Source organism: Pinus tabuliformis, chromosome 7 (genome assembly GCF_031772625.1).
Source record: "Pinus tabuliformis cultivar Carrire ecotype Pingquan chromosome 7, CPIR1, whole genome shotgun sequence".
NCBI classification, from domain to species: Eukaryota; Viridiplantae; Streptophyta; class Pinopsida; order Pinales; family Pinaceae; genus Pinus; species Pinus tabuliformis.
The window spans coordinates 574,887,539-575,031,717 of NC_142293.1; the positions used below are offsets into that span (position 1 = coordinate 574,887,539).

The 144,179-nt window shown below is 39.5% G+C and overlaps 1 protein-coding gene across 1 annotated transcript; it reads left to right on the forward strand.

Moving 5' to 3' along the window:
- The first annotated feature begins 11,705 nt into the window (after nt 1-11,705).
- Nucleotides 11,706-107,166, forward strand: LOC149248725 (CRS2-associated factor 2, chloroplastic-like). The gene is made up of 5 exons (XM_089458527.1): nt 11,706-12,615; nt 17,471-17,598; nt 82,151-82,376; nt 105,200-105,327; nt 105,485-107,166. The coding sequence occupies exons 1-5, from the start codon at nt 11,904-11,906 to the stop codon at nt 106,667-106,669; spliced, it is 2,379 nt and encodes a 792-aa protein (XP_089314653.1). The 5' UTR covers nt 11,706-11,903; the 3' UTR covers nt 106,670-107,166.
- The last annotated feature ends 37,013 nt before the right edge of the window (nt 107,167-144,179 follow it).

Here is a 144,179-nt window from a genome sequence, read left to right on the forward strand (position 1 = left end):
TCCTTCTCCACTTGTTTAGGGTGTTTGTGATACTTCCTCTGTCCCTATCTGTCTGTTGGAAAATGTTGGAGAAAGAATCCCAAAGCCAGGTGGTGTAAGAGCAACTGTTGAGAATGTGCTCCATAGTTTCCTCCTGCTTTTCACAAAGCTGGCATTTGGAAGGTCCCAAAACACCCCTTTTTCTAATATTGTCCCAAGTCAAGATTTTCTTATGATGAACCAACCACATGAAAAGCTTGATCTTCATCCAACCTTGGTTTTTCCAGAGGTGCTGCCAAGTCTTGTCTGAAACACTGGAATCAAGCCCAAGGAGAATACCTTTTGCTTCCTTTAGATTAAAGGTGCCTTTATTGTTGTTGCCCCATCTCAATTGATCCTGCCCCTCTGTAACCAAGATCATCCTTTGTTTTAGTAAGCTTCTTAGTGCCTCTGCTTTTATTTTTATGGGGTTGTCATCTCTGCAGTCAATGTTTCTCCAGCTTCTCCACTTTCCCGGGATTTGAGAAAGATCCCAGAAATCCTTTACTTTGTTTAACCCTTGGGAATCTGTTTCCTGCTTGAGGCTTAAAAAATGCTCTTTTAACAACGTTGGTTCTTATTGCCATTTGTCCTCCCACAGGAGTGCTAGATCTCCTGCTCTGATTTCCCAGAAACTATTTTTTTGTACTATACTTCTATTATCCCAGGCTCTGTTCCAGATGTGAGAGCCCTTTATGTTTCTAGACATTCTTATGAGATCTTTAGTATGCCAAGAGCTGGCATATTTTTCTTTCCAGATCCTTGCCCAATGGGCTTTTGGCTCTTGAACCCATTGCCACCAAAGCTTGGCTCCTAGCACTTTACTAAGAATCTCTTGGTCATCTAAACCTAGACCCCCATGGCTCTTGGGTTTGCAGATTTTCTCCCAGGAAACCAGGGCCCATTTCTTCCTTGTTTCCTCCTTACCCCACATAAAATCTCTTTGAATATTCCCGAATTGCTCTAAGACACCTTTGGGAGCTGGGAGAGCTGATAACATAAAAACCGGGATAGATTGTAGAACAGTCTTTGTCAATACCAACCTACCAGCCAGGTTCAAGGCTTTGATGGTCCATTTTTTGACTTTATCTTGCAACTTATTTAGCACCGGTTCCCATATACTTTTGAGCATTGGTTTGGCCATGAGAGGAACTCCCAAATACTTTGAGGGGACGCCATCTCTTTGGAAGCCGAGGATTCTTGAGATATTTCTCTGAATAGCAATGTTAGTGTTTAAGAAGAAAATTTTTGATTTAGAAAGATTGACTTCCATACCTGTGGCCATGGCAAATACATTAAGGATTTGATTGTAGGCTGAAGCTTCTTTGACTGTGGGGATTCCTTGCAACATGGTATCATCTACAAATTGTTGGTGCGTCAGTGCCTGACCATTTTCAGTTAATTGAAGACCCTTGATTTTGCCCATGGCTTTGGCATGCTTAATAGACCGACCAAGTCCTTCCATCATGAGGATAAAGAGAAAGGGAGAGAGCGGGTCTCCCTGCCTGAGGCCTCTAGAAGGAATGAAGATCTCTGAGGGAGAGCCGTTGACCAAAATTGAAAAGCTGGAAGTAGTCACCAGAGCCATTACCCATCTGACCCAATTGTGATCGAACCCAAAGGCAGTAAGCACCTTCTTGATGTAAATCCAATTGACCTTGTCATAAGCTTTGGCAATATCCAATTGCATGATCATCCCCGCCTGTTTTTTTCTAGTAAGTGAGTGAACCACCTCATGGGCTTGAATATTGTTGTTTAAAATTTGTCTACCCTCCACATAACCTGATTGTTCCTTTGAGTCTATTAGCCACTACCTTGGACATTATCTTGTATACTACATTACTTAAAGCTATGGGTTTGTACTTGTCTGCCGTTTGAGCTAAGTCCTGTTTTGGAATCAGGGAGATGAAGGAGGTGTTGAGGGCTTTCGGGATAATTTTACTACTCCTGGAATCCTCAACCACATTCAAAATATACTATTTGACTATATCCCAACAAGCTTTGAAGAAATCCACATTAAAACCATCCAGGCCTAGTGCTTTTCCATTCTCCGTGTCTTTGAGGAGCTCGCTAACCTCCTCTTCAATTACTGGTCTATTTAGGTTAATATTGTCCTCTCTGGACACCAACTTAGGGATATGCCTTGTAATTTCCTTTATGGATTGTTCCCTGTCTGGATTGTTTTCCCGGGTGATGTTTCGGAAATGCTGAACAAGCATCGCTTCAATGTCCTTATGTGTGATCTGAAACTCCCCATTTTCATCCTTTATCGTCGAGATTCTGTTGAATGCTCTATTAGCCATAGTGGATCTGTGGAAAAATCTTGTATTATGCTCTCCTTCTTTGAGCCATTGAACTCTAGACTTTTGCCTCCAAAATATTTCCTCTTGTTTGCATAGTTTCTCCCATTCATGATGAAGTTTATTGGCCTGCTCACTTTTATCTTTGTCAAAGCCATCTTTGATCAGTGCTTGATTGAGTTCCTGAATTTTGATTTCCACTAATTTTTTGTCCACAAAAATGTTACCGAAATCCTTCTTATTCCATTCTTTGAGTCTAAACTTAATGTGCTTTAGTCTTTTATGAAGGAGGTACATTTTTGATCCCTAGAATTGCAAGTCTTCATACCACCATTTTCTGATGTTACTAATGAAATTTGGGTGGGAGAGCCAGATATTCTCGAATTTGAAGGGTCTATTCCTGGGAGAATCCAAACCCTTGATTTCCAATTGAATCGACCAGTGATCTAAGCCTCCAAAGGGAAGAACTCTCGTTGTTATTTCGTTATTGTAAGCATAAGCTCCTCTGATATCAAAAACCTATCTAACTTAGAGGCAACTTGTGCTTCCCCTCCTCTCTTATTGTTCCAAGTAAAAATTCTGTTGCTCGAATCAGAGTCAACCAATTTCATATTATCTGTGAATGATTGGAACGCTAATGAGTCTTTGTTTAGCACTCTGGTACCTCCTTTCTTTTCCGAGAGAGATTTGATCATATTAAAATCCCCTCCCATGATCCAAGGAATACTAGCCTGTCTGTTCCTGAGATCAATGAGGGATTCTAGCAATCTGAGTTTATCATCTATTCTTTGAGGACCGTAAACATTAGTGACCAGGAAGGTTTCCGAAACCCCCACTGGTTGAATGACTACTGATAAGTAATTTCTGGATGCCTCTGCATCTATTACGCTGATTTTTTGGGGGTTCCAAAGAGTGAGAATGCCCCCAGCTGTGTTCTCTACTTTAACTTCTAGAAACTCAAATCTATTGAGCCATTTGCTATGGATTAGTTTTATTTTCTGGATGGAACACTTTGTTTCCTGGATGAAGATCATATCTGGCATATCTTGTTTCATTCTAAAACTAAGCATTCATTGCTTTCTTTTACTACCTAAACTTCTTATATTCCATGATGTAAACTTCATAGTTAAAGATTTGTAAAGGATTAACTGGTTAGGTCTTTCATCTTACCCGAATCTATCATCAGCTTTCCACACTCCATCAAGAGCTCCTTCTGCTTTTTCCACCCCTCTTCTTTCCTGCATTTCTAATAGCTAATCCCGGAGTTGCTTTCATTGTTTTCACACCTCTGCACTCCTGCTTGTCGATGGTTTTTCCTTTATCTGACCCCCTTTCCTGAGTTTGCCATAAAAACAACTACTGTATTCTATTGCATTCATCTTGAGGTAATGAATCTATCCCCACCGTGATTCCCTGCTTCAAGAAACCTTCCAGGTCTAGGTTTTATTTATCTAGAATTTCCTGAAGTTCATGATCCTCCAGATCTGTTTCACTCTAGGTCATTTCCTGATCCATCTCTAGTTTTGTTTCATTCATCATGGTTTCTTCCTTATTATCAATGTTTTGTGTTGGGTTGTAGTTTTCCTCCTCCTTTTCCTTAGGGCCTTCCTCCATAGATTGGTCTTCATTTTGCATTTCTTCACTCTCTTCCAGTGCTTGGAACTTATTCTGGCTAACCTTTTGCCCCTCATTATGTTGTTGCTTTGGTCCTTTTTTACCTCCTTTTCCTCTACTTGCCACTTTCTGAAAGCTTTCGATATCCTTCATTGTATTATTTTGCTTTTGTTTTCTACTTTACTGAGAGGACAGTCTCTGATCAAGTGTCCATGTTCATGGCATTTACGACATATGAACGGGATATGATCATAGCCCACCATTTGCACCCATTCTTCATCAAAAACTTCCAAGATAACTTCGTCCGGAAGAGCTCCTGATAGATCCATTTCCACACAAATCCTTGCATAGGAAGTATATTTTCCCCTTCTCGTGGCTTCCAAAGCTTTGACAAAACGATCTAGTTTGTTGCCTATGGCCGTAAGTGATTCATTTTTCCAGTAATCCAGAGGTAGAGAATAGAGCCTTACCCAGACAGGTACTGAAGTGAAAGTCTCCCGCTCTGGAACAAAATTCATCACCCAAGGCCGCATATATAGGCTAGCTGCTGCAAAAAAGTAGGGTCAGACTCTAAAACTCTCAAAAACCATGCGCGACTTCCGTCCTCCGTTCCCGCTCCTTGTGTTCTTCTTCTTTCACTCACTCAACAATTTTCTTTACTTATTAAATATACATTTTTAATTTTAATGATAATATCTTACATGAATTCAGATTTTATAAGTACGTGGGATTTAATTTTAATAGTAATATGATTAATTTTTTTTTTATAATTATCAAATTAGAAAAAATTATTATTATATTATTATATTTTTTATATTTTTAAAGATTGTAAATATTTTGGATATTGTGTGATATTATAATAAAAAAGGTGTTGCGTTGATGACTAAGAGGTTATTTATAAGTTTGAGTTTTACATTTTGATCTCTGGGCATTTATATTGCTCAATATTAACTATTAAAATGTAAATAAATAAATAAAATGATGGAGTTTTAAGTTATCTCTCTGCATTTATATTGCTCAATATTAACTATTAAAATGTAAATAAATAAATAAAAATTGATGAAAAATCTTATTAAAAAAAATTGACTAAATGCAAATAAAGTCATTGCCTATGGACATTTTCCTAACAAAGTATATAAATCAAAAGTTAACATTACAAATGAAAAATAATAGATGTTTATATATTTTATGATATGGAAATTATATTTTTTATATATAATTAATTAATTAATTAATTGAATTTGATTTAAAATTATTTATGAATATCAAATAAAACTCTAGACTAAATGTGAAACAAATATTGAAAATTATTTGCTTGAAGCATTGGGAAAAAGCTTTGAATAAACTTCCTATGTCACAAACCAATCCAAATTCCCAAAAGATTTTAAGAAGGACAAGCAAAGGAAAATTCAATCACTTTAAGAGAAAGTGGTAAAACACCGTAAGATTTTGATCAAGTCATATAGTTCAATATTGAAAAAGAGCATATTTTTTATCAAATATTTCCTATTTGAACTTGAAATAGCATCTTTGAAGATTGAGAGGCAATCTATGCTGGAAAGGTTATAGAATATGTAAATTTTGCATTATGTAAGTGATTTCTCTTTATTTTCTACATTTGAATGGCATTTTGTTTATTAATTTTTATATTCAGTGATCTTTTATCAAGATTCTTATAAAATTATGTTGCCAAGCATTAGAACCAAAATATAATAAAATTCCAAAGTAGCTTCTTACAGTTGACTCCCTTGTCTTAGCCAAGATGGATCCCCATGCAGCATGGTGTAGGCTCATAACTTTTTGATTGAACAATGTGAAACAAAAATTGAAAATTATTTGATTGAAGCATTGGGAAAAAGCTTTGAATAAACCTCCTATGTCACAAACCAATCCAAATTCCCAAAAGATTTTAAGAAGGACAAGCAAAGGAAAATTCAATCACTTTAAGAGAAAGTGGTAAAACACCGTAAGATTTTGATCAAGTGAGATAGTTCAATATTGAAAAAGAGCATATTTTTTATCAAATATTTCCTATTTGAACTTGAAATAACATCTTTGAAGATTGAGAGACAATCTATGCTGGAAAGGTTATAGAATCTGTAAATTTGGCATTATGTAAGTGATTTCTCCTTATTTTCTAGATTTGAATGGCATTTTGTTTATTAATTTTTATATTTAGTGATCTTTTGTCAAGATTCTTCTCAAATTTTATTTTTGGCATTATGTAAGTGATTTCTCCTTATTTTCTAGATTTGGATGACATTTTGTTTATTAATTTTTATATTCAGTGATCTTTTGTCAAGATTCTTTTCAAATTTATGTCCTACGGCGTTTCCTTTGCAACATCTGGTGCAATTGCTAGTTATTTCTTATTTCTTAGTAATTTAAATATGTAATATAATTGTAAAAAAAAAGAATTTTTATTAATATAAAGATTTAAATGTGATTTTTTTTAAAATAATGCTAATTAAAAGTGAATTTGATTAACTAGAAACATTTTATAAATAACTTAAAAAGTAATTATATTTAAAAATAAAATAATTATAATATATATATTTTTAATGAAATTATTCACTTTAAATGAAAGTGAGTTATTTAATTGATGTGATAATTTTTCCATCACTTGAATGTTAACTTTGTTAATAATTTTGTTATTATGCTTTACTTTTCTTTAATAATGAGTGAGTAAACATTTTCCCCATTTTTAATTGGAAACAATAAGTAAACACTCATCACTCTTGATTTGAAGGAGTACCTATTAAGTATATGATATGCATTTATAGTTTGGAAATTTTTTACATTTTTGAATTGTTTATTTTACATATATTTGTTTTATATGTGGAATGGAGAAATTATAAATCTTATTTTCATATTAACAAAGTATATATATATATAAAAGAGAGAAATTTAATATATATATAAAACAATGGTTAAGAGTATGTGTTTCTTATGTGTTATTTAACTCATATATGCAAATAGATATATGTATTCTTCTTTCTGGATATATATATATGCACTTATTTTTGTATATAAACTTATGTCTTACGTGGTGAAATGTTTATCAATGGATGTAGAGTAGTACATAATTTGTTAGGTTGCATTGACTTTTAATAAATTTAAAAACTTAGATTTGTACCACTTTTAATAAGTTCCTCCAATTTTAATAAGTTCCTCCATGATAAGTTCCACATTATTATTTATAACATTCATTTATATATAAACATATTTTATTTAGCCAAATGGTCCTTTTTTTTTTGTAAACTAAGGTAAGGCCTTTTCTATTAACATCCACCAGCGAAACTATGTACAAAAACAGTTATCCTCCTCCCGTCCCGAAGGGAAACTGGGAGGCAGGGCCACCATGAGTCAGAAGTTTTCAACATAAAGCTGAGACATTACATCAAAAAGTGTAAAACAGAACCTACAGACTAGCTATCAGTCGAAGCTATACCCTATCATCTTATGCATTCCATATCCTATGCCAAAACTGATACTATTGATCCTATCAATTGAAAATTGAAAGCAGAACGAAGACTTATCAGTCATCCATAATCTCCGATTTCACCTCTTCCTCGCAGTGCTCCTTGGTTATCAGCTTCAGAGTGTTTTGGATATCATCCAGCTTTCTATCCTGTTTCAGCATTGCAACTTGCAGGCTCTTCATTTCCTCTTTCAGGCTCGGGTACCCTTGCGCAATCTCAGTCATTTCTTCCGCTATCTGTTCCATTGCTTTGGCCAGCAGACACTTCATCACCCAATATATATGCAGGGCCTGTTTATACTGGGATAGGCGACCCTTGGTGTTACCAGGATCCGGCAGAAGAGGGCTCCATTCATTCATCTCAGGGTCCGAGGCCTCCTCCAGGACTCTCTCTTCCAGATTCTCAATAATTCTTCTTATCTCCACATTGCCCTCCTTGTTGTACACGCGCTCCGCATCTCTGGCCACCTGGTTCATGGTGCGGCGACCTCTTTTCCGATGGTTGGGAGATTGAGGTTCCGAAACATAGTCCCCAGCATGCCCAGTATTTCCTCGTCCCCTGCTTCCTCTGCCCTTTCCTCTCCTTGAAGGCCGACCACGGATGCAACTCCGGCTGCCTTGACCGACCTCGAACCTCCCTCTCCCCCTGCATTCCTCCCGCATATTTCTCATCTCGCATTCTCTGTATATTCCTCCTTCTGTCGACACCTCCTGGTCCTTTCTCCTTAACCTCTCCACGCTATCCTTTACGTTCTGGTGGTTATCAGTCCCCTGAGAGCTATCTTCCTCCTGAATCCTCTGCTGCCTCGTCGTCTTCTTCCTTCTGCCATCCTCTTCGCTATATACTCTAGCCTGCCTGCCACCCTAAGCCATGGTCTCTTACTTTTTACGAAAATTGTTTCCAGGGAATTTACTCCAGGTATCCACCGTCCTCGCCACCTTGCATGTCCTTAAATTCTTCGCATCAATGTCTGCTGCTGCTCCCTTTAAATTATTGCCACCTCTTCTGTCCACTACCGCCTGCTCGCCGCCGTTTCCCATCCCCTCTGCTGTCATGATGATCTTGGAGCCATGTCTCGGGGCGCTCTCCTCGCATTGATCTCCCTTCACATCCTTTATTATGATTGCCCACAAGTGAGGCTTGTACTGATAAGCCCTACCCATTATCATTAAGTTACCCAGAGTTCTTTCCCTCACCCCGATCGGGGAGCCAAATGGTCCATTTTACAATAAGATGTAATTCCTTTTTTTTTCTTAAGTTAAAGTTGACCTATGCAGTGTATTTCAGAGTTTGTAAGGTTTCATTGACTTTTAATAAATTTAAAAAATTAGATTCTTGCCACTTGGCTCCCCACCCACCAATTTCATAGGGATTTGAGATTATTCTAATTCTAATAAGTTCTTCCATGATAAGTTCATCATTATTATTTATAACATTCATTTATATATAAGCAAATTTTATTTAGCAAAATGGTTTATTTTACAATAAGATGTGTAATTCTTTTTTTTTTCTTAACTTAAAGTTGACCCATGTCAAAATAATAGACGTACAAATGTCAAATGGAGATGAAAAAGGTAGACAATGCCTAACCTTACCATTTTCAAAAGGAGAACGCCTTCATGTAATTAATTCCATGAGGGCAAAGAATAATGAGGGTTTTTATTATTGAGTTTTTTTTAAGCGAATGTCTTTAGTGGGACTTTTTGGAAGCTCTTCCGCTGGGTTTTCGTGTCTAATTTCTCTAAAATCCGGTAGGAATTTATCACAAGTTTGATGGGTAATCCATGCATAATCGAAGTACCCTAGGAGTTTTTCTGGGCGCTGAATCCATATATTCACTCAAAAAACGAGTTAAATAACACAATTACCCCAAGGGTTTTTCAGGGTGTTGAATCCATATATTCACTCAAAAAATCCATTAAATAACACAAATGGAGATTTCACCTCAAAAGACAACTCATTTTTTAAGTGAGAAGGAAGAAGCAAATCGGAGGAAAGAGAGGAGGGAAATGATAGCTACCTATTTTGTTTAAAGAAGTTTTTATTTATTTACTTTTTAAAGGAGTTTTATTATTTATTTATTTTTAGTTTTTAAATGTTGAATTTATATATGGATATTTGGTAATTTTATATAATTAATTTTTGAGTTGTTAAAAGCTTATTGTAAGGCTATTGTTTTGAGTAGTGTTGAGTGCTTTTATGGCATGATCGTCTTGATGGTTAATGATTGGAGTGAAAAGACATAACGGACAAATCATGCTTAGACAAATTGGTTTTAGATTCATTGGCCCATTGGCAAGGCACACCTTAGACAAGTAAGACATTCCTGCTAAAAAGATAGGGTGCAGCTTATACAAGTCAAGAGCCCTTGTTGATAGATAGGGTGCATTGTAGACTGTGGTAATGCACATTAAATTTGAAGCACTAAGAGAAGCTTGAAAAGGACAAGAAAAGAAAATTAAAGTTGTGGGAAACTTGATCTACAAACATGCACTTAACATGTTAAACAAGAGTGGCTTAGAAAACCCTGTTGACTTGGGTGCTTCTATTATGTGCAAATCCATAGAGTTAGGTAGCTCACTGGGGTTGTGATGAGCAATCAACTACCTTTGAGCACAAGTAGTTGTGGATTGCAACCATAGGGAACACTCCTCGAGTGTACACCATTGAGTACACATTCTTTCAATGCACATCCACCAAATACACTTGGGTTTGTTGTTGGGCACACATACACATAGTTGAACTAACTGAGATGATTTGGGCATAATTGTGTGGACTTGAATGACTAAGGCACACTTGGTACAACTCCATCAACCAAGTTAAGTTGGATGAAGTTGGTTTTAAAGGATTTTCCATTAATTATCTTACTCTGGGCATAACCAAATGCTACAATGACAAATTTCCATTATCAAGTAAGCAACAACTTAAGTAGAAAATTGCTCTTCGTAATAGAGTTTTCTCAATTTTTTTAAATAATCTCCATCTACTATTTATTCTATTAAAAATAAATATTTTTATATTTAGTGATTTAATTTTTTAAAATCATTTTTCCACCTCAAATATTCCTTTAATGTATCTTTGTAGACAACATTCTTGAAGAAGTAAATGAGTACAAGTACCTTGGGATTGATTTCAACAACAAACTCAATTGGGAGGACTGCAGAAAGAAGAGAATTTTAGGAGGGTGGAAAGCATTATATGCTCTTCAAAACAAATGTAGAGAGGTAGAGTTATGGGATTGGAAAACGATTAAAGTGCTTTTTGGACTCCTAGTCTGCCCAGTGATGTTATATGGGTGTGAATTGTGGGCTCGCAACACTCTCGTCTCAAAATGGAAACAAATTGAGAAAATCCAAAAACGCTTGATCACGAGCAACTTCAAAATAAAAAGTTCGGTACCTTATGAGATAATGTTGAGTGAAACAGGAGCAACTTCCATTGAAGCAATTGCTATGGTGCGGCTCATAAGATATCTAAAAAGAATTGAACAAATGAGAGTAGGTAGATGGCCTAATGTTATCTTCAATGAAGGCATCAGTGAAAGAAAAAAAACATGGATGAAACAAAACTACACATGGATGCAAAAATGGAATATCTAACTCAATGCCTGTCCCACAAATAGCAAGGAACTAAAGAATTTTGTTATGGAGAAGTTTTGTAAAAAGGTATGGGGAAAAGAGTTGGGTAGAAAGAAGAAATACATTGAGGAATTCAACCCTACGTGTGATTTACAACAAAAAGAGTTCATTGGAGCTAGCATTTCATGGAGTGCAAAGGTTCTTATTGCTCAATTAAGGACCAACTCACATCAACTTCGGATGGTGGAAAAAGCCTAAAGAAGCTTGAGAAGAACGGGTGTGTACATTTTGCACGTTGTGGAATCGGAAAAACATTTCATTTTGGAATGTGATGCATTCAAAGACATCAGAGAAAGTTAGGAGAACATGTTAACATCAGTTTCTTGGCACTATCTTTTTAGCGAGGAGATTGTTAGTAGGCTGGGTCAACTCATCATCAATTTGAATCGAAAAAGGACTGAATTGCAAAGATCAAAAAACAAGGAACTAATGGTCTCATAAACTTTTTAGTCTCGTAGACCTTAAAATATCCTTTCATTTCATTTCCAACTAAACCATCTTTCTTTATTACACTATCCAATAAAGAAGAAACAATCTTTCTTTATTACACTTTGCAATAAAGAAAATATTAAATATACAATTCAATTTAACATATTAAATGCGCAATCCAAAGCATCGAAAGCCTATCCACAGTGAATAACGGTAATCATGTGAATGATATCCAAACGGACTTCTACTTCCACCGGCGATGAGCATAAGTATGAAACTAAACCAAACGACTGCTTCGAGATTGTTATGAGAACTCATTTTTAAATTAAAAATGCCATTACAAGAATCGAAGTGATCCAGCACAGAAGCGATTAAGTATTTCACTGGGCTTCATCAGGAGCGGTGAGGCAAGGCCAACGAGTATGGCAGTCAGTGTGGCAGCAATTCACAACGGTGCCTCCTTCAATCTTTTCTCCTCGCCCCCTGCAATTCCTCCTCCTTCCAACGCTAAAACCAACAATAATTATCGTTTTTCGACTCCCACTCTGCCCACTCTTCCTCCCCTCCTTCACAAGAAGAAGCAGCAGCACCACAACCAGGAGCAGCAGGAGAATGGAAATTCAGGCGCCCAATCTGTTTGTGATAATCCCGAAGAAGAAAAGGCAAAGCGCCAGGGCAAGGGCAAGAAAGTGTACAGATACATGGGCCACTATACAACCAAGCTAGGGGACGACCGAGGAGTCACAGTCGGCAGCGACGGAACATCATACAGAGTAGAAGGGGCGCCATTTGAGTTCAAATTCAGTTACACCGAAACCCCTAAGGTGAAGCCTCTGGCCCTCAGAGAGCCACCCTTCGTTCCCTTCGGGCCTCCCACAGTAAACAGGCCATGGACTGGACGAGCCCCTCTTCCGAAGAGCAAGAAAATGCTTCCCGAGTTGGATTCCTTCAACCCTCCTCCGCCCGGCAAGAAGGGCGTGAAATACGTCCAGGCGCCCGGCCCTTTTCTCATGGATAACGGCCCCAAATATGATGCCAGGACCCGAGATGAGATACTGGGGGAGCCTTTGTCGAGGAACGAGATTAACGAGCTCGTCGAGAAGTGCATTCAGGGAAATCGTCAAGTTAATCTTGGTATTCCTGCTAATTTATGTCTCCCCTTTCAGCCTACTTGTGTTTACTCAGACATAGCACAGACCCTTCTAAACCCAATCTCGAGGTTTTGGCAAAACCGCAAGTTGTTTATGAGATTTATCTCGAATCTGGTTTACATGGGTTTGTGCTGATATCTATATTCAATGCATCCAATACATTATCTGAATTCAATTCACTGTCACACTATACACTTCACTGTCACACACAAATAGACACATGCACGAACAGTTGAAGAGTTTACATGGATGGCTTTTCACCCTCATTTGGGTTGTAGAATATATGTCAAGAATGAAAGTATCCTAAATTTTTAGAATATCCTGTCTCAATAGTCAATGCAAATATATTGTTCATAACGAGCATTCTAAAGCCTGGTGCAAAGGGTGATTCATCAACCCTCAGTGTCCTCCTGATCATGTATTGAATATAAACGCTAACCCAGATCCTTCTAAACACAGTCCCAATATCCATCTGAAGGTTGCGAAGCTCAAGCATGCATATCTTGAATTTACACAAATTTCCAACGTTACGACCATTAGAATTCGAGATGTACAACCTCACGTTTCACTCCCTTGATGTTGTACCAGCCAATCATTCCCACTATATATGGGTTTGGGCCAGCATACTTTCCTGGCTTACAGCTAGGGTCAGTCCATCATCTCAACCCAATTGAAACATATTCGTTGGTTTATGGATCTTAGGCTCAAGGAAGAAATGAAAGCTCAATTGCTGCATTTTTTATTTTTTAATCTTTTGGATTTTTAATTTTTTGATCTAAAAAGTTTAGGGTCAAATGCATCTCCGTGATTATTATTATGTACCCATGTTCTCACAATGGCTTGGGAGATTTGCACTGATAGCTTACCATTTTCCTCAGAGCAGTCTTGATGACCCTGGGCACTCTCCAAAACACCCTCCAAAAAGAATCCAACGAAGTCACTTGAAAGGAGGGGCGGCGAGTGAATGGCAAATTGCATTTCGTCTGCCTGTACTGGCCCCAAGGGCCCAAAAAGATGGTTACCCTACCCATAAAGGTGTCAAGATTATTAAAAATGTTAGTTGCAGGCACCATTGAGAAATTGTTTGTAACCCATTGGTGATGATCATCTAGAGCTGGTTGAGATCTTTTTGTGTGTCTTCTCTTGCACCAATAGAATAGTTGTCTTAGCTTAGAATGTAGTGGCACATTCTTTGAATCTTTTTTCGTTTTTTGTTTTTGAAACTGCTTAGAAAGCACACTGTCAACTTCTTTCAGCGTAATTGCCAGGTTTGTGGGATAACTATTCTGCTAAAATCTCCGAAGCTTGCATCCGGTTTCATCCCTTAGAAATTCATGCCGTTCAAGTCAAGTCAGGCAGACCATAATGAAAATGGACCCTTGGTAGACAAATGACTAAATAATCCATCAACTTCACCAATGAACCAAAACCACGGCCCATTTATAACTGTATGAAGTTGGCTATTATTTTAGTCTTGCATGAGAAAATAAAAGTATTAATGAGCTATTGATTGCTAAGTAGACAATATGATAAAACAATCCATTTGTACATATATTAGACTTTGCTTTGGAACAATGGGAAATAAGGGCAGTTAAGAAGATAGCAGCAAGAAAGGGAAAAATGTATCTCTGATCTATGCATGTTATCAACGATTAGAAGAGTGAACTTCAAAATGAGAATTTTGCTGACTGCTTGCAAGTCCGCAACTATCCTTGACCTTTCTTTCTTTCAATAAGAAACTTAAAACATTGAAACCTGAAGTGTAAAAACAAAGAACATTCTTCTCTCATATTTGCCTTTTGTATTGTGAACTGATTATCGAAAATATCAGAAAAATAGTTTTGTTTTCTTTACTTTTTGAAAATTATAAACCGAAATCTAATTATAACCGAATTTCTATATTAAAAGGTCCAAATCGGCAAAACTGAGTCAAACTAGCCTTAAATATCTTTTGTGACCTACTGCCATACTATCCTGAACAGGAAGTGAAATCACTCAGAATGTCCTCACTAGAACCAGATATGATACAAATTACAATACAGAAAGACATGTTAATGGATCAATAGAACCAAACCCAATAAATCAGAATCCAGACTGTAAGCAAGGCTTTTATGTTAATTTCCAAACCCGCTATTCTTCATTGATAGCCTGTTCATTAGGGTCCAGGTAAATGCCTACTTCAGCATTGGCATCGTCTTTAATATTCCTGTCATGGTAGAGGTGCCTAATATTAAAATTCAGACCTCGTAAGAGAAGATTCCTTCACGATTTATTATGAATTTCAATTTCCCCTTGGTACTTTCTAGTATCAATTTCGAATCACCTTAGACAAGCAGTGTATAAATGCTCTTATTTCTGGCCAATTTGAGGTTTCTAATGAAGGCTCTAAACTTTGCCTCATTTGGAAGCCTGTCCTAAGCCTTCCATGAAAGTAAAGGAAGATTAACCGGTAATGTCATAAAGGTGACAACCAGCTTCGGCTGTGTTTGGATTTTCCTCATCCTACTATCAAATCTCGGTTTGGAAAGTATAAGAGGAATGATAGCTACTGGTGGGTCAAAGACTCTAGGTTCTGAAGGACCTATCTTTAACCTGCATCTAAAGAGGAGAAACAAATTCATTGTTGAATTTGTAGCTCGATTGGATCTATATATGTCTATCTTCATTTCCTTTCTTGTTGTAATGTCCTGTTTAACATTTTGACTAGGTCAAAATAAAATAAAAACAAAATAAAAATTAAAATAAAATTAAAACAAAAAATAAAATAAAAAACATAAAATTAATAATTATATTTATAATTATAATTATTATAATTAATAATTATATTTATAATTATAATTAATAATTAAACCAGCCTAGATCCATCTTAAACTCTAGATCTACCAAGTGCCCAGAGGAATCAAATCTCTTGAGATGCAAACCTCTTTTAGAGTGAAAGGAGATTTGTTCCCTCTCAGCAATTGGTAGATCCGGAGTTAAGATGGATCTAGGGTGGTCATAAATTTTTAATGCAAGTCTTTTTTGTCTACCACATTCTCTTAATGTTAAACACTTCATTTCAAAATGGTCAAGGATAGACTTCACCATTTAGGTCTAGTAGATGGTTTCCGTGTTATTTTCCACAAAATGACTATCAAGCATATTGGTTGCATTTGACTGTGCCATTCTTTGTTGTCAACCCTCTTCGTTGGTTTGGGATCATTTTGGAAGACAGGTGGATAATTTGACTGTGAAACTGAGGAATATGGAACACCATAAGAGTTAGCAGGAATATCCTTTCATGGAAAAGTAGCTCTATGGCAGAGGAATATAAAGCACCACAAGATTGATAGTAATCTCCTTTTTATGACAAAGGAATCTTGAGCTACTTTAATAGGCATGCTTCCCCTTTTCATTTAGGAGAGACTACTGCATTTAGAGCAGGATTGGCAGTTCAGATTTCAACTAGAATTGACATTTTTTATGGATGTAGATTCTCAATTGGGTTTAAGGCAGATATGGTGGCACTCCTTTCCTATGTAGCAGAGCTAATTGGTATAATCACAACCTGGCTCTCTGATTTGTATGCCTAGATGTACCTTTTTCTTGTGCAGTAACATAATATGAGATGCATTTTTCAAAACAGAAAAGGCCTTATTTTGGGCAAACATGACGAGCTCAAAGGGATTTTGTGTAATGATCTACAGAATATCATGCAAATGTGCCTACCTTTAAGACTGTGAGGACAAAGATATATCCATGTCCAGGATAAAACCTTCTGTGTCCTTGACTGCTAAAGGAATTTATGGATCTAATTCAGGTTCATGACAACCTTCTTTCAGGTCTCCTTGACAAAGTCATAGTGGGTAATCAAGTGCTCTAATTTTTTTTGACCTTTCATGATGGACCATGCCAAAATGTTTTGGTCAGTTTGTCAAAAATAAGTTTGTTTCCTTGCAGCAGAAGCCACTCACACACATGCACGAGCTCTTGGTTGATAAGAGCCATTTCTAGATCTTGTCTTTCATTGTTGACCTCCACAAGCTGTACCTGCAACAGTTGGGCACCCCTAGGTACTTTGTAATCTCACAACAGAGACCCTAATTTCCAAAGTTCAAAGTTCAAATTAATCTATTGAAGCCAGTAGTGACAGTAATATACATAGAAATAAGAGCATTGAGCAACCTGTATGCCTCCTCCAGGTTATTAACCAAAAGTCCTACTCTTCTAGGCTTTTCTACATGCCTGTCAATGAAATCAGTGTTCTTGGTTCATTGTCTGACAAATATTTCAGAAAATCGTTTTTTTCAGCTCATTTTCTTAGTCAACGAGAGTTAGATAATAATAAACCTTCTCTTGGCAATCAGAAAGCTGAAATTCTCTGGAAACTCAGTACTTGACTCAGGTACAAGAATGCAACCAACGGGGTACATTGTTCGGTAACCATGCTTCATTGTCAGTCATGAAGTCTGCTTTTTTCCTGATCTTTTTTATAGTTGTAGTTAACTGCCAGCCAATTCCTGTTCTAGGAACCTAAGCAACAAGCATAAAGACTTAGTTTCATTAGTTCATTCTGGGACAAGGGCTTCAGAAATTCAATCATTTCAGTTCACCGTCTCACTCAAAAGAGTCAAATAAGCCTTCTTTTGGCAATCAGAAATCTCAAAATGCTTGGCAAATACATTGCTTGATCGAGGTGAAGAAAACTGAAACAGGTGTTCAAAATTCAGTAGCTAAGCTTCTTTGTAAGCATCACATTTTCTTCCACTCTTTTGTGCACTTGTAATGTGTAATAGTTTTTTTTGCAGTTTAATAGTATTTTAAGCACAGGTCCTAAATTTCGTTTCCTCTTATTGCAGGAAGGGATGGATTGACACACAATATGTTAGAATTGATCCATACTCATTGGAGACGTCGACGGGTTTGTAAGATAAAATGCAAAGGTGTTCCAACAGTAGACATGGATAATGTTTGCTATCATCTGGAGGTTGGTATTTCTGTAACTTTAAAAATATGTTTATTTTGGAACTTGTCTTCAGTATCTGGCTCTTCTTTTACCTACGAGGAAATGAGCATAATGTTGTCTTTTTAAGGGGAGCAAACTGACAAATTTTCCTGGCAGAATTAGTAGAATATATAACTCTTCTCTAGCTATTAAAGACAATTGCAGAAAGACATGAACACATACTTACTTATATGCATGCATATATGTATATGCACACACAGAAAGTACACAATGTGTTTTCTAGCATGCAAGATGTATATAATTTCCTTAGTAAGTTCTCTGCTTTTCTAAATTGAAGTGGTAGAACTGTTGTCTGCACTTTCCTTTATTTCCTGTAGTGCAACAACCTACAAAAGGCAAAAGACTTAGCAGAGAACAGCTCAATACTCCACACAGTTACAGGTTTTAACTCAGAAATAAACTCACACCAGTTCAGGGTAAAACTTGTTTTTATTGATGTTACAGTACAGGTCATCATCGTGTATCCTATCTCTAGTGCTCTCTCTTTCTATCTCTTCTTTATTTTAAAAAGGCTCCCTCTGCAGTTATTACAAATACATCCTATTTAGCTGCCTGTCTGTTCACATTCTGGAGCATGCCAACAGTCACGATGCCGTCTCTTCATCTTCTGTTTTTTCTGCACCGCTTCAACTTCTTGCCTCTTCACCTTTTTCTTCTCTACCACCCTTTCTCAAAAGTGTGTGGCTCCTGCCTCTATTTCTGCACAAGTTTTTGCTGCTTCACTTCAGTGCACATCTCTGTTCAGTCTTGTCTGCACACTTTCCTTCAGAATCAGTTCTGTCATGTTCTTTAGTTCTTTTCGGGCTTATTTCTACACATGCTGTCCACATGTGCACTTTCACTGAGTATTTCCCACTTCATCTCCAGTATTTCCCACTGTACTCTTCCATTCTGACTCCCCCCTGCTACTGTGGTCACTTCTTTCTTTAGCGACCTTCCATGCAACCTTTGCTTTCTGCTCCCATGTGCTCCTGCATCACAGATTATTAAATGATAAGAGTATAGTTGAGTGAAACATCCATTGATTTGTTTGATCAAGTTTTCATGGTATTCCATATTGCTTTTTAAGCCTCTGGCCATTGATATACTTTTTTCTTTCGCTGGGAAGAAAGCGGGGCGGGAGGAAGTGGGGGTGGGTGTTCTCGATTTTAATTTTTTGAGTGTCTAGCCTAGGATGTCTGCAATGGTGTATATAGATACTTTCATCTGTGTGTATTCTGTGTGTTTTTGTGTGCCCACACACATGTAGGTAATTAAAAGCAAATGTTAAAGTATCTTATTATCCACTTAAACTGATTTGGCTTGTTGGACATGTGTTAATTCCCTTTGATGACAGAGGGAAACCAACTCTGAGAGGTCAAACATCTTCCCTCACACACAGAGACAAGTGCTTTATACTCTAGAAGGTTTTAACCTAGGCTCTTTGCATGGCAGAGCCCTGTCCCAAGCACAAATGTTTAATTAATTAGTTGAGATTCATCCAATGCCATCTTCAAATGAGATTAAGAGCAGTGCTCTATGGATAGTGGAAGAACTCATTTCTAGGAGTGGCCTTTGCACTCCCACTTTGTACATAACACACATGTACTTAGCAGTCCTATTGAGTTATTTGTGGTTATTTGTTGGACATTAATGAAATTGTCTTATCTTAGTGGAAGAACTCATTTCTCGCAGTGCTCTATGGATAGTGGAAGAACTCATTTCTAGGAGTGGCCTTTGCACTCCCACTTTGTACATAACACACATGTACTTAGCAGTCCTATTGACTTATTTGTGGTTATTTGTTGCACATTAATGAAATTGCCTTATCTTATATATAGTTGTTGCCTTTAAGCCAATAAGTCATTGATGGTTACAGACTGGTCTAGCCCTACCAGCTCTTGAACTGGACCAGGAGGCTGGTTCACAACCAGCTCACACCAACTCAAACTGTTGGAACCATAGTTGCAGGAACCGTCCCCCCCCAAGGATCAGGAGGCGGAACCGCGTCCCGTACGGATCCGCCACCAATCCTCCGGCGGAATCGCGGATTAGAAAATCGGATCCGCGGTTCCGCCATTTTTTGGCGGTTCTTGGAAAAATGGATCCGCGGGGGCCTGATCCGCGATTCTGGCTGCTCGATCCACGGATCCAGAAAGGATCGGCTGCGGATCTGTGGAGGTTCGGGTGTGTATCTGTTGCGGATCACGACTGGATCCGAGAGAAGGTGGATGGTTCACACGGTTCCGCGGGGCTTTTTTGTTTTTTTTTAAATTTCGAACTGTTATATGAGGAACTATGCTTTCTGAATACTCCCAAGGTGCCACTTGATTCTCCCTAGACGCTTATTAGATGATCCCTAATGGTAATGTTAAATCTTAAAGTAAAATGATGAAAATGAAAGATAAAGGAGAATGTCACTTTTACTTAAATTTTTAACATTACCATGAAATGACTCAAGATGTTTGAGAGTGGTTCCAACCTCATCAGACTTCATATGGAGAAAATAAAATTTCATATCTCATTCAAAATTCAGCAGACTTAACAGTTTTCATGGTCAATGGGATTGTGGTGTTTCATTGGATTATATCATGTATGAGGGCATGTGATTGGCATTTAATCAAGAGCACCGAGCCTATATGTACCCCAGTGTTGGTGTTGTTGATTGTTGAACTTCTTTGTCATGGAGTTAGCAAAAATCATTGATCAAGCATGTTAAGCTTTCTCTACCATAATAGAAGGCTAGGATTAGGCGGTTTGATCAAAATTGGGCAATGTTGACTAATATCACTAGAGAATCGAAGTAAAGGCAAAGGCTAGACAAGAGAAGAGGACTCTAGATTCTAGATGGTTGATGTTAGAATAATTAATCATTGATGTACAATGGATGCCATATCTATCTTGATTTATGTAAAAATATGCATGTTTTCATGTTTTCTACAACTAATTTGGTATTTTGGGTGTTTTTGTTAATATAAATGCAAAAAATATAAAAAAAATTATATATATAGTAGATGCTTCTGAGACGCTTCGCTTCCTAGATTTTTGGGAAATGACGCTTCCATGTCCCCGCTTTGTCCCCGTTTCGTGCAACATTGGTTGGAACCAGTTGTGGTTCTAGGGAAGAAAAATGAAAAAGTGAAGGGAAAAACTAGGTTGAACAATATGGGGAAACGGGTATACACACACACACACATATATCATTTCCTTGTTTCCAAATTTTTGAGTGGTCATGTTTCCAACACATTTTCTTCTTGAAAATTCATGCCCGTTTCCCCATATTGTGACTGTTACAAATTTTTGAGGAGTCTTGTTTCCAGCATGTTTCCTTTTTCATAATGTATACCTGTTTCCCCATATTGTGGAACTTAGGCCCCCCTTCCCTCCCCCCTCACACACACACACACGTGCATATATAATAGTCTATTTTATAAATAGCACATTATATTGAAACTTCGAAAGAAATCATCATGAATAAATGAGCAAGAACATTTAAATGACAAATATAGTGGCAAGCAGTCTTCCACCATTGCTTATATTGGGATCCTCATCATTAGTATCATCCTCTGCCTCCTTGTCTATCCTTGGCCCCTTGATCCTCTAGGGACATCAGTTAACAACATCCAATTTTGATGAAAATGGCCTAATCCAAACCTTAAAATATGGTAGAAAAAGCTTAACATGCCTAATCAATGGTTCCAGCTTGAGTGAAGGGTACATTTTTGTTAAGGCTATGATAGACGAGTTCGACAATAAGTGCCACCAACATCGGGGTACACAAAGGGCTTGGTGCTTTTGTTTAAATACCAATCCCAGACCCCCCCATACATGATAGAATCCAATGAAAATGCTACAATCCTGCCAATCCTGCCATCCTGAAAACTGTTAGGTCAGCTGAGTTTGAATGGGATATGGAATTTTTACTTTCTCCATAAGAAGCTTGATGAGGTTGGAACCACTCTCAAACATCCTGAAACAATTAATGATAATTTTAAAAATTTAAGTAAAATGATAGAAGAGTAAAAATAAAGGAAATGTCAAATGAAAATGTTGCAATCCTGCCAATCCTGAAATTCTGAAAACTGTTAGGTCTGCTGAGTTTTAGTTGGGATATGAAATTTTTACTTTCTCCATATGAAGTCTGATGAGGTTGGAACCACTATCAAACTTCCTGAAACAATTAATGATAATTTTAAAAATTTAAGTAAAAGGATAGAAAAGTAAAGATAAAGGAAATGTCAAGGAAAGATAAAGGAAATGTCAAATAAACATAAAGGAAATGTCAACCTGGGAAAGGAAAGAGAAATGAAATGTCAACTTTTACTTTAAGAATTGAACATTGCAATTAATTGCCATCAATTTTGGTAGAGCCCAGTGAAAAACTGAGTAAAAAATCAGCTAAACCTTTTTGGAAAATTGTTGTACAGATGTTGGTATGGATGGGAAATCTGTTTCCAACTTTCCAGCTGTGCTAAGCTCATTTTGTACTCATGGGATGCATTTGTATGATTGGAAACATATTTCAAGACCATATCATGCGTTTTCCATTTCCTGCAAGAGTGTATAGTATGAGGCCTTGTACTATCTGCAACTTGGGGAAAAATACAAAAAAAACCCTCTCCCAAACCCTAAAAACTAGCAAATTTCATATATTTTGTGTCCACTGGTTTGGATTTACATTTATGTACATGAATATACATTTTTTATTATTAAATTTTGTATGTTCTATGTATTTTCAGTAAACTGATTCTGTACCAGTCTGACCTTCTGCTGGTTCCTGTTCGGATAAATTTGAATTACACTATAAGATATAATTGTTAAGCCATTTCTCATGATGATTGAATCCCCTAGGAATGTCACAGCCATACACCATTGTAAGTATTTGTGAATCAGAATCGATTGCATAATGTTACCCCTCAAAATTCATGTGCATTTTGAGGATTTTCTCCAGCAGTTCAGTAATGGAGAGGTGCAATTTGTGAGGGGTGCTATGTGACTTAGAAGTGCCTTTGTAGGGGCTTTCCAGCTATCCCCAAGAACATCAAAACCATCATCATCAGCAACTGTTTCTTAGTGGATGGGATCACTTTCAGATCATACTTAACATAATGTTGGACTGAGAAGCAAAGTACCTAATGAGGCCCTTCAAGGTGTTACGTCTATCTAATGTTATTGTTATTAGGGTGACTTTTGGACTGTTCAAGATAGCCTGGAATATGCATTGAATGGGTCTAGAAATACGATTGCATTGATAGAATTCTTTTTCAAAGGCAGATTTGTACTAACCGAACATATGGGAGAACACCTTATCATGAGCTAACATAAACAAGCTTCCTTCACTGGCTTATTGTTAAATTTAGGTATGTTCTATGCTAGAGCAATTTATTTCAATTTTCACAGTTAGCTCAATACCTTTTCCAGATTAGCAATCACATCAGCATTAAAGTAAACTGCAGATAGAACATAAATATAAATCGCAGAAGACAAGCCAAGACAAGAGGACACAAGATGTGGCGCTAGCCAGGGAAAAACCCCAGTGTGGGGAAACCCTTGATCAATTCTTCTTATATGTTCTTCAATAGTTTAGCACAGAGAGAGAGAGTACATATACATCAGAAGTCAACATATTGACTTATCTAAATAAGAGCAGAGATCTTCTCTACGAAGATAGCATATGAGGTAGCTGATCTGAGCTGAGTAGAAGGCATACTGCTTCCACTGATCCAAGGTGACTCCATCACCATGCTGCTCCTCACTGTGCTGCACTCAATCATCATGCTGGACCTCATTACCATGCTGCACACATCATACTGCTGCATCATCAAGCTGTACCTTATCATCATACTGCACCCACCAGTGCTGCCTCATACTGAACCTCACTGTGCCCATCATGCTGCATCTCATTGTAGCATTTATTTATCAATGCTGCACTACACTTCATCATGATGCCCATCATTATCTATTTGCTGCATTAACAGCAGATAGGGCAGCCTTCATTATGTCAAGACAGTCCTATCTAACGGTCATCAAATCCTTGACTGTGGTGTCATGGCCTGCGGCCTGACACACAGTCTTCCTGTAGCTTCTAGGCAGCACAAATATGATCCTTGATCCTCCAATGATACCTCAACGGATCTGATCCTAAGCTCCCCTAATTCTGCCCTCCTAAATAGCCTCACTGTCTTCCTGAAATAGCTTCAGAGCAGCCTTATTTCTCCATGCTGAATACTCCTTCTAGCTGTTGCTGTCACACTATTCCTTTAGGGCAGATTCAGGCCTAATGTATGGACTTGTCACCCTCAAACAGTAGTTGTACCATCATCCCACAGGAGAACTAATCATCCTGTTCCACAGTTACCATGGGAGAACTAATCATCCTGTTCCACAGTTACCATGGGAGAACTAATCATCCTGGCCCATAGGAGAACTAATCATCCTGTTCCACAGTTGCCATGGGGTATCACAAGGGAAGGTTGAACTTGTCATCCTGTACATAGCGCACCACTAGGGGAGGGTGAGTCGCCCTGTGGTCATATGTTGCTCCAGTAAGTACCCCAAGCCCTCCAGAGCTCCCAGAGCTCAATGCATGCAACATGCAGGACCCTTATAAGAAGGTCTCTCAACGACTCCAAGTCATTCGGGAAAGTCACAAATTTGACCTTTCCCCAGGGCTTTGACAAAATGTCTACAACCTGTACATCAGTCTCAATGCGACAGAGCCTCCTCGCTCATTGACTTACCATATCCCAGATAAGGCAGTATCTGATGTCTATCTGCTGGAGCAATCATCGAATACGGGATTCTTCAATAATCGAATCCCCCCTCTGGTTGTCACAAAGAATCACAGTGGTATTCATCATGTGTACAAATAGCTCACTTAAGAGCTTTCGCAACCAGGTAGCTTCACACGAGATCATACTCGTAGCAATGTATTCGGTCTCGGCGATGCTTATAGCAACTGACTTCTGCTTCCTGCTCATCCATGATATTGAAGCAGAATCCAAAGAGAACCAGCACTGAGAAGTGCTCTATCGATCCTCCACACTGCCTGCCCAGTCAGCATTCGAATAATCATGCAGTTTCATATTTCTGGCAGTGTATCTCAATCCATGAGAGATTGTGCCCCGAAGATATCTCAGAAGATTCTTGGCACCAATCCAGTGAGGTTCAACCAAATATGAGCTCACCATGCTAATTGCAAAACATATATCTGGACGGAAGTTCACCAAGAACATCAATGCAAATGAGTTTATGAAACTTAGAGGCATTTCCCAAATCTGGTCCGTCATCACCACCATATAACTTTTGAAAGTTAAGATCCTCGAGGTAGTCATTGGCTTGCAGTTTACCATTCCACATCCGGAATCCAACTCCCTCTTACTTCTGCAAGTGAGAGGGTCTGCACTTGTCAGAAATAGGTCGTCCTCAGAAGGTGCTGGTATGAGAGGTCTATCATCCACAACCTTCGAGCAATGTTTTGGATCAGTTTCACTCCTAGTGAATCTCAACTTCATCAGACAACTATCAATCCTCTTATACTATGTGCGAGGTGTTTTGCTTCAAGCCATTGAGGGCTTTCTTCCACTTGTATACATGAGATTCCCAATCATGAATCTCAAACTCCTTGGGTTGTTCCAAACTTGTGGACCTGCTACATGAGGGGAATGGTCCCCTTGTGAGATTTTCCTTTGGTACATCTCAGACATGTACCTTCATGCTCCTTTTGAATTCAGGCATCCCTATCGTCATCTTTCCATCGATGAATACCACCCTGAAACCTTTGACTTCCATTGCTGAAATGGACCATAGGTTCTTCTTGCGATCAGGTACATAAAAGAGATTTTGTAAATGAATCTAGTTACCCTCATTCAATTTAAGGGTAACATTCCCTACACCCTTTCTGGGATAGGTGGCATCGGCTCCAAGTATAATCCCACGATTGTTTCCATCTCTACTAAATTAGAGAGATCACCCTTCTATCCGATGAAGTGCCTTGAAGCACTACAATCAATAAGCCAGATTCTCAAAGAATATGAAGGAGAGGGCCAATACAAGATAACACTTCTTTATCTTATCAGAAACAACATTTGATTCTTCATACTTGGGGTTCCTTGCTTTCTTTGAAGAGTCAGTGGTTTCCTTGATGACCTGCATTACCTGTCATTCCTTCAATCATTGAAGATGTTCCTGGAATGATTGTTATCTTCATCAAGAGATGTGTCCCTGCCATTCGGACACTCTTTCGCATAATGGACAAACTTATTACAAACAAGGCATCTGTCTTTCTTTCCACCCTTGGATCCGGACTTCCCAATGAAGTGGTCTTTAGGTAGGCCATCAGAAGCTTTTGCTGCGCCATTCTGATAATATTCTCTGCTTCGACTTCACCCTTGGCGAATTTGAAGAGGGATGAGGAATCCATGGATCCTTTTGTCCTTTCCCAACTGTCTTCGGTGATTGCTCTTTCATTCTTGCTTGGGCTGTCTTCACCTTAACTTTGATACCATGTTAAATTTAAGTATGTTCTATGCCAGAGCAATTTATTTCAATTTTCACAGTTAGCTCAATATCTTTTCCAGATTATCAATCACATCAGCATTAAACTGCAGATAGAACATAAAAATAAATCGCAGAAGACAAGCCAAGACAAGAGGACACAAGATGTGGCCATAGCCAGGGAAAAACCCCAATGTGGGGAAACCCTTGATCAATTGTTCTTATATGTTTTTAAATAGTTCAGCAGAGCGAGAGAGAGAGAGTACATATACATCAGAAGTCAACATATTGACTTATCTAAATAAGAGCAGAGATCTTCTCTACGAAGATAGCATATGAGGTAGCTGATCTGAGCTGAGTAGAACGCACACTGCTTCCACTGATCCAAGGTGACTCCATCACCATGCTGCTCCTCACTGTGCTGCACCTCACTGTGCTGCACTCAATCATCATGCTGGACCTCATTACCATGCTGCACACATCATACTGCTGCATCATCAAGCTGTACCTTATCATCATACTGCATCCACCAGTGCTGCCTCATACTGAACCTCACTGGGCCCATCATGCTGCATCTCATTGTAGCATTTATTTATCAATGCTGCACTACACTTCATCATGATGCCCATCATTATCTATTTGATGCATTAACAGCAGATAGGGCAGCCTTCATTATGTCAAGACAGTCCTATCTAACGGTCATCAAATCCTTGACTGTGGTGTCATGGCCTACGGCCTGACACACAGTTTTCCTATAGCTTCTAGGCAGCACAAATATGATCCTTGATCCTCCAATGATACCTCAACAGATCTGATCCTAAGCTCCCCTAATTCTGCCCTCCTAAATAGCCTCACTGTCTTCCTGAAATAGCTTCAGAGCAGCCTTATTTCTCCACGCTGAATACTCCTTCTAGCTGTTGCTGTCACACTGTTCCTTTAGGGCAGATTCAGGCCTAATGTATGGACTTGTCACCCTCAAACAGTAGCTGTACCTTCCAGCAAAACCTCCTTGTCTCGGCCTCCTCCAATCAGTCATAATGTCCTCTAAACAGACCCCTGAAATAGCCCTCAAATGTCCACGCTGTCCAGTCCTTTCCTTGCTGCAGCTAGGGCTTCCTTTTGGACAGCGAAATAGGGTCTTTAGACTGTGGATGGATGACCTTGGATTAGGTCTCTCTAGACTGCGAATAGGGCTTTCTTTAGGCAGCGGATTAGGGCAGGTTTGGGCAGCGTATAGGAGCCTCTTTAGGCTGCGTATATAAGCTCCTCTAAACGTGGATAGATCTCCCTTCAATGATCTGTCTTTTGCTGCGGCTAGGAGCCTCTTTTGACTGCGGTTAGGGCATCCCTTTTTGCTTCGTCCAAGGGCTGTCTCAAACCCTTTCAAAACAACGTATAGGATTAGGGCATGGCTGCGTTCAGCTAGGGCATGATAACACCTGCGGCTAGGGCATGATAGGACTGCATTAGGGTCAACTGTTATGCCTCCTTCACCGTGCTAGATCTCCCTTCTTGGACTGCGGCTAGACCACCTTCTACGGCTAGGGCATCATCCTCTAGCACTGCGTTTAGGGCATCATCTTCTAGGACTGTGTTATTCCCTTAGAGATTCTTCTTTTCACTAAAACCCGAAACAAGTGGAGAAGAAGAAATCTCAAGAGAGTTGTGTGTAGAAATGACTTGCAAGGCACTTTTATTTATGCCAAAACGTGGAGCACAAGTGGGGGCAGTTTAGTTGCTGGCCGACCTTGACGAATTGTCCCATAACAGAAATAAATTCATATCTCCATGAATACTTATCGGAATCGGATGAATCCTACACCTCTCGATGAGAGGGATCCAAGAAATATCAACTGCCATTAATAAGATGACCCACATGGAGTTTGGCCCTAGTTGCCAAATTTAACACTTATTGATTTAGAAGCAGTGTTAAATCAGCAGGAAAGGAAATCTGTTGATAATTGCTAGATATGATAAGATAATTATGTTAATGTCTGATGAATGACCACAAAAGTAGGTTAATGGGACTGAAGAGTACAACCAGTATGAATACAATGTGTGAGTGCAAGTGCAGCTCCGAGAGGAAAGGTCAATAAGGGCTGCCGTTATTTCTGGAAAAGTATTGGATTTTGTTTTTCATTCAGCATTACGTTTGTACTATTGTTGAATGGGCACTTCCATGAGTCTTAGAAGGCTGTTCCAAAGTTCTACAAGTACAAAACAAAGCAGGAGTGTCTTGCTGGCTGAAATAAATAGGAGTCTATTTGCTTTCCCAGCACTTTTCGACCAAGTTCAGGCACCCATATGCAGACTTATCAGCTCACTTCATCTCTGGGACAGATCTTGTTTCAGCTTGGAGGACGGCTAGGAACTTTTATGAATGGATGGTTTCAGCTGTTGCTTGGTGCTATGCTTTAGCAGGGGATGTGTTCAAAGCTACGCTACAGAGGCACCACTCAGAAGAGATGTGGGAAGGAAACCTTAAATCTGTTGATGAATGCAAGATAAGATAAGATAATTATATTAATGTCTGACTAATGACTACAAAAGTAGCTCAATGGGATTGAAAAGTACAACCAGTATGAATACAATGTGGGAGTGCAATCACAGATCCTAGAGAAAAGGTGAATAAGTGCTGCTGATATTTCTGGAAAAGCAGTGGATTTTGTATTTCATTCAGCATTCCTTTCATACTATAGTTGAATGGGCAGTTCCATGAGTCTTAGAACTTAGAAGGCAATTCCAGAGTTCTATAAGTAGAAAAAAAAGCGGGACAGTCTTGCTGGCTGAAATAAATAGGAGTATTTTTGCATTCCCAGCACATTTGGACCAAGTTCATGCACCCTTATGCAGACTTATCAGCTCACTTCAGCTCTGAGACAGATCTTGTTTCAGCTTGGAGGATGGCTAGGAACTTTGATGAATGGATGGTTTAAGATGTTACTTGGTGCAATGTTTTAGCAGGGGATGTGTTCAAAGCTACGCTATGGAGGCACTGCTCAAAAGAGATGTCATTGCTCAGAATAATACTTAAATGTTTAACTTAGTGAGAGAATCTGTGTCAAATACAATTCATTTATGTAGCCATCTGATTTTGGTTGAGCTTGTCTTGTATTGTAAGGAACTTGCACTTGGGATGATGTTAATGCCCATATCCTGTATATGCTTACTAGGTGATTTTTTTTTTTTAACACTAGGACAATCGGTAACTGGTGAGAGTTATCCTGGGCAGGCCCAGGATCAAATCCAACTGGCTGCCACTATAAACCTAGGCTAGGTGCAGCAACCTGCAAGCCACACATAGCAAGAACTTATGCCTCAACAAGAGCCGAGACGTCCACTCTGGGGTCGCCTACTCTTCTAGCCAAGACACAACAGGCCATGTACTCAACTAGATTTGAACCTCCGTCTCGTGGGATATGCTTACTAGGTGATTGCTGCTGTAGGTAATTCAGATGATGGGGTTGTTACCTACATTTAAGAAATGTACCAAGGAAATGACATGTAAGTCTTTCCTGGAATTGGACATAGGACACTTGTGAAAATTCCTTGAAATGCAGCAACTGGAATTTATTCTTCTAATTGATTAATTATGCAGTTTATTTTGTTACCGAAAAATAACTAATAAATCACACTGCAATTTCTTCACCATAAAAATACCGCGGAAAATAAAAATAGGAACTGAGAAAATTAGAGCACACACAATAAATTTGACACCGTTATTTTTGGACAAAAATCCCCTGAAAAACCCAATGTGGGAAAACCGGTGCAACATGAGGGTTTATTATTATTCTTCAACAACAAAAATTCTAATTACAAATCTGGATACCAAACTAGCAATCCTCTCCAAAGAAATCACTGGAAAAATTATTAAAGGAATTTTTCCCTTCCCCACAAGCAATCCGGCAACAATCTGCTCACTGAAGCTGGCCCCGGAATACCCCATGCGTAGGCCTTTGCGCTGCCTATGCACAACCTGTAACTTGCACTACCCGGAACTGCCTCTGAATCAGGTGTCCTGCCTGTTGCTGCCTCTGGAAGCGATTCTACGATCCATTGGAAAATTATCCCGACCTCTAGCACCTGAATCGGCCTCCTCTCCAACAAAATCGAACTGCCTCAATGAGGCTCTGCGCAAGCCCTTGCACAGCCTCATGTGGAATAACTGCAACCTCATTTGACTGACTCTTTCGGCACTAGAAGCATCCACCAAAATCTTTGTTGCTACTCTGCTGCTACTGCTGTGCCCCTTTGTTGCTACTCTGCTGCTACTGCTGTGTCCCTTCTAGCTCGAACTTCTCTCCCTTGCTCCATCTCTGCAACTGGGTAGTTTGATCTACCAAGGGACTCGCTTTGCTAGTGTGTCCTTCTCCAACCCAACGTCCTGCTCTTATAATCTCTCATTAGTGAACCAACCATGATTAGATCTCCATCAACGGCTAAGATCATCTCAAACTCAATCTGTGTGAGTTTCTAGAGCATTCTCACTTTTCTCAATTAATTTTCTTTAATTAATCGATTTCCATAAGTTTGACTTAGGCATTTTTTTAATTATCAATCAGTTAATTTAATTGAGCTGTCTCTGGGTGTTTTCTCCCGAAACATTTTCTGAGTTTTGGAGATCTTGTGTTTCTTAGCCCCTCTTTGACCAAAGTTGAGATTCGAACACTTGTTCGATGCTATAAAAACTAACACTCCCTCTTATCGAGGAAGGTATTATGTGTTCTGCTGTAACATCTTCCCTCACGCTGCTAATGTCTGACATCTGTGACAAACTGCTACTGCCCACTAACTATTGCACATACTCTGATTCATCTGCCACTCTATAGTTGAACTACCCTGCATCTGTGTTGCTGCTGACATTGCACTATGCTTCCTGCACTGCTGCCAACTCTGCCTCTACACTGCTATGTTGCTACTGCTGCAACTACTGCAATTGAGAACTAAACTTTGTCACTGCTACTGAAAGGGGGTTCTCCACTATACTCATCTGTTCTATGAAATAAATGAACTTAGCTCTCCCTATAGCTTTTGTGAGTATATCTACAACCTGCTCTTTTGTGGGAACATGTTTTAGCTTGATTGCTCCACGCTGCACACAACCTATGATGAAATAATATCAAATGTCTATGTGTTTCAAGTTTCAACCTATCATGAAACATTGGATTTTCAGAGAGCTTGATCCAACTCTAATTATCATAGTAGATATTGGTTGCCTCCAACCTCTGACTGAACAAACTCACTAACAGTTTCCGAAGCCATATAGCTTCGCACGTGGCTATGCTAGCTGCCATATACTCTGCTTTTGCATAGCTTAGTGCTATTGACTTTTGCTTCCTGTTGCACTAGGAAATAACACCTGATCTAACATTGAAGCTGTTGAAATATGTAACTAGGTTCGGTCTTCATAATTACATATGTAATCATGATTTTATGTATTTGATGTAATAAATTTATTATTGTTATTCTTGAGGTATGGGTTTCATGCTCAAGGAAATTTATTTTATAGGTCAAGCTCCCATTGAGAGCTTCTAGGGTTTTTCATTGAGTCTACAAGTCAAGAAAATTATTGTCACGTCTGAAAATCATTGTCATGTATGTTACATATTGTAAAGAAAATTATTTGAGTCAAAGTTAGAGTCAAAAGTCCCTCCAAGACCTTGTCAATGTGCTACAATCAAATCGACCCTCCAAAGAAGCAAGTTGGCTTATTAAGAAGACATGTCAAGCTAGGATCAATGACAAGTCAGCCTATTTGATGTGACAAGAAGCCTATATATACAAGGCTATTTGACCACCTTTGAGATCATCCAAGCACTCATAAGTAGCTCAATCTAAAGCACAAAATATAGCGAAGAAAGGAGAAGACAGAACGAGGAAGAAGACATATTTCTTGAGGTCTGTTTTTGGGTAATCTCTCACACGTGTGGGCTGTATCTAGGGCATCATGTCACCTACAACAAAACATAATTACAATCAGTAAAAAATCCAAGCGAAGGTTGAAAAGAAGCACTTATATTCAAGCTGAGTAATTGGAGAAAAGACTGCTGCCCAAGCGAAGGAGAAGACAAGCCATCTTCACCATATTTTTGTCACACGTGCAAATTAGGGATTGCTGTAGGAAGGCCGAAAATTACAGTTAAAGTGCAGGGCCGAAATTAAGGTCAAAAAGGAAGCAAACAACTGTTGAAAGACTAGTTTGACTATCATTGACTTTGTGGAAGAGGAGCCCATTCGTAAAAAGATTGACTTGGTCTTGGAGGGGTCTTGGTCAAGGGTCATAGGTCTTGAAATTCGTCAATTGAAGTTCTATAAAAAGAGAAGAGTTCTTGTGTGTTTTCCTCTCAAAAGGAGAGGTTTTGGCCCTGACTGATATCCTACATCTTGTGTCCTATTGTCTCATTGATTTTATTGTTTGGTAGTTGTTTGATGATAGAGAACACTAATAATAATCAAGTGAAAGAAGAAGCTAATCAATTTCAGTAAAAAATACATCATAAGCAGTTATCAAAGTAAGAGAAATCACCTAACTTGCTGCCCCTAGATTTCTCAACATGGTATCAGAGCTAAGGTGACAATACAAGGAAAGGCAACTTGAAGAAGACCATCAAAAGGGATCAAAGAGGACATTGAATCTTCAAGAAAAGAATACACAAGGGCCGAACACAAGGAAATTATCAAAGGACTATCCCACTCATCATCTTGAAGGAAGGAATATCAAAGAAGACTTCAAAACCCTAGCTCATTCTAAAGAAAGGGTTCTTCACTTGAAGCATTCTTGGACATCATCATCAAGGAAGAGAAGATCTCAAAGACCCTACCTCCACTCAAAGAAGGACTACACATTGAAGCATCTTGAAGTCTCTACCTCCAAGGGAAGCAAGAAGAGTTCATCATCATCAAGGAACCAAGGTGATCTCCCTCTCTTTGAAGGATCACTTTTGAAGGAAGACATCTTTGTCAAGAAGACATTTTCTATCATCCACATTATCAAGAAAGGCATCAAGTTGAAGATATCACCATCAGGAAGCATCTTCACTTGACACGTAAGTATCTCTATATTTATGTGTGAATCGACTATCAAAATGACTTCATTTTGCAAGGAAAGCAACAAACTGGTTGGGTCCTCAAACTTTCTTGCACGGAAGAAGAGGACAAAATTGATCCTCATAGAAAATGAAGTCGTTGAACATGTTAAGGGTTCAATCACTAAGCCTCAAATGAAAGAAGCTCAAGCTCTAGCTAAGTGTATGAAAGGGGAAATTAACGCTCAAAAGATTATCATAGAATCCATCAAGGATCCGCTCATACCCTATGTTGCAAAATTGGGAAACATCAAAAGAAATTTAGGAGAAGTTAGTAGAATTGTTCTCCGTAAGCATCGTTGGATAAGTCATATCTCTAAGAACTGAGCTATATAAGTATATAATGTTTGATAAAGAAATGACCACAGTTGTGCTCAACGCACTCTAGAGGAATGGGGCAACTTTGTTTCATGCATCTATAGAAAGAAGGAAGCTACCCCATTCATTGAACTTTGGTCATTGTGTAAGATTGAAGAAACCAGGTTGAAGGCAAAAAGTGATGTAGGATCAAACGAGAAAGTTCAAGCATTTGCTGCCATGGCCAGGAGGAAAGCAAAGTTTGGTCCTTAGAAAAAGAAGAAGAAGGATATGTCGAAGATCCAATGCTATGTTTGTCAGGAATATGTGCATTATAAGAGAGATTGTCCGAAATTCAAGAAGGACAACAAGAAAAGGAATGAAGACCATATCACCAAAGAAGTGGAAGAACCTGAGAAGAAGAAATCAAATAAAGAGGAAGTGAGAGATCTCTACTATGATTGAGATAATCTCCTTCACTAAGTTCTTTTTAGTTTTGTAAGTAATAGCTATCATGGTAGGAAGCATTGTAAGTATGATAGGATGCATCATATTAGGAGATGGCATCATATTGGAAGCATACAATTGAAGCAAGAACTCATTATAGAAGCATGAAAGGATAACTGAAGTAGAGGTCTACATGAATGTAGCAGTGATTGTAGAAAGAAAGTAGCTCTTGGTTACTTCATGGAAAGCATAAGTGGTACTTATTGGTAGAAGAAAGTCATCTAACATGATAAAAGATAGAAAGTTTTCACCATGCATCATCATCATTACGAAGGAGCATTTGCAGGATGAGGATAAACAAGATCCTCCATTGGAATCTTCATTAGAAGGTTCACCTCTCTTGGAAAAAGCGTCTCATTGATCACTTCACCTTGTGTGGAATCCATTGTTTAGAAGGATGATGGTATGATGACAAAGGAGTGCATCATGTCAAGATGGTTGAAGTACTTTCAATCAAGGAAAGGACGCTGCCGAAGGAAGTCTAGATGACCAAAAGGAGAAAAGAGGTATGCATATATTTGATAGATTATGTCATGTCATCATATAGTTGCAGATAGCATGGGTAAATGCTCCACTTCATGAGCATGATCAAAGAAAAGGGATCTCTTCCTTTGGAAAGATGCATAAAGGCATGGTTCACATATTGACAAGATGAAATCAACATAATATGTCCTCGTATGGAATATGAGGTAGTTGATAAAGATGAAAAAACTATGGATGGAAGTTCCTGGGAAGCAATATGTGAAGAAAGAAAGAAGAGATCATGAAAGATGCAACTATAGTCATGTAAGAAAATATAAGAAATCAACATTCGATGACTAGAAGAATTGGCTGTGACATCTCCATAAAGAAGGTATGAAGACTCTTATATGGCCTGTAAAGAAAGTAGACCCTTGACATATCAAGTCTTGGAGATGTGTTTATGAATGTGCAGGATGTTGATGTTGCAAGCAAGCAAATGTCACGACGAAAGGCCATCACAAAAGGTAACTCGGATTTGGTGTTCATTTCTGATTTTTGAACAACATTTGGATGGGTTGATACAGGGCTACCGAAAGAGAGTTGTAGATGTCACCTACAATTAATACTCATGAGATTGGATGGAAGATCTTGAACATGATGTGGAAAAGGTGGTAGTATGAAGAAAAACCAGATGTGAACTAGAAGATCACTTTCATATGAAAAGAAGAATGACATGGCTGATTTGGTTCGTGAAAGTGATGGATGGACGATGCCTTACGAAAGATGAAGGCTCCATAATGAAGAAGATGAAATTCATGACATTGAAAGGAGGAGCTCTATAGGCAACTGAAGGTACCATCATCTCCACCAAAAGGTAGAACGCTGCTGGAAGCAAGTCCCTAGTTAAGAGGGAGCTTGGACAAGTCCCTGGATAAGACAAAGCTTGGGTACATTCCTTTTATAGGAATGAGTACATTCTTTCATAGGAATGGGAGAGATAGAGAGTTGTAGATGTCACCTACAATTAATACTCATGAGATTGGATGGAAGATCTTGAACATGATGTGGAAAAGGTGGTAGTATGAAGAAAAACCAGATGTGAACTAGAAGATCACTTTCATATGAAAAGAAGAATGACATGGCTGATTTGGTTCGTGAAAGTGATGGATGGACGATGCCCTACGAAAGATGAAGGCTCCATAATGAAGAAGATGAAATTCATGACATTGAAAGGAGGAGCTCTATAGGCAACTGAAGGTACCATCATCTCCACCAAAAGGTAGAACGCTGCTGGAAGCAAGTCCCTAGTTAAGAGGGAGCTTGGACAAGTCCCTGGATAAGACAAAGCTTGGGTATATTCCTTTTATAGGAATGAGTACATTCTTTCATAGGAATGGGAGAGATAGATACATTATTCTTGTCTTCATATTGTGAAGAAAGAATGGAGGATTGGGTAAGCATCTGGCATCCAATACTCTTTTAGGATGTGCTAGGGCATCCAAGATAAGAATAGTCGTAGAGGACCAATATTCTTTGAGAATTGGGAATTCAAGATAAGAATAGTCTTAGAAGGACATACCTTGTGAACACCTGGGTCGGGTATGTGCCTTGAGAGATAATGATGATGGTGTCTATCAGTCATTGGTCTCGCCAACATTTTGCTCTGATCTTGTGGAGAGATAGAGCTGTTAGTCAAGGCCTTGCTATATGACAATGCTAGTTGATATGATGCAAATAGATGGCTTACCAATCCGACTCTTCTTATGAGAATTCTTCGGATTGAGAATGTCCAAGTACCTTGTGGATTATGAATACCTCCCTAGCTAAGAGGGAGTGTTGAAATATGTAACTAGGTTCGGTCTTCATAATGACATATGTAATCATGATTTTATTTAACAAATTTATTATTGTTATTCTTGAGGCATGGGTTTCATGCTCAAGGAAATTTATTTTATAGTTCAAGCTCCCATTAAGGGCTTCTAGGGCTTGTCATTGAGTCTACAAGTCAAGAAAATCATTGTCATGTATGAAAGACCCTTCTTGGCATGTTACATATTGTAAAGAAAATTATTTGAGTCAAATTTAGAGTCAAAAGACCCTCCAAGACTTTGTCTACGTGTTACAATCAAATCGACCCTCCAAAGAAGCAAGTCGGCCTATGAAGAAGACATTTTAGCCAAGGATCAATGACAAGTCGACCTATCTGATGTGACAAGAAGCCTATATATACAAGACTAGTTGACAACCTTTGAGATCATCCAAGCACTCATAAGTAGTTCGATCTAAAGCACAGAAGACAACGAAGAAAGGGGAAGACAAAACAAGGAAGAAGATGTATTTCTTGAGGTTTGTTTTTGGGTAATCTCTCACACGTGCGGGCTGTATCTAGGGCATCATATCACCTACAACAAAACAAAATTACAGTCAGTCAAAGAGCCAAGCGAAGTTTGAAAAGAAGCACTTATATTCAAGCCGAGTTATTGGAGAAAAGACTGCTGCCCAAGCGAAGGAGAAGAGAAGCCATCTTCACCATATTTTTGTCGCACGTGCGAATTATGGATTGCTGCAGGAAGGCCAAAAATTACAGTCAAAGTGCAGGTCTGAAATTATGGTCGAAGAGGAAGCAAACAACTGTTGAAAGACTAGTTTGACTATCATTGAATTTGTGGAAGAGGAGCTCATCCATGAGAAGTTTGACTTGGTCTTGGAGGGGTCTTGGTCAAGGGTCATAGGTCTTGAAATTCGTTAATTGAAGTTCTATAAGAAGAGAAGAGATCTTGTGGGTTTTCCTCTCAAAAGGAGAGGTTTTGGCCCTGGATGATAGCCTACATCTTGTGTCCTATTGTCTCATTGATTTTATTGTTTGGTAGCTGTTTGATGATAGAGAACACTAATAATAATCAAGTGAAAGAAGCTAATCAAGTTCAATAAAAAGTACATCACAAGCAATTATCAAATTAAGAGAAATCTCCTAACTTGTTGCCCCTAGACTTCTCAACAGAAGCAACACCTTGATGTGCTTTTCCTGTCCACTGAACTATGTGCCCAATATGCATCTGTGAAACCACATAACCTGATACCATCACCTCAAGTATATCTCAACCCATACTCGATTGTGCTGCGCAAATACCTCAGAATGTGCGTCACTGTTGTCAAATGCACTTGCTTTGGTTCCTCCATAAAATCACTGAGAGTGTTGACTGCGAAGCAAATATCTGGCCTAGTGTTGACCAGATACATGAGGGAATTGATACGCTGTCTATACAAGGTCAGGTCAATCTCCTCGTCCTCTCATGCATCGATCTTCCTCCAGTTTGTAATCATTGGCCTAGACATGGGTCTACAGTCTTCCATTTTGAATCTCTTCAAAATCTCTGTAACGTATCTCCCTTGACCAAAGAAGATCTCCCCATCCTTCTGCCACACTTCCAAGCCTAGGAAGTAATGCATCAACCCCAAATCCTTCATATCAAACTTTGTTGCCAAGTTCCTCTTGCAGTGCTCTATGAGCCCTAATGACCTTGTTAAGAAGAGGTCATCCACATACAACACTAGGATGAGTGGCTCATCCTCTACCATCAAATAGTAAAGGCTGGGATCTACAGAATGTTGCATGAAACGCTGCCCCCCAAGGATCCAAGTCGAGAACCGCGTCCTGTACGGATCTGTGGTTCGGAAATCCGGAACCGCGGATCGGGCCGGCAAAAACGGTACCTAGAAATTCAGAATGTGCTGATCGGATTCGTGGTTCCGGATTTCCAAATTGTGGCAACGCCCCGGGTCCGCTACAGATCGGGCATTGGTCCTTATGGATCTCGAGTGGTTCTGATGCTCGACAGGCAGTTTCGCGAAGACTGACCCAATTTTTATTTTTATTTTCTTTAACTTGAGTTGGGGGTGGGTTTAGGCTGAGTTAGGGAAATAATAGATGGGGATAAAGCTCATTTCCCCTCTCATTTCTTCACTCTTGTATTTTTGGAGAGCTTGGAGAAGAGAGGCTTGAGGAGAGTTTGGAGAAGTGAAGGAGGAGGAGCTAGGAGCAATGAAAGAGGAGGAGTGAAGGAGGAGTGAAGGAGGAGGAGCTAGGAGCAGTGAAAGAGGAGGAGCTTGCATGAGTAAAGAAGGGCTTCCATCTACAAGAGCTAAAGAGGTAAGTGCAAACCCAAACTTCCTCATTTTTTTGTCGTTGTTTGTATTTTTTTTCCTCCCTCTCCTACTCTTTGCCATTCTTTCTTCTTGCTCATTTTATTGCAGGTTGTCCATCTATATTCATATTCCAAAATGGTGTTCTTTTGGCTTCTATGTATCATTCCACTTTTGGTTTTCATGATGGCAAGGAGGAGTAGGAATAGAAGGGAAGAAGAACAAAAGGATAGTGGTCCCCATATGAGTGACCCAATGTATGATGAGGAGGAATAGTTTGAAGAGGAAGGGGATGAAGAGGAAACTGGAATGCTAGAGGAGAAAGGTGCATTGATACCCTTGTGGAATTATGTGACCTAACTTGAAGGGGGAAAAGGTGGTGGAAGCTACAAGTTTTTGTGCCCTCATGGTTGTCATGGAGGAAAACCATGAGGGTATATAGTGGTTCATATACCCATGTGAGGAGGCATCTTTGTGGGGTGTTGGAAAGTGATGACAAAAAGGTTGTTGTGAGGATAACAATTTTCCTTAAGGTTTCAGCTGAACAAAGAAGAAAATACATTCAAAGAAACAAAAGACAAGAAATTAAAAAAAACTCATTCTAAATCAAGTGCAACCTCTAGATTTGGTCGCTCATCTCCCCATGATACTTTTGCAACCTCTGGAAGTAGAAGAACAATAGGGGATTTCTTGAATGTTACTGGGAGGGATGATGTGGATGGAAAGATAGTCCGATTTCTTTGTACTTGTGGTGTACCATTCAATGTGCTTCGCTCTCCCTATTAGCATGATATGGTTAAGGCCATCAATGAAGCCCCAAAAGGATACAAGAGCCCTAACTATGAGAAAGCTAGAACAATGTTATTAAAAAGAGAAAAAGCAAAGGTTCAAAGAGCTTTGACACGTTTTACAAATGAGTGGGTGGATTGTGGGGTATCCATTGTATTAGATGGGTGGACAAATGTTAGAAACCAACATTTGATAAATGTTGTTGATGTTTCTGCTAGTGGTGCAGTGTTTATTGCATGCCATGACTCCTCCATCAGTGCAACTTCCTAAAACATTGCAAATCTCCTATTGCAATCAATCAAAGATGTTGGTCCTAATAATGTGGTTTAAGTAATCACTGATAATGCAACAGGAAAAATTATTGAGCATACTCATCCACACATCTTTTGGTTTGGGTGCTTGGTGCACACATTGAACCTTTTGATGGATGATATTGTGAAGCATAAATAATGTGGATAGATTAATGTGCTTTACAAGAGAGGGAAGCAACTCATTAAATTTATCATAGGGCATACAAGGGTAAACTACTTTTATGGCACTTACTCCAAGTTGCAGTTGCTTAAACTTGCAAAAACAAGATTTGCAAGCTATTACCTCACCTTTAGGTGACCAGTGAAGGTGAGACAAGCTTTAACTAATATGGTGACCTCTGAATCGTAGGATGACATTAACACTGATAGAGATGGTGCTAAGTTAGCCCAAGGACAATATTCTTGACAATTACTTTTGGTCACAGATTAAATATGTTCTGCAATTCACCAAACCAATTTATTACATGATCAAGTTTGCATATTTAGATCGGTCAATAATTGGGGAGGTGTATGAGCAAATGGATAGCATGTTGGGGCAGATTAAAGACATTGTTGAGCCTAAAGATATCACCTTGTATATTTATATTTGTGCAGAGGTGGAAAAATGATGGGATATGCTAAACATTCCATTGCATGCCTTGGCATATGTTCTGACACCTAAATACTATCATCCATCATGGCTTTCAACATCAACATCTGGGGGGGGGGGAGCAGGAGAAAACCACACCTAGATCCAAAGGTTCTATCTAGTTATATGAAAGCATTGGATAAATTAGTCCCTAATGAGGAGTCTGCCATGCTATAGAAACATTTGAGCAACTATACGCTTAGCACTAGTCCATTTGGGAGCATGCATGTAATTAGAGATCGAGAGAATTTATCTTCTCTTGACTGGTGGAACATGCATGGAGGTGCTACTCCACTTCTACAAACTTTGGCATTGCGGGTGCTATGACAGGTAGTAAACACTTCTTCTGCAAATAGGTGTTGGAGCTCTTATTCTTTCATCCATAGTGTTAAAAGGAACAGGTTAAATTTAGACCGTGTTCACTACAGCTTGGGATTGTTGTCCCATTACTGTGATGATGCAAAGACTATAAAGACCTTAAGGTTTGGGACAAAAATCCAGAGGAGCCTAATTTGGAGGATGGAATGTTGCGATTAGAGCAATTGGAGGATGCTCTTATCTAGGATGATGATGATGATCGAGTTGAGATGCCACCCCCATCTAGTCCCTTGGTTCCCAGGTTCCATGCTTCAACACCAACAACATGGGCTTCATCTTCATCAATTCCACTGCCACAACTTCTCGAGCCACCATCTTCACCATCTTCTTCATTGCCACCACGTGGAGGCTCACGTCCTGTTCATGGTGGAAGGAGGAGACACTAGTAGATATATTCACAGTTTACTACTTTTGTCATAGATTAGACTTGTAGTCTTGTTGTGAATTTGAACTTTTTTTTCTTACTCTTCCTAGTTCAGTGTTTACATGAGTCTTGGTGGTGGCCAAGTGACCTATTTTGTAAACATTATTATTTGAATCTTGGACATGACTCATGTTGCTAGATAAGTTACTTGAATGTTTGATGATTTCATCTTCTAAATGTTTTTATGTTTTATGATATGCTTAAAAATTCGATGTATGTTTGTAATTGCTAGAATTTAGATGGTTGATGCTCGAATAATTAATCATTGGTGTACATGGAATCATGGATGCCATATCTATTCACTCTTGACGAATCCCATCTGCTGCAACTACAAGTAGCTGTCAATCCGACCATACCATGCCTTGGGAGCCTGTTTGAACCCGTATAAAGCTTCCTTCAGTTTGCACACCTAAGTTACCGGAAACATGGAGCCAATCCCCTTGAAACGCCGTTCAGTGTTTTGGATTCTCAAATGGGTACTAAACAGAGTAAAAATGGCTTTGATACATATCATTATTGTTTCAAATTTTCAGAAACGATCGGTCAAAGTTTCAAAACATTTTTACAAAGTTTTTGGTAAAAACGATCCGTTTCCTGGAAAATTGAATACGTACCACTATTTCGGAAACATATATGGCAAAAAAAATACGTTCCATGATTTTGTGATATAGATCCACCAAAAACAAATACGCTTCACGATTTCATGAAACAAGTTCTTTGGAAATGGCTACCGGGAATGGATTTCAATTTTTGGTTTCACTTAATTTTTTAATGGGAAGCCGCCGGTTGTTCTTAACCTATTAACCTTACCTTTTATCTGTTATCATTTTAGCTGGGAGGAGCCACCGAATGTGTAGTGAGCCATTGCTTGAGGCTTGAGCGATTGTCTGCCGGACCTGTCACGAACGCATGAGCTCTACTGTTTAGTGTTGGTGTCACCATTGTTCGACGTTTAGACTCTAGAGCCGAAGATTGGAGTCGAGGAGACCGCCCGCTATCCTAATCTGAGGAGACTCTGCGATTCTGGTATTCGTGTTCAGTGGTTCACAGTTCATCGCTTGGAGTTGGACTGTTGGCCCTTGGGGCATCGAGAGGAGACCGACGCTAGAAACTAGATGTATTTACTATTTACAACTTATAACCCTAACTGATTTTAATGCTGCCAGTGAACTCATCACAATAAGATGTTGCTACAATAACATTATATCATTTTAATTTGGATCTTGCATCATTATAAACTTGAACTAATGGCGACATAAACAAATAACATTGCCAAGTACATGGAAAATGCTATTTTCAGCACACCAACCTAGGTCCTAGAAACTTGTGGGTATAGTAACTATGAATCTACAAATGAAATTGAAACATTATAATAATAAATACAATAAACTAAATGAACCAATCAAGGGAATGAGGAGCTAGGATAGTTGTTACAAGCAATAAGTTAAAATTGAAATTGTGGTTAACTCACCAGACTAGGATGCTGGCTACAACATAGTACATTCATTGAAACATGGTGATATTGGAGCTTGCATGCTTCTGAACATAACACCAATCTATGACAACATGGATAACTATATCAACGTGTTTATCATGTAGTGAAATAAAGGCTCCTTTCACAAGACAACCACCTTTCAAGGCATGCAAAACAACTCACATGGTTTTTTTTCATTGATGGCTTGCTATAAAATAACTGTTCAGTGATGCATTCATATATATGACTTCAAAATTCATTTCCTTAAAAAGGAGCAAATAATGACTTAAACATCCTATATCCTCAACTACTTATCCAACTACTTTATAATATATATAATAAGTTTGTTTAATACTTTCTTTAATGTGTTTTGATAATGATTGTTCTTTTTCAAGGCTTGTAACTTGTTTTGAAATACATATTTGTCAATTCTATTTTGCAGTTTCATATACATCATCATCATGGCAACTTTAAGTTCAGCCATTCGTGAGGCAGAGGAAGTGGAACATGAAATTGAATCTGCTCCTAAAGTTGATCCAAAGTCACCACTTTGGAAATATGTAACTGTTGTTGGGAAGATCCAAGGAGGGGGATCATTGGCATGGGTTTGCAGGAGTGTAAAAAGGATTATAAGGGATCATACACCTGGGATAAAGCACATTTACTTGGGTTAAAAGGCAATGGGGTTCGAATATGCACCGACTGTTGAATTTCCACGACCTTGGGTCTAGGTTAGAGTCTTAAAATCACTGACGCTACCAAACCAAGAAACTCAACCATAAACTACTTTTCACAACGGAAATATAAAGCAGTAAATCATATATGCACAAATATACACAGTTTTTAACAAAATTGTACAATCCCAATCTTCGTTATATTAAACCAAATCTGAATAATACAACAGTCTAGTATACAAGATACAATGGCAAACGTCATTGCAACTTCTATGTCATATCTTGTCCTACCGGTCCTTCGCTCCCGTACTGCTCACTAGTTGCCCCTTAGTCCTTCAAAGGACAACACATCGAGACTCCCGAAGCGCTGCCACCTAACAATGCTGCATGTCACTTCTGCTGCAAGTACACAAACTCATCAAACTACTCTCTGGGTAGGCCTAATTCCCGAGCTCCAATCTACCTTCTAGTAACCTCTTTCGTCCATCAAAGAGCTACTCATAAGGCTGCAAACTTCACCCAATAACGCACCAACAACGTCCTTCTTGTCTGCTGCTCTAGGGCTACTTTGGGTAGCCAACACACTGCCCTCCAATAAGATCAATGGCACCCAATCACGTCACTGCAAGATCTGCTCCTAGTTGAAGCTTCTTCATATCCAAGACAACTCCAACACTTGGCTCCCACAGGTTGTTAGAATGATCCAAATCCGGTCACCAAACTGTGACCCAACACATACCAAAACACTGTTGTTGTGACTCTTGCAATGCTGCAATTTCTGGGACTGGTTAGGGCACTAACCACAGTCCCCAACTACCCAACAAACATGCCCAGGAATTACTCCTATTGTTGCAGTTCCTCCTCCAAGTGTTGCTGCTCTTTTGTGCTACTCTCCTAGTGTAGTTACAACCCTAAACATGGGATTGTCTCCCTAAGAAGACTGTGACACCCTTCAACAATCCAATCTAGGGTTGCGACAGACTCTTGGGAGGACTGTCCACCCTCCACAACAACCCTAACTCCTTCGCTGCTCCTATGGCTGCGACCTCCTCAAACAAGGTTGCTGCCCCTCAAAACATACCTTTTGATGGCCCTGCATTACCCTTTAGACAGTCCGCACCCACACACAGTAACTCGACCTTCTTCAGAAGATTTCAGACCCCAGAACAATCCTCTTCCTCCTCACTATATGTCTCTCCTTGTTGCGTCATCAAATCAAAGCTATTTGAGTTCTTCTTAGGTATGTATTGCCCAAGTGGATGCCTCAAATGACATTTCTTCACCTTCTTTTTATAGCCTAAAGAGGGGCTCCATCGAATTAGTGAAGAGACCCATCTATTGGAGTAATTTACATCAAGCCTACATGACTTGAAAACCAATAATTAATTTGTCAACTTCAAAAATTCATTTCTCCACTTCTACAACTCGGAATTTGACAATTTTCAAAGCATTGGATTCTCCATTCGGCCCTCTATTGTCTCATGCCATCACATGTAGAAATGTGCCTCTTGAATTGCCCCAAAATCGATTGGGGTGCAAAATCCCATACTTGGGTTCCAACCCCACAAGAAACCCTTTTGGTGCTTTTCCCTCCAAACCCTAAAACCTAGGGCTTGGAGTACCTCCCAAGCTACACAAATCAACACTCCCTCTTAGCGAGGGAGGTTCTTCCAAGACTAGGAGGTAACTCGTCATCGTCATCACTGCTCACAACACTTGCCCAACTCCTAGCACTCACAATCGCAACAATCCTTGTACGGTGAACTACGCCCTTCTCAGAAGTGTCGTTGTCATTGCTGGAAGCACCTTGGTTCTTCTTCTTATCCTGTAACATGTTCCACTCTCTCCATGATTCCTTCTTGGTAGTTGTAGGAGCACCCTTGCTCCCCACTGACCACGCACTCTTCTTGGACTACAGAGTCTCCCTCTGAATCTGCAAGCTCCCTCTCGAACTAGACTCCCTCTGAGTCTTTGGAACTTGGACCTTCTTGGGAAGGTGTACCTTCTTCTCGGGAACTTGTACCTGCTCCTCTGAACCCTGCATCAGCATCCGCACCTGCTTCTACTTCTCTGGAACATGCACCTGCTCCACTTGCTTTTTTCCATGATCCACAGGCTTGCCTGTCAACTGGTAGAGACCATGCTCTCTAACTCCGAGTACAATCCTATACCTCAAACCCCTTCCTCTTGATCATTGAGACGAAAATCATGCGATATATGAGTCCTGGTACAAATAGTACATCTTGGACCTGCATCACACGTCTTGTCTCCATTCTGAATGGCACAACACCTGATCCTCAGATCTCCAACTGAGTCTTGTCGCCCAACACCATGTGCAACTTTGAGTCCCATTCAGCTAGAGTCTCAAAAACCTCTTGTGACCCTGTCATATGCTTCGTCGCACCACTATCCACGTTCCATCCTTCCTCATTGATACTACCCTGCGAGAAATGGGAAATCATACCAAAGTCCTCTTCCAATCTCCTGGTGAGATCATCTATCTCAGCTGAAGTGGCAACACCGACGACCTACTTTCCTTTCCTTTTCTCATCATCTTCCTCCTTCTACATCGGACATCTCGACGAATAATGACCCATCTCGCCATAGTTGAAACACTTGACTTTACTCAAGTCCTTCTTTTGCTTACCGTTCATTTGTGCTGCAAGTGCCATGCCATCATCAAAAGACTTCTTCTTGGGATGAAGATCCTCGTCTCGCAACTCATCCTGAATGAAGTCATCCCACAACCTATCCCAGTCTGGTAGCGTCTCCCTGGCAACATCCCTTTGATGAAGGGCTTTCATTCCTTGGTGAATCCTTTCAAGGCAATTCTTACCATGTCTCCATTTGAGATAGTCACACCGATGGCAGCAAGCTCATCTTTGACCTGAGACAATCTCGTCAGATACGAGGTCACGCTTTCACCCTTTATCATCTTGGTGGACTTCAACTTATCCTTTAATACCAATACTCGGTTCTCGTTCTTATTCTGGAACAAATTTTGAGGAGCCATCCACATCTCATGTGTGTTGTTCTTCCCGGACAAATGAGGTATTAGGGCATCCTTCACACCATCTAGGATGATCAATATCGCCCTCGCATCAAAATCTTCATATATTTCCAACTCCTCAAGGTTGGTTGGCTTATTGATCTCTTTTTCGGTGAACTCCCAGAGTTTGTTGACTTGAAAGACCTACTTGATCCTTTCCTTCCAAGGACTATAGTTGGACAACCCCTCCAACTTGTCCTCATACCGGAGACCTGCTTACAACTTCGACATTGTAGTCATCTCTTTCTCGGAGAACTCCCAGAGTTTGTTGACTTGAAAGACCAACTTGATCCTTTTTTTCCAAGGACTATAGTTAGACAACCCCTCCAACTTGTCCTCATACTAGAGACCTGTCTGCAAGTTCGACATTGTAGTGAGCCCTTCACTTACAATGTGAGCAACTCCCTCTCATGCTGTACTTCGCTGTGCACAACTTTGATTTACTTACTTCCAAAGTAGCTCAAACACGCTTTGATACCATGTTGAATTTCCACGACCTTCGGTCTAGGTTAGAGTCTTAAAATCACTGATGCTACCAAACCAAGAATCTGAACCATAAACTACTTTGCACAGCAGAAATGTAAAGCAATAAATCACATATGCACAAATATACACGATTTTTAACAAAATTGTACAATCCCAATCTTCGTTATATTAAACCAAATTGAATAATGCAACAGTCTATGGTATACAAGATACAATGACAAATGTCGCTGCAACTTCTATGTCGTATCTTGTCCTGCTGGTCCTTCGCTCCCATATTGCTCACTAGTTGCCCCTTAGTCCTTCAAAGGACAACACATTGAGACCCTTGGAGGGCTGCCACCTAACAATGCTGCATGTCACTTTTGCTGCAAGTACACGGGCTCATCAAACTGCTCTCTGGGTAGGCCTAATTCCCGAGCTCCAATTTTCCTTCTACTAGCCTCTTTCATCCATCAAAGAGCTACTCATAAGGCTGCAAACTTCACCCAATCACGCACTAATAGCGTCCTTCTTGTCTGCTGCTCTAGGGCTACTTTGGTTAACCAACACACTGCCCTCCAATCATATCAATGGCACCCAATCATGTTACTGCAAGATCTGCTCCTAGTTGAAGTTTCTTCAAATCCAAGACAACTCCAACACTTAGCTCCCACACGCTGCTAGAATGATCCAAATCCAGTCATCAAACTGTCACCCAACACATACCAAAATACTGCTGTTGTGACTTATGCAATGCTGCAATTTCTGGGATTGGTTAGGGCACTAACCACAGTCCCCAACTACCCAACCAAGCCCAGAAATTACTCCTATTCCTGCGGTTCCTCCTCCAAGTGTTGTTGCTCTTTTGTGCTACTCCCCTAGGCTAGTTACAACCCTAAACGTGGGATTGTCTCCCTAAGAGGACTGCGGCACCCTTTGGCAGTCCAATATAGGGTTGCGACAACCTCTTGGGAGGACTATCCACCCTCCACAACAACCCTAAATCCTTCACTGCTCCTCCTATGGTTGCGGCCTCCTCAAACAGGGTTGCTACCTCCGGCCTCCTCAAACAGGGTTGCTACCTCTCAAAACCAACCTTTTGATGGCCCCGCGTTACCCTTTAGACAATCTTCTCCCACACAGAGTAACTCGGCCTTCCTAAAAAGATTTTGGACCCCAGAACAACCCTCTTCCTCCTCGTTGTATGCCTCTCCTTGCTGCGTCCTCAAATCATAGCTATCTGAGTTCTTCTTAGGTATGTATTGCCTAAGTGGATGCCTCAAATGACATTTTTTCACCCTCTTTTTATAGCCTAAAGAGGGGCTCCAACGAATTAGTGAAGAGACCCATCTGTTGGAGTAATTTACATCAAGCCTACATGACTTGAAAACCAATAATTAATTTGTCAACTTCAAAAATTCATTTCTCCACTTCAACAACTCGGAATTAGACGATTCTCGAAGCGTTGGATTCTCCTTTCCGCCCTCTATCGTCTCATGCCATCACATGTAGAAATGTGCCTCCGGAATTGCCCCAAACACGATTGGGTGCAAAACCCCGTACTTGGGTTCTAAGCCCACAAGTAACCCTTGTGGCGCTTTGCCCTCCAAACCCTGAACCCTAGGGCTTGGAGTACCTCCCAAGCTACACAAATCAACATCGACCCACCTAAAGAGAATGGGACAAATGGAAATGGTTTAAGCAAGGCAAAACTTGCAAAATATCAGAAAGAACATGACGAGGCAGATGCTCAAGCAAATGTGGCAAGTCCTGCCTCTCAATTCAAACAACCAACAAGGTTGGGAGCATCTTCATCAAAGCCTCCACTTCCCTCTCATGGAATTGTCAACCCTGGTTCAAAGCGGTATAATTTGGGAGCACTTGAAAGGAGTTTTAATAATGATGCTCGAGAGACAACAGATGCAACTATAGGTCAATGCATTTATGTAAATGGCTTTTCCTTTAACGTTGTGCGATCTCGTTATTGGGCAAAGATGATAAAAGCAGTGAATGAAGCCACAAAAGGGTACAAGAGCTTGCACTACAATGTTGAGTGTTGAGAAGGTCCGCACTACAATGTTGAGTGTTGAGAATTTAGATTTGGAGGCTAAACTAAGCCCCATTTGTAATTTATGGCACATTCAGAGGTGTCCATCATTTTTGATGGATGGAAAGATCAAAGGAATAGGCATTTTATCAATGTGATTATTCAGAGCCTAAAGGGGGCTATCTTTTTGAAGGTAGTAGATTGTGAGGGGAAAATGAAAGATTCCCAATTCATTGTTGACATCTTGATTGAAGCAATTGAATTGGTGGGGCCAGAAAATGTTGTCCAGGTAATCACTGTCAATGCAATGGTGTGTAGAGCAGCATGCCTAATTATTGAAGGCAAATATCAGCACATCTTTTAAACCCCTTGTGTTGTACAGTCATTGAACCTCATGTTGAGCAAGATGGGGAAGCAAATTTAGTGGATAAGATTTATTTTTGAAGAGATGGAAGAAATTCAAGCCTTCATCACAAACCACCACATGTCTGAAGGCATCTATAGGGAATTTGCAAAGTTGGAGTTCCTTAAGGTACCGAAACCTTAAAGTTTATTTCATAAATTCTAATTTCTACGACTCTAAATTCAAATATGTAAATTGGATTCTCAAATGTCATGATTTGTGAATCATAATAGTTATTCAATCAAATTATGATTTTTAATTTATTGAAACATTGGAAATTTGACGCTTGCTGGTTGCCGAGACTTTTTTTCTTCTCACATCATAGTCTTAACAAGGCTTATGCAGGCGAAGGACCTAGATGAATTCTTTTACAAGGAAGTAAAATATATATTGACCAAAAGGTGGAACAAGATGATCACCCCATTGCACCTTTTGGCCTATGTAGTGGATCCAAAATATTATGCTTCAGAGTTGCTAAGTGATTTAGAAAGGATTGCACCAAACAAAGACCCAAAAGTCTCACAAGGATTTAAAAAAGCTTTTAGAAAGCTTTTTGTAGATCCTGAAATTGGGATTCAGATTCATTTAGAGTTTGCTCATTTTGTGGGATCAGAGGGTGGGTGCTAATATTGATTGTATGCGGGACAAGACCAGATTAAGTCCAATTGATTGGTGGAACTACTATGGTGGGGAACTTCCACATATCCAAAAATTGGCCATCAGGATCTTGTCACAGGTTGCTAGTTCCTCTTCAGCAGAAAGGAACTAGAGTACATATGGCTTCATCCATTTAGTGAAGCGAAACAGATTGGGCTCTAAGAAGGCTGAGGAACTAGTGTATGTTCATTCAAACCTTCGCCTTTTGTCACACAAGAGTGATGAATACAAATTTGGGCCCGCCAAACTATGGGATGTGGAATCAGAGTTCCTGACTTGGATATGATGTTGAATGCTAGCTCTCATATGACTTTGTTTGATGAGGAGGCACCAATAGTTGGATCTTCAAGTGGACATGGCAGCAATGCTCCCACTTTTGGAGAGGATGTGGTTCTTAGTGACATGAATGAAGACATATTTGATGATATGTAAATGTAATTTATGATGGTGTTCTAAACTTTTGAACAATGAATAGTAAATACTGAATACCATAATATGCCATATGATGAATAATACTAGTAGACTGACAGTCATATCATTTTGTACTTTGTACTATGTAGTGTGCATTATTAATTTTGGTGATGATGTTGTAACTTGTCATGTTGTTGATTGAAATTTGAAATAGAAACTTGATGATATGTTGAATCATGAATATTATAATATTCATTAATGATGAGGACGATGATTATGCTGAATTGATGATGATGATAGATGATAATTGATTATTTATTTTTAGATATAGAATCTAGATTCTAAAAGATGAATGGTAATATGAAATTCTTATTTTGTTATATATATATATATTTTTTTTTTTTTTAACACACACACACACATATATGTGTGTCGTTTCTTTGCCGTATAGTATCCAATTTTTTTTTGAAAATTTGTTGTATCCGTTTCAAACCCTGTATCCGTATCCATTCCCGTATCTGTTTCAGTGCAACTTAGTTGCACACATGCGTGCCCCTCTCATGTGCCTCAAAGTCGTCTTGTTGTTCTATATATACCTCCTCTATCATCTCGTTTAGGAAGGCTGTCTTGACATCCATCTGGTGAATCTGCCATCCAATCTACGTTGCTAGAGATATAACCGATTAGATAGAAGTATATCTAGCAACTGGGGCGAAGGTGTCCTCATAGTCTATCCCTTCCTTTTGCACATACCCATTTTCCATGAACCTAGCCTTGTACTTCTCCATGTTGCCATCTACAACGTACTTAATCTTATAAATCCATCGAGAGCCCACAACTGGCCTTCCCTCAGGGCACGACACTAGCTCCCAAACATCATTATTCATGATAGAACTATACTCTTCTACCATGGAATCTACCCACACCTAATGTTGTGCAACCTATTGATAGCTAAAGGTTCAGCAACCTGTGCCACCAATGCTTGGTACCAGTTTGATTGTCTACGTTCTCTCTTGTTCGTCTTAGGAGCTCCAACGAACTCCTCTAGATCTCTCAATGTCTGACAAACTTCCCTACTGGTTTGATTACTAGTGGCGGGAGGATCAACCAACTCCTCATCTTGCCTCTACTGCTCCCTCTGCTGCAAAGTAACTGGATCCCCTGCGCCTGAGGATGTTTTGGTACTGGTAACAGTACTAGATCCTTGTGACTGTCTTTGCGTCTGCCCCTACTGCTGGACCAATGGAGCTCTTGCTAGTTCACTCTGATCACCTGCAGGCATCTCGCGAGATTTTTTGAAAGCTCTGTCCTCCATAAACTTCATGTCCCATCTCACGATAATATTCCTATTGCTAGGAATGTATATCTTGTATGCCTTAGAGGTCTCGCTGTACCCCATGAATTACCCCTTCGGCACTTGAATCGACCTCCTCTCCAGCAAAATCGAATTGCCTCAATAAGGCTTTGTGCAGGTCCCTGCGCAGCGTCTTGTGGAATAACTTCGACCTCCTCACGCTGACTCTTTCAGCATTGGAAGCATCCACCAGAATCTCTGCTGCTACTGTCGTGTCCCTTCTAGCTTGAACATCTCTCCCTTGCTCGATCTCTACAACTGGGTAACTCGATCTACCAAAGAACCTTGCTCTACTTGTGTGTCTGTCTCCAACCTAACGACCTGCTCTTATAATCTCTCGCTGGTGAAGCAACGACCATGATTAGATCTCCATCAATGACTAAGATCATCTCAAACTCAATTCGTGTGAGTTTCTAGAGCATTCTCACTTTTCTCAATTAATTTTCTTTAATTAATCGATTTTCATAATTTAGACTTGCGCATTTTTTTAATTATCGATCAATTAATTTAATTGAGTTGTCTTTGGGTGTTTTCTCCTGAAACTTTTTATGGGTTCTGGAGATCTTGTGTTTCTTAGCCTCTTTAACCAAAGTCGAGACTAGAACACCTGTCTGATGCTACGAAAACTAACAACACTTATTTCAGGTGTCCATATTGTTTCAGATAAGATTTTACTAAGTGACTTGCAGAGTATATATGACAGTGCTTCAATTGTTGATCAGCCGAAGGTGAAGTGTAAAGTACACCAGCCATCCCCTGGCTGGTCAAGCTATCACCAACTCACTTTGAACTCTCTAATTCAGATTTCTTCATACTCATGGCTGTAAATTTAAAATTAATAACTCATATTAAAATAATGAGTGTGCCTGTATGCACAAATATGCAAGTCTAGCAATCTACATTATCATTCATAAATCATGCATAATTTAAACATAATTAGCAGGAGCTTGTAATGTAACCTATATATTAAAATATCAAGAACAAATTATTTAGAAATTACACATAATCAATCAGATTAAGACAACAAAAGATTACAACCAATGTTATTTGAACTGAACCGTTGACCAAACCATTAGACCCCCCATATTGGGAACCAGTCAGAATCAAACTAGAACTAGGAAAAGGTCTGTACCAAAAAACCAGTCAACCAAAAAATACATCAAATATTCAAATTTTAAGAAAAACATATATATTGATGTGCATCCATATGAATGCAAATCATTTATACACAAATATGCAAAAGTTCTCATTTATATAGCAAAGTGCATATAAACCAAAATAACACTTGGTGCAATACATCGTTGAACCAAAAATTACATTAGCAAGGAGGCTCTAGATGGTCGTTAATGTCAAAAGAAAATTATGCTCCAACAAATACCTACATTTAATGAAAATCATTGCCTATATTGGGATCCTCATCATCAATTTCACTCTCTAAGCATTAAAATAAGATAGAAAAAGCTTCACATGTCAAATCGAGATTTTGTTTGTGTGATGGGTACATTTTACTAGGGTCATGATAAAGGAGTTCAATATTCAATGCCACTAACATCAAGGCACATAGAGGGCTTGGTGCTCTTGATTAAATGCTAGTTCCATATCCTCGTTCACAACAAAATCCAATGAAAACGCTGTAATCCCCCCAATCTTGAAATCCTAAAAATTGTCAAGTCTAGTGCATTTTGAGTGAGATCTAAAATTCTAATTTCTCCAATGAAATCCAATGAGGTTAGAACCAATCACAAACTCCTCGAGTCAGTTAATGGTAATGTTAAAAGTTTAAGTAAAAGGATGAAAATGAAAATTAGTAGGGCCCTAGGGGTGAATATTAGGCTGCCCCACTCATAAATTATTGTTTTCGTTAAAAAAATTGTGTTTGGAGGGTATTTGTGTTGATTTTTGTAACTCGGGTAGGTACTTTTGCACAGGCCTTGTGTCTAGACATGTAGAAGTCGCCCACATTTTCTTTGGAACACTTGCTCTAGGTTGAGCAAGTTGGTGATGTAACTTAGCTTAAGTCTAACTTAGGAAAGAAGCACATATTAGTATGTTGGCTTAGTGAGCTAATAGAAACTTAGGAAAAGTAAAGTAATTTACTTTAGTGATTGATCTCAAGTGAGGTGAGATCTAATTTTAGTTGTCAATCACTTTGAGATTAGGGTTACGGTTAGGGATTTAGTTCAATGTAAAGTTATGAAAGCAAGGTTGAGGAGAGGAGAAGACATACCATACAACGACACTAGCCTTAGGAGGAGTGTGATACTCCAGTGAGTTGGGTCTGAGGAAGGTGCAAGGAGCAGTGAGGGATACAAATCCAGATCTACTGAGGAAGATCTAAGAGTAAATGTAGGGCTTGATCAGGTGGATAATTCCATGTTTATTGCTATATATGTAATTCCTCAGTTGGGCCATTATCCCAGGACGAGAGCCCAAGTAGGTCCTGAGTAATTATTAATGATTAACTAATTTTATCGGACATAAATCTATGTGTCATATGTGATTGAGATTGGTTGTTTAATTGTGCTTCTGCTGAATATTTTATTAGCAACCTAACTGTGGTTTATTCAATAAGTTTTATGCTAGGAATTAAATGCGAGGTGCTAGGTTTGAAAAACTAACATGGTATCAGAGCTCGAACGCTGAAAATCATTCTAGAAATCCCATAAGCTAGGTTTTGTATAGGATTGTTGGGTCAGTTTCGGCCGTGATCGTGCAAAGGCGAGGATTTGTTTTTTTGGACAAAAGTAAATTGATCGAGGATAATTTTTTTTAGGCAGATTTTTTTTAAGACACAATTTTATTAAAAAAAATAAAAAAAGAAAGAAAAGCAGGGGGCTGAGTGGGTGGTTGACAGGCTTGATGACCCACCCAGTCGCCACAACCAAAAGATCATGCCCATGAAAAGAAACAAGTCAGTAGTGCCCCAGTCGACTGGAACATAATGGAGCTCTTTGCCACGTGGTGTTAATGACGACTTGATATTTTCCTATGGAAGAAACCATGCTTGCAACAACGGGTGCAATCCTAATGATGACGTGCAAAGATAATTTTATGGATCAAATCACATAGATTTGATAATGTGAGTTGATCATTGGATGAATTCTTCGTACCTAGCTAACAAGAACTATTTTTTGTGCTGAGTTGAGGCGTAGGGTCATGTAGAGATTCAGTGAGGACGACCAAACATATTTATGTGCCAGAGCGTCCACGCAAAAGGTGAAGCTCTTGGCCAAGATGACAGATGAATAGGCCCTTGAATAGTTGTTGAGAGAGTGGCAGACGATCGAGTCTGTCAAGAGTCTGAGTAAGTGAATGCGCAGGAGATAAACATAACTCGTTAGTAGGGTTGCATCGCTGCCGACACGCCCAACCGCTGCCAAGAGTTGCAAATCAGGTTGGCTAAGTTGACAGAGCTAAAGTCAGAGGCAAGGCAGGTGAATGCAGACGAGGGACAAACCACCAGGTTAGTCAACAACCGCCAAGGCCAATCAACTGCAAAGCGTAAGGGATAAATGGTCGATGTTCAAGGGTGCACACGATAGCCAAAGGCGGGGCCTCAAAGCTAAGCCAGAACAGACTAAGGAGATTGATAAACTAGAGCCAACAAAGGAGTTCAGACAACAACCCAAGTTGTGGGTGCAGTAATTAAGTAGAGGATGATCATGTCGCAAGCAAAATGCTATGCTGGGCTTGATCAAATAACGGTAGGATGTAGTGGGTAGCAAGTTGCTGGGCAAGGGATCTGCTGCAATATGCTAAGTAGAAGTGTAGGTAGGGGGTAGCCCACAGAGTAGGTATGAACAACAATACTAGTAGTCAATAGGATTGGCAGAGGTCAACCCTCAGAGGGAGAGAGGGAGACTGTACTAGTCAAGGGATTGTCATCATAATTCATGGGTGTCTCAAAGGACCGAGATAGACCCACAACACTGCAAGGAGGACTTAGCATAAGAACAATTGCAAGAAGCATTGCAGTGACAGAGAACAAAGAGTGGGAACCTCTGAAGGTTGAACAACTCAAAGGGAGTCAACCTTCAGGTTTAGGTAGGGAGGAGAAGCCAACAGATTCCTCCAAGTTTTTCAAGAAGGTTGTTGAGGAGCAAGAGGCTTCTAGGAACAACGCCGAGGGGGATTTTCAAGGATCTTTCAAGACTAGGTGGTAGAGAAGGGTTCTTATTTAGAGGGAGCAACTAAGGAAACGAATATAGGTCCAAGATTGAAGATAGATCCAGATGGAGGAGGCTTTTCCAGAAGTAGCTCCCTCGCTAACAGGGAGTGTTGATTTTTGTAGCTCAGGCAGGTACTTCTACACAGATCATGTGACTAGGCATGAAAAAATCACCCACATTCTCCTTAGAACGCTTGCTCTAGGTTGAGCACATCGTTGATGTAACTTAGCCTAAGTCTAACTTGGGAGAAAAACACATACTAATATGTTGGCCTATTGAGCTAATAGAAACTTGGGAAAAGTAAAGTAATTTACTTTAATGATTTTGTTTTAATCTTTAGCCCTTGATCTCAACTGAGGCAAAATCTAATTTCGGTCGTCAATCATTTTGAGATGAGGGTTAGGGTTAGTGATTTAGCTCAATGTAAAGTTATAAAAGCAAGGTTGAGGAGAGTTGAAGACACACCATACAACGACACTAGCCTCAGGAGGAGTGTGATCCTCCAGTGTGTCAGGTCTGATGAAGGTGCAAGGAGTAGTGAGGGAGACAGATCCAGATTAGTCGAGGAAGATCGAAGAATAGTTCTATGTCTTGATCAGGTGTATAACTCTAGGTTTATTGTTGTATATGTAATTCCTCAGTTGGGCCATTATCCCAGGACAGGAGCCCAAATAGATTCTGAGTCTGTTAATGATGAGTTGATTTGATTGGGCAAAAATCTGTGTCATATGTGATTGAGATTGGTTGTGTAATTGTGCTTCCACTGAATATTTTGTTAGGAACCTAGCTATGTGTTTATTCAGTAAGTTTTATGCGATGAGTTAAATACCATGTGCTAGGTTTGGAAAATTAAAGCTTTGGTTGCATTTTATAGAACCAATTGGTTGACCGTTTTGGTGCCTAAACTAGTCCGATCAATGGCATATAACTAGAAAAGGCTAGTTTGGTACCGAATTGGCCTTTTTTCATAAAGCTAGCTGGTTCCATAATGAACCAACCTTTTCTAACTCTGTGCCATTGGTTGGAATTGGTTGGTTTTGTGCAAAAAGGTCGGTTTGGTACCGAATCGACCTTCTCTAGTTCTGTGCCATCGGTCGAATCAATTTAGGTACCAAAACGACCAAATTGGTTGGTTCCACTAGTTCCAATAACATTGATTACAACACATTATCTTAATGAAGAACCACAACGGTTGCAGAGTTAGGACATTCGTCCTAGCCTTAGGCACTGCTGTTCTAGGTTTCTCAACAACAAGCTCCCTTGAGTTTCAGATTTGACACCACAAGGGATAACAAGAGCACTTTTAACTCTTAGCCCAATAACTTCTAGTACACCATGTAGCCACTCAAGCAACCATCCCACTCACTAGCTCTCTTCTCCTCTTCAATCCACACAACTCAAGAGGAGATCCCCTTCTTTGCAAGGCAGTCCCTTCGACTATGTCACATGCTATCAAGGTCACAGTGCAGGTTGGCTAGGAGATCTCTATGCGGGGAAACCAAGTGATGTAGGAGCATCTCACATAATTTTCATTTTCTTTTGATATGTAGAATATTTTCTATAGAAGCTATTTTCACCATAATAGTCTGTAGCAAGGTTACTTGGGAGCGGGAGTGGGAACGACATTTTCAGAAGCTCCCGGTTTGGGAGCGATTCCGAGAGCGTTTTTATATAATATATATATTTTTATATTTTTTATATTTTGATGCATATATGTCAACAAAAGCATGTAGAATGATGAATTAGATGTACAAAACATAGATTGAACCATATAACAACAATCATCTAGAAGTTATAATCTTCATCAACCACGCCCACAAGTTAGTAACATAGTAACATACAACATATCGAGTCTCATTATTCATCAATCTTAAAGTTTCAAGCTTTCAAAATTCAATATATAACATTTATCATCATTGATCACCAAAGTTGTACTTTTAAGCTAAGTGTAACTATTACAACAAATAATATCTAACATGAATTGAAATGTTATAAAATGAAATGAAATGAAACAACTTTGAACTTTCATGAAGCATCATATTGATAATTCATTACTAATGAGTTATAATTGCCAACTTCAAACTTCAAACTTAAATTGTTATATATTGTTTACAAAAAAGATCATAATAAATATGAAAGAGTCAATATTTATAAAAACTACTAGAAACTAGGAAAGGCAAGTAAATCTATTATCTATTGCTAATGCTTGCTACTCTTGCCACCACGAGAAATGTCCAATTTTTTGATCTTGTTGGAAAATCAAGATCTTTGTCATAAATGTCACCCTCTAAGCATTAATATCTAGAGGTATCTTTGTCATTACCTCTGGATCTGTATGGGGATCTTTGTCATTAATATCACCCTCTAAGCATTAACATAAGATAGAAAAAGCAGAGCATGTCAAGTCAAGATTTTGTTTGAGTGATGCGCACATTTTTAGGAGGGTCATGATAGAAGAGTTCGACAACCAATGTCACTAACATCAAGGTACATAGAGGGATTGGTGCTCTTGATTAAATACGGGTTCCATACCCTAATACATGACAAAATCCGATGGAAACATTGCAATCCCTCCAATCTTGAAAAACTGATAAGTCTATTGGATTTTGAATGAAATCTAAAATTCTACTTTCTCCACATGAAATCCAATGAGGTCGGAACCACTCTCAAACATCCTGAGTCATTTCATGGTAATGTTAAAAATTTAAGTAAAAGGATGAAAATGAAGATTAAGGAGAATGTCACTACTAGGGGCCATAGGCTTGATCATTAGGCTACTCCACTCAAAGCTTATTTGTTTCTTTGAAAAAAAATTGCATTTGGAATATTATTGCAATTTTTATTTTTGCAAAAAAAACTAAATGCTTCCGAAAAACCAGGGAAAGTTTTTTTTTGGTTGGGAGTGCGCTCCCGAAAAACCAGGGAGCGTTTTTTTTGTCGGGAGTGCGCTCCCGAAATCGCTCCCTCTTCGGGAGCGATTTCAGGAGCGCGCTACCGACTAGCTCCCAAGTTGCTCCCACCCGAAGCGCAAATTGGGAGCGGGGGCGTGAGTGGGGGGGCGCTCCCCCGCAACCTTGGTTTGTAGTTTTGCTGAAGTGTCTTTAGAGGAAAAATGTAAATATTTACTAGTATGATGTGTCCTCTGGTTTCTAGAATCAGGGACAGATGTAATTATCTTAAAAAGTTGTTAGTTACAACTCATCATGTCTAAAGATGATATTTGTTTTAAAGAGAGATATAAAAAGTGAAGGAGCTTATGCTCAAAGATCTATCTCTCTCGCTTAGGCATGTAAATGCTTTCAAGCCTATGTAACTATTGGGAATACAAATTATACTTTATTGCGTGTGATAATTTGAGTACCAGTTGGTTATGTCGTATTAGTGTCTGGAATTGAATACCCTAATTGAAGCCAATTCAAGAAGCTTGAGTGACGTTGCTCTAATTACGTGACTGTGTAATATATATATCAAACCCTCGTAAAATCCTGCTTTAGGATAGAATTGCTTTGTGGTGCATTTACGCTAATGGAGGAAGACGCTAGTCATTAATTACGCATAGAATACCTGTGGTGCGAGGAATCAGGATTTGGCAATGTAGCCTTGGAGCGCGGGATACCTCTAGGTGTTGTTCGTAACCCATTTCATATGCAAAATCCGAGAGCGAGGGACAAAAGCAACATGGAACCACAAGGAGGAACCCCATGTCTTGGGTTGGAATGAATTAAAAATCCAAGTCTGAATCTTGAAGGGAAACCAACAGTGTGGACCCCCCCTGCTCGCTGGCGTATGGGACCTAACCCCCTCGCAAATTGTGGATCTGGGTTGTGAAACCTCCACCGTTGATTAATCTGGTGGAATCTTGTGAGGTAACCGCGAGTGCAAAGCCCGCCTCCCCTCATTGACATCATGGGACCCGCTGCGATTTGTCGATTCGTGTTGGTGAATCACAATCGTTGAAGACTGGGCCTATGCCCAACAATGCCAGTCAACCAAGTTTTGAACGAGCCAGTTTGAACTCCCAACAAAGGGCTTTAATCATGTTAGCAAGTGAAGCGTTGATAAGGGTTTAAGTGTGGGATCTTGGTCTCATTGGAAATACAAAGGACGAGGCTAGTAGTGAGAGCTTAGTTGCCCCTAAAGGAGCAGAGAAGGAACCACTGCATATATCGTTGCATCAAGTGGTATCAGAGCAGGAAGCTCTATAAAGCTTGAGGCTCGATAAAGAAAGAATATGAAGAAAACCCAAGTAGGTGCTGCAAATATGCCACCCAAAAGAGGAGGCCGAGAGGAGTAGAATGGACAAGGATTTTAGGTTGGGGTTGAGGTGTATCTAGGCAAGAATGGAAGCCATAGAGACAACCCATAGAAGAGAACCTGATGTGAGAGACATCAGTGAGAGCGAAGATACAAGCTTAGAAGGGGAGATGGAAAGATCTCTAGGAAGAGAGCAAAGAAAGGAACAATTGATGATGGTAACCAAAATGTGGAAGAGTTGCTTGATTGGATCAAAACACTAGATAAGTACTTTGACTATGAAGACGTGGAGGATGATTAGAAGGTCAAACATGTGGTGACCAGGCTAAGGTACCATGTGGCATTATGGTGGGACGAGTTGTAGGAAGATTAGAGAGAAGGGAAAAGCAAAGATCAAGAGATGGGACAAAATGGTGGCCAAGTTTAAAAGTAAATTCATGCCTAGCGATTATCGACATAATTTGTTTAGACAGTTGCAAAACTTAACGCTGAAAGCCATGATAGTGAAAGAGTACACTGAAGAATTCTACAGGTTGAACATCAAGGCAGGCCACGTAGGGGAAGATGTCGAGAAGGTGGCCAAATATATAAATGGCCCGAGGTATGATATTTAGGATGAAATGAGTTTCTTGCCTTGAAGACAGTGCAGAATGCCTACCAGGCAACATTAAGAGCGGAAGAAAAATTGGTTAGAAAACAAAGTCAAAGGAGTAGAGGAAGGAGTTTAGCAAAATGAAAAGGACCTTCCAGTAGAGGAAGCTTACAATCTCCAAGATAAGAAGTAGGGAGCTCTAGCAGCCAACCCCTAGAGGAGGAGAAATGAGGGGCGAAAGATTCTTCTCAAGATGCAGAGGCAGAGGAAGAGAAATCATGTGTTATATATGTGGAAAACCAAGGCATATGTCATGGGACCGTCCTGAGAACAAGTTAGCAAAGCAAAAAAGGGGCTCATATTGCAGAAGCTAAGGATGAGACAACAAAGACAAAGGTAAAAGAAGAAACTCTTGAGTTTTGACTTTTGAAAGGTCTTCTAATCTGATAATTACTTCTTATGGTTTCTTAAGTTAATCTTTCTTGTGTTCACATTCATCATAAAGAAATTACATAGAAGATCTCAACAGTGGAAACAATAAATGATAGTAGGATCATAAAGAGACAAACACATGAGACACAAAATTTTACCCTAGGAAAACACACTTGGGAGAAAAACCCAACAACCTTTTCCTTAGATAAATTATTTAGTTCAACAAGAGATACATCTATTCCTTCTAGGCAAAATGAATGTCAAATTGACCAACAAGAAAGCCTTGGTCAAACCTGATCAAACTGCCCAAAAGACTCGGCTTGGTTTGCTTTGTTAGGGCCGAATTTTGGCCTTCTTCTGGCCCCAAAGAAACTCGGACTTGCTACCAGATAAGCTCAAAAAGTCGGTGACACGTGCGAGGTCAACAAAGAGAGAAGATGCTGGATTTGTCTTCATCCTTCATGTCCTTTACTTCTCTGCTCAGATCAGAAGATACTATGTCTTGTGTGTGTGGTCGAATGATGCCAAGAGGAGGAGGTTGAATGTCATATATATAGACTTCTTGGGAGGCCAAATGGGTGCCACAACAAGTTGCGCTGACTCGATCATGTGGAGGGTTGAATTGACTTTCTTGATCTCACAGTATTCAAATTTAAAAATTTAAATTCTTTCTTTTGAAAATGACATGAAGAACATGTCTTGAATTTAATATTATTTGGAGGGCTAAAATAGTAATTATGAAGACCGACCATAGCTACAAAAATCAACACTCCCTCTTAGCTAGGGAGGTATTCATAATGACTTCATTAGATGTTCTCTTGTTGAAAAAATTCTCTAGGAAAAGGTTGAATGAGCTAGCTATGTTGATGTATCTATCCACTAATTGTGGAAAGCATCCTACATTAGCATCATGCTCAACAAGTCGTCACTTGGAGCCATTCACCAATTATCCAAGTCATCACTTGGAACCTAGTTAACACTTGTAACCTATGCTGAAACCCTGGGCTATTACCATTCTTGCATGCTAATTGAATGGTATCTCTCTTGCCTGATGCTAGAGGCACTCGCCCACTTGGGGAACACTTCGAGCCTTGATGCCCTTGGTCAATACTTTCACTCCTAGCCACATTTTGTGGCCCCTGGTCAATACTTTCACTGTCTATATTATGACCTAGGGAGAATATATGCCCCTGGGAACACTCCTAGCCGCATTTTGTGGCCCCTAGTCAATACTTTCACTGTCTATATTCTGACCTATGGAGAATGTATGCCCCTTGATGAAACAACATCAACACTCCCTCTAACTGAGGAAAAACATTCTCAACCACTTCAGCTTGTCCCTAAAGTATACAAACTTCTCAAGCTTGTCCCTGAAGTATACAAACTTCTCAAGCTTGTCCTTGAAGTGTACAAACTTCTCAAGCTTGTCCCTGAAGTATGCAAACTTCACCCTAGGACAAAGGCTTTGTGAGAATGTCAACAACCTGCTCGACTGTAGAAATGCATTGAAGCCTCACTGCTCACTTCTGTACCATGTCTCGGTATTGGATCTCAATGTGCTTCAACCTGTCATCATGGTCGTCTCTTGCACCTGATCAGACAATCCCGTGAGTAGCCACTGAGGCCGCACTGCTTCACAACTCGCGAAACTAGCTGCAATATACTCAACCTTTGTAGTCCTTAGTGCGACAAATGTCTGCTTCTTTCCCAAGTAGAATCCTAACTGAATCATCATCCTGCTGTGCTCTTCCTATCTTCAACACTCTTTGCCCAATCTGCATATCCCTGCAACTATACTTCTCAATTCACATCTAATTGTATCATCTAGATACCTTAACACATGTTGCACCACAACTACTTTCTGGTCGCCCTGACTGGGTGCTTCCTCTGACATTGAAACAAATCCTATTGTGGCAATCTTGGCTGCTCCCTCCAGTTTGTACTATAATTTTAGTTCTAAGAAGTAAAGTATAAAAAAAAGATCCTTCGTCTCGAACTCAAAGGTCAACTCTCTCTGACACTGAAGTAGGCTTTGACAACTCCCTCTATCACGAAAGCAAATCCTCCTGCCACTGCTGCTCCCTCTATCACGTGAGTCCTTCTGCTCCTGTCATAAACAAGTCATGTAATAACAAGATCAACCAAGACTCACCAGATATCCATCAAACCAAGAGTACCATACCCAAGGTCTGTACAAAGCCTTCTTTAGTATGTAATTAGGAGACTTCTTCTCATGTACCTCAAAGCCCTGAGGTAGCTCTATGTACATTTCTTCTTCCTCAATTACTCCATTGAGGAAAGCGATCTCCACATCCACTTGGTGCAATTTTCAAAGAAATAATAATAGTTCTAACATAAGTGTACCTGACAACTGGAGTAAACGTCTTGTCATAGTCTTCTCCCTCTTTCTGGGAGAATCCTCGAATCTCGCTTTGTACTTCTCTATGTTGCCATCTACTGCATACTTGTAGATCCACTTGGAATTCACCATTGACCTTCCTTGGATCTCGACACAGTCTTCATTATGGCATCCTTCAAACTTGCTGGCCTGCCTGCTCCCTCTGAATTAGGAGCACGGTTCTAGATGTCAGTACAACTTCTCCCTCTTGAACACAAGTCATATTGGGAGAATCCACTTGTCACAAGCTTTGCTTTGTTCTTCCCATTGCTTTTATCTGCTGCCAAAGCCTTGGTAGCCTTTACGATGTACCTACAACCTCACTAGGAAGTCATGGAAGAAATAATTACGACTCAGGGAAAAGAAACAAGGACAAGAGGCTAATACAATGTACCTACAACCTCACTAGGAGGTCATGGAAGAAATAATTACGACTCAACGAAAAGAAACAAGGACAAGAGGCTAACTAATAATAAATCAATAATAATCAAGAAAGAGAGATAAAAAATACTTATCTTTGAGGATTGAAAGGAAGTTTTTGTTGGAAAATCCATTAGGGCAGCAAGTTTATTCCATTTTCCATTCTTGGCAATTATTTGTGATTATGTTCTTCTTCTTATATTATTATGTGTGTGTTCTTATCATCAAATAAATGCCAAAACAAGATCACATCCATGAACACAAGATATAGGCACCAAGCCAGGGAAAAACACCTCCAACAGGGGAAAACCCACTAGAAATTTTCTTGTTATCAAATTCAAAGGAGACTTCCACGACCTAAAACAAGACTCTAGACCTTCACCAAGACTCAAGTCAACCAACCTTTCTTCCCACAATATTTTTCTACAATTTTGGACTGAGGAAACCCTAGCAACCTTAGTGTACTCACACATGAGAGCTACAAATGTAGAAATTCGGAGTTTCGAAATGCTACAACTTCTCTTCTTTCTTTCGCAAGGCTCTCCTAGCAAGAATCTTTATACTCCTTAGCCGTAGATCAGAACATGTGTGATGCGTGTCACTTCAAGGAGGTTGAAACTGTTCTTTATATACCCATCTTACTTGTTTCCATCACCCTTCACTAGGTTGACTTTAAGGGATGTTGATTGACGTGGTCTTGGGACCTAACTAGACTTTTCTAAGCATCAAAATAATATTTTCTTTCTTGTTACCAATAGGTTCTTTTACATCATAACAATGGTTTTGACTCAAGACAAAAACCCTAGAAGCACTCAATGGGTGATTTGACCTAATGACCAATGATCTTGAGCATGAAACCCATGCTTAAATAAATTTTCTTTTACAAAAATATTTTTCTTTTTCTTCTTTCGACAAGTACATAAGAATTACATAAATAGCAATTATGAAGACCGATACTAGTTACACTTTTCAACACTCCCTCTTAACTAGGGAGGTATTCATAATTGATCAACTGGTACAAGGACAATACTCACTTTGAAAAGTTCTCATAAGAAGAGTATCAACATATGCAATGCTAGAGATCTTGATACCATAACTACGAAGGTATCAATCCAACAGGGACTAAGGTGTCATGAAGTCAATTTTCCACTATAGGTACCATGAGGCTACAACCCTGGTATCAATTCAATTGGATATAGATACCATCTAGGCCACCATGCCAAGACACCAACCCTCACAGGGATCTAGATACCATCAAGGTCAAGATATCTAAAAACGAGGCTCCATATCATCAAGACCAAGATACCCTCCCACACCAGGATCTAGACATCATCAAGGCCAAACTATAATAAAGATCTCAATACCAACCAAGCCAAGATGTCCTCCCAAGTACCATCATATAGGAATGCAGCCTAAGGCACTCATCTCTCCCTCTCAGAGATATCCATCAAACCAAGCATGCTTATCAAATATTCAAACTTCTTAGGGAGAGATCAACATATCAACTACTTGTTCATCCATCACCGCAACCCCAACTAGTATAAAACTTCCAATATATTGGTTCGTACTATCAATATGCTAGCATAAAATCCAAGGTCTACAATCATTCTGATGCTGCTTAGATCATCACAATATTCAAACAAATATTAGACGAAAGCTTCCTTTTCCAACTTCTCAAGCAACACCAAATGTAGCATCAATACTTCTCAAAACAACCAAGTCTTGTTCACAATTCATCAAACACGAATAACCATCAATATTGTTTTAGCCATTCTTCAATCTTATTCTTTCTTCATGTCCTTTACTAGACATATGACTGCATGACACATGAAACAAAGAATGATGTCCACCCTCTCAACTATGGAGGATATACCCTTTCGTTCATCCAAGCTCCCTCTCAACTTTAGGGAGATCAACAACTTTATTCTTCTAGCTACAAAGGCTCTTTCTTTTACATCATCATATCATTGGAGAACTTCGATCTTTAGGAACATCATTTCTTTTATTTTCATATGGCAATAAGGTCATCTTTCAATCATCAACGTAAACTTCAATGTCTTCAGGGTTCTTACATCTCCCTCTTTCCATCATGCTCAACATCATCATAAAGCAATGTTCCACCAAGATTCCGGGACGAGGGGGCGAGGGAGCGAGGATACACGGGAGCGACCTATGCAAAAGCTCCCCACCATTTTTTAGGAAATGTGGGGGGACATTAGGGTCTTAAAACTTATAAATATAAAATATAATTTATAAATTGAGTCCACTATCACAGTTGGGTTTGAATTGAAAAGCTGCAAAGCATGATCATTGATATGAATATCATTATCTAATATCATTATCTAATATCATATAAATTTAAAATTATAATTGATAATCATACATTATACATTATGATTAAAGTTTAAACCATATTGATGTTCCACTTCCTACTATGAACATTGAATACTGAACAATGAATATTGACATAAAATTATAAAAGTCAAGTCTGATACATCATACATCAAGAGTCAAAATTTTATAGAATTATAAAAGACTAAAGTCAAGTCTGATACATCAAGAGTCAAAATTTTATAGAGTTAGAATAACATAAGAACATCGACATATTAAAAGATAAATGAGCATAATTTTGCTCAAGCCTCAAGGTAATGCCCCGCTAGTCTCTTCATCCAGCTGCTGCATGAATAAATCAGGATCAACCATATTGCCATCTGAATCTGAATCACTAGCATTCTAAAACATGCTAAGTGGCACACCAACCAACCCCATCTATCTCTCATCAAGTCTCTCTTCCATATCTACCTGTTCGTCATCCTCTAGATCAACATCCTATCGTGTTGTTGGTCCCTTCAAATACTCAGGTGTCTTCCTATGCTCAAGACATAGGGCACTGTGCACAACAACTAACTTCTCCGCTCTTTTAGAGGTAAGCTTGTTCCTCTTGATAGAGTGGATGAAGCTATATGTGTACCAACTCCTCTCTGCTGCAGAGGAACTAGGAACGTCTTGCGAATGGAGTGAGGGGCCAGGGCAAATAATGAATTAAATCTATAAAAAAACAAATTGAAACCCTTAAGGATTAAAACTAATGTTAAATTTTAATTATAAACAAAAGTTAATTAAAAAAAATTGGGCCCCTCGACCACCCACATCCCCCCTCGACCCCCCACGTCCCCCCTCGACCCCACCCCCTCGACCCCCCCCGACTCCCCACGACCCCTCACGACCCCCTTTTCGGAAACGACCCCCTGGCACATCCCCCTGCATACCCTGCTTTTTGGGAGCGTGGGGAAACGACCCCTTCTCGTCCCCAAGTCCCCGGAGCACGGGGGAGCTAGGAAACTAGACCCCTAAGAGGGGGGGGGCGAGTCCCCGTGGAACACTGTCATAAAGTCATCATCAAAACTATGTACTTGCAAATCTCATCAACAAGTATGCAAATATATATGTACAAGAGCATGAAATTAATTTTATTAATCTAGGGTTATCATATCATTACAATGAGAGAATCTAGGGTTATCAAAACTTTAATATTGAGCCTTAGATATTCAACAACTAAACCATGCTAGGGTTTCAACCATAACAGAAGCATTTACACCTAGGGTTTCACTTTAATGCCCTATGATCCTACATCAACCTTTACTAGGGTTTTTGTGATAAACCCTAGATATTAACAACAAACCCTAAAAGGCTAAGGTTTTACCAAAGTGAACACATATCAAGAGATAAGGGTTGATTCTAAGTTAGAAATCAATCACCCTAACAATATAAGAATCTTTATGATTCTATTGCAAAACCCTAGACATGAGAGAGTCATTAATGTAAAGCAATTTTAAAGACAAAATGATTGTACCTTCTTATATGCTGAAGACTACAAATCTTGTAATCTTATACATACCTTGAGTTGCTTCTTCTACAAACCTTGAATGGCTCCCTCTTAGTATGACAATCTGCTTCAATGAAGCATCAACATCTTCATGGTTCATCTTCATATGAGTCTACCTTTATCAGAGTGCCCAAGGATCCAAATTAGCAAGTTACTGTTCTCTTCATTCGTCATGTTCTTCATGGCATGAGATCAATGTTTCTTTAAGTACCTGCAACATTCACTCAAGGACTACCAAAAGTATACAAGTACAAGAGCATGATTATGATTAGGAATTCCATGGAATCTTTAGAGAGGGAGCATTTCTAAGGTTTCTAGATCCAAACCCTAAGCTTCTTGATGTTATCTTTCGAAACATCAACCCTAGGATTTGAATTTCAAGTTCAATTCTACCCTCCCTAGCGTTTTCCATTTCTCCCTAAACTATCTACAACCCTAGAGACCAAAAGCTAGGTTTCTATGAGGGAAAAATAGACTAGGGTTAGGGTTTTTGATTAGGGTTTTCTAATTTAATATCCATCTAGGGTTTATAATCCTAGATATTCAAAAATATTTAACGAATATAACACTACAAACCCAGAATTAAAACATATAACAAAACCCTAATGCATATTTATATATAGACCTTTAAACAAAAACTCACAAATGAACATGTTGTGTTATATGTACCTTATAGCAGCGCTACCTTACCCTTTCTTGAATGTGTCTGCTTCCCAAGTTATACCTCCTTCAGTGCTGCCTTCAAGATGCTCTTCACAAGGTGACTTAACAGATGTTTTGACTGCTACTGTCCTTTGTCATCCATGATCCCAGGTAATTATGCTAATTTCGGTCTTTGGCACAATCATTTTAAAAAGCTTCTTTACTGCTCTCTGAATGAACTTCTAGAGTTGCCCTTAGACTAGGGCTTCTCAATTACCACAAAATGACTTTGTAAAGAGCTCTAGAATTCTTCCAAAAGCATGCGGATTTGATCCTTCTTTAAAGTGTCACAATTTGTTGGAGTGAAAGGCTGCTTCTAGCCTTCCTTATTTAGGTCTCTATATTTCTGAAGTTTATACCATAGATCACAAGACATCGATGTTCTAGCTTTTCTGGATTAACCTTCCAACCAAGTATACTTCTTTTAGCATCTTTACATTCTAGTAACCTTGATTGCTAATATAAAGGTATCCTGCCCTCTGGTTAGGGCTTCCCATTTTCACTGTGTATAGAACAGGCTTATAAAGCCTTTTATATAAATTGGCCTCTACTATGCATCCCTTTGTTGGCTTCTTATTTTTCTGTTTTAAATAGGTCTAATACCTATTTCTAGTATATAGAATTTCATCTCTTTTAGACACTTCTGAGATTTCAGATCTTAAGCCCAAAACTTCGGATGATGCTCTTTCCTCAAACGATGATCACAGGTCTTGATTATAGGACCTTTTCAAAAGATGATTACAGGACTCTTTGGCCTCTTTCCTTGCCTTTCAGATGTCTGCCTAAGGTGTGCTTTTCCAGCTTCTTGGCCTTCTAGCACAGGTCTTTGGCCTAATATCAGAGAAATGTTACCACAGAGATGTTGCCCAGAACAGTCATTACAGGAGTTTGTTCTCATCTTTACTGATTTTTATACCTGTCGGTCCACTTTCTTCCTTACTTTGCCCTCAAGAAAAGTGCAAACATTTTTCTTAAAAGATTTTCAGTTTGCTATACAGGTATGTGGACTGTAACTAGGACATCAAAAGGAATTTGGATGTGAAGAAAACTTTGGCACATAACCATTCTATTTGGTTTCCTCGTTTTGATGGCTGCTTTAGTTCTTAACAGTCTCTTCTTTTAGGCTGTGGGAGCATTGCAAAGTGATCTTTTCAGTTGCCCATTCTCTAGTCCTTAGCTCTGAAACCATGTTGGAAAATCCATTAGGGTAGCAAGTTTATTCCCTTTTCCATTCTTGACAGTTATTTGTGATTATGTTCTTCTTCTTAGATTATTATGTGTGTTCTTATCATCAAATAAATGCCAAAACAAGAAGCTCACAACCATGAACACAAGATATAGGCTCCAAGCCAGGGCAAAACCCCTCCAACGGGGAAAAACCCAAAAGAACTGATCTTCTTATCAAATTCAAAGGAGACTTCCAAGACCTAAAACAAGACTCTAGACCTTCACCAAGACTCAAGTCAACCAACCTTTCTTCCCACAATATTTTTCTGCAATTCTGGATTGAGGAAACCCTAGCAACCTTATTGTACTCGCACATGAGAGCCACAAATGGAGAAATTTAGACTTCCGAAATGCTACAACTTCTCTTCTTTCTTTCGCAAGGCTCTCCTAGCCTCTAAGAACCTTCATACTCCTTAGCTGCAGATCAGAACATGTGTGATGTGTGTCACTTCAAGGAGGTCGAAATTCTTCTTTATATACCCTTCTTACTTGCTTCCATCACTCTTCACTAGGTTGACTTTAAGGGATGCTGGCCGACTTGGTCTTGGGACCTAACTAGACTTTTCTAAGCATCAAAATAATATTTTCTTTCTTGTTACAAGTGCCCAATAGGGTCTTTTACATCATGACAATGATTTTGACTCAAGACAAAAACCCTAGAAGCACTCAATGGGTGCTTTGACCTAATGACCAATGATCTTGAGCATGAAACCCATGCTTAAATAAATTTTCTTTTACAAAAATATTTTTATTTTTTTTTCTTCTTTCGACAAGTACATAAGAATTAAATAAATAGCAATTATGAAGACCGATACTAGTTACACTTTTCAACATTTTTCAGCTCCCTCTTGATCCTTTCCTTCTTTGCAAAAATCACAGAAATCCATCTGCAAACTTATCATCAACCTCATCCTCCTCATCAGCATGATGTCATTCCTTCCTTGCATGAGCTAGGTTTTTCTTCTTTCAACTGAAACATGGATCTAGGTCTATGTCTACGGTTTTATTTTCAACCCCTAGGGATTTCTTATCCAAGCCTTCTAGTCTGCTAGGGTTTACAAACCCTAGATTTCCAATTTTTATCTACACCTTTGTCATATGCAAGATTTCTTTCCATATCCAAATGCCCAAAACCATAAAATCCCTTATGCCTTTACATATGTGATGAAATCCATCATTGTCATCAATCAATCAAGGACATATCAGGGTTAATAATCCATTACAACATAACCTTAACTAGTAGTATATGCATGGCATCTTTCAAGGTTCACAACATCCTGCTTCTGAACACACTCTGAAATGTAATGCAACATTTCCAAAGGAAACATATGTCCTCAAAACTTCAATCCAATATATCTCACTTTAGGCTGCCAAATATTCTTGGCACATGTATAGGAATTTGCATAGTTCATCCCTTACATTAGTGACATGCTTGAATAGCTTCCTGTGCAGTTACCCAAGATATATTTTGAGAGAAAGCTTCCTTCAAGCCTTAATGAGCCATGGATTAGCCATAACTCCTTCAATTTCAAATAATTATATTGGTTCGAGAGGTAGTGACCTTGCAACATCTTCCTGAATAACAATATGCAACATCCATACTTGACAATTTGTCCTATTGGCTCAGTCAGTCTTATGACAATACTGCTTGCTCATGTTCATTCCTTCTTAACTTCCACCTGTGAATGAATGCCTAGAATTTGACTTTAAGTTCTAGCCAACCAATGATCAAGTCTTTGTTCAACAATATAAGGCTCTCGACCTGCTCAAACGAATGGAGTTTCAGCCTGTCAACAGTAAGAGATCACGTCTAGAAAGAGTAATAATTCTCAGCCTGTCAAACAATGATAATCATGCCTAGAATTACTCTTGCTCTCAGCCTATCAATCAAGGAGAAAACTTGCCCAGAAATGCCACGAGTATCAGTTCAAAAATCCAATAATTTTGCCCAGAATTTCACTTTGTCAAATAAGGATTATCTCATCCAAGAATATAAACAATATCGGTCTTCCAGATAGAAGAAATCACACCTAGGGATAAGGTGTACTTAGCCTCATCTTGGAGAAAGAATTCAACCTCCAATTAGCATTCTTGATCTTCTTGCAGACTGCTTCAAATGATGTCTTCAGGCTTTCTCTTTGATTACAAACAATAGTAGGAACATTTGAATGATCTTCAAAGAATCATCATTTGCACCTTCTGTCCATAATTTCTAAGGCATTACTAATTTGAATTGTCTAGAGTTTGAGTGCCCTTAGTCTGCAACCTAACATACCCAGTTCTTGAGTGATTTTGGCCTTGATCTATCTTCCTGAGGACAATCCTGAGTCTCTCGACCTCCTGCACCCAGCTTCTGAGGCCTTTCAGCCTTTTGATAATTTCGACCCTCTGAGGCTCGGGCTAAGGCTTTACCTCATATATTTTCGGCCCTGTCTAATCATGACTTAAGGTCTCTTGGTTTCCTATCTATGACTTTTGATTCTTCAAGGAGAGGTAGAGGCTTGAATTTGCTTTGACCAACAAACAGGTAGCTTGATTACTTCTAGTGCAAACTTCCTTAGTTGACTGAGGATTCTACTTAAGAATCTCGGTTTTCTTCAAGACTTGGTAAGGCTGCTTTTCACCCAAGTTCTGATACCATGTTGATTTTTCAAAGGTCTTCTAATTTGATAATTGAATCGTATGATTTCTTAAGTTAATCGTTCTTGTATTCACATTCATCAGAAAGCAATTACACAAAAGATCTCAACCGTAGAAACAATAAATGACAGTAGGATCATGAAGAGACAACCAACTGCCAAACACATGAGACACAAAATTTTACCCCAAGAAAACTCACTTGGGGAAAAACTGAAAAACCTTTTCCTTAGAGAAATTATTCAGTTCAACAAGAGATACATCTAATCTATCTTGTAAAAATGAATGCAAAACTGATGAGTGAGAATGCTCTGGTCAAAGCCGATCAAACTGCCCTATTATCAAGTCATATAGCTGCCCAAAAGGCTCGGCTTGGTCTGCTTTGTTAGGGCCAAATTTTGGCCTTCTTCTGCACCCAAAGAAACTCAGAACTGCTGCCAGATAAGCCCAGAAACTTAGCCACATGTGCGAGGTCAGCAAAGAGAGAAGATGCTGGATTTGTCTTCATCCTTCTTGTCCTTTACTCCTTTGCTCAGATCAGAAGGTAATATGTCTTGTGTGTGTGGTCGAATGTTGCCACGATGAGAAGGTGAATGTCATATATAAGGACTTCTTGGGAGGCCGAATGGGTGCCACAACAAGCTGGGCTGACTTGATCATGTGGAGGACCGACTTGACTTTCTTCGTCCCAAAATATTCAAATTAAAAAAAATTTAAATACTTTCTTGAGCTGAGGCTCCGAGGATTTTAAGACCCCTTCTTGTTTAGTTTCGTGGAAGCGATCCCACCCTAGCTAATCCATTGTCTAGTTTTGGTGGAGCTGATCCTTGTCAGAAATACCGAGGGGGGTGAATCAATATTTCACTCCAATCAGTTAATTTTAACTTCATAAAGCATTGATTATCATTAGCATTAGATTAAAACATAAGTTAGCATTACATCACATGAACAGATAATAACACCATTCAACAATGCACAACATCCAAGACAATAGACAAGATATTTTTAGGTGGAAACCCTTCCGGGAGAAAAACCACCAAATGCTTCTTAATATAGGTCTTCAAAATTTACATCAACTAGGAAGCTCCAACTTCCATGATTTATCATCTCCAACTGAAGGAGGCTCCAACCCCCTAATTTACAAGCTCCAACCTTAAGGACGCTTCAATGCCCCGATTTACCAGCTCCAACTGGAAATATGCTCCAACGCCCTGATTTATCAGCTCCAATTGGAAGGACTCCAATGCCCTAGTTGTATCAGCTTCGACTGAAAATATGCTCCAACACCTTGCACAGGCTCCACCCTGTCCTAGCACCGCCCTGTCGTCTTGAAGTGTTTTCATACCCCAACCTGAAGGAGACTTCACTCTCCTGCATTGCACCACCCTGCCACCCTACTCAGCAAGCGGACCACGTCTCACAATTTTCAGATTGTATCCACTTGCGCTGAAAAACAGACTGCGGACTGTAATGCAATATCTGTTTATCAATCAAATCAGTGCTGCTCAAGCCTCAAACATCATATGTAACTGACAAACCCTCAGTATCTGGATACAACCATCAATGACAAATCTAGGCTCATTAACAGTCATACAATTACAAACATTAGTGGATACAATCTCTACTGCATAACAATGCCACAATTGAAGATGCTTCTTATAAGTTATAACATGCAAACTCAAGGGTCAGTCCTCACACTGCTGCATGTATGCTTCAGGTGTACAATGATGTCCCAACCTTCAGATCTGAAAATAATAATGCAACAAAATCAACATATTTCATACTTCATGTTTGAAATGTATCATTGTTCTGCTTAGTGCTCTGCCCTTGAAGATGTTCTCTGTGCCACTGATATGGAGATGAATACTTCAGATAACAGTGAGCCAACCTTTATCAGCCATTAACTCCAGCACCTCCTCTAAATGATTTTGCACAGGCCTTTATGAAGGACTACTTTCAAATCACAAACTATACCTTAGTATGCAACAGATGAGTTTCCTTGGTCTTGGGACCAACTTATGACTATGCCTCAGGGATTTGCTTCAGCTTAGCATCTTACAAATCATAACTTTGTCTTGCTGAAGCTAAGATGCTTTTGTTCTCCCACAGTTCTCCTACTTTCTGATTAAGACTGAAAGAATACTTTAAGCTGATGTCAACACCTTCCTTTTGCTACAGGAACTAGCCCTGAAGATTCTTTGAATCTGCTTGCTGCCAAGAATATACAGATCTGACCTCTGCTGGTTTACATTCACAGCACAAAACTTCTACTAATCTGCTCGCAGGTGCAATTATTTCTCAGAATTGTTGCTTCAGAATTACAAGAACAAGCCTTCTGAAAAGACCTTAGATACTAACTTCAATCCTTAGTTCCCCAAGTGAATAACACAATGATGTGCTAAGGAAATTCCACTGATTGCCATGGATTAGAAATGGTTTCAGGTCAAACAATATAGTACACGTACTGCAAGGCCTTGAAACTCAGTGGTACTTGTGCCACCAAATGGAACCCCAGGAAGGACTAATTCAAGTCTCAGATACTGCCGAATTTTTCTTTTAGATCAGGGCACTCGACTGTCTTCAAAACAAGGAATATCACCAATAAAATGACAACAAATATGCCCGCGAGTTCAAATTATTATTCGACAGGACAGATTAGAGATCGAGTATCTATGCCACGGTGATGCTCTTGAATAGTTCAAACTTATATGCTGATGACCAGGGTAGCTTTCTCAAAGGATCCACATGACTTTCAGAGGCTTGCACAGGGATTATTCCACAAAGTTTGTCTCGGACTTGCCCTATCACAGAGGGTCTAAAACTCAGATATCTCAGAGCCAAAATGTGTTACCAATTTGTGCCCTAAGAGGGGCAAAAATCTCAGACAAAACTAGCCATGGTACAGATCACAAGTGTCAAGTTAAGTACATTTCAGATCTAATAAAGATAACATTGCACACACCTGATCAGTAGGCTAAATGTATGTGCCTCAGTGAGCTATAAAATGAATTGAATGAGGGATGAAATCTTTGCCAGAGTGAGGGCTGCTCCTGTGCACAGACCTTCTGTTTAAGCCCTCGAACAGTTGACCAGAATTATCCCAACCTGGTTGCCAAAGAAGGGCTGAGTAGGCCTTAGAGATCAATGAACCAGTCTCAACAATATTTGGAAGTATAACACAGCGTTTGCCATTTGGATCTGCTTCAAGAGGAAGGCAGAATGGCCATAGTGATGCTCAGAACACCCCAACAAAAACCATAATCAAGAAGATAAAAAGTTTAAGCCCAAAAAAAACTTCAAATCTTCGACCTTCTCCTTAGATCTGCAGGACTACACAAGGCCGCAGGAATACAAAGACAGATCAGACATTGAATACATAGCCTTGAGGAGAATGCGAGCTTCTATCTAGAGGCCCAAAAAAAGGGCTTCTAATGGATCTGACTTGTACAATTTGGAGGGAAGCCGACCTCAAATAATTTTCAAATTTGAAATTTAAATTGGGCTTTTGGAGCCAAAAACCCCAATGAGCATTAGGCCCCTTTTTTGTTTAATTTTGATAATTTTTCCTTGATAAAATCCCCTTTTTGGTTTTTTTGACTTTGACTAGAGTAGTCCCTTTTAATTTTAATTTCCTTGTATAATATAAAATTGCTTGTAGCTTTTCTTTGGGGTTGCTTGACCAAAAAATGGGGTTTCAACTTTGAACAACCATATCTCCTCAACTGTGAGGAGTTATGAGGCATGCCACATACCGTTGGAATCAGCATGACGAGGAGAATCAAATGATGATGGTCTTGTGATCAGAATCACTGTCCTTTAGATCCATTTTTCTCAGCAAGTGCAGGGCATCTAGAGTTTCCTTGGGCTTCTTGTCATTTGGAGCTTCCAATCAATGTAAACTAGACGAATATTAAGAGCGTTCAAGAATCGATGTTGGCATCAATGACAACACCATTCAACAATCCCACCCAGTGTTGCACGAAGCGAGGATGAAGCATGGACATAGAAGCGTCATTTCCCAAAAATCTAGGAAGCGAAGCGTCTACTATATTTAATTTGTTTTTATATATTTTTTGCATTTATATTAAAAAACATCCAAAATACCAAATTAATTGTAGAAAACATGAAAACATGCATATTTTTACATAAATCAAGATAGATATGGCAGCCATTGTACATCAATGATTAATTATTCTAACATCAACCATCTAGATGAATAAACCATCTAGAATCTAGAGTCCTCTTCTCTTGTCTAGCCTTTGCCTCTACTTCAATTCTTTAGTGATATTAGTAAACATTGCCCAATTTTGATCAAACAGCCTAATCCAAGCCTTATATTATGGTAGAGAAAGCTTAACATGCTTGATCAATGATTTTTGCTAACTCCATGACAAAGAAGTTCAACAATCAACAACACCAACACTGGGGTACATATAGGGCTCGGTGCTTTTGATTAAATGCCAATCACATGCCCTCATACATGATATAATCCAATGAAACACCACAATTCCATTGACCTTGGAAACTGTTAAGTTTGCTGAATTTTGAATGAGATATGAAATTCTATTTTCTCCATACGAAGTTTGATGAGGTTGGAACCACTCTCAAATATCCCAAGCCATTTCATGGTAATGTTAAAAATTTAAGTAAAAGGATGAAAATGAAAGTGACATTCTCCATTTTTTTTTTCATTTTCATCTTTTTACTATGTTGTAGGAAACGTGGGGCAGAAAGGCGTTTCCGTACGGAAACGGGTACGAAATGCTGAAATGAGTTTGGTACGACCCTGAAACGCGTTTCAGGGCCGTACAACCCACGTTTCAGCATTTATTTTATTTATTTTATTTATTTTTTATTTTATATGTCTTCTAATCTATTCTTAAGTTAGTCTAGGGACTTCTAGTTGCTTCCAGATGCCTGTCTAAAGTTATAAAAGTGAACTTTTGCCCTAGTGTTGATATGCAGTTCATGGTAATGTTACTTAAATTTTACTTTACTTAAAAGAGAATATCACTTTTACTTAAATTTTTAACATTACCATGAAATGACTCAGGATGTTTGAGAGTGGTTTCGCCCTCATTGGATTTCATATGGAGAAAGTAGAATTTTAGATCTCACTCAAAATCCAGCAGACTTATCTGTTTTTCAGAATTTCAGGATTGGGGGGATTGCAATGTTTCCATTGGATTTTATCATGTACTAGGGTATGGAACTTGTATTTAATCAAGAGAACCAAGCCCTCTATGCAGGGGAGACTCCCAATAATCAAGAGAATGTAGGGTACTAGGGTATGAAACTTGTATTTAGTCAAGAGCATTAAGGTTGTTCGACTATGTAGGAGGAGACTCCCAATCAAGCACGAGACAAGAAATTAGAAATTTCCCGTGGCTGATATTGGGTATTTCTATTTTCATTATGTGATTATTCATGAGTAAATGTGATGCAAATTTAGATACTTATAGTTTATGCATTGACAATTGACAATTTTATCATAATGTAATAAATTAGAATGTATCATATATGCTTTATGATTGCACATATTTCTTAAATGTCCTAATATATATATATATATATATATATATATATATATATCAGTGTTGATAATATCGGTATCGGGAAAATATCGGCGAGGGTCCAGAAAATATCTTATCGGCAATATCGGCGAAAATATCGGCAAAATATCGGCAAATATCGGCAAGCATAAAAAATGCATAATATATTCATTTTTTTCAGATTTTTAAACATATAAAGCAATAACAACATGAAATAAACACATTGGCACATAAATATGAAGAAAACACTGAAGATGAAATCTTCAGCTTGATCACGTTGAAGATGCACTGATGCTTCCTCCGGGTGATCTTCAAAGTTGATGTGATTTTGTTTCTCTATTCATTGTAGATCCTTGTGGTCTTGTTATAGAGTTTAATCCTCCTTGCTGGTATAGAATCCTAGATACTACGATTTGCATATCATTGCGGCATATTATTGTGGCATTATTTGCACCGTTTTGCACTAAACCGAGATTACTTGTGCCGTTATGGTTGACTGAGATAGCATCGAGACTCTTACCAGGATTCCATTGAGATTGTATCACCAAATTGTAGGATCAAGAACATGTGACTATGATGATATTGATGTCCTTTCGTTGTTGATAACTTCAGCACTGAACCATACTATAATATGTCACCGAAACTGTTTATTATCTTTACTGTAATCCGCTACTGTGCACTGTGATTTAGCATTGAAACTTTGTCCAAGTTTTGTGTACTGTAATCTAGGTTGAACTAATCACTGTTTGGCACATCATGGTGACATTCTGTGGTATGTCATCCAATTATAACGGTATGTATTGCAGAGCCTTCGAACAACTATATAGATGACACTGTAATCACTACAATTTTTCCTATCCGAAAATCACAGATATATAAGTATGCCGGGACTGTGTTCAGTATATTAGGTAGTACTCCTTGACTGAGATCTGAGCTTGTTGAATCATGTGACCGAACTGAGGGAGACTGAATATAGCACAGTGATGAACCATGTGTATCACTGATAGCCCTTTCTTGTCTAGGGGACAGAAGCACAGACCACGTTCCGGCGGCTCCAGCTCTCAGAAAAACAATGACGCGGAAAAAACCCAAAAATCATTTTATACAGCGCGCGCGGACTGTTTTTAAATTTTTAACCTCGCCGGCGATATTTTCACTCATCGCGCGATATTTTAGGAAATATCGCCGAAATATCGGAAATCGCGCGCGATTTTTAAAACAGGAAAATATCGCGATATTTTGGCAGCGATATTTCGGCTCGCCGAAAATATCGCGATATTTCCGAATATCGCCGATATTTCGGCGATATTATCAACAGTATTATATATATATATATATATATATATATATTCGCGTTTCCCCGTTTCCAAAATTTGGGGAGGTCGCGTTTCGTATCGCGTTTCCCTGTTTCCAAAATTTGGGGAGGTCGCGTTTCGTATCGCTTCCCGTTTCGGAAACTCGTACCTGTTTCCCCGTTTCGTGCAACCTTGTCTTTTTACTTTAAGAATTTAACATTACCATTAGGGAGCATCTAGGAAGTGTCTAGGGAGCATCAAGAGGCACCTTGGGAGTATTCAGAAAATGTAGTTCATCATATAACAGTTCGAAATTAAAGAAAAACAAAAAACAAAAAGCCCCGCGGAACCGTGTAAACCGTCCACCTTCTCTCGGATCTGGTTGTGATCCACAACGGATACATGCCCAAACCTCCACGGATCCACAACCGATCCTTTTTGGATCCGTGGATCGGGCAGCCAGAACCGTGGATTGGGCCCTAGCGGATCTGTTTTTCCAGGAATCGCCAAAAAATGGCAGAACCGCGGATCCGATTTTCTGATCTGCGGTTCTGCCAGAGAATCGGTGGCGGATCTGTACGGTCGCGGTTCCGCCTCCTGATCCTTGGGTGGGTGGGACGGTTCCTGCAACTATGAGATTCCCACCCTACCTAGACACTTCCTTTCCCTTGTTTTGACACAACAAATCATCTTGAAGCTACTCGGATCTATCCTAAAAGCAGCCCTCTGATATTATTTGTCTGGTCAAACAGGTTCTTCTTCTTCACTGTTCTGTTTAGCACATTCTTGGAGCAAAATTTGATTCCTGGTTAAGAAGCTTCTCTGGGTGTTTCGCTAATCAACAAATTTGGTCCCATAAAAAAGCAGAAGCACCTTCCGAAAGAAACCCTCCTCGAGTTCTCTGAAGAAAACACGAGTTTCTTTGTGATAGCAGCAGCAGTTCAGAAAGAGCGGATTAGGGCACCTGCGAATCAAGCAATATAGTTGGAGTTTTCCCCTGCCGCAGTGTTGGGATTCATGGGCTCTGATCAAGTTACCATGCGGTAGTGTGCTAGGGCACCCGTGGATCAATCAAACCCTCCCAGCAGTAAGATCTCTTTCCAGTAGCCTGAGGTGACTTTGTGGAAGAAAAGGGTCATAAGGTGGCTGAACCAGCATCCCCTGCAGTACACCTTCCTATGGCTGTTTAAGAGCAGCAGAACAGTCCTGAACATTCCCTGTGGTAGCGGACTTTGCAAGGACAGACCTTTGGTAACAGGTTAGGTTGTAGAAGAGTCTGGAAAAGTCTGTGACCTATCCTGGTCAGAGCTGTGCGATGATAAAAGGAAGCCCTGTCAAAGAACATGGAACAGCAAGGCAGTTTTAGTGAATTGGTAGTACGTATAATTGTTTAGTGGTAACTCAGTGATCTGTTTGTTAGCATCACAGTAACCGATATGCGGAATACAGTAGACTGTTGATCTATTGACACTGTCTGTACAAAACTGGTGAATTATTGGTACAGTGGGCAGTCAGCCCTAAATTTAGTGTGATTTGTTAATCTGCTGTGAAGATCTATTATATTCATGCATAGATGTATGCCTACTGTTGAATGAATGGATAAATGTACACTGCTGTTGTATTAAGTTTTGATATATTGGGAACCCTAGCCAACATAGAAACCCTATGGCAAAAAAATTCCCTTAGAATAGTACAATTTTCTTTCAAAATTTCAATATTTTTTGGAATCATGATTTGGGATCTTTTAAAAATAAACTTTTCATTAAGATTTAAATAGTTTATGTATTTTTTAGTAAACCAAGTCATTCAAATCTGATTGGTCTGAGTCAATCTAAACCTGAGCTGACCCTCTACTGGTTCCGACTGTGAAGCTGAGTTTGAAAACATTAAGATTAGTTTTGTTTATTAAAGGGATACACTACTATGACTATATATTCATATGGTATCTCTATGGTTTCTTTATACTAACTTGCCTAAGGTTCTCTGGAGGATATTTTTTATTAACATCTTGTAAGCCTATAAAATTGGAACAATAGACTCTAGAAATTAAAGAAAGTTATATTAATGTCCTCTAATGACCAAATTATATCACAATGGAACTGGAAGATAGAGCAAGTAATAGTAGCAAAATAAATATTACGTAGGACATCTCCTCCTGAAAGGGAATGAAAGCAAAAGAAATCGAAGACTAGGTTCAACATTAAAATAGGAATAAGCTCTAGCTGTTGACTGGAGCATTTTCTGTTCTACTCAGGATCGATTAAAGGCAATATAAGTTGTCCAGATTATGGTTGGGATATTGATCAATTTGAAGTGGTTGAAACTCACTGCTATAAATAAACTTACGTAAGAAATTTCTGCTTGATTTCATCTTTGTTCTTGTGTTTATTATGGGTAAACAATCATTTTCATTGTAAGTTCATTTCTGTACAGTCATCATTCCGGGAAGCTGCAAATCTCATTCCTAGTAGGCATATAGTCTAATAATGATCAACTCAAAATGTTTAATTTTTCTGGGACTGATATGTGAAATCAAATTTTCAATACCGTTCAAACTTCAAATATTTTAACAACTTAGATATACCTTTTAAGTTTTAAGGTTATGACATTAAAAAGTTAACTAATAATCAAATGGCTTTTTCGTATCTGGAATTAAAAAAAATCAGTGGCTGAAAAAACAAAGTTATAAAATATTTTATTCTTTGAAATTTGAAGTAAATTGAAAAAATAATTCAAGGACAATTGGTTATCTGGTTATCTAATGAGTACCCAGAGATTACTACCAAGGAGGTTCAGTTGCCAATAAACTCAAACAATTTTAGAATGAATTTGGTCACTGGTGTTTTTTTGTTATAATGCATATGTGGACATGCATTCAGAATCAGATTTTAAATGAAAATTTTGGAATGATGATAGGAGAAAACTGGTGGAAAGATCATTCGTCGTGTTGGTGGAGTAGTATACCTTTTTCGGGGCCGGAACTATAATTGCAAAAACCGTCCAACTTTTCCCTTGATGCATTGGAAGCCTGCAACACCTCTCTATCCGAAGCTGATTGAGCGAGCTCCTGCTGGGATGACAATAGAAGAAGCAGATGCATTACGAAGAAAAGGACGTCGTCTACCACCCATTTGTAAATTAGGTAATAATTGTATATATTAACTCTAAAGTATGGTTTCTTGCTCTTGTCAGATTCAATTTTTTCGAAGTGGCTTTAAAGTTTAGACGAGTCATCTAAAACTCTGTTTATGTTCTCTGGCTTTTACATTTGTAATTTGGTAGTCAATGGGGAATTAATTAGATTTTTCAGACATCAGGTGTAAAACATAACACAAGCAATGTACTATGTAAAATTTGTGTAATTTCGTGAATGTGGGGAGACCTTTCACATAAAATCAGAATAGGAATTTGGGGCCTCCTCACTGAAACAGGTTGTAATCCTTCCTATTCTGAAAATAATGGCCCAATTGTAACTATAAACAACACATACTACGGCTATTGACATTATATATACTAATAACTTAGCATTGAGAAACTTATAAAAAACTTGGGAGGTAATGTTGTTTCAAAGCCTATTCTACTACTTGTGAGTTTTACACACACAAGGTTGGACAAGAATACACACGAGAATGAGAAAGATTGGATTCATTCATATGTCACTAAATGATACAGTTATCTCATCAGTATCACATAGTAGGAGAAGAGGAGAACATTATGTAACTCGCAAATACCTAGCCATTAACTACTGCATTAATTACTACATCAGAGAACTCATTATTATATCATTTATTTAGTAAGTCTCTGTTATATACCTAAGTCCTAATTAATATATATGAACTCTAAATATGACCACTATGGCCATATTTCATGCTTCTTCAAATACAAAAATGACAGAAGCTTTAGACAAGCAAGATGGTTGTAGTGCACCCCAAGATAAGTGTTGAAGTTTGTAGCTTGAGTAGGTACTTCTGCATAGGATTTGTGTCTAGGCATGTAGAAGTCACCCACACTTGCTCTAGGTTGAGCAAGTTGCTAATGTGACTTAGCCTAAGTTTAACTTAAGAAAACACATTAATATGTTGGCTTATTGAATCAATAGAAACTTAGGAAATATAGTAATTTATGTTGAAAATGTAGCGAGCAAGGTCTTTTGGCTTGTGCCTTAGCCAGTGAAGACCTTGAATTGTCCTTCTCCCAGTATGAGTTCTCGCTCATGAGTTAGACTTCAGTTAGTTATTTCTAGTTTAATGGAATAATCATCAAAGTTTGCATGCATAGAGTTGGAGCTTTAGTTAAGTGGAGTCTTCATCAGTTTGACTACAGAACGAGGTGGCAGTTACCAGTTCAGTGATAATGAGTTAGTCTCTAGTTTTGATTGGAGAGAGAACAAGTTAGGAACTCCAATGTTGATTGGAGAAAGAACATGAACAACTCTCAGTTAAACTTCAATCAGAACTCAACTTCTAAAATAGAATTGGGCCTTCTTGCATGTTCAAATTGGGTCTATAAAGAGGAGGATGAAGGCACGGGAAATCATTGTTTTGTGCACAAAGGTTTGTGTGACAAGACAAAGCTCACGAGTTTGTGAGAGAGCCTTGATTGTGGAGAGCGCAGGAATTGTTTCCTAAGAAATAGGAGGAATAAGTGCACTAGGATTTAGGAGTTGGTTGTGCTCAGAGAAGAGGAGTCGAGTCCTAAGAAATAGGGCTTCCAAGTGTGCAAGGAAATAGGGATTTTCCCTATAAAATAGGCGTTGATCTATGCTAGAGAATAGGGGCTCATGTGCGCTAGGAAATAGGGACCTAGTGCGCAAATATCAAGTAGAAGAGAGTAAGTTTTGCAGAGCAAGTCAAGGAAGCAACAAAGGAACAATTGTGTTCTACAAGGTCGAGATCACGTAGGATCAAGGCCATCCAAGATCAATTGTATCAACCGAGATTTGAGAGAGAAGCAAAACACTTTCTCTAAGAGATAGATTGCTTTGTAATAGATCCAAGTGCTCAAGAACAATCAATAAAATAGCCACATCAAGCAAGGTTTCCTGAGAAAATAAGTGTGTCAATTTGTGCATGTGTTTTTATCTTTGTGTTTTTATTTTGCTGCTTATGAATTTTTAAGAGACTCTGTATCTTGGTGAAAATAAACTAGATTTTAGTTTTCAGATATTCATCTAAGTAGTTGCATAGTTTCATGGAAATTTAACAATTTACTTTAGCGAGTAAATTTTAATCTTAGCCATTGATCTCAAGTGAGGCGAGAACTAATCCCAACAATCAATTACTTTGAGATTAGGGTTAGGATTAGGGTCTTGCCTCAATGAAAAGTTATAAAAGCAAGGTTGAGGAGAGGAGATGGACACACAATATCAACACAAGCTAAGTCACCTGACACGGGGATTCGAGATTCGTAGGATATGGGGATTTGAGTGTCAGATTCGGACACGTTGACCCCCCGGAACAGGACACGCAGGATTTGTTATATATTATTTTATTTTATATATATATATATATATATATATATATATTAAAAATTAGATATTTCTTACACAAATTCTCATTAATGATACAAATTCATTGATTTCAAACATAGATCTTAATCTAGATGTTAGTTTTACTGTTTACAAAGTAAGTTAGTAACATTATAGCATGCATAGTACATACAAAATTCAAATATTTGCATAAACCCTCACAAACCTCATAAACCCTCCCGACCCTCATAAACCCTCATAAACCTCATAAACCCTCACTTTTTTGGGATTCGAATCCCAAAATCAGGACACGAAGTGTCCTAACGAGACACGACCGGGATTCGATGGTGTCCTGTTAGGACACGTGGTGTCCCATTTTAGGATTCGAATTCCCATCGAATCGTGTCGGATTCGTGGGATATGGACACGTGGCCTGTTTTGGACGAATTCGGTTTCATAGAACACAAGATTGAGAGTGACATCTTAGTGAGCGTGTGTTGGGTTAGAGGGAGTGCAAAGGGGCTAGAGATCTAGATCTGCAGGAGAGATCAAGTACCAATCTAAGGCAAATCTACTAGATTAGATCTAGGTTTTTCTTGTATTTGTATTTTCTCATTTGGGCCATTATCCCAGGACGGGAGCCCAAGTAGGTTCTGAGTTTTTATTAATGATGAACTAATTTGTTAGGTAGAAATCTATTTGTGTTATTGTGATTGAGATCATTATTTTCTTTCATTGAATATTTTTGTTAGGAACCTAGCTGTGTGTTTATTTAGTAAGTTTTGCTAGGAATCAAATATCAGGTGATGTGTTCAAGGAAATCTAACAACCATTGTGGCTGTCAGACTTGCCAAGGCTGATAGGACCACATGGAAAGGACTGCGATAGGGGGCTGGGAACACGACGACAATGGAACTCCGAGACCTGGTCGACCACTAAGAGATTAGACACAATTGCACGTAGGGAATTGCGTAGGGAGATGCAACTACGTGTTAGAGGCCATGAGGCAGGATCGGGCCGCGACAAGAACAAGAGCAGGATGTGACAAGTAGCTGATTGGGTCACAGGTAGCCAGGATTGAGTCATGACAGGATTACTGATCCGGATGAGCCCACCGCTAGGTCTGTTGACTAGGGGACTAGGCGTGTAGCAAGGAGATTGCATGAAAAGGCAACGACAAAAGGTTCAAGTGGAGTAGATGTCGTGATTGACAGGAACACAAATGTGAATCCGTTGAACGGAGGCCGAGAGTTGCTCTGTGGTGGCCGACAGGAAGTTGACAACATTGACGCCAAGATCGCTGCGACAAGGGGCGCTGAGAACATGACAACAACGAAACTGTGAGACTTGGTCGACCACTTATAGATCAGACATGTCGCACGTAGGGAATCGCGAGGGGAGGAATCACCAACCAAGAAGTGGCGTGAGACAACCATGGTCAGGGAAACGAAACGATTGGCACATAGAAACACCAGTAAAGTGCAATTGTGCAACGATAGTCCAATAAGAAGCTACGAGATAGACTTAGCCGATGGCCAGCCCGTTGGAAACACGCGTGGAAGAGAATTAGGGCTATAGTAGTCTATTGCAGATGCATAGAGGAGTAGCTGAGTCGTTGGGGTAGTGGTTATGCTGGTAGCCGACAAGAGATCAAGGGAAGTCCACTAAAATCTAGATGTAGCAGCACATCCGCAGCACGTGGGGCATGGCAATAACGGGTTGGGCAGAGCTTTCCAGGGTATGGGGAAATCTATTCAAGAGTTGCAACCGTTGGGTAGTGGCTGTGGTGGATTTGTGGGAGTGGAAACAACAACCATGAGTCTCGAACAAGAAATTCTAGGAGTTTGAGCAACTATAGACAATGTGAGGAAGGGTGCAATTTTCTTCCTCATCAAGGAAAATTGTTTTTGCCAGGGTTTGATCAATTGGACAGGGATGTCGATTGGTCTAAGGTTTGAAGATTACTTGGATGAGTTGTTCAACTACAACATTTGGAAGGAGAAGATTGCGTTAGCGTTAGAGGAAAACAAGATCTGGGAGTTTGTAGCACAAACTTTGATCCCTCCTATTGATGCAACACTTCTGGTCGCCCTTAAGCATAAGGACGTGAAAGCCAGAAAGATTATCCTGAATGGAGTGAAGGATCACATTATTCCTCATATATCTAGGAAGAAAACCACCAAAGAAATGTGTGAGGCGTTGACCAAGTTATACCAAAGTGACAACGAGAACCGGAAGATAATGATGAGAGAGAAAATTAGGGGCAACAAGATGTCCAAGAATGAGACCGTTTCTTCGTATCTCACTAGAATATATCAAGTGTGAGATGAGCTTGTTGCAATGGGGGAGAGAGTGTTAGACTCAAAACTAGTAAGGACAACTCTGAATGAGTTCATAAAGTAGTGGGGTACCTTCGTTAAAGGAGTCGTGGCACGGGTGAATCTCCCAAATTGGATATTTTTTGGGATGAATTCACCGAGGAGGAGACTTGTGTGGAGGCTCTTCATGGCAACCAAGGTAGAAGATAAAAGGGATGGGGAGTATGTTGCTCTTTCAAGTCATGTAAGAAATGGCAATGGGATTGCCAAGCTGAACAAAGGAGAGGGAGGATCCTTTCTGGATGGGAAGAAGGACATGAGTAAAGTCAAATGCTTTGCATGTCACAAGTTAGGACATTATGCAAGCTAGTGTCCAGACAGAAAGAAGGGAAAGACAACCACAACAACCACTGCATAGATGGACGAGTTGGCCAAGAAGTTCGAGAGGAACTTTGCCTTGGTGTCACACCTTTCTGAAATCGTCATGAAAGATGCATGGTTCATAGATAGTGGAGCATCTCGCCATATGACAGGAATGAGGGAAGTGTTCCTTAGTGTTTCAGAGACAGATTCAGACATGCATGTGAAAGTTGGTATGAGTACCATACATGCAGTGAAAGGGGTTGGAACAATGTTATTCCAACTAGAATCAAGAGGATCTCTAGAGGTGGCAAAGGTGTTATATGTCCCAAAGTTGAAGACGAACTTGCTCTCAGTCTTAGCTTTGGAGGAGAAGGGTATGATGTTGAGTTCCAAAAAGGATAAGTATTCATATGTTTAGAGGGAGCTACCTAAGAGACAATAGTTAGGCTTGGTGTTAGGAAGGGTAAGTTGTACAACTTGCAAGGCCACCTTGTAAGTCTTGGATCGAGGATCGATGTTAGTGATGGAGATTGAGTAGGAGGCTCTGATGACTGAGTTGAGACTGAGGACTTAGTTTTCTAATCTGCAAGATGGGCAGGAGACCTCTTCTAGATTTGTCAAGACCAGTTAGTATGAGGTAACATTGATGGATGCTCTGGAGCAATGTCCTAGGAGCATGGTTAGGAGAAACAAGTCTTCAAATTAGATTCCAAAGCAGGAACCAGGGAAGTCTTCGAGTTCAGGGGGCACAACTACAACAACAGTTGATGTGGTGGGTGTTACCCACCACCAGTGGCTGACCCCATAGGAGAAATTTTCTCCTAGATTTGTCTTCAACTGTAGGCCAAAAACCCCTGACAACCACCAGTGTAGTCGATGTTGTGCCAGATGTCTCTGCTCCCCGAGCCTGTCATATGTCCCCTCGCCCATCTATCGAGATCTTATGTTTGAAGGTGGGCCATCCAATCCTAAAGGTATGATTTTTCATTATGCAATTGAGTGTTTATGCTTGTTTTTCTTGAGCACACTTGGGTATGGATTATTGGGTGACATGGAAGGAGGAAGGGTTTTGATTGTAGTCTTGTTCCCTTACCTTAACTATGTAGGTTTTAACCCTGTATAGAAATTACCTACATACGGATTCTAAAAACAGAAAATAAACAATGGCGAGAGCATAACACATAAAACAAATATACACAGAGATTTTCCCCTGGATCCCAAAACCGAGACTACCAGATTGATTTTTCATTATGTTCCTTTCAATGTTACAATACATATATATACATGCTGAAGCATCCATAAACTCCAATCCATTAACCTTGGATTAGAACATAACCGTAGTTCTCTTGATCGGATCTACAAAATACCATGGACCGAAAACCATCGCGCCTAAAGCCATGTGCGAAATCCATGCACAAAACTATAGGTAGGTTCACCCACCTAATATAGGGACCAATTTTTTTTACTAGGGCGCTGCCTCGAACCCCATAGAGGGGGGTTATCGCCCCCCTCAAATCCCCCAACAGGGGGCACTGCTGCCCCTCTGTGACCCCTCCCCACTACGCCCGGTGCAACGGGGGGGGGGGGGGGGCTAGTTGTGGAAAGAATATAACACAACCCAACAAACTAGGGGGTTAATCCTCAACCCTAGTCCTGTGGGATCTTCCCTACTGGCTTACAACTTTAGGGTGGGCACTAGTTGGGAAACCTCGATTTTGGTAGCGTGGTCCCATTTTTTTGTTCCACATTTTTCACTCCCCTCCACACATTACATGCCTTATTTCATCGTCTTCCCCCTCTGGGTCCACAAGGCTCTAGTACTCCCCTTCCCTTTATCCACATGTCTGTGTCAGCCTTGGAACAATGCCCCAAAGGTTGATGTAGCTAAAAAAAAGATGAAAGCATAATATGGCCACATATAAAAGGGAATATACCACAAAATGGAAAAGATGGCCGAGTCAATAAAATTTAGCATGTGGGCAAAAGTCAACACATGAGCTCTACCCCTTATCATTGTGGCCATCACCCTGGTTCTTACGGCCCCTATGAGTGCCCCTTGCATTTTAAGGAACCCATGCAGGTCCCAACCCCCAGTGGGTGATGAACTGCCCCACCATAAGGGGGGTAATCACTGCTATATCATACACATCATGCTCTCATCCCTTGGAGCCTCGAGCAGTAAAATAAAAGAAAAATTAATAAAAGGCAAATGAAGAAGGGTGGAAAAACAAAGGTCAGGGTAACTCTTGTACCACGACTCTCCTACGTTCATACACACAAATATGTTGACATCCCTCATCATTACCATTCTTGAGCCCATGGCATTTGGCCTTGAGACCCCTGTGACCCAATCCACCTCATCATTATCCACATGACACCTACCACTTGAAGGACATACCTTGGACATGTCCTTCCCTTTAGGCGCTGGGAACACCTAATATGGTTGTTTATTAACCACTCTTACTTATGGAGGTAACACCATTACATGCTCAAAGCACCAAATCGGGAAAGGAAACCCACTATCAAGTCTTCATTTTTGCCCTTGATTAACAAGCTTATTCACTCAATTTCACTAATGAAATATTGTATCTAAAGGTGTGGAGACGCATTGGATCTTATACATGATTGGCAAGTGGGTTTATCATGGGATGGGCAACTTAACTGGGGCCCAAGCCCACTAGAGGATCATATTGACACTTGTAGGGGAAGCGTTGAGATCCACGAGTTTCCATCATGTGAGAGAGCATTATCTCATGCCATGGGCAACCTTAGCACCTTCAACAACTTGTTCATTACCCCACATTATATGCGAGATGATGCACTTGGACTAGCAGTGCCCCCAACCGACTTAGCATTTTATACATGGTTTGGCAGCTGATCTGAGGCCCAGAGGAGGTTTGTCTCATCCTTGAGACATGGGAGGGCAAGCACCATCTTCCGTGCCCTCATATGGAGCAGTCTACAGGTTTATTCTTCATCAAGAGACCCATGAGACCATTACTTGTGCCCCATAGCCACTTTGGAGCAACACATGATGTTTTACTTGGAGATGAAGGGGCCACCCCCTCGGCCATCGTTCACGGAGCCCTCTTCTTCATCATGACACCTTGAGGACTCGATTGGCCTTACAACGACCCTCCTACACCATTGCTTCATCATTTCAACTTCATCTTAGATGGCTTATTCTACACTTTATGAGCTATTTGGTGGGCTTGTCACCAAAGTTATGTTATTTTGCACATTAAAATATTTTTAGGGACATCTTAGGATAATTTGAATTAGAAGAGGCTCATATAAATAAAGCTAAGCCTCATTTGAATCAAATATCATCATCACACTTGGATATCTTGTTCTTTCTTGGAGCCACTATCTTGATCTCAAATTGGATATATCTCTTGTTATCTTGTAAGTGCTTTTGTTGAAAGTTTTCCATGTAATAATGTCTAATATGTGGAAATTTTGCAACTAGCTAGTTCTTCTTGTGCCCTAAATATTGAATATCATTGAAAATATTGTTAGATTGCAAATTTGTCCATGTTACTCATTGAATAACAAGTAGATGAATGTTCATAGTGGATTAAAATTTGTTTTTCTTCCATGAAAGTCCATTGATCTTGGGTGGGTAAATGCTAAAGTGTGATTGCTAGGGCATCACAATTTAGCCTCTTTGAAGACAAATTTTAGCCGAATTTTGAATCACCTAGACTCCATAGCCCAAGGGTAAGGCACTAGTCCAAGCAAATTTGGTGGTCACCCTCTTTATCCTTCTCTTTTTCTCCTCTAAATTTTTCGTCCTCCCATCCTAGATTGCCTAGCTAGGGCTGCTTGCGAAATCCATTAGGGGGACAACTTTTCAAATTCGTTTGGACAGGGAATTGAACCGGTGTCTCCTCTACTGATCCTCCAGGTTTGGCTGAAATCCCACGGTTGGTTTGCAAGAAAACTCAAGCCCTAGCTCTAACTTGGAAGCTTATCTTCAACATCATAGGTTGGTGGTCTTCTAAAGGGTTGTTTGCACTTAAAGCTTTGAGGGATCAATCCTCCTTGACCCTTTGTCTATGCTTGCTTGACCTAGTGATCATATTGAAGGACTTCCTCCCATGCTTACTCAAAAACCCTAGGTCTAGATTGGATTCCTTTCTAGACCTCTCTATTGGAGCGAAAGCCCTATTTGAAGAAGAATTATCTTGAAAAGCGCCTAGAGAGGTTTTGCCTCAAATTAGAAGACTTGATCCTAGGCATACTCATTATTAGTGAATATCCCTAGCCCTAGGTATAGGTCTTCGTCACAGGTCTTTCGTGGAGAGCCCCTAGCTTCTCTTGAAGCATTGAGTCCTAATTGAGCCTCTCCTTGAATGGGCCTTGGAAATCACTTTATATCTTGTCATTGATCTCATCATTTTAGGTGATTTTCTTCATACTGAGACTCCTCCCATCAGTGAAGGTCCGTAAAGAGCAACGAACATCCTCTTTATCCTTCTCTTTTTCTCCTCTAAATTTTTCGTACTCCCATCCTAGATCGCCTAGCTAGGGCTGCCTGCGAAATCCATTAGAGGGACAATTTTTCAAATTTGTTTAGACAGGGAATTGAACCGGTGTCTCCTCTACTGATCCTCCAGGTTTGGCTGAAATCCCACGGTTGGTTTGCAAGAAAACTCAAGCCCTAGCTCTAACTTGGAAGCTTATCTTCAACATCATAGGTTGGTGGTCTTCTAAAGGGTTGTTTGCACTTAAAGCTTTAAGGGATCAATCATCCTTGACCCTTTGTCTATCCTTGCTTGACCTAGTGATCATATTGAAGGACTTCCTCCCATGATTACTCAAAAACCCTAGGTCTAGATTGGATTCCTTTCTAGATCTCTCTATTGGAGCGAAAGCCCTATTTGAAGAAGAATTATCTTGAAAAGCGCCTAGAGAGGTTTTGCCTCAAATTAGAAGACTTGATCCTAGGCATACTCATTATTAATGAATATCCATAGCCCTAGGTATAGGTCTTCGTCGTAGGTCTTTCGTGGAGAGCCCCTAGCTTCTCTTGAAGCATTGAGTCCTAATTGAGCCTCTCCTTGAATGGGCCTTGGAAATCACTTTATATCTTGTCATTGATCTCATCATTTTAGGTGATTTTCTTCATGCTAAGACATCTCCCATCAGTGAAGGTTCGTAAAGAGCAAGGGACATTGACTTAGGTGACAGTAGGTCTTTGTCCCATTGTTGTCATTTGGTCTAGTAGTTGCCTCTTAGGTATCCCAACTAGGACCCCTGCTAGATTGTGTGGCAATAATGGGATTGGAGACAAATCCAGGTGGAGGGGGTTCTTCCATAAGTACCTCCCTCGCTAAGAGGGAGTGTTGAAGTTTGTAGCTCAACCAGATACTTCTGAAAAGGCCTTGTGTCTAGGCATGCAAAAGTCGCCGACATCTCCATAGAACACTTGCTCTGGGTTGAGTAAGTTGTTGATGTAACTTAGCTTGAGTTTAACTTAGGAAAAATCACATCTTAATATGTTGGCTTATTGAGCTAATAGAATCTTAGGAAAAGTAAAGTAATTTACTTTAATGATTTTGTTTTAATCTTAGCCTTTGATCTCAAGTGAGGCGAGATCTAATCTTGATTGTCAATCACTTTGCGATTAGGCTTAGGGTTGTTGATTTTTCAAAGATCTCCTAATCTGATAATTACTTTTTATGACTTTTTATATTAATCTTTCTTATATTCACATTCTTCATAAAGCAATTACAAATAGATCTCAACAGTGGAAACAAAATGCTAGTAGGATCATAAAGAGACAACCAAACAAGAGGCACGAGAATTTTACCCTGGGAAAAGGCAAAAAAATTACGAGAGCTTCGAGAGCTAGTACACGATTCAAATATCGAATGATTTTAGAAGCAAATGGCTTCTAATTTGTAGATAAATTCTCCAAACGGCTAGTTGGCTTGATCCCTGTCAAAGTAATCTCGACTGTTGATAAAGATTTAATTATCTTTTAATTTCCACCGTCCAAAATCTTTATTTTTGAAGAATTTTCGAATTCTCTTCTAATTCATTTTTAATTAGATCAAAATTAATTATTTTGAATTAATTTCCTCAAAAAATTGACTTTGACTTAACCAGCAAGGCCCAAGGGTTCAAGATTTATTGAAATTTTCAATATTCCCTTGGTGGGGGACTTCCAAAAATTAATTTCTCCAGGACCCACAATTTTTTTCTTTTAAAGAATTTATTTTCCCTAGGATTTTAATTTTGACTCCAATTAATTAAATTTCTCGCTTGGGATTTTAATTTATCTTTCTCAGACAATTTAATTAAATGACACATGAAGGGATTAATAATTTTTTCCAACCCCCCTAATATTTTAGCCATGGTGCTAAAATATTATTTATATAAGATACTTATTAATTACATTTCAATTCTCAAAGGGGGAAAACTTGTTCGTTATAGACCCTCAATTTTTTAACCCAATTTTGCGACTCAATATGATTCAGTAGACCAAGTGATTTGTAATAAAATAATTTAGCCAATTAGCTAAAATTATTCCCAAATCACTTTTACAGAACACTCAATTAGAACACTAGGACTCACTTAAGATCTTGATGACAAAATCCACCCTGGCTTTGGGGTGAGGCTGGAGCGAAAAACTCTGTCGATCATCTGTGTTTTAGTGAGAAGAAAAACATACATTAATGGTCATGCTAAGATCATTTACATTACAAACTTGTAGAATGGGTTTACAACTTTAACAAACTGGCGACTGATAATGATGAATCCAGGATGATTTGAATGCTCAAGCATGATGGAGTTCCTCAAGAAAATGTGTACTGCTCTAGGGTAGTTGACACGGAGTGGTCAATAGACCCCAAAAACGTAGTCAAACTCGGCCAGCAAGTCCTTGGTCAATGCTGGTTGAACTTGTCCCAAAACTTTGAAATTTCGTTTTGCAATTTTGCCCAGAAACTCGTCCTCCTTACCACACGTGTGAGAGAGAGAAGCTGCCCAATGTTGTATGAACCAATCATATGAAGAAAGAGAAGAATGTGTGAGTGATGAATGTGCAAAATGAGGTGTGAGGTTTGTTGTATTTATACAATTCGTTGTGGGTGAAGAAACACATCCATTGGGCTTCTTGAGCCTGTGAAAATTCAGAAATCTGAATCCCTATTGCAACAACTGATTAGATTTCTCCTACTTGTTAATTTATGAATCAAGTTATTTACAGTGTTACGTAGTAAACATCGAAATAAGATCTACTGCAACCTTCACAACATAAAATACTGCGGAAACAAAATATTGCATAGGAGAGAAATAAACACACACAATTACATCGTTGTTTTTGGACAAACGTCCCTGGAAAAACCCAATGTGGGAAAAATGTTGCAGGAGCTGAGGGTTTTAATTATTATGCAGTGGTAATTTGAGTACAAATCTTTAGATGCCCAAGCTGACAATCTGATACAAAGAATAAACTGGCAAAGAGGTAGTGAGAAAAATCTCACACTATTACTGGCGATTCGAATCTGATTCGGGCTCTGGATGGCTAGCCCCAGGTTGCCTCTATGTCAGCCTACGCAGATCTGTGTCACAGCCTCTAGGTACTGTGTCACCTCCTCCTCTGATCTTCTGCTGTCTGGAAACTTGACCCTCTGGCCCTCCGGTCTCACACCCCGGCTTCCGACACTAGATCTCGACTGCTCCTCAGCAAAATTTCGGACTCCCTCTGAAGAACTACATTGCCTCTGCATGGCACTGCGCTGCTTCTCTGAACCTCTCTCTGCCTTCTCTGCCTTGCACTCCACAGATCTGGAAAAACTCTTCTCCAATCTACTATCCCTGCCCCTCTCTCACTACTTCGACTTTACTGAATCACTTTCAGAAACTCACAACTGCTACTCAGGAAATCGACTTCCTAGCAAAATCAAACTGCACAAGTGTGTTCTCCAAGTGCCAATCAAACTCCTTATAATCTCTCGTTGGAGCACCAACGACCAAGATTAAAACATAATCAACAACTAAGATTAACTGGGAGTTGATCCTTGTCTTCTTCTAGAAGATTCACATCAGATTTAATTAATACTCCTTTAATTAACAACATTTCCCAAGTTTAGACTTAGGGAACCATTTAAAAATGTTAATTATTTTAAGTAAATCATCTCTAGGTGGAATTTTCCCAATCGCTTTCTGGGTATTGGAGAATGCATGTGTCTTAGCCTCTTTGCAAAATCTCCAGGCTAGAGCACGTCCGATGCTACAGAAATCAACACTCCCTCTTAGCGAGGAATGTGCTTTAGTGCTGCAACCCACTGAAGCATCACTCTATCTCTGCACTATCTCCTGCTGCGCTGTTGATGTCTGGCTGTTGTTGCCCACCAACCACTGCGCAACTTAGATTGTTGCATCCGTGCTGCAGCTGGACCTACTGAACTGCGTCCAACACTGCAACCTTCTCCATCTGCTGCTGCTGCAACTACAACAACTGCAACGGAAAAGCATCCAAAATACTGAACCAACTGTGGTCAGTATGATGCATCCATCATCTGAGTTCTGACTGTTGCTAGCCTCTGCGCTGTCCCTGAAACCTCTACGCTGCTACTAACTCTGCATTGTGCCAACTGTACTGCTGCCAACTTTTCTCTATGTTGCTCAGTCTCTGACCTGCTACTAGCTACTGCATCTGTCACTCTGGCACCTAACTGCACCAACTGCCACTGATCCATCCTGCTACTGCATGTCTTGGTCTCCCGTAGCAAGGTGCTGATTCATGAGGTGGACCTCCTCAAGAATCCTACCCATCCTGTAGCTCTCTGGGGCTACAACTCCAGATCACCCTGCCTCACCCCTGGAGGCAGCTTGACGATCATGGCAAACTCTTCCTCTAATCTGGAGGACACTAAGTGTTGTAGTGGCCCAACTCACCACACCTGAAGCACTTGATCTTTGAAATGTCCTTCTTTCTTCTGCGCTTCTGCTGCCGCTTTGATGCAAGGGCCACGTCCTCCTCTTCCTTCACTTGCTTCGACCCACTACTGCTACTGCTGCCACTAATGGTGACCTTCACTAGATCACGCCTCATTTCCTCTTGCTGCAGATTAGCCCACACATGTTCCCAATCTAGTAGTTTTTCTTTGCCCAAGATACTCTGGATGAAAACTTGCCAATCTTCAGAAACGTTGTTCAACGCTAATCGTACAAACTCTGTAGGCTGGGGCACTGATCCTACTGAAGCCAGTTGATCCCAGACATCCTGAAGCCTAGTAAGGAATGGGACTACATGCTCCCCTTTCTACATCCTCTCATGCATCTCAACTTCTCCTCAAGATACATCTTCCGCTGCTTGAAAGATCCTTCGTATAACGTAGCTAGTGCTTCCCACATCTGATGGGCAGTATCCTTGCCAGCTATGTGAGATACCACATGATCTCGAACCTCGTCGAGAATAAACCTCTTAGCTCTCGCCATCTCCTTCTTGTACTTCTTGAGTGGATCTGCATTGATGGGTATAGCTACCGCACTATCGACATAAGTTTTGAGATCATGCTCATCTAGAAGGCAGGGAATCCTAGTCTTCCAAATCACATAGTTGGAGGCTTTGTCCAACCGATCTTGATCTCTCAACCCAGCTGATGCCATCTCTCCTGAAAAAGATTCGAACTGCTTCCTCTTCTCCTTTGTGTAGCGGCTGCCCAGCTATCCGCACTCACTTATGGAGTGAGAAATCCCACACACAACTACTGCTACTCTGCTAGGAAGATTCAAACTTCTTCGCTAGAAGTCCTCTGAGAAAGGAATTCCCTTGGTGTGTGCTCTTCTCTCGTTCTGATGCTATTCTGCCAGCAACTGTTGCAAAATAACTGCGTCCCAGCTGAAGATCTGCTGTACAAGGAAAAAAATACGCTGCTCCCTTTTGCCTCTGGAAAGATTTGATCCAGAAAATCACATTTCTTTGTTGACTCACTCAGAAAAATTGATGTTTCATCAAAACTCGACCTCCTTGGCCCAATGACTGCGCTGCGTCTGGGGTTTCGAACTACTGCCAAGGCAGAAATTTGAACCTCCTTCTTCCTTTCTGCTTTGAGCTCTTCGACTGACGATTTGTGCTCAGATAACATGTGAAAATTCGAAAATCTAAATCCCTACAGCAACTACTGATTAGATTTCTCCTACTTGTTAATTTCTGAATCAAGTTATTTACAGTGTTACACAGTGAACATTGAAATAAAATCTACTGCAGCTTTCACAACATAAAATACTGTGGAAACAAAATGCTGCACAAGAGAGAAATAAACACACACACAATTACACCGTTGGTTTTGGACCAACGTCCCTGAAAAAACCCAATGTGGGAAAACTGGTGCAACAACCGAGGGTTTTAATTATGTTGCAGTGGTAATCTGAGTACAAATCTTTAGATGCCCAAACTGGCAATCTGATATAGAGAATAAAATGGCAGAGAGGTAGTGAGAAAAATCTCACATTGTCACTGGCAATCTGAATCTAATCCGGGCTCTAGATGGCTAACCCCACACTGCCTCTGCATCAGCGTACGCAGATTTGCGCCACAACGTCTACGCATTGCGTCACCTCCTCCTCTGATCTTTTGTTGGCTGGAAACTTGATCCTCTGACCCTCTGGTCTCATACTCCGGTTTCCGGCACTAGATCTCCACTGTTCCTCAGAAGAATTTCAGACTCCCTCTGGAGCACTGCGTTGTCTCTTCGTGGAACTGCGCTGCTTCTCTGAATCTCTCTCTGCCTTCTCTGAATCTCTCTTTGCCTTCTCTGCCTTGCACTCCCTGAATCTGGAAAAACTCTCCTCCGGTCTACTATCCCTACCCCTCTCTCACTGCTTCAACTTTACTGATTCACTTCCGGCAACTCACAGTGGCTATACAGGCAATCGACTTCCCAAAAAAATCGAACTTCACAAGTGTGTTCTCCAAGTGCTCATCGAACTCCTTATAATCTCTCGTTGGAGCATCAACGGCCAAGATTAAAACATAATCAACGGCTAAGATTAACTAGGAGTTGATCCTCGTCTTCTTCTAGAAGATTCGCACCAGATTTAATTAATACCCTTTAATTAACCAAATTTGCTAAGTTTAGACTTAGGGAACCATTTAAAAAAGTTAATTATTTTAATTAAATCATCTCTAGGTAGATTTTTCCCAAACAATTTTTGGGTATTGGAGAATGCATGTGTCTTAGCCTCTCTGCAAAATCTGGAGGCTAAAGCACATCCGATGCTACAGAAATCAATAGAGCCTACATGATGATGAGGCTGACCTGAGCAATTTGCACGTGTGGGTATAAATTCAAAATCACACCTCTGCTTGTCCGAATGAGATGATCTTTATATCAATATTGGACCTCTTGAAAGGAGGAATCAAATGAAATCATTATCTCCTTCAAATGAGTTGTACTAAGGTGGAATTTGGCCCTAGTTGCCAATTTTAACAAAGTCACTATGCCCACATAGTATTGTCATCAAGGCAAATCCTCAGTTATCAAGTCAAATCATTACTCATCAGGTAAAATCCCTAATTTGTTATCATAATGAGTTTAATCAGTGCATAGCCCAAAACATATCTATGAATCATCAAACATCTTGTCAAAACTCCAAACATTGCTCATCTGTATCAATCTGCTAAATCTTGTCAAACCCTTGCAACTGTTATCAAATACTGTTATACACTAGCTTCAATGGTTAAATCAAAATGACATATTGATATGCATATTTCGGTCACCTGCAAACACAAGTTTAGTCAACACATTCACATTCTCTATAGTAAGTAAAATATTCAAATTTCCCTACTCATAGGTCATTCTATTCTTTGCTCCATGTCTGTAGGATTGTCATACTTCAGGTGCACTTCTGATTTTATGCATAAAGCTTCAGTTTTGTGACCTACATGCATAACTGCACCCATAGGTTTCCTTTTGTGCTGTTGGGATGCTATAACTACACCCTTGAGCCTTCTTTCATGCAGTGGGGGCTTAAACTAAGAGAAACCCTTTCTTTTCAGAACTGTCTGTACAACATTAGATATCAATAAAAGATCTTCTATACATTTAATGCAAATGATAATAGGTGTAGGGGTCTTATGAAGAGTTTCTCCCTCTTAATGAGCAGCGACTTTAGTCATCATTGTTCAATTCATCAACCTATCTATAATACTGTCAAGCATCAAAAGAATTTTTAGATCATGAAATCCAAGTATATCAGGTTGTAAAACATATATCCATCATGGTCATAACATGTTAGCATCAACTGCTATTTTGTCAGAGATTTTTCTTTTAACAATTGTTGAAATTCCTCACATTCAACCACCTTTCTTTCTAGATTATGAACTATTCTCATCTCCTCCCACCACAAGGAGGCCTTTCCTTACAACTGATAGTTGGCCAACTTGGCCTTTAACTCAGTGGAATAATCATATGCTTGGAAATAAATATTAATATTCAACAGCCAAGCTTTGACGACCTCTTCCTTTCCCCATCAAAAGTTGGGGGTCGAATCTTCCCAAATTCTCCATGCAGTTCTACATTAGGTTTCTTTGCTAATTTGGACTCCATATTTGAGGAATTGTGTTCCTCTCCGCCTTCTGACCCTTCCTTTTGACTTTATACTTCTTTTTTAGTAGTTTTTATTTTTGAGGTCTCACCTCAATTTTCTTCATTTCTCACTGTCTCTGCCATCTTGGGGATTGACTTTTTCGTTACATTTTCATCATCACATATGAACATGACATCAAAATTTTCATCAAGAGTTAGAGTCATATGATTAGGGCAACTGACAGGTTTATCATCATACTTCAAAGGTTATAATTACTACATCATTTATTTATGATATTATTCAATCATCAGGACAAAGCTTTTTGATTTATCACATTGTCCAATTCACTAAGCTTATCAAAATATTAACAAGAAGATCATGAATATCAATCTTATTGTTATACTTCTATCATCATGGTTACCATGCTTGTTACAAACACTATCAATAGTAGAGTTTAGGCTTCTGTGATCCATATCAAGTTTACAAAGGATTTTTCGGCGAAGATCACATGAGACATCATTTGTCGACGCGTTTCAAACCATCCATTGTGGTTCATCGTTGTGGTTCATCGTCACTGGATGGTTCGAAACGCGTCGACAAATGATGTCTCATGTGATCTTCGCCGAAAAATCCTTTGTAAACTATCATTAGTATCAAGCTACCATATATAAGAATCAATGTGCTAGCCTTCTTTATGGGATCAGGAGATCCATCATGTCTAAAAATGATAGGTGTTAGCCAAATATCAAGTATACCAATATCTCAAAAAATAATGTTTCTAGGTAGGTTTGCTATGACTTAATATAATGTAAGATATTTGTTCAATACCAAGTGCACCATCTCATCATGAGTACCATGAATCAAACTTATTTTCATATACATGTATGAACCATTTGTGAATGTGATATTCATCATACCTTAGGGCTTACCTTGCCTTCCAATATTGCAGTTGAAACATAACTTGAAACAATACACCATACATACCTTTTTGTATTCAGATACCTGTGCACCTTCTTATTGGCAGTTGGAGCACTTTGTCTACTTATCATCAGGTGCCTCTTTTCCTTTTCCAGCACTAGCTCTTCTCTTCTTGCACTAGCCATCTTTTCTTGCACCTCAAATGATCCTCAAGAAGGATCCACTTATCACATCTCATCAGGAGGTTAGAAGTATCAAATACTCAAATATACATGTAGGAAGCATAACCAATGATCAAATCAATAAATCTAAACAAAATTAAAGACATAAAGAAGTAACATAAATCAAACAATACTCATCTTCAATGAGTGGTGATCATCTCCCTCTTGAACCAGCCTTCAAGAGTCATGACTATCCATTGTCCATATAACATTGTGGCCTTCAATATCATCATCATATGTTGAAAATTGTAGTGAGAACGGGTTCCATGTTTTGTGCCTTAATTCAAGGAGCCTCAACGAGTTTCTCCTTGAGCATGCACATGTTCCTGTGAGTTAAGAGCTAATTCCTAAAAAGTAGGACGAGTTCCTAAAATTTAGAAAGTGTTCATGAAACAGTTAATTGAGAAAAAGAACTTGTGGTTGAGTCTCAAGAGATAGGACGAGTTGCATGAGTAGTTAACTCATACTAACTCAAACAATCACAAAAGCAAACTCCTTAATTAGAAACTCGCCAAATTTGGCCATTTGAATTGCTTTAAAAGGAGAGAAGGCACATTATTACTCATTGTTTTGTGAGCATGGGCTGGTGAGACAAAGCAATAGGAGTGCGCACAAGGTTGTGTGTGAGCTTGTGAGGAAGTGTGTGCAAGAAAAACTTATGCACGAAATTATTCTGAGGAAGAGTTCCCTTGGGTAGTGCGCATAGAAATAGGAGGAAATTCCTATTTAATAGGAGCACCTATTACACAAGGATTAAGGGAGTAGATCAGGTTACAACAAGCGTGTTTTTCAAGCCTATGCAAGGTAGGGAGAAGGGTGTATTCTCTATTGAATACAAAGTTGTATTGTAAGAGATCATTCTTCAGTTTCTATCAATAATATTCTCAACAAGAAGAGGGTTTTCCCAGTTGGGTTCCTTAGAAATTCTGTGTCTTGAATTGTGTGAATTGTGTTTATTTCCATTCCTATTCCGCTGCAAAGTTTAGTAGTGAAATTCTGTGTTTGTATGAGAAGAAATTATATTTCAGATCACTCATATTAGCAGATCAGAATTTCGTGGATTTTCTACATGGTATCAGAGCAAAGAACAGAATAAAGACCAACACAAGTTGAGAGCAACACATCATAGGAGAAGAACTTCTGAAGCAGCCTAAGAACAGTAAGTGTATGGACTGTTAGTGGCTGATTTGCAAGCCCTAGATCGGTGAAAGAGTTCACTATGTGTGGGCAGTTTTGGGGGCCCTGAGGAGAGTGACAATAGGGCTGATGTGTCAAAGTGACAGGGCAGATTTGGGTGCTCAAGGATCAGCATTATGGAGCAGCCAAAATCTTGACAAGTGGGCAGTCCTTGAAGTCCTCATGTACAATTATCATTGGAGAACTAATGAGCTGTTAAGAGGTAGAATTGTGGAGCCCTAGTTCAATGGGTTGCAGATGGAAAGCCACTAATAAGAGGGAAGATCCAAAAGACCCAATGAGCAGACTTCTTAGTGGAGCTAGAGGCCTGCTAGTGGGCAAATCAGTGAGCCAAAGTTCAGAGACACAAAAGGAGCTGTGATCATTGATAGTGGCAGATTGTGGACTAGCAAAGCATGGTGGGAAATAACAGGTCTTCAAAGCAGATTTTGCAAAAGAAAGCCAGGAAATCTTCTAGTTCAGAGGGAGCAGCTGCAGCAGCAGAGAACTTGGTAGAGTTGGAGACAAATCCAGGTGGATGAGGTTCTTCCAGGAACACCTTCCTCGCTAAGAGGGAGTGTTGAAAATTGTAGCAAGAATGGGTTCCTTGTTTTGTGCCTTAATTCAAGGAGCCTCAACGAGTTTCTCCTTGAGCATGCACGAGTTCCTATGAGTTAGGAGCTAATTCCTAAAAAGTAGGACAAGTTCCTAAAATTTAGGGCGAATTCCTAAAATTTAGGAAGTGTTCATGAAGCAGTTAACTGATGTGTCAAAGTGGAAGGCCAAGTTATCAGTGTTCTAGTGCAAGTTAATTGAGGAAAAGAACTTGTGGTTGAGTCTCAAGAGATAGGACGAGTTGCATGAGTAGTTAACTCATGCTAACTCAAACAATCACAAAAGAAAACTCCTTAATTAGAAACTCACCAAATTTGGCCATTCAAATTGCTTTAAAAGGAGGAGCAAAGGCACATTGTTACTCATTGTTTTGTGAGCATGGGTTGGTGAGACAAAGCAATAGGAGTACGCACAAGGTTGTGTGTGAGCTTGTGAGGAAGAGTGTGCAAGAGAAACTTGTGCACATAATTATTGTGAGGAAAATTTCCCTTGGGTAGTGCGCATAGAAATAAGAGGAAATTCCTATTTAATAGGAGCTCCTATTGCGCAAGGATTTATGGAGCAGATCATGCTACACAAGTGTGTATTTCAAGCCTAGGCAAGCCAAGGAGAAGGCTGTATTCTTTATTGAATACAAAGTTGTTTTGTAAGAGATCATTCCTCGACTTCTATCAATAATATTCTCAACAAGCAGAGGGTCTTCCCAGTTGGATTCCCTAGAAATTCTGTCTTGAATTGTGTGATTTGTGTTTATTTTCATTCCTATTCTGCTGCAAAGTTTAGTAGTTAAATTCTGTGTTTATATGAGAAGAAATTATATTTTAGATCACTCATATTAGTAGATCAGAATTTCGTGGATTTTCTATATCAACTTCATCAATAACCGAGCCCTAATAGAGACTATCCCATCTAGGGCTTCATCAAATCTGTTACAAGTGCTTGAACATCTTCACATTGATCATGCTAGGATTTGTAGATTGCATATTCAAATCTTTGCCATAAACCAAGGTTTCTTCCAAACCCTAACCTCATAGTATCCATCAAACCGTAATAACCAAATTGACTAGAGTTTCCTTCAAACCCTAGTATTCTTTTAGGTTTCCTCCATATTATCTTGCATCCATCAAAGGTGTCTTCATAAGGGTGATCTTTAATGACTTTTCTTCAGCCCAACTCTGATACCATGTTAATTTTTCTCAGGGCTATATTATTCCTTGTTTTGATAATTGCATTTATTCATTTACACATTAAATTCACCCCATCGCATCATATCATTATTCAGATTTATAACGTTATTTAGCAACATATGCAATTATGGAGAAATAACAACATCATCATCAATGCAGCGGAACATAAAGGAACAATAGAAGAAAAACCAAGATTGGTCGGAGACCAAGGCAAAACCCACTATGGGGAAAACCCTTTGAAATTATTCTTCTACTAGATTGTTGTAAAATGTTTAGCAAAGAGTAAAATGAGCCCAAATCCATAAATAATAATCAAAGTCAAAGTTTTGAGTTGTTCAACAAATCTACCAACCAATATCCAAAATATGTGCCAATAGTCAAGATAATGCAATCAAAGATATCCGCGTACTTCCTGTTCATCCTTCACAGTTCTTGTTCAACCTTCGTAGTTCCTGTTCATCCTCCGCAGTTCTTGTTCATCCTTCGCAGTTCCTGTTCAACCTCCGCAGTTCTTGTTCATCCTTCGCAGTTCCTGTTCACCCTTCGTAGTTCCTGTTCACCCTTGGCGGTTCCTGTGCGAGCCAAAACCAAGAAAGAGAATAGAAGAATGATCTAAGATGATGTGCAAATGAGGTTGAGGTCACTTGTATTTACAGCCTTCCAAGGGTGTCCAATTTGCTTTAGGGCTGACCGGATCAAATGCACATATGTGGGCTTTTCTTCATAAGTACACTTTCCCTTATCCAAATTGAGTGCTTCAATAGTCAAAATTGGTCTTCTCGAAAAGAGGAATCTAGTGCCATGGTTGGAGTTTGTCACCTAGCTGCCAAAATTAACATGACTTGGGTCTTGTTGAAGGTCTTGGTCTTGTTGTTTGGGTCTTGGATTCCTCATTTGATCTGATTCTATTAGAAGAGAAGAATTTTCTGGGTTTTCCCCTTGCAGGGGTTTTCTAGAAAGAGTTACCGAGGGATTGGGAAAGGGAAAATCATAAATGGGACTGATAGGGAGTGGGTGTGTGATTGTTAAAAAATGATCATCTATACATGGATTTTGTGGAAAGGATTTTCCTTATTAGTTCACATTTTAATTGTTTTCCTCAGGTTGTGAAGAGAAAAGAAAGCAATGATAAATTTTCTGACTTTTGCATACAGGAAAAAATGGTGTCTACTTTAATCTTGTCAAAAATGTCAGAGAGGCTTTTGAAGAATGTGATCTGGTGCGGATAAATTGCCGAGGAATGAAACCTAGTGATTACAAAAGGATAGGTGCCAAACTTAAGGTTTGTGAATATTATGGCTAGAGTCTTCTTAAAGAAATTTTAACGCTGTGAACTAAAGTTCAATCTACAATGCCTGTTTGAGAAGTCTTAATTTGTATGTTTGAGCTTTTTTGTTCTTACAGTGAATTGATAATTAATCTTCAAATGTTGAAAACAGGAACTGGTTCCTTGTGTGTTGCTTTCGTTTGATAAAGAGCATATATTAATGTGGAGAGGTAGAGAATACACACCTAAGAATTCTGAAGAGCGAGCCCTGGTTTCTTCTAAGTCTGCTAGTGAAGTTAGTAGAGATAATTCTACTGATTCTGAAGTCTTTGTTATTCAATCATCTGGTAAGAAATTATTCTCTGGAACTGGGGAATTGACAACCTCTTTAGAGACAGGATCACTGAAGCACAACGTTGTTACATTATCCAAGGATGTTTCTCATGAAGGTGTAATTGTGACTAGTGAACATAACGGATCTTTACAAGAAGAATTGGAAAAGTCATCTTTTTCAGTGCAATGTAAAGAGTTAGTTAAACTGGGTGAAAATGAGGATGCCTTTAAGCAGAAAATAAATGTTCAAACACGTAATGGTAATGGCACAGATACTTCCGAAGCAGAAACAGGTTTAGAGGCAGACTATTCCAGTCATAGTATGCTATCTATGTCTGGTTCTACATGTACAGCACCATTTTCTAAGACTAGAGAAATGTTAAAGGCAAGTGAACTTGAATGTGCTTCAGACACAGGATTGAGGTCTAGAAATACCTGTCCATCTTTTGAATATGTAGGTTGTGATTCCTCAACTGCTGGTGTTGCTAATTCCTTGAACACATCATCCGAATCATTACCTTCTTCAACAACAGGTGTCATCATTTCAAATACTAAAAGTATGGAATGTATCAAGGATGGCAGTGTTCATTTATTATCACAGATTGATGCGAAACAGAAGATGATGCATCAAGGTGATAATTTATTTGGAAACAAAACTCTGGTTGATACAGATGCCAATGGATGCAATAAAACTGCTCAAAGCATTGAACTCTTATGGCAGCAAGCAATAGAATCAAGGTTAGCCTTATTGTTGGATGGATCAAGTTTAGATCTGGAGTCTGCTCCAGAAAAGTCCAATGATTTTGGACAAATGCTCCCTATGGGACAAGATTTCAAGCAAACAAAAACCAGGCCGAGTCATCAAAAGAACAATCCTCAGGTTGAAGAAAGCAAGTTATGCACAGGAAATTTTTTATCTAATGACATATATGGTGAAGAAATTGAAGAAATCTCTCCATTCTCAGAGTCTTTACCTCTTGGAACATTGCCTGTAGATGATCTTGCTAAGCTTTTAGCACTATAATTTTGCACTCATTTGAATTCAAATTTGGGTTGTATAGCTTTTGTATGCTAAATCCAAGTATAATGAAAATAGATATAAATTGTATATACACCCCAGTTATAAATTTTTGGATGTGGACTGGATTCTAATGATCCTTTGTATGGACAGGGGTGAGGACATGTACTAGGTTGTGAAAAGTTATAACCATTTTCCCATGTGCTTCCGTCAATAGGTGGTTAAACTGACGCGATAATGGTGGATCAATGCATGGATGCCTCATAAGCCATTCATGGATTTGAATACAAACATTAACCCTTGGATCCAGTGAAATGATTACATAATTATTCGGAGGAGTTTGATTCTGTTGCAGACAAACTTCTGTCAGTTCCTGCACCTTCCCAAGTATTGTTTACGGTGAGGATGCAAATCTACATATTTTTCACATACATATGTTTGTTTTGATTGCTTTAGATCTATTATTTAATAAATCGAAAATATATTGTCATACTTTGACTGGAGATTTTGTTTGCGTGGGAGCTGATTTCTGCAAGATAGAAGTGATTGATGGTTGAGTTTTGGTATTAATTCATATTTCATTAACCTGATCATTTGACAATAATTGCAGGTTGGTTGATACAGGTATTCAGGTGGTCGTTTTTTTAAATAAACTACTGGATTTTGGCATACTTGAGAAGTTTCATTTCTTTGAGATTTGTTTTGATTACTTAATGGAACAAAATGTCACATCACAGAACAAAGAGAGTTACAATAATCATTCCCATCCTAATTAAGTCAGAATGTTAACATATGAGCCTATGCCCCAATAGGAATGGGCTCGACATCTTTACAAGAAAAACTGAGTGTGGGTTTTATCAAGCAAAACCGTTTCCATGGAAGAAGCTACAATTCCCGAGCTTGGAGATTTTGAATTTTGGATTAAAGAGGCAATTGAGTTTTTCAACCGTTTTAGTTAAAGAAGTTAGAAAAAGGAGGAAATAATCTCTCTTGCCAATCTTTTGCAAGGGATGACTAGTAAAGGAAAATTTTTGAGTAGAAAAAATCAAAAGGAGATGGAAACTTTGGAAGTAAGAGATAAAACAATGATGTCAAAAGTCATAAAAACCAAATGGGGTATGCTATAAATGAATAAAAGAGTTTTTTAGGATTATTATTCAATTTTAAGGTCACTGTCAAGCCAGACACCAAATTGGTGTATGAGACCCCCTTGTTTGTGAGACAAGAGACCTACCTCCGTGCAGTGATTTGACTATTAAATCTATGAATGCATACATACTCTACCCCCCTCTAGCTTTGAACTTGTGACCTCCTAGGAGGAAACACATGCTCTTAACCATTAGGCCCACTCAAGCTGTATACATTAGACCTATAAATTGTTGGTGTAATGGTGGTTAAGCTTGATTTAGTGGTCTTTGATGCTATTTTTATAAGGACCTAATGCTCTATTTATATGGGGAGGTTAGAGGTAGCCCTAGTGGTCCCTTATTAGTATGGTGGTTAGGAGGCGGTCTAGTGGTCCGTAATCAATATGGTAGTTGTTCTAAAGCTAATTACCATATAAAGGGGTTTTGTATGCCGTTGTAATAGGCATTCTGAAATCACGCAGTGAAATCAATTATTCAAAGTTGAGGTTTTTCTGTGGGGGTTTTCTCCACTAAAGACTGGCTATGGTTTTATGTGGCAATCTTTGATTTCTCTTGGGTTATTGACCGATATCTTTATCATGGTATTAGAGCGGGGAGCTGCCCTGAGATTTTGGTGATGTAGGTTGATTTGCCACAAAGCATGGGATCAAAAAATGGCCATTTTGCATGGCCACCTTAAACTTGAGTGGAAGATGTTGAAGAGCTTGGTTGGTGTTCTTGTTAGGTTGGTTGTTTATATTTACTGCAGTAATTTTGCTTATTGTAAGAGACCTTTTACACACATTGTAAATTGTGCAATTTTACTAGCAATGGTTTATTTTTGTGCTGAGTGCAATGTCTAGTGGCTGAACCTACCCGAGGAAAATGGCTAAGCTTCTTGGTGGCTAAAAGGGTTTGGGCTTATGAAGGTTCAATAAAGCCATAAGGGTTGGTTGACGAAGAGTTGGCTGACAAAGTGATCACCACCAAATTGGGGGTTGATGAAAGTTCCAGCGATAGAAGTCTTTGTTGATGGCCTTCCTGCGGACATCGATACAATTGATATAAATCCTATCGATGATGTCCCATTTGATGTCCATCTCACCAATGAAGGCTCTGTCAATGAAAGTCTCATTGATGAAAGTCCTATTGACGTTGAAGTCAATGTTAGGACCTGTCAATGAAAGTCTTGTTGATGAAAGTCCTATTGACGTTGAAGTCAATGTTCATTGGCATTGGTAACTCCATTGTTAATGTTGATATTGATCTAGCTCATGAAAGCTGTGTGTGCAGAAATTAGGCAATAATTGTAAACTGACAGTGCTGAACTTAAACCTCAGACTAACACAATGAACTATGTTGATTGGGCACTTCTATAATACACACAAATTAAAAGGTTTATTGAATAAAACATTCTTTCAAAACAGCCATCGCTGTGGTTTTTTCCTTTAATCCTCCAGCCAAAATCTATTTCTTTAACACTACATATTCCATGCATATATAATCATTCACCATTTCTTTTACTAATTTCAAGAAAATCCTACGTAAAACCAGACTTCCGTTTTAAATCCATTCTAAGGCTTACTACATGCTTTTAAAGATTCCAGTGCAATAAATATAAAAAACTTGTTGACTGCCTTGAAATACAAATGCCGCGATTTTATCTTTATTTGCTTATATTTGGATTTTGGCCTCATTTGGCAGCACAATGTGGGAGAGAAAAGTTTCGTTTTCCAACTCTCTCGTTCAAACTTGGCTCTCTCAGTGCTATCACACCCAATTTTTACCCAGAATTGTTCCTCTTTTCCCAATCCTTTAATATAAATGTTTGCAAACTGCTACTTCGAACTGCGAAGTGCCAGACTTATCTCTCCATTTCTGACCAGTTACTCTTATAAAATGGTACCATATGCCAATGTGCTTGCTTCATCCATGGAATACTGGGACTGATTTTGCTACTGATTAAATTCTGATAAAATCTCTCAACCTAATTTCCAGAAAATCTGCTGAAATTGCAGCCACATACTTAGCCTCAGCCGTAGAAAGAGTGACAATGGGCTGTTATTTGGAAGTCCAGGAAGCTGTGCTTGATCCAAAATGTAAACATAAGCAGAAGTGCTCTTCCCCAATCACCTTCAATGTAGACAATTATATCAAAATCATCTGCTGGTGCATGCAAAATACCATCTTAGTCCCATTGAGATATCTTAAAATTCTCCTCCCAGCTTGTAGATGAGTATCATTTGGAGTTTCTGTGAACCTAGATATTAAACTCACTGCACACAATATGGGGCCTTGCAGCTGTCAAATACATCAAGCTGCCAACCAATCTTTTGTAAAAGGTTGGATCTACGTTGTTGCTCCAATCATTGCTGCTCAGTTTTTGACTTCTTGTGACTGGTGTTGGTGCTGGTTTAATATTCAACATTCTGAACCTCTTTAATACATCATTTGCATGCTTGGTTTGACATATAAAAATTCCATTATTTGTTTGATTCACGTCAATAGTGAGAACATTTTTCATTAAACCCAAATCTGTCATCTTAAAATCCTTTTTTATCACTGATCTGAACTTTTTAATTGACAAAATTCTGCTAACACTAATAAAGAAAGTAATCTACATACAGGGAAACTATTAAAATCTCACCTTGTTTGTTTGCTTTGATGTAAAAGTTGGTTCACTGCTCCTCTTCATGGAAAACATTGCTTAAAAAATATGAATCAATGCATCTATATAAAGCCCTGGTCACATGCTTCAGCCTATATGATGCCGTCTTCAGCTTATAGACTGTTTTCATGGCAATAAATCACATAACCAGGGGATTGTTCCCACACAGATTTTCTTCCAGGATTCCATTAAAAAATGTCAATATTAGATCCCTCTGTTACACTTTACAATTATGCTGGGTTGCTATTGCAATAGCTCTCATGTGTCCAGCCTTATTACTGATGCAGAAGTTCCATCTATTCCACACCGTCGCGGATACCCTATCTCAACCAACCTTGCCTTGTGTTTCACAATCTCACTATTTGCACTGTATTTGGTTTTTTATAAATACGTTAAATACCAATTACATTCTTCCCTGCTGGAAGGTAAACTAGATCCCAACTCTGATTTTCTCAATTGCATCAATTTCAACATGTGTTACTTTCACTGTATCTTCAAAATGTAATGGTTCAGCCTCTGCAAATAAAGCAAAATCAACAAATAACACATCATTTTATTCATTTTGTGTTACCTCATAAATGTCCTCCAAGCTTTTCATCTTCTTGGGTGTTGAAATGGTCTGTCTTATTGCATTTGGAGATGTAGATGAATGTGCAACATCACTATTTGTATTGCTGGAGCTGTTAGTCATTATTGAAGATTCATATGAACCATTTTCATTGAATTTTCCATGTCAATATAATCAGAGTGCAGCTTCTGCTGATTATATTTTCCTTTGTGAGTGGAATGTAAAGCTTGTGTGCTTTGGATTGGTCATTGTAAACCAAAAAATTACTCTTTGACCTTTATCATCCACTCTTTTTCCCTAGCATGTGCATGTGCAATGCACCAAAAAATACTCTGAAATATGCCACACTTTGTTTCCTTCTACTCCCAGCTTGTTCGCAATTTTATTTTCAGCACTTTCTGTTGGGCAACAATTCGATAAATACACAGGACAAGCCACTGCTGCAGCCTACTAGTCACTTGGTAAAATTCTTTGCTTTAAATATTTCTTTCCATCTCTATTATTGTTTGATGCTTTCTTTCAACAACACCTTTTCACTATCGTGAATATTTATTAATAGAGTAGTCTAATGAGGTTACAATTTTGCTCGGAAAATAATGGGAATTCCGGCGAGATTTTGACACAAATTTAACAGGAAATTTGGGAAATCTGAATTACAGCTCTCAAGCTTAAGGATTTTGGGTGTCCCAGGGGTTTTTGATGGTGCTGAATCCATTCCACCATAAAAAAAAATGATTTAAACACTACTATGGTTGGATTTTTTGAAGAAAAAAAAATGCCAAATTCCAATGAAAAATGACTTTCCGGACAAAATTGTGACCTCGGTAGACATTTATTAATAAATTACTTCTTAATTTCATTTGCCTATTAAAAATTAAAAAAAATCGTTGGAAATAACCTCACCTTTTCCATCCATTTTATAGACGTTCACATAATGCTCACTTTGTTTCTTCACCCATGCTTTGCATAGCTGTAAATATCAGAAGTTTCCGATTTTTGCTTAAGAAATAGACACTAGTGTTACTGCTGAAATAATCAATGAAAGTCATAAAATATTTGCTATTACCCGGGGAGGGCATTTGAATCGGCCCACATAACACAAAGTGAATAAGCTCAAGTTTAGCTCTTGTCCTCCACGATTTACCAAGTGAATAAGGAGCTTTTCAAGAATGCAACCAGCTCATTACAACCTGAAATGAAGCCATTAATTTCTTTTGAATTTTCAAAGGAAACATGTGGTTATTTTTCATATGCGATTTCGTAACCAGGTCATTACATCCATTTGTCATGAAGCACAAAATTAACTCTATAACCCTTGTCTACAAGCTGCTCGATGCAAATTAGATTGTGTTTTAAACTGGGCATGAGGTAAACATTAGTAATACGTTTTTTCTCACCTTGCTTGGTAATGGAGATACAACATTTTCTGATTCTCGATGACGAGGACTTTGTTATTGTTCCCCAACTTCATTTCTGATTGGATGGACTCATCAATGTTTGCAACAATGTTGTGATAATCGCGATCGGGATTAAATCGGCAAGGGTCTGGGAAAAGTAAAACTTGGTAAGAATCGGCAAAAAAAAAAACACGTTTTTTTTGGAATATGATCGCGATTTTTTCGAAATGATAAAATCACCATTTTAATCAGCTGATTTAATCGTTTCACGGAGAAACTCTCAATTTTTTGAAAAAATCACGATTTTCGCAACACTGGTTTGCAAACATACCCTTGTGTGGTCATGGGATTTCTATATCCATTGTCCAAATACCAAACTTTTTTGGTGCTTTTCTTGGCAACATTGCATGTGATAAACATAGATTTGTTGGAAGAAAGTTGTCATTATGTCAAAGGGCCTTAAGTAGCCCCGGATGTAAATCAAGATTTTAGTGGATTGGATAAAGACAAACACAAGAATGGATTACACCATCTTGTAGTGCTTGCCGAGACCTTTCCAGTGAGCTATGGCTTGCCCTCTAACTCCTCATGGTTAAGGAGAAATTAATTTTTGAAAGTGACATGAAATCTGACCAACCTAAACCTTGAGATATATCTAGAATCAAATCGACTCCAACAAAGGTTGTCTTTTCATGGATCAGGTCAGCCCTAATATAATCTCCTCCAAAACTGATATATATTCACCTTACTTGTGGGCATTTGATGCATCAATTCGGGTGTCTGAAGCAATATCTCATCTAAAGCAAATATGAGGCTTGAGATGAGTAGAACATCTGAAGAAGGATGAGAATTTGAAGCAAGTTTGTGGAGGATATTCGTTGGCTGATCATGGTTAAATTTATCTTTGTTTTGGTCTATCTTTCTTTGGTTATTTGTTGGGAAAATTTAGTCATTTTTTAAAGCAGATCCGAGCCCTCCCCGAGGCTCATCTTTAAACCCCTTTCCTGAGGCATATTTTCGTAGTCTCAGGCACTGATTTTCGACCTTGTATCGGTCCTTTGAGGCGACCGAATTTCGGCCCCCCTCCGAGGCCAATCCAAATTTGCTTTGTGACCCAACCCATGGGTGATCTCAACCCTGTCTTCAAGCAATTTTCGGTCATGACTGAGACATTAATTCATTGTTTTGGATAACTGATTTGAGGACGAATTAAAGGAAGATCCAAAAGTCTTTTCGTAAGGGTAATCCAAGGCTGTTTTGAATCATTTTTTGTTGAGTTTATGTGGTAGATTCTTAGCTTGTCGTGAAGCCTCAATCAAGATAGATTAAGGGTTGTTGCATGACAAATTGAAACACAAAATTCAAAGTTGTGGGCTTGACCTCTCTTCAAAGAATTCAGTCCTATATTGAACTCTGATTTGGGATCTGTCTCAGATATTTTGATATCATTCCTGTAAGAGTTTGAAGTAGATTCTGAAGCATACTTTGATACTTGTCTTATAGAAGTTTTGAAGCAGCTCTAGTTGAAGTTATGAAGCAACAAATCTTGGAGAAGTTACAAAGAAAAAAAGCAAGACATAGACTAAGGCAATTCAATGACAAGTGAGATCACTTCCATGTTGATATGATGTTCATAGGTATCAACCTTTTTTTAATAAGTTTGGTTATGTAAATAGGTGAATGTTGATAAGTTTCAGTACAAAAGGAAAGTGACAATCAATGCAAAAGGAAAGAATGAGTGTAATTTTAGTTTGGATCTGAGGCAGTTAGAAGTTGGTCAAAGTAGACCAATGGCACATTGGTTTGTGCTTGTGGAAGCAGTTCAAGAACAAGAGTTGCAGTGACAACAAAATTATGAATAAATGTAAGTAGTATTTGCCATAGTGATTTATTGAAGAGGATTGAGCATTGTTGTAAGTGGGCCATTGTCCCTAGTATGAGAGCCCAAGATTATTGTTTTATCTTTTATTGTTAAGGGTGGTAGGGTGGTGCTAGGCAAGGAAGTTGTAACTTCCCTTGTAATATAAATAAATTGTTCATATAATTCTTGTGTATTTTTGATGTGATGTTATTGGTTAATGCTTTGCGATTTTTAATTTGTTAAAGTTTATGAAACATTGATTCACCCCCCTTCTCAGTGTTTCCAACAATTGGTATCAGAGCAGGTTCCATCATCATAGTCTAACAAGTGGAAAGAAGATCTCAGGAACAAGATGGGAATTGCAAGAAGGCTAGCCTCTAAACATTCCAAGAAAAAATTAAAGGAAGTCTCCTCAATTGCAATGATGTGAAAACATACTAAAGTCATTAATGAAGATCAAGTTGACCCAACTGTAATGTCTTCACCACCTCTTGTGTATGATGGAACAAATTATGAATTATGGTGATGGTCTATGGAGACCTATTTGAAAACCATAGATTATATATGGTTCACAATTGTTATCGGAGACACAACCACAAAAGAGTCAAAAGAAGTTGAGGCAAGAGCAATGGATACCATTCTAAGAGGCTTATTAGATCCTGTAAAAGACAAGGTGGGACAATGCTCCTCAACTAAAGATCTTTGGGAAAGACTAGAAGAGCTTTATGCAAGACAAGCTGAAAAGGAAGTTGCTCGCTTAAAGATCGAGGTTCAAGAGGAAAAAATGAGAGAAGAAATTTTGACAAATCATCTTAAAGAAAAATCTGAGACTTGGTCAAGCTACAAACTGAATTTGATCAACAAGAGAGAAGGCTTAAAGAAGAAATTATCTCCTTGAAGACCTAGCTTGAAGAAGCAAGAAAAATTGAAGAAGTGACCAAATTCCAGCTAAAGAAGAAGGAAGAAGATTGCGAGAAGCGTGAAGAAGTTGTATTATTAAGGGTTGAAGTCAACAAGCTCAATAAAAAGTTGAAAAGCTTGCAAGGGCTAGATAACATTTTCAATTGCAACAAATCAAGTCTAGGTGAACCTTCATGCAAAGAAGATGCAAGCACCAAGTATCCAAAGGAGAAATTTGAGGAAAAACTTAAAAGCATAATCTTTGTCCTTAAAAAGGCCAAGCAAGAACCATAAGAAGCATGGAGTTTCCAATCGAAGAAGTTATGCTAATGTCCTCAAAGAGATACCTTACCAAGAAGAGCATCAGAATATTGGACCTCCTCTAAGGAGAAATAATTTCTGAAGACCATCATGGAATTCCAACTAAGGTACCAAAGTATATTTCTTGGTTGTTATTCATGTACAATTTTTTGGCATAAGGATAGGGATTACAAAGCTCATAGTAGGGTTAACTACAAAGGATATCAACAAAACACTAGAAGCATGTTTACAAGTAGACAAGTCAAATACCCTAATAAATTCTCTAGAAAAATTGACACAACATTTGCTCCATCATTCAAGTACAACACATAATTCTTTAAATGCCATAAGTTTGGATAGATTGCACGAGATTGCAGGGGTGACATGAAGTGGACTCCTAAGCATATTAGGAATGAAAGCAAACCCACTAGGATTTGGACAAGAAAAGTTGTTGAGAAAGAAGAAGAAATATCGTCAAGGGGAGAAACCCAACAAATACAAGACACCCCTTTCCATTGATGTCAAAGGGGGTGAAAAAAAAAAGTGCAACACGGAGACAAAGGAAGTGAAGCATGGAGTTAGGGGGAGCATGAGTGTTGACATCAATGACAAAGGGGGAGATTGTTGGAAGAAAGTTGTCATTGATGTCAAAGAGCCTTAAGAAACCCCATAAGTAAATCAATATTTTGGTGGATTGAATCGAGGCAAACAAAAGAATGGATTACACCATTTTGTAGTTCCCGTCGAGACCTTTCCAACGAGCTATGGCTTGACCTCTAACTCCTCACAATGTAGGAGAAATTAATTTTTGAAAGTGACATGTGAAATTTGGCCAACCTAAACCTTGAGATATGTCTATAATCAAGTTGGCTCCAACAAAGGTTGTGTCTTTTCTTGGATTAGGTTGGACTTATTGTAGCCTCTTCCAAAACACATATATATTCACCTTACTCGTGGACATTTGATGCATCAATTTGGGTGTTTGAAGCAATATCCCATCTAAAGAAAATCTGAGGCCTGAGTTGAGTGGAACATTTGAAGAAGGCTAAGAATTTGAAGCATGTTTGTGGAGGATATTTGCTGGTTGAGAAGGGTTAAATGTATCTATGTTTTGGTCTATATTTCTTTGACTATTCATTAGGAAAATTTAGTCATTTATGAAGCGTATTTGAGGCCTCCTTGAGGCTCATCTTCGGAACCCTTTTTGAGGCACATCTAAGATTTTCCCTGGGGCATATTTTCGTAGTCCGAGGCACTAATTTCGACCTTGTATCAGTCCTCTGAGGCAGAGTTTTTTTGGCCCCCCTCTATGTTGATTTTTCCATGGCACTTCAGCCATAGTTCTATGTCTAAAATCACGATGATAAACACACTAAAATACCTCAACTCTACTACTTTGCACGACGAAAATCATCAAGCAGTGAATCAATCTTGTGCACATGAAAATTTTAAACTTTTAGCCCACTTCTTGTTTATTACAAACTTTAATACAACAATCATAGGGCTCCCGTACCAGGGATCAATATAACCATGATACAAGGACACAACTAGGGCTTGGTGTCAACAACTATGACCACCAACCTGCACTGAACAAGATACACTTGACCTACCTATTGATTTAGCGCTCCACAACCCTTTCAGTCCACGTACCTTTAACACATATGGCGGGTACTTTTCCTCCCCATCTATTGATCACTACAACTTCTGCATCTTTCGAACGCTTGCCTCTCCAATTTGACACTACCAATCCTCCTGCTGCTCCAAGAGTGACTAAACATAGGCTCAACAATCTGCCCACTAGCAACCGTCTTGCTTCCACCAAGATGTATACTCATAGGGTCTTCAGGATATGCCCTCTTATCAGTGATTTTCCACAGCAAATCCTTGAACTAGGGCTCCATCAAATTTTCCTTCTAATAGTCCCTTTGCTACTCCAAGGATCATTGTACATGAGGTCTTCTTGCCTGCCCTCTTGTCAACCTTCTAGTTGCTCCAAAGTGCTTATCCTAGGGCCCTCTAAACAACCCATATAACGATGACTAAACTTCCTTCTATTACTGTACTTAGGGATTCTTTGCTCAACCACTAACAATTTCCAAAGGCATTGTTCTTAAGCTGCTCTCAGTCGTTGTTCGACCTTATTGTGAACAACCCTACATCTAGAAAGATCCCTCTACAAACTTTAGTCTTTTTTGCCCTTACTAGTCTCAACCTTCTTGTCAATATACTTGAGAGAACTCTGACCTCTTCACAACCCTGCACCTTGAGGGATACTTTCTTTTGTGAAACCACATATTGTTGCCTTAAATCCTTTAGGATAAACCTATGCTCCTTTACACTTCACTCTGGTACAACTCCTCCACATCTACCGTTTTCCTGACACCTATCCTTACAGAGATGCACCATTCAACCTTACTTGATTCCTGAATCTTCTTGCTAGATCTCTAAGGTATGCGACCTTCATAACAATGACAAAACAATTTTTTTTTCACCCTCTTCAAGGTCTCGACCACCTCTAATCTTACATAGAAATTTACAACGGATGCCACAGTCTTGAGGACGGTTGTTAAGGTTATAACTTAGGTTGTTGTTCCTACACTGAAGCATCCCTAAACTAGGGCATCAAATTGTTGTCCATAAACCCTTGGAACAACTCTCCATCCCTAGCAATCAATCAACAAGAAGAAGCAAATAAACATACCTTTTTTAGATGGCTTCTCCACCTTCTTAAGGTCACGAATACGGGACGAGACCGAGGTTTTTCGGCCTTGGTTAGGGAACTTGTGACAACATACATTAGCCCTTTTCTTAGCCTCAAAACCTACTATGCAATCCTCTCTTTTTTGTGTTGTTCCTCAAGGAACCATGACCCTTACTCTTGCAACAAAGTAGGCCTCACAACCCTCTTAATCTCACATTACAAGGGTCTCGACCCTTTCACAAAATCAGAACATCTGCGATTAGAATCATAGTTTTTTTACACATATGCGTATGCCCAAAATTCACCCACACAACTCGTCCAACAGGTCTCTCTTACTTGGCCAAACTAGACACAAGAAGATGATCAAAACTCATCCCTTCTCACTCACTAGCTTGACTCCTTAGGCATGCAACTCCACAAATTTGCTTCTTATACCATGTCGAATTGCTCTTGGATGGCGATCAGATGAGTCTCATGTCCTTCCTTCTTATAGTCTTCATGAGAGTAACAACTAGCCCTCAAGGGTCATGACACAAACCCTAGGTGTCTTGGATTTTCTTCATGAAAACCCAACTAACATTAGGAAATTAATTTCTTTCATTTGATTAAGACCCTCTATGGTCGCCTTATGTCACCCTTGGTCTATTAAGGGTGCTCCACATGCAACAATACTTAAAAAATTAATTCTCCACTTTGTTTCACACCCACAACTTTGGGTGCAAAACCCATTGCTTGGGTATGTCGCCCATAAAACCATTTTGTTGTCAAACTTCAAACAAACCCAACACCTAAGGTTGTGGAGTACCTCCCAAGCAACACAAATTAACACTCCTCCTTAGCGAGGGAGGTACTTCCCTTGCACGGAAGTAACCGTCATTTTCGACAAGACTATACTAATCTCTGGCGTTCACCACTACAACATACCCTGTGGAATGAACCACACTATCTCGGTAGTGTCTCTACCTCATCTCATTAGAACCTGAAGCAAACTTCCATATGGCATCTCCCTCTGAAGCTAGACTCCCTATGAGTCTACATAATCTGCACTGGCTCACACTGCTACTGAACTTGTGTCCTACAAGGTCAGTCTGAGCCGCGGTCGAACATAGACCACATCACCCTGCAACCCAACACAAGTGATCTCATCCTCCTGGGTGAAACACCATACGTGCACATGGCTCTAATCTTGGATGTGCATCATCATGACCCAATGAAGATACTAGCTTGTCATAATCTCGTCTTTCACATGAACCCAACTTGTCCATGCCAAAGCAACCCTTGAGCAGTCCCAACGATTCATGACAAGTCATTGAAAGTTCACAATCAACAACTTGCCACACAAAAAATTGTTGTTCACTGGGCTCTCCACCAATCCACCAGAACTCCCAACCCATCTCACTACCTAGCCAGTCGAGACCACATCTCCGTGTCCTCAGCTGAACCTTCTTCTCCATGATTTAGACAATGTCTCATCTCCCTCTGAGATGCTTCGCTGTGCACACTCTGATCCACTGGTCCTTCAAAGTAGCTCTAATACTATGCTGATTTTTCCATGACACTTTATCTACAAGTCTATTTCTAAGCTCCATCTGAGCTTCTTTGTTGTGCACACTTTGATCCACTGGCCCTTCAAAGTAGCTTTGATACCATGTTGATTTTTCCATGACACTTTAACTACAGGTCTAAGTCTAAAATCATGATCATAAACACACTAAAATAATTCAACACTACTACTTTTCACAACGGAAAACATAAAGCAGTGAATCGATCTCGTGCACATGACAATTTTAAACTTTTAACCCACTACTTGTTATATTACAAACTTTAATACAACAATCTTAGGGCTCTATACCAAAGAACATGGCTTTTACATACAACCTTGATACAAGGACACAACTAGGGCTTGGTGTCAACAACTATGACCACCAACCTACCCTCAAAAATATACACTTGACCTACTTGTTGATGTAGCACTCGACAACCCTTCCAGTCCATGTACCTTGAACACATCTGGCAGGTACTTTGCCTCCCCATCTGTTGATCACTACAACTTCTGCTTCTCCTGAACACTTGCATCTACAGCTACCCAATCTGCCACCATCAATCCTCTTGCTTCTCGAAGAGTGACTGAACATAGGTTCAAAAATCTACCCACTAGCAACCCTCTTGCTTCCACCAAGATGTTTGCTCATAGGGTCTTTCATATCTACCCTCTTATCAACAATTTTCCACACCAAATGCCTGAACTAGGGCTCCATCAAATCTACCTCCTAAGAGTCCCTTCGTTTCTCCAAGGATCACTGTACATGAGGTCTTCTTGCCTTCGCACTTTCCAACCTAGCTACTCTAGAAAGTTGATCCTAGGGCCCTCTAGAAAACCCACATAATAATGAATATACTTCCTTTTGTTACTGTACTTAGGGCTTCTTTGCTCAACCACTAATAATCCACGAAGGCATTGTTCTTAGGCTACTCTCAATTGTTGTTCAACCTCACTATGAACAACCCTCCACCTAGAAACATCCCTCCACAAAATTTAGCCTTTGCTACTCTTAATAGTCTCAACCTTCTTGTCAATATACTTGAGAGAATTCTAACCTCTTCACAGGCCTGCACCTTGAGGGATACTCTCTTATGAATACCACATACTGCTGCACTAAATCCTTTAGGATAAACCTCTTCTCCTTTACACTTCACTCTGGTACAAATCCTCTACATATACCCTTTTCCTCACTCCTGTCCTTATACAAAGACACCATTTAGCGTTACTTGATTCCTGAATCTTCTTGCTAGATCTTTGAGGTATGCAACCTTCATAACAATGACAAAAAATTCAAGGTCTCGACCACCTCCAATCTTGCACATAAATCCACAATGTATGTCACAATCTTGAGGATGGTTGTTACGGGCAGAACTTAGGTGGCTATTCATTCAATGAAGCAACCCTAAACTAGGGCATCAAACTGCTATCCATAAACCCTTGGAACAACGCTGCGTCACCTAGCAATTAATCACCATGAAGAAGCAAATCAACATACGTTTTTCAGATCTTTGCTCCACCTTCTTAAGGTCACAAATTCGGGACAGGAGGCTGAGGTTTTTTAGCCCTAGTTAGGGAACTTGTAACGACATACATTGACCCTTTTCTTGGTGTCAAAATATCCTATGCAATACTCTCTTCTCTGCGTTGTTCCTTAAGAAACCATGGTCGTTACTCCTACAACAAACCAAGCCTCATGACCCTCCTAATCTCATATTATAGGGGTCTTGACCCTTTCTCAAAGTCAAAACATATGCAGCTAGAATCACAAAGTGTTTACACACATGCATATGCCCAAAATTCACCCACACAACTTGTTCAACAAGTCTCTCCTACTTAGCCAAACCAGACACAAGGAGATGGATCAAAACTCATCCCTTCTCACTCACTAGCATGATTCCTTAGTACTGTTGCTCCACAGATTTTATTCTTAGCCCATGATCGAATTGCTCTTGGATGGTGAGCAAATGAGTCTCACGTCCTTCCTTCTTATAGTATTCATGAGGGTAACAACTGTTAGAAAATCAGAGAGGAAGAAAGTTTATCTTATATTGATAATTACTTGGGATTTTATATAATCTTATAATCTTCTTTTTTTGTTTTTTTATCATTGTTTCATGAAGCAATCATCACATCAAAACATGAAGACCAACGAAACCAGATGTAGGCACTCATCTAGGACTAAAATCCCTCAATAGGGGAAAACCCAGTCAAATTCTTCCACTAGAAAATTCAAATTGAGATATACCAAGACCTTAGACCAAAATACCTTCCTCCTCCACCCAAGTCAGCGTTCCAATATGATTCAACAAACTTAGTAGTCTCTTCTTGTTAAGTAGCTACAACCCAACAATAGTCCATAATTTTGGCCCACAACATCTAGAATTTCAGCCCTACTGCAGATTTGAAATTTCACCCTCCCCAACAGCTTCAAAATTTCACACGTGAGAGTAGAGAGGGAAAATTCCACTCCTTTTTGCTTGAAAAAGACTTCTTTCTCCTTCGCTAAGGTTTTCTTCCTCTTCCTTGAATTTTGCACCCTTTTTCTACCTCAAGCTACTGTAGATCAAACTTGTCGTGGATGTGCTCCAAATGAGGTCGAGTTGCTGCCTTTATATATTAGATTTTGCCTCCTAATTAGGCCGATTTGTCCAGGTTGAGGCTGACTTGGTGGAGGCCTAAAATACCTAATTTACATCAAAATAAATTTCTTATTTGATAGATAAAGCAAAAGAATAGTTTTTTACATAATGACAAGGACAACGACTCGTAACGTAAACCCTAGAATCCTACAATGGAAGCTTTAACCTAAAAATATCATTGAACCAAGCGTGAAACCCATGATTTAATAAGTCAATTTCTTTTACAATATTTTTTTTTTTCTTTCTTTTGATAAATACATTACATTATGACTCAAATACAATTACGAAGACCGACACTAGTTACATTTTTCAACACTCCCTCTTAATTAGGGAGGTATTCATAATTACACATATACAAAGTGTTAGGGTCCAACCCTAACCCCCTTATTTATGTAATAGGGTCGAGTCATAGTTATACTTAAGTAAAGAGTCAATAAAGCCCATGTTAATAATTGTAAGTGGTTGACCCGCATTTAAAGAAGGGACCACAGTTAGTTGTAAATGGGCCATGGTATTAGATAGATGGTATTAATAAGAACCATGGTATTGACCCATGGTATTGCATGTATGAATCCTATATAAAGGATAGAGACTCCCGTCGAGGAGCATCGTGTCTTATTTTGTACTTGAGCTCAACGCTATTGGAGGTTGCCCATGTTGGAAATAACACTGAGAGGGGGGGTGAATCAGTGTTATCAGGTCAATTATTTTTCATTTCACAATCAAATTTGTATACGCTGCTTCAGTTAGTAAAAACCACGTATGTACGCAACTGCAATTAAGGAAACTAGTGTATAGCCTGTAGACTTGTAATTTAATTTATTCTTCAGATGTTGATCATTAATCTGTGCATCAAACCATATAAACAGTAAAACAGGCACACACAGGAACACAAGATATAAGGTGGAAACCCAATGTGGGTGAAAACCACCTGCTGCAATTCGTTTCTATCTTGTTTTAATTAGAAACTTATTTTTACAATGTTTTTGTACTGGTGCAGTCTTATACCAGTACGCAGGCTGCTACCTGCAGAAGGCTATAACCTTCTCTTGTTCTCCAGCTTTTCCTAAAAGGGAGCTACAACCCCCTTAGCTCTTGTACTAGCTGAGGTACTAGTACGTAGGTGCTGACCTACAGAAGGCTACTACCTTCTCTTTTCTTCCATGGACCACATTTCATAAATTTTCAGACTGGATCCATCAATAATATCAATCAAACATCAAGGATATCTGCATCAACCAATCTCCTTTGCACCAACCAAACTGAATCAACCAATCACTTCTCTGAATGCTGTAACGAGAAACCAATCCTGAACCCAGAAACAATGCAGCAATAAAAAGAAGTAGCGAAAACATATTTTATGAGTCGTACGCTACTTCAATATGTAGAACCTGCGTGCATACGCTGCTGTATTGAGGCAAACCTGCGTATACGCGTTTTAGAAACACCTTACCAGTGTGTATACGGGCCTTTTCTATGCAGAACCTGCGTTCATATCTATAAAAGATAATTTACCCTTTACAAATATTCAGACATCAGTTATACCCAGATTATCAGATTTATAGATCAAGTCATGCGCCAAATATAATAGATCAAAATCACACAAAGATACTTCTCTTAAAGCCTTGAGATTTTGACCCATCAATAGAACTTATCCTTCTCTTTGCGCTCAGGTTCCTCCTTGATTCAGATCCAGCTATGCACCATAACCAAATGACCAGTATTCTAGATCTTTCTCTTCATAAGATATTCAATCCTTGAGTGAATACCTTTGCCTAATGATCTCCTTCCCCTTTTATAGTCTTAGGCCTTACTCAATACCATGGTCCAAAACCATAGAGAATCAATACAATGGACCTAATACTTGGGTTCAACACTTTGGATGAGATACCATGGTCCAAAACCATAGGTCCAAATACCAAGGACTAAATACCATGGACCAAAAAATAAGTTTTTCCCTCATGTATGCGCTTTTCCTTGCATGAAAGTGTGTGCATACATATACGCGCCTTTTGATCGTCTATCCCGCGTGTATACGCGACTTGGTTAAGAGAAACCTGCGTATATCTCTTTTTCCTTCATTCTGAGAGCCTGGACTGTGATCTGTCATTTGAGTGAGTTGCCATTAAGGAAAACACCTGTGACATAGCACCAAACCCGTGTCATAATGCCAACAATCTCCCCCTTTGGACTTGATGGCAACCCCAAGTCACTCAAAGTCATTCTCCCCCTTTGTCATCAAGGGCAAAGGGTTATGCTCCCCCTGAGTACATGCTAAAATCTCTGCTCTGCTGTGCTGTCCATGCTCCTCCTAACTGTAGGCAAGGTCTGCAAAAAGATGTTCTACAAGAAGAAACATGACTTTATACATCATAAAAGGCCTTCCTATCACCAAAGACTCTATACATACATTCATCTCCCAACCAAGTGGGGATATACCAATATTGAGTCATCCACCCAACCAAGTGGGGATACACCAAAAGTTTACACATGATAAAACAAGAGTATTACATCATCCATCCCAGGCATAGTGGGGAAACCAACATAGGCCGTTACATGACCTTGATAATAAAAGAAATACATGACATAGAGACTAAATATCTAAGACAAGACTATGATAGTCATCAGCAACTAACATCAGCAACATCTGTCAATCATCATTCAGACCGGCAACCATGATCTTCCTCTGCACCTGTTTCCCCTGAAACAAAAATAACTGTGAAATTGAACCAAGATCTTCTAAGATAATGCCAACAATGCATTATTAGAAGTTGATGCTCCCCCTGAACCTGTGCCATATGGTCTTTGTCAGACCCATATCAGACTCTTTTCATCCTGAGTCTGGCCCACTGTTTGTCTTCAACCCAACATATACGCCACTGTATCCACAGAAACCAACATATGTACGCGGATACGCTTCATGAAATTCGCGTACAACCACTTTTCTCTGAAAAAGATAATTTCAACAGAAAGATGATGCATCAACTACTCCCAACTTCTGTCTGAGGTATTCAAATGTCTCCCTGGGCAGAGGTTTGGTGAATATATCAGCAACCTGTTCCTTGGAGGGAACATACTCCAATTTGACCTTTTGTTCAAACACTCGTTCCCGAAGAAAATGATATTTGATAGGTATGTGCTTGGTCTTCTAATGCATGACTGGATTCTTTGAAATACTGATTGCACTTGTATTATCACATAAAATGGAGATAGGTGGAGTACAAGTGATTTGAATGTCTTGCAAAGTTTGCATCATCCAAAGGAGTTGTGTGCAGCAAGATGCAACAACCACATATTCTGCTTCAGCTGTAGATAATGCAATTGAGCTTTGTTTCTTGCTGAACCAAGATACTAATCTGGAACCCATAAAGAATGCACCACCACTAGTGATTTTTCTGTCATCCACGCTTCCTGCCCAATCTGCATCTGTATATGCATGAAGTGTGAGATCTGTATCTCTAGGATACCATAAGCCATAGTTTTGAGTTCTTTGAAGATACTTGAAAATTCTTTTAACTGCCTGAAGATGAGTTTCTTTTGGATTTGCCTGAAATCTTCCAACTATTCCCACTGCATGCATGATGTTAGGTCGGGTACTTGTTAGATAGAGCAGACTACCAATCATGGATCTATAGGTTGGTTGATGTACTGCCGCTGATTCATCATTTGTGCTGAGGCTGCATCCTGTTACCATAGGGGTACATACTGGTTTCGAGTCCTCCATCCCATATTTCTTCAAGATCTGCTTGAGGTACTTGGTTTGTGATAGAAAAATACCGTCTTTGTTTTGTTGAACTTGTAAACCAAGAAAATATGTGAGCTCACCAAGCAGGGACATTTCAAATTCTTTTTGCATCACCAAGGCAAAGTTTTGACTCATGTCTTCTTCATTGCTACCAAAGATGATATCATCAACATACACAACAAGTATTAACAACTTATCATTGTCAATTTTTATATATAGATTGCTATCTGTTGATCCTTTTGAAAAACCTTGTTGATGGAGGTACTTATCCAAACGATAATACCAAGCCCTTGGAGCCTATTTAAGGCCATAGAGAGCCTTTTTGAGTCTGCATACAAGTTTTGGATCATTTCTAAGGATAAACCCATCTGGTTGCTCAATATACACTTCTTCTTCCAAGTCTCCATTCAGAAAGGCAGATTTCACGTCCATTTGATATACTTTGAACTTTTGAAAGCTATAAAGAGCAAGAAACATTCTTATCGCTTCAAGTCTGGCAACTGGTGCAAAAGTTTCTTCAAAGTCTATACCTTCTTGTTGAGCATACCCTTTACAAACAAGTCTGGCCTTGTTTCTAATAACATCTCCATTTTCATTCAGCTTGTTTTTGAATATCCATTTTGTCCCTATGACATTCTTATCATTTGGTCTAGGAACTAACTCCCAAGTGTTATTTTTTTCAATCTGCGCAAGTTCTTCATTCATGGCCTTGACCCAGCATTCATCTTTGCATACTTCACTTACATTTCGTGGTTCAATGGAGGAGAGCAATGCTAGATAGCTTGAAGCTTCTGAACCTGCTTCTTTCTGCCCCAAAATTTGAGTCTCTGGATGATTCTTCTGGACGTACCTGGATGGAGTCTTTTCTTCTACCCTTATCTATTCTTCTGGTGCCTCATAGGTTTCTTCTTCATCATTAATCTGATTTAATGTTGAAGGATAGTCCTCATCATCTTTGAAATCTTCGGATTTTACTTGCCTTGGATTGTTTCCTGCTTCATCAACCACCACATCAATACTTTCAACAATTTTTCCAAGTCTTTTATTGTAACACTTATATCCTTTACTTTGGGGAGAGTAACCAAGAAGAATTCCTTCATCTGCTCTAGGTTCAAACTTGCCAAGGTTTTCATCAGTCCTTTTGATGTAACATTTGCTTCCAAAATTTTTGAAGTATTTAACCGTAGGAGTCTTACCATACCATAGTTCATGAGGAGTTTGAGTGCTGTTCACCCGGACGTTTGTTTTGTTGGGAATGGTAACGACAGCAAATGCAGCTTCACCCAAGAAGGTTGCGGGAGTTCCAGACTCATCAAGCATAGCATGGGCCATTTGTTGAACCGTTCTGTTCATTCTTTCCACTACTCCATTTTGCTGAGGAGTCCTTGTCGTAGAGAATTCCCTTCTTATTCCATGTTCTTCACAAAAATTGAAAAATTCATCCGAGGTAAATTCCCCTCCTCGATCAGACCTAAGACATTTGATTCTGCGATCTGATTCATTTTTAACCAAGGCTTTGAAAGTTTGAACTTTTCGAAAGCTTCGTCTTTATGCTTAAGAAGTCCTATCCAACACATCCTGGAAAAGTCGTCAATGAACAATATAAAGTATTCTTCTCCTCGAGGTGACTTTTTCCTTGATGGACCACATAAATCAGTATGGACAAGTTCAAGTGGCTTACTAGCTGATCCTTCCTTTTCAGGGAAATGTGTTCTGGTTTGCTTACCAAACTGACATGATTTGCATATTGTATTGTCTGGTATTCTGATGTCTGGAAGGTCGCGAACAGCCTGATATTTGCATGCTTTCCTTATCTGAGGGAAGCTCAGATGCCCCAGTCTTCTGTGCCATAGCCAGTGTTCATCATTTTTGCTTAGATAGCATTGTTGTTGTCCGCCCTTGAGTATGTATAAATTATTTGGAGTTCTTATGCCTTTGATCACTATTTCTCCTGTATCAAGCTCACGAACAGTACATCCATTTGATCGAAAGACTACGTCATTCCCTTGATCGCACATTTGACTAACACTCAATAGATTATGCTTTAAGCCCTCAACATACATAACATTTCCAGCTTTGACTTTTTCTTTCAAAATAAAAAAAACCTTTACCTTTTATGAGTGCAGGGGTGTCATTTCCAAATGAGACCTTCCTTTCCTTTTCTAAGGCACTATATGATTGAAGTTTTTCTTTATCACCTGTCATATGTTTCGAGCATCCACTGTCAATGTACCCACTGATTTTCCTGTCTTTCCACATACAAGGCTATACCACATATTTCTGGTTGTGATTTTTTCTTTCTCCATGTTTTGGGACCCAATGAAGGTTGCTCCTTCTGAGATGTTTGTTGAAATATGCTTCTGCATTCAGAATCTTCATGACCAAAGTTGTTACAAATAGAGCATTCTATTTCATTTTCAAGAGCAGAAAAGTTATTGTAGGTCCTCTGCATGATCCCAGTCATGCTCCTTTGATTTCGTGTTTCTCGAGTCATGATGGTCTTGAAGGCAACACATTGAGCAACTTTGTGTCCAAAGTTATGACATGAAAAACATTGGCCATTGAAGAAGTTCCTGTGATTATCAAATCTACTGTCAAGTGATTGTAGTTTCCATTGACATTCATTCTTGAGACAAACTAAGAATGATTTACCTGCGGTTGGTTGTAGCTTTTGTTCATCCTTGAAGTAGATTGACCCTGATTTACTTGGTGATCTCTATTCATCCTTGAAGTAGATTGACCCTGATTTACCTGGCGATTTGCTTTATACCTTCACTGTCGATTGTCATCCTGTTCACTTCTCCTTGCTGCATCAAGATAACTCTTGGAGGTGGATGGCCTATGTGCTTGAGATGCTTCTTCAATATATCCAAGATCTGTCTTTATTAGAGGAGAACGCTGCACTTTTATAATCTCATCTAAAGTTTCAGATCCTTTAACAAATCTAAGATTAAAAGCTTTTGTTTTCTCAATATCTTTTCTAAGTCCCAAAATTTCACATTCTAACTTTTCATTATGTTTTTCCCTTTCAACAAGTTGGAATGTCAGAGTATCAATAATCATACTCTTTTCTTTTAAACTAATTTTAAGTTTAGAAATTTCTTCATAAAGATCATCTTCATCTATAGCAGCTAAGAAATCATCATCTTCAAAAGCCATCAAAAGTCTATAATCATTATCATCTTCATCTTCATCACTATTTGAAAGTCCATCGCTATCTTCATGTGTATAATAACTCTTTTTACTTACGTTCTGTTTTCTGTTCCATTTAACTGGTTCCTTACCTTTATCAGGGTTATCTTTATGAGGACATTTGGCTGCATAGTGACCGACTCTTCCACAAGCAAAACATTTGAAAGGTAACTTACCTCTGAATCTTCCAGAACGCCGTTGAAGGTTCTTGACAAAGTTTGATTCTTCCTCTCCTTCTGACATATGCCCTGACTCATTGTATTCTTCTTTTCTTGAAGCTTTGAATGCGTTTTCTCTCCTATCTGATGGTCCTCCTTTTCTCATTTTAAAAGCATTTAGGATTCCGTGCAGCTGTGACATAGTAATACTCTGAAGATTCTTCTTTTCTTCTATGGCAGAAACCTTTGATTCAAACTTAGAGGACAAAGATCTTAGAACCTTTTCAACCAAAGTAACTTCTTTTATCTTTTCACCTAAGTTTTTCATGCAATTAACAATCTCATCTATACGTAAGAAATAATTAGCCACACTTTCATCATTGTGCATTCTGAGAGTTTCATATTGAATTCTGAGAGATTGAAGTTTTGCACGTTTTACCTGATCGTCTCCTTCATAGCTCAGAACGATCTTGTCCCATATTTCTTTGGCGGTTTTGAGCTCCATCACCTTGACAAATTCTAATTGAGATAGACTCCCCAATAAAATATTGACCTCCTTTTCATTTGTTTCATACTACTTTTTACCAGCCGTATCTGTAGGATTTGCTAATGGAAATGTGTATCCTTCTTCCACGTATCCCAAACTTCTATACCAAGAGATTGAAGATAGGCTGTGATTCTTACCTTCCAATAGACGAAGTTACTCCCATCAAAGATTGGTGGCCTGATGGATGCCTCCTTTTCATAGTTGCTCATGATGATAGATCTCCCTTCAAGCGATCAAGCTTCTTCTAAAGGACCTCCTCTGATACCAATTGTTGGAAATAATACTAAGAGGGGGGTGAATCAGTTTTATCAGGTCAATTATTTTTCATTTCACAATCAGATTTGTATATGCTACTTCAATTAGTAAAAACCGCGTATGTACGCAACTGTAGTTAAGGAAACTAGCATATAGCCTGCAGACCTGTAATTTAATTTATTCTTCAGATGTTGATCATTAATTTGTACATCAAACCATATAAACAGTGACCAAGAATAGTAAAACAGGCACACACAAGAACATAAGATATAAGCTGGGAACCCAATGTGGGTGAAGACCACCTGCTGCAATTCGTCTCTATCTTGTTTTAATTAGAAACATCTTTTTACAATGTTTCTGTACTGGTGCAGTCTTATACCAGTACGCAGGCTGCTACTTGCAGAAGGCTATAACCTTCTCTTGTTCTCCAGCTTCTCCTGGAAGGGAGCTACAACCCCCTTAGCTCTTGTACTAGCTGAGGTACTAATACGTAGGCGCTGACCTACAGAAGGATACTACCTTCTATTTTCTTCCAGGGACCACGTTTCATAAATTTTCAGACTGGATCCATCAATAATATCAATCAAACATCAAGTATATCTGCATCAACCAATCTCCTTTGCACCAACCAAAACTGAATCAACCAATCACTTCTCTGAATGCTGTAACAAGAAACCAATCATGAACCCAGAAACAATGCAGCAATAAACAGAAGTAGCTAAAACATATTTTATGAGTCGTACGCTACTTCAATATGTAGAACTTGCGTTCATACGCTGCTGTATTGAGACAAACCTGCGTATATGCGTTTTAGAAACACCTTACCAGCGTGTATACGTGCCTTTTCTATGAGGAACCTACGTACAGATCTATAAAAGATAATTTACCCTTTACAAATATTCAAACATCAGTTATACCAAGATTATCAGATTTATAGATCAAGTCATGCACCGAATATAACAGATCAAAATCACACAAAGATACTTCTCTTCAAGCCTTGAGATCTTGACCCATCAATAGAACTTATCTTTCTCCTTGCGCTCAAGTTCCTCCTTGATTCAGATCCAGCTATGCACGATAACCAAATGACCAGTGTTCTAGATCTTTCTCTTCATAAGATATTCAATCCTTGAGTGAAATACCTTTGCCTAATGATCTCCTCCCCCTTTTATAGTCTTAGGTATTACTTCAATACCATGGTCCAAAACCATAGAGAATCAATACCATGGACCCAATACCTGGGTTCAACACTTTGGACGAGATACCATGGTCCAAAACCCTAGGTCCAAATACCAAGGACTAAATACCATGGACCAAAAAATAAGTTTTCCCTCATGTACGCATTTTTCCTTGCATGAAAGTGCGTGCATACGTATACGCTCCTTTTGATCGTCTATCCCGCATGTATACGCGACTTGATTAAGAGGAACCTGCATATATCTCTTTTTCCTTCATTCTGAGAGCCTGAAATGTGATCTGTCATTTGAGTGAGTTGCCATCAAGGACAACACCTGTGACATAGTGCCAAACCCGTGTCATAATGCCAACAACCCCTTCGAAGAGGCAAGTGAACATTTCTTTCCTTTCTGAATAATAAAATACATGCTGTTATTTCTTATTGTTCTGTGTTCTGGGTATATTTCTTCACATATTTGGTTTTCTGGTATCTTCTCGCAGGTCAAGAGCATAACAAGTGGTATCAGAGCACTTTCCAAGGCCGGTGGAATCTCCATCTTTAGCAAAAAAAAAATTCGGCTAGAGACGTGTTTCGTCGTCTTTAAACCATGGGATCTGTCGTTGAGCGCATAAACCTGCGGATTTGGGGAGGCATGCATGCAGGAAATACAAGAGGTGGTCACGCTTATTGGACTCCTTTGTAACCCCTGTGGGTACCCCTTCGAGTAGTAGCGCATTAGACAGAACCGCGCACAGACTGTCTTCCAAGTACCCTTTGGGTATATCGGAAGCCCCCTAGGGTTTCTTAAAACCTCGCCTCGCCATAGATAAACCGTCGGTAGCAGAACAACACTCGGGGAGATTACTCGCGCGTATGATAGGGTAGTCGGGTTCTATGGCTACGGGTACGGTTGATCCTCCTTGGTTAGTGCTCTGAAAGATTGGGCCGAGTACTACTGTCAGACCCTTATGTATATTGCGATCTGTAGCACCTAACACTCCTTGAGACCATAGTTCCCTTGTCTCTCTTTGGATCATGCATCATCTTTGCCAGATCAGATCTAGCAGGTGGGGTTCTATCGCAGCAATAACAATCAGTTTCGCCATTTAGATCTATCAGATCCGCCATTCAGATCTATCAGATCCGCTAATTAGATCTATCAGATCCACTATTCAAATCTATCAGATCCACCAATCAGATCTATCAGATTCGCCATTCAGATCTAGTAGCAAGGGTTCGATCACTGCCACATTCCTACTCATACTTTGCAGTTGAGGGTTCGCCAACAGATCTGACTATTTGTGTGGGCTCCTATACCTGGGTGTGATTCTCGTAGGACATTGGGCATAATTTAATTTTCTGGGATTCGGCTACTGCAATATTCCTAAGCGAGGAGTAAAACTCCTTTCAGAGTAATAAAAATAAAAAAAGTCTGAGACCCTCCTGGGACGCTTATAAGAGACATAGCCCATCAGAATCAGGACGACGAGCTGAGCAAGGTGGTACCATACAATTGTTAGTGTCAAAAATTTCGGGTGGTCCCAAATTTTGAGTGCACCGGATCAGTGCATGGTACAAACTAGAGCTCAAGCTATGAACAATGAGAAGATCAACACCCTTGAACAAAAGTTGGACTCAGTGCTTTCGTCGCTCAAGACCTTATCTGACACACTCACAAAGGGCAAGTCGGAGGAACACTCGGAGGCATATGTTTTCAATGAAAACATTGAGGGCGAGTCTAGCCATTCTCTTCACCTCTTTGGCAACCACCAACAGTGCTAGACGCGACCATCCAAGCTGGACATATATAAATTTGATGGCTCTCATCCAGCCACATGGCTAGCACAAATGGAGCAATATTTCACACTGAATCACATCAAAGATGATGTGACTCAGCTTAGTGTGGGTAGCATGTACTTGGACAATCAAAGATGGCAATGGTGGCAGTGGCATCAACGTTGCTATGGAAGGCCCGTGACTTGGCAGACATTCTCAAAAGCTCTTACGGATCGCTTTGACCATGAAGCTAACTTTTTGGGTCGTTTGACTAAGCTCCGCCAGACAGGAACAATGAACAACTATATTACAGCCTTTGAAGCCTTAGCCTTCCGCACAGGAGGTCTACATGATCAGTTCTACTTGGAATGTTTTGTTAGTGGTCTCAAAGAAGCCATACAAGTCCACGTCCGACTGCAACACCCAACCTCATGGCTGTATGCTTGAAAGATAGCTCGTGAAGTAGAACGTGCGTTAGCGACCCAGTCCAATTGCTCAAATTTCATAGCCAAGGGTCGCTCCACCCAGGCTCAGAGCACTACCCAAACACTCAAGGTTCAAAAGGTGTCACCAACGAAAATGGCAGAAAGAAGAAAGCAAGGATTGTGTTACTATTGTGATGAGAAATACTCCCCCGGGCATAACTGCAAGGAGCCAAAATTCATTCAAATTGATGCTACTGATCACAATTCATCGGAGGAAGCCCCACCACTTGAGGAACCAGAGGAGGAAGATGAGGACAACCAGCTGGACAATGTACCTGAAGAACCAATTATCTCGCTTCATGCTTTGGCAGGCATTTCTTCTCCCCAAACTCTCAAAATCAGAGGGTTTATTAAGCATCGCCCTGTAGTAGTCTTGATTGACAGTGGCAGTACGCATAACTTTATCCATCAAAGAGTCATGAAGCAGTGCATTGTTTTGTCAGAGTAGTCTCTAATTTCCAGGTCCAAATTGGTGTTGGGGGGACAATGAAATGTGAAGGCCGCTTTGAAAATTTGAAACTTCAAATGGGGGATTATCAGCTAAAGACCCACATGTTTGCCATACAAATGGGATGGTGTGACATTGTCTTGGGCGCTGAATGGCTCCACACACATAGCCCAATCACAATGGATTTCCAGGAGTTATATATGAGCTTTAAGCAGAACAACCACACACATACCCTCCGAGGACCTCAGGTGGGTGCTCCCTCTATCATCAGCTCGCATAGGATGGAAAAATTGTTAAAAAAGGGCCACCATGGAGTTATAGCCCAATTTAATGCCATCCAGGTCTTCGACCCCACTTCTCTTCATATTCATCATGAGATGCAACAGATCTTAAACAACCATCTGTGGGTCTTTGACAAGCCTCATGAGCTTCCACCCTCAAGAGGGGAGAATGATCATAACATTACTTTGGTCGTAGGGGCCCAACCACCAAATGTGCGTCCATATAGATATCCATTTGCCCAAAAGAATGAAATTGAAAAAATCATCAAGGAACTTCTGGAAGCAAGCATCATTCGTCCTAGCATTAGTCCTTATTCATCGCATATGGTCATGGTGCTCAAGAAAGATGGGGAATGGTGTATGTGTCCAAACTTCAGGGCCCTCAACAAGCTGATGGTCAAAGATAAATTTCCCATCCCGGTTGTCGATGGTTTGCTGGATGAACTAAATGTGGCTCAATTCTTTACTAAGCTCGACCTTCGCTCAGGCTATTACCAAATTCGCATGAAAGAAGTAGACACTCCAAAGACTGCTTTCCGAACTCATGAAGGCCATTATGAATTCCTGGTCATGCCATTTGGCATTTGTAATGCCCCATCCACTTTTCAAAGCCTCATGAACCACCTGCTCAAACCATATCTCTGAAAATTTGTCCTTGTTTTCTTTGATGACATCCTCATCTACAACCGCTCCTGGGCCACACATCTTCAGCATGTAGACCTGATCCTGCACCTGCGCCGGAAGCATAAATTATTTGTCAAGATGTCCAAGTGCTCTTTTGGCATGGAAAAAGTTGAGTATTTGGGCCACATTGTGGGGTGTGAAGGTGTCAAGGTGGACCCCAAAAAGATCCAAGCAATGCAGGATTGGCCTCAACCCAAGACCTTGAAGAGCTTGAGAGGATTTTGGGTCTCATGGGCTACTATCGCAAATTTGTCTGCAATTATGGTCGCATTGCTAGACCCCTCACTCACCTTCTCAAGAAAAATTCATTTCTCTGGAATGATGAAGTGCAATAGGCATTTATAGCTCTCAAACATGCCATGTGTTTCACTCCTGTATTAGCACTACCCGACTTCACCAAATCTTTTGTGATTGAATGTGATGCTTCAGGTATGGGTATTGGGGCAGTCTTAATGCAGAAAGGTCGACCTTTGGCCTTCACTAGCCAAAAACTAAGTGGGTCAAATCTGGGACAATCTATCTATGGGAAGGAGATGATATAGCCATCTTACATGCAGTAGATACCTGGCGACCATACTTATTGGGGCGGCATTTCCAAATCCGCACAGACCATCAAAGCCTTAAATATTTTTTGGAGCAACGCCTATCCTCACCACAACAAAATAAATGGCTCGCCAAAATGTTGGGATATGATTATGAGATAATTTACAAGAAAGAGCGTGAAAATTTAGTAGAAGATGCTTTATCATGCCAATTTGAGCAGGAAAGCACCCTGCTCGCAATCTCCCTTCCTATTCCAGAATGGATTGAAGAGGCTCGCAAGGAATGGTTTTCACATCCTCTGCTCTCCCAACTCATTAATAAATTGCAGGCAGATCCAAATTCCACAGCAGGCTACTCTTCGCAGGATGAGATTCTTCACTACAAGGACAGAGTCGTGATATCACCAACATTCACCCTCAAAAGTCGCATTTTGGAGGAGTTGCACTCATCTCCCACCGCAGGCCATTCAGGGTTTCAGAAGACTTATGCTCGCACTCGACGTTCATTCTTTTGGACAGACATGAAAAAGGACATTCTTACTTTTGTAGCTGAGTGTGACATATGTCAGTGCCACAAAGGAGAAAGTCAAATCCCAGGCACATTACAGCCATTGCCCATCCCAACCTCAATCTGGACGGAGGTTTCTATGGACTTCATTACAGGTCTTCCGAAGTTAGGCAACAAGTTAGTCATCATGGTGATTGTGGACAGACTTTCTAAGTATGCTCATTTTTGTGCTCTACCCCACCCTTTTACACCGGATTTGGTGGCTCAATCTTTCATGGACCAGATCTTCAAATTGCATGGCATGCCCACTTCAATTGTGTCTGATCATGACCCGATCTTCACCAGTAACTTTTGGCAGGAACTCTTCAAGCTACAAAGTACCCAACTACAATTCAGTACTTCCTATCATCCCCAAACTGATGGTCAAACTGAAGCAGTGAACAAATGTCTGGAGACCTACCTTAGGTGTTTCACTTCAGAAAAGCAACATCTATGGGTACAGTGGTTACCTCTAGCCAAATGGTGGTATAACACCAACTATCATGCCACCACCAAAATGATTCCATATGAAGCAGTTTATGGTCAACTCCCTCCTTTACCTACTTCTTATATCTAGGGATGCTCGAAGGTACAAGCAGTGGATCAACTCCTACAGAACCGCACAACCATGCTGACCCACCTCAGAGAGAATCTCCATCAATCTCAAAACCGCATGAAGCAACAGGTAGATCAAAATCGTTTAGAACGCCAATTTCAAGAAGGGGATCAGGGATTTTTGAGGCTGCAACCATATAAGCAAACATCACTCAAAGACAAGGGTTGCTAGAAATTATCTCCAAAATTCTACGGACCGTATCAAGTACTTCAGCGCATCGGAGAAGTAGCCTAGAAGCTAGCGTTGCCACCCACGACCAAAATCCATCTAGTCTTCCATGTCTCATGCCTCAAGAAAGTGATTGGGAACCATTGCTGGATTCAAACCAGTCTACCGGAATTGGATGAAGAAGGTTCAATCTGGCTCCAACTTGAACATGTTCTTGACAAGCGAGAACGACACCTGCGCGGCCGCATGATCAAGGAAGTCCTCGTCAAGTGGAAAGACACCTCTCCAGAAGATGCGACCTGGGAACTAGCCACTGTCCTTCAGTAGTTTCTACAGCTTCAACCCTGAGGACAAGGCTATTTTTATGAGGGAGGGCATGTTAGGGTCCAACCCTAACCCCCTTATTTATGTAATAGGGTCGAGTCATTGTTATAGTTAAGTAAAGAGTCAATAAAGCCCATATTAATAATTGTAATTGGTTGACCCGCATTTAAAGAAGGGACCACAGTTAGTTGCAAATGGGCCATGGTATTAGATAGATGATATTAATAAGAACCATGGTATTGACCCATGGTATTGCATGTATGAATCCTATATAAATGATAGACTCCCCTCGAGGAGCATCGTGTCTTATTTTGTAATTGAGCTCAGCTCTATTGGAGGTTGCCCCCTCAAAGAGGCAAGTGAACATTGCTTTCCTTTCTGAATAATAAATACATGTTGTTATTTCTTATTGTTTTGTGTTCTGGCTATATTTCTTTGCATATTTGGTATTCTGGTATCTTCTCACAGGTCAAGAGCATAACACAAAGGTACATGGAAGATATCAAAATGATATACTCTATAAAGAGTCATAATACAAACAATGCTACAGATTATATACTTGACCAGGGTACTCTAATCGGGTGGGACTAAGGTGTACTCAAGCTTTAGCCACTCTAGGTACCGTCAAAATTTTAAGCTCTAACACCAACCCAGGGATCTAGGAGCATATCTAAGGTCGGAGCTCCATGACCAACACCACTCTCCCTACTTTGGGATCTAGATATCAACATATAGGCCAACTAGATGTCCTCCCAAGCATCTTGTTTCCATAAGATGCTTTATCTCTCCTAATTAGATATATATCCACCAACCGAGCATGCTTCAAACAATCAACCTTTTTACAGAGAGATCTACAGATTCACAACGCCAATCAGTGATAAGCCTATATATATATATATATAAGTAAACACAAACCTTCAGGGCCTTCAACCATTCTGATGCTACTTATATCATCGACAAGTTATCCAAATACAACTTGTAAATTTTTTTCTTCTTCTCTCATTTCTTTAGTAGCACTAAATACAACCTTTGTACTTCTCAAAAATTTTGTTTGCAAATCCAATTGTAGTACTTTCATTCATTCTTTGGTTTCATTATTTCTTCAAGGTATTTACTATGACTGTCATGATATGCCCTCCCTCTCAATTTAACAACTTCTTTCTTTTATAACATTGGAGAAGCTTCAACGTTTGAAGGCTTCATTCTTTCTCATGGCATCAAGGTCATCTTGATCATCATCATTCTTATAGCTTCTTTCATCATGCTCATCATTATTATCATCTTCAATTATGAACATCTTCAACATCTTGAAGATTGTGTACCTGCAAAACTTTAATAGCAAGTACAACCAAATACAAATACACATAAGCATGAAGTCAACTATATCAAAATCATGTCATTACAATGGAAGAATCAAAACATTCAAGCTTTATACATCAAATACCTAAACTTAGTTAGGTTCATAATAAGCAAGGGTTACATCTTTTTACACACTAGACGACAACTTCTTTCTAAGGGTTTTTCATAAACCCTAGACTCCCTCTTCGAGGCAAAAAGCCTTAGATATTAGCAATAACAATCCAATCATAGTACTATACATCGATGGTTTCAACAATATGCTTTTTAGAATTTACATACCTGACTCTACTAGGGTTTGTTGCAAACCCTAGATTTTATCATCAAAGCTAAATAATATCAATAATAAAAAGCAATATACTTCTAGGATTTTAGTATCATGCCCTAGAATATCAATCTCTACTAGGATTTTGTTACAAACCCTAGATTTCTTAACCATGAATATAAACAATTAAGTTAGCATATCAACATTTCATCTCTGGGGTTTCATTCCTTATATAAATTTCTTTCTATGTGTAAACCCTAGATACAAACATCAAATTCCAAAATTAGATAACAATTTTGACCAGGCTAGGGTTTCAATCATATGAAAGAACATACACCTAGGGTTCCATTCCTAGGACATTACTTCAGCTATTGCAAAGGTTTTGTTTATAAATCCTAATTCACCAAAACCTAAAGATCTAGGGTTTAATTATATAACCTAGGCATTAACAACAAATCCTAAAGAAGTAGGGTTTTACCACGACATTACCAAAACCCTAAAATTCAAAAGAATAGGATTTCATCATATATTCCAGACTTTATAAACAAACCCTTAGAAGACTAGGGTTTCATAATCAACGTTGACATACCCTTAACATCAAGAGGCTAGGGTTTTACAGTGAACCCTAAAGGTTAGGGTTTCACAAGAATGGTTAAATGATAAGAGGTAGTATAAAGAGGGTAGATTCAATCTAATGATTAATCATTGTTAATTTTAGGTATGTTCTATGCTAAGAGAAATTTATTTCAATTTTCATAGTTGACTCAATATCTTGTCCAGATTAGCAATCACATCAACATTAAAGTAAATTGCAGATAGAACATAAACTTAAATCGCAGAAGACAAGCCAAGACAAGAGGACACAAGATGTGGCACTAGCCAAGGACAAACCCCAATGTGGGGAAAACCTTGATCAATTCTTCTTATATGTTCTTTAATAGTTCAACAGAGAGAGAGAGAGAGAGAGAGAGAGAGATAATACATTACAATAGAAGTCAACACTTAGATTTTCTAGATAAGAGAATAGATCATCTCTACATGAGATCAGTTGAAGACATGCTACTTCAACTGATTCTCCAAGGTGACTCCTTCACCTATCATTGTGCTGCATCTCGTCATCATGTTGCACCTCACCGTGCTGCACCCATCACCACATTGCTGGACCTCATGACCATGCTGTACACATCATCATGTTGCACCTTATGCTGCCACTGCTGTCCCATGTACCATACTGCACTTTGCTGCACCATGTACTAGTTGTCCCATCTATTGTTTCATGTACTGCTGTCCATGTATTGCATCATGTACATGTTGTACTGTTGTCTCATTTACTTGCTCCATCAAGCTTCACCGTTGTTCCATGCATCACCATGCTTGCAGCCATCCATGTTTTACCACGGCTGTTGTTGTCCATGCTTCACCAAGCTTCATTGCTTCTCCATGAATCACCATGCTTGCAGCTGTCCATGCTTTACCATGCTGCTGATGTCCATGCTTCACCAAGCTTCATTGCTGTCCCATTGCTGCACCATGTACAAGCTGTCCCATCTAGACATGTTGTACCTTGCTGCCATGTACTAGTTGTCCCAATCACCTCAAGGCACCCTACAGATCTCAGATCTGCTACATCAAGGATTTGTTGTCCAATGATATGCATCCAAATCTGTTGTAGGGTATGAGGCTGCTCCTCCACGTATCCTACAGCCAACTTGTACCAACCAGCAACATAAATCAACCCCAAACAATAAGGAAGAACCTCTGTCCTACTGCACTTTTTCCTGGGCATATGCGGCCTAGAGAGAGGGCCTCAACTAGCCTTTTGGCCCTCACAAAAGTCCTCCCATGCAGCTGTAGAAACAACCCTATTCAGTGGCCCTGTGATAGAGATAACCCACACATAAATACTTCAAATTACCTCTGATTTGCTCCAGCCTGATCTGACTAAGAAGACATACCTACGCTGCCCATAGATCTGCCCTTAAGCACCTTCCTAGCTGCTTAGGGCTGCAACCTTCTTCCATAGAGAATCTGCACCAAAATCCACACTTTAAACGCTGTGGCTAGGGCTTGATCTTTACTGTGGCTAAGGCATGGCCTCTTCTCTTGTGTGCAGTGAGGGCACCTCTTCAACTACGGCTAGGGCTTGTTTGTGGCTCCATTTAGATCTGCGGCTAGGGCTAGGTCTCTTCTTTAGGGCTACAACTTAGGTTTCTTCTAGACCAACGTTGAGGACAGTTAGGACTTCTCCTTGCTGCGCTATAGTAGTCTCCTTCATGACTGCGTTAAGGTTGATTAGGGCTTCTTCATTAGGGCAGTGTAGAGCCTTTCTCCATTAGGGCAACATTATCCCTTAGGATCTCTCCTCCTACTAAAACCCAAAGACAAGTAGAGAGGAAGAGATCCCAAGTGAGTGTGTTGAAATGACTTGAAGGCCACCTCTATTTATACTAAAACGTTGAGCACAAGTGGGGTTTATTTGGTTGCTGGCCGACCTTGACAAATTGTCCCATGACACAAATAAATTCATATCTCCATGAATACTTATTTGAATCAGATGATTTTTAGATCAATCCTACACCTCTCGATGAAAGGGATCCAAAGAAAATATTAGCTGCCATTAATAAGATGACCCACATGGATTTTGGCCCTAGTTGCCAATTTTAACACTCCCTCTCAACTAGGGAGAACTCCATCTACTGATCCATATGTCCGACTGTACTATCTCTGCCATCAGTGCCTTACATTGCTCTGCTATGCTCTGCTCTGTTGAACCATGAAGAAGAAGAATTGATCGAGAATGTCTCATACCATTCTCTACTGACCCGAAGTCAGTACCATATCACTCTTACTGACCCGAAGTCAGTTTTATTGATCCCAGATCAATATCACAAGAGAGTGTCTCAAATCACTCATACTAATCCCAGATCAATGGAGGTCATCCTAGCATAGGGAGTACGGTAGATACAACGATGCGTCCATCAATAGTATTACTATGGTCCCTAACCTCATTTCCCTACTCATTGATCATATGAGAGGTACTTCCCATGAGTCCCAGACTGCATGGGTAGGATGCCTCGGCAGGAGTACTAATCATCCTGTCCCAAAGTCGCCTTGGGGTATTACAGGGGAAGGCTGAGCCACTCACCCTGTACACAGCGCACCATTAAGGGAGGGTGAGTCGCCCTATGGTCGTGTGTTGCTCCAGTAAGTACCCCAAGCCCCCCAGAGCTCAATGCATGCAACATGCAGGACCTTTATAAGAAGGTCTCTCAACGACTCCAGGTTGTTCGAGAAAGTCACAGACTTCCTTTCCCCGGGGCTTTGACAAAATGTCTGCAACCTGTACATCAGTCTCAATGCGATGGAGCCTCCTCGCTCATCAACTTACCATATCCTAGATAAGGTAGTATCTGATGTCTATCTGCTGGAGCAATCATCAAATATGGGATTTCCTCAATAATCAAATCCCCCCTGGTTGTCACAGAGAATCACGATGGTATTCATCATGTGTACAAACAATTCACTAAAGAGCTTCCACGACCAGAAAGCTTCATACGAGATCATACTCGTAGCTATGTATTCGGTCTCGGCAGTGCTTATAGCAACTGACTTCTGCTTCCTGCTCATCCATGATATCGAAGTAGAACCCAAAGAGAACCAACACTCAACACTGCCCCACACTGCCTAGTGATCCTCCACACTGCTTGCCCAGTCAGCGTTCGAATAATCATGCAGCTTCATATTTCCGACAGTGTATCTCAATCCATGAGAGATTGTGCCCCAAAGATATCTCAGAAGATTCTAGGCACCAATCCAGTGTGGCTCAACCATATATGAGCTCACCATGCTAACTGCAAATCATATGTCTAGATGGAAGTTCACCAAGAACATCAACACGAATGAGTTTATGAAACTCAGAGGTATTTTCCCAAATCTGGTCCGGCATCACTACCGTATAACTTCTGAAAGTTAAGATCCTCGAGGTAGTCACGGGCTTGCAATTTACAGTTCCACATCCAGAATCCAACTCCCTCTTACTTCTGTAAATAAGAGGGTCTGCACCTGTTAGAAATCGGTCGTCCTCAGAAGGTGCCGGTATGAGAGGTCTATCATCCACAACCTTCGAGCAATTGGTGTTTTGCTTCAAGCCATAGAGGGATTTCTTCCACCTGCATACATGAGATTCCCGATCATGAATCTCAAACCCCTCAGTTTGTTCCAAATTTGTGGACCTTGTAATATTTTCCTTTGGTACATCTCAGACATGTACCTTTATGCTCTTTTTGAATCCAGGCATCCCAGTCACCATCTGACTCACAGCAGGTAGGGCCCCACAATAAGTAGACCTCGGGTGCTATAGATGAGATGTGTCAACTGACATGGTCCCCAATGGACCATCCTGCAACTTGATACAAATTTCCAACCTTGAACCCATGAGTAAAAGCATCTTTGAAAATTCTATTTTCAAACACGTACCTTTCCATCGATGAATGCCACCCTGAAACCTTTGACTTCCATTGCTGAAATGGACACCAAGTTCTTCTTGCGATCAAGAACATAAAAGAGATTCTTGTAAATGAATCGAGTTACCCACATTGAATTGAGGGGTAACATTCCCTACACCCTTTCCGGGATAGGTGGCATCGACTCCAAGTATAATCCCATGGTTGTTTCCATCTCTACCAAATTCAAGAGAGCACCCTTCTATTCGATGAGGTGCCTTGAAGCACTACAATCAATAAGTTAGATTCCCAAAGAATTTGAAGGAGACAGCCAATACAAGATAACGCTTCTTTATCTTATCAGAAACAATATTTGATTCTTCATACCTGGGGTTCCTTGCTTTCTCTGTAGAGTCGGCCATTTCCTTGATGACCTATATTACTTGACATTCCTCTGATCATGGAAGATGTCGCTGGAATGATTGTTCTCATCATCAAGTGATGTGTCCTTTCCATTTAGACACTCCTTCGCATAATGGCCAAACAATTCATCTGCCTTTCCTTCCACCCTTAGATTTGGACTTCCAATGAAGTGATCTTTAGGTAGACCATCATAAGCTTCCGCTGCGCCATTCTGATAATGTTCTCTGCTTCGATTTCACCCTTGGTGAATTTGAAGAGGGATGAGGAATCCATTGATCTTTTTGTCCTTTCCCAACTCTCTTCGGTGATTGCTCTTTCACTCTTGCTTGGGCATTGTCTTCACCTCGGCTCCGATACCATGTTAATTTTAGGTATGTTATA

Bases quoted from the DNA above. Each gene is read 5' to 3' on its own strand.
- LOC149248725 (XM_089458527.1), top strand. From the start codon at position 11,904: ATGGCAGTCAGTGTGGCAGCAATTCACAACGGTGCCTCCTTCAATCTT. The intron at 12,616-17,470 runs GTATTCCTGCTA...CTCTTATTGCAG, and splicing joins AAATCGTCAAGTTAATCTTG to GAAGGGATGGATTGACACAC. The intron at 105,328-105,484 runs GTTTGTGAATAT...TGTTGAAAACAG, and splicing joins GGATAGGTGCCAAACTTAAG to GAACTGGTTCCTTGTGTGTT.